Consider the following 122,503-nt stretch of genomic DNA (forward strand, 5'->3'; position numbering starts at 1 on the left):
TCGATGGGGCTACCAAGCTCATGCTCCTGGATTTCTGTGCAGAGATATTTAACATATAGTGCAACTCCACCTCCTTTTCTGTTCCTTCTGTTCTTTTTGAGCAAGTTATTTCCTTCAATTGCTGTATTCCAGAGTGCTGTATTCCAGAATGTTAAGGAGGCTTAACATTCTACTCTAACAGTATTAAATACTGTCACACCCGCTGTTGATGCATGCAGTTCAGTTTCTTGATGTTAGTACCTTTCCGTTATTCTTACAATGGACAAGCTTCTATGGGCTCAGAGTGAACCCATTTGTTTTTACTTGTTTTGTTATGGCATGAATAAATACAGCTGTACTGATCCATGCATGCAAATTTATCATCTTATATGAGAGGGATAAATCATGTGTGCAGATTGTGCACCAAAGCTGTGAAGTGCATTACAAACGCACTAAAAAAATAAAGCACGTAATGCAAAGCCTAGCAAATGGAAGGAGGCACCACAGTTGCTCCTTGCCTGGGCTTCCATCTGATCTAGAGCCAGCAGTGAGTCCCATAACTGTGGGCAAACCCACAGTTTGCTTCACTATGCGTACACGATGTTCTAATTCAGATTGTGGTGTTACTAAATTCTTGGTCAGTGGATATGGATTGTGATGGCTAGCGTAGAAAGGAAGCAGTTTCTTAACTGCGTCAGCTCTTGAACATACTGTCCCATGCTAATCAGGGCTCACGTGCAGGCAGATAAAAAAGCACCGGATGTGGTCTTTTATGCAGGATTCAGCTTTCTAAGGATCTCAGTGTTTTCCTTTAAAAAAAACAAGTTCCTGTCCCTGAGTGGTTTGCCAACATATGCTTAAGTGTGTCGGCCTTCTGGAAGTCATAGAAGTCAGGGGTGTTGCCCTTCCTGCGCAGGGGGTGGTTGGGTGTGGTGGCCATGTGTCCTCTTTTACAGAGGCAGTCCTCCATCTGAAGGGCTGTCCAGCCCAAGTCGGATTTAGAAGAGCTGTTCCCCATCCACAGTTCGCACCTGGTCAACAGACTGAGCAGGGAGGCACACCAGTCACCTGGTCGCATTCTTCTGCACTGTGGCGAGATGGACTGTATTTCTATTTAAATTACAATGATTAATTCGAAATTTGCATCTGCACAAATGAATTAGCATATGCAAATCGTATGCATACGGCATCTGTGGCATCTTCCCTTTGGGGATGATGCTTTCCCCCAGCCAATAAGACCTTGCTAGAAATCTCTCCCTAAAGCTGCCTGTGGGTTCTTAGAAAGTGCCTTCTGACTAAGCTGGCCAGTGCCTCCAGGATGTTTCCAGTGCCAAGGATGGAGCATTTCTCTGGATCATGAAGGAGAGACTCACCCCGCACCTACACACCCTGTTGTGGTTCTTGCCAAGTCACGCGAGTCGCTCCTGGCCCTAAAGCATCTTATAATCCTCCCCTCCTTCCTAAACCAACCTGTAGGTGTTGGTGATCCAGGTAGGGAGGAAATGGCTACCAAGAATAAGGGCCAGCAGAAATGGTGATTTACTGGTCCAACCAGATCAGGGACAATTCTAATGTCTTCACAGTACTCTGGAGGGGTGTGTCTCCTAGCAAAGGCTCCCTCCCCCTTTGGGAACTACTAATTGCAACCCTTCCCAGTTGGATGCTCCAGGATCCTCGCAAGCAGGTACCTAGGCAGGGGTGAGCTCAAGAGTTCCTTCCATTCATCCAAAAGTTTGGAGAAAGATTGGGATCACACATCTGGATATTTGCCTACGTTTGGGAACGTGATTCCAGGTGAGTAGGTAAACTGTGAGTGGCTGTTCTAGTAAGGCTTATCAGAATGTGATGCTGCTCCTCTTGTGTTGAATTTGGTCTGAAAATATCAGAAAGGTGTCATCTTTAAGCATCATATTGTTATTGATTTATACACTGGGCATTTGGGAAGTCTGGCTTAGATCATTATTTATCAGCTGTAGAGGTTGAGATGGTACATTATTGTTTGTTTAGTGCTTAAACCCCAAAGCCAGAAGCCAACACAGACCGTACATACTTAAGCCCACTGAAAGAACTGCTTAACAGTGCAACCCTGCACATGTTTACTCAGAAGTTAGTCCCACTATGTTCCATGGGACCTACTCTCAGGTATGTCTGGACCGGATAGCAGCCTGTTGTGGATTGCGATCCAGTATTTTACCAGCCTTATGTCAAAATATGGGATGTATTTATTTTTATTTATTTACAACATGTACATGCTGCTCCCCATCTAAACAGATTCTGGCGCAGTGAACAATGAAAGAGAAAAACATAACAGAATAAAACATGATATTAAAAATGTGTTATTTTAAAAAAAACAGAATACCAGTAAACACCCTGGCTGGTCAATCAAGGAAGGCTTCCTGAAATAAAGATGTTTTCAGGAGATGCCAGAAACAACACAGTATTGGCACCTGCCTGACCTCCAGAGGCAGGGAGTTCCACAGAAAGGGGGCCACCACACTGAAGGCTCTTCTACAAGTGGACTCCAGGCAGGCCATAGGTCCTTGTGGAACCACCAGGAGCACTTCATCTAATGACCTCAGTGACCAGGCAGGTTGGTAAGGGACAAGGCGTGCTCTCAGGTATTGTGGGCCCAAGTTGTGTAGGGCTTTGTATACTAGTACCAAAACTTTAAACCTGGCCTGGTAGCGAATAGGCAGCCAGTGCAGTTCCCCCAGCAAAGGAGGTACATACTGGAAAGGGGCAGCTCCTGACAACAGCTGAGCTGCTGCGTTCTGCACTAGCTCCAGCTTCCGGATCAGCCTTAAGTGCAGCCCTACATAGAGCGCATTGCAGTAATCCAGTCTTGAGGTTACTAATGCCTGTACTGCTGTGGTCAAGCTGTCCCTGTCCAGGAGAGGCCGTAACTGGCGAACCAGCTGAAGCTGGTAAAAGGCACTCGGAGCTGCAGCAGCCTCTTGGGCCTCCAGCGACAGTGACGGATCCAGGAGCACCCCCAGACTACGGACCTGATCTTTCAGAGGGAGCGCAACCCCATCCAGAGCAGGCAATGCGCCTGTCTCCCGGACTCAGGAACCACTCACCCACAATGCTTCCATCTTGACAGGATACAGCTTCAGTTTATTGGCCCTCCTCCAGCCCATTACTGTGTCTAGGCACTGATCCAGGACTTGCACAGCCTCTCCTGATTCAGATCTCACAGGGAGACAAAGCTGCGTGTCATCAGCATTCTGATGGCATTTGGCTCGAAATCCACAAAGCAGACCTAACCCAAACAGGAGATTTTGGTTATTTAGTAGTACTTGGCAATATTTAGGCTGATCCTTCCTGCAGTACATGTACCAGCAAAGGGGTGTACGTGTTATAATAATGAATAAACTGCAAGGGGGCCAAAGGGTCCACTATGAAAAACTTTTTGAGGATAGGAAGGACCTGCCATGGTCATACAAGGGGTGGGCCAATAAGAAAATAAAGTGATGAAACAGCGCTGAACGCTGGCCGGACAGGAACTTTCAAGCTATCGGCACAATGCAGTGGCCTATACTGATAATTGTGCTGTATGTGTGATATACAACATAGAATCATAGAATAGCAGGGTTGGAAGGGGCCTACAAGACCATTGAGTCCAACCCCCTGCTCAGTGCAGGAATCCAAAGCACCCCTGACAGGTGGCTGTCCAGCCTCGTCTTGAATGCCTCCAGTGTGGGAGAGCCCACCACCTCCCTAGGTAATTGGTTCCATTGTGTTTCTATATGTGTGTGTGTGCGCTCACTTTGGGGCATGCCTCTAATTTACTAGACCATATACTTAGCACTAGACCACTGAGGAAGACTGTACGTTGACAAGCGTTTGGTTTATTTGGCCTTGGTTATTTTTTGGTATGGTTAGGTTTTTATAACACAGCAATATTGTATTCTCTCTCATTGGTTTGATGTATAATTTTTTATAGCACAATAACAGTGTATTCTTTCTTATTGTCTTTATGTATATGTTTTAATTATATAGATAAAAAAATATTATTAGATTTTGTTCCAGTTATATTTACTATCCCCAGTATGCCTAATCCAGTTGTTCAGTTGCTATTTGGTTTGAAATCCCCTAATCACTGCTCCCATCAGCCTCATATAGATGTTGAACAACACTGGGGACAAGATGGTACCCTGTGGAACCCCATAGCTCAGTTGCCAAGGGGCTGAGGAATAGTCACCCAGTGTTAGTGTCTGAAATCAGCCCTGTAGGTAGGACCGGAACCACTGTAACACAGTGCCTCCAATGCCATGGTAGAAAGGTATCAAAACCCGATGAGAGCTTGAGCAGAATTCACAGGGTTGCACTGCCCCTGTCCCTCTCCCGATAAAGCTCATCCATCAGGTTGATCAAGGCTGATTGGTCCCGTAACCAGGTTGAAACCCAGACTGGAATGGGTCTAGATAATCAGTATCCTCCAAGAGCGCCTGAAGTTGGTCCGCCACGACCCTCTCCAGTACCTTCCCTAAGAAAGGGGCATTTGCAACTCGGCGGTCGTTGTCTAATACCGCTGGGTCCAGAGCGGGCTTCTTCAGGAGTGGTCCCACTACTGCCTCCTTAAGGACAACAGGATCGACCCCTTCCCTCAGAGAAGCATTCACCACTCCCTAGGCCCCCCAGTCATACTCCCCCGGCTGGCTTTTATTGGCCAGGAGGGGCAAGGACCTGGAGGGCAGGTGGTCCGTGGCATTGCTGCAAGCACCTTGCATCAGGCTGCAGCAACTGAAATGTCATCAGGCTGCAGCAACTGAAATGGATCCCACAAAATCGGGCAGAGCTGGCGTCAGACACCTTGACTGGAGCTGTGCCGAGTTCACTGCGGAGATCTTCTAAGTTGTTGGTTTGTTGAGACTAAGCGTGTGTGCGCCAGCAGCTTGTTTGTGTTTGCATGGTAGGACTGTCTGTGCCACCTTTCAAAACATAAGTATGAAAGCTATTTTAAAATAACAACAATATGTAAAATTCTTAAAAGCTGAAAGAGCAGCATAAACCCCATCAGCTGAACTGTATGCTTGTATCAAATACATTTTATAATATTTAATTTGGTGTTCCTATATGAGACGGTAAACTAGGCGTGGAAAGACTGCAGGTTGGGTCCAGTTTTACACTGGATTAACTGGCCTGGTGGAAGTGGACTTCCCTGTCCCCTTCTTCCCACAGCCCCTTCAGCCCCCTGAAAATGCTACACATGAGTCAGGAGACGCGGCTGAATGGTGCGTGCGCGCGTGTGCGCGCGTGCGTGTGTGTGTGTGGGGGAAGATCTCCCAACATCTGGTAGGGAGACCTTTCACAAGCAGAGTCCTTTTTCTTGTGGAAGATCCCTTCCTCCCGCAGAAGGCAGATCCTGGACCCAACCCTTCAGGATTTCTGGATCTATTTTGTTTTGATTAGACCCCCCAGATCCACCAATTGTACCCAGGTTTTAAAAAAATTGGTGTGTATGTGTGGTGTGTGTGTGTGTGGGGGGGGTGCATGTGGATACACATACAATTAACAAACTAAGTGACTCTGAGATCATGTGCAGCTCAGAGTTGTTCTTCTTGGTAGCAAAACTGAGCCTGCTGTCCTTTCACACAAAAATCCACTCCAGCTTTCTTCTTTTCAGTATCCTAATTTAATGTGGGGTGGGCAGAGAAGACATCTGTTGCTTCTATTGTTAAACCTTTCTGGATCACCAACCCTTTTTTATTATTACATTTATATCCCACCTTTTTTCCTCTTGCAAGGAACCTAAGGAGGTTTACATGAACCTCCTCCTCTTCATTTTAGCCCCACAACAACCCTGTGAGGTAGGTTAGGCTGAGAGTGAATGACTAGCCCAAAGTCACCCAGTGAGATTCATGGCCGAGTGAGGGCTAGAATCCAGATCTCAAGAGTCCCAGTCCAACACTCTCACCACTACACCACGCTGGCTCCCTTGCTCATCTACTGCTAAACCTCATCCAGAGATCTACCAGAAGATCTCCATCTGTTGGCTTTTCCCAGACTGGTGCCCTCCATGTGTGCTGGATTACAACCAGGGCCGGCCCAAGGCATTTTGGTGCCTGAGGCGAAGAACAAGATGGCTCCCCCTCCCCTCCCATGTACTTTCTTCATAGAATAGTAGGGTTAGAAGGGGCCTACAAGGCCATTGAGTCCAACCCCCTGCTTAATGCAGGAATCCAGGTCAGAGCATCCCTGACAGATGGGACAGCCTCATCCACCACACCTAATGGCAACAGGCTAGCTTAGGGGCATAGGGAAGGCCACATGGCACACGATTCTGTCCTCCAACACCTTGCTGCTGCCTCTCAGCTTTTGCCGCACTTTGCCTAATTGTAGGGCCATCCCCGACTACAACTCCCATCATCCCCAGTCAGTTTGTGTCCACCTGTGCTGTAAACAACCCTAATCTTAAAAGACAGGGCAGGATCCAAATACAAGTGCGATCCTATGTATGTTTACTTGGAAGTAAGCCTCACTGTGTTCAATGGGACTTACTCCCAAGTCAGTGCGCACAGGATTGTTTTGTAAAACTTTAAACAGGGACGTATGTCGGCAACAACATCTCCTTTTTATTAATTAGCTTGTAGCAAAAACAGATATTTCTGTTTGCCATCCTGTTGTCTTTCCATCTGATGGGGTTCAGGTGCCGTGTTTCTTTCATCAATTCATTTCCATAATGGCCAAACTGGTACAGTACAGACCAGTTTTATTATCAAAGATTCTGCCACATCTCATCTTAACTAGGGGACTTTTTCTTATTGGTCATTACCACTTGCACGGCCATATCAGACATGCAATCAGATCCTGGGTTCAATTTTGCTGCTGTAGCAGCAAAGGTGGGGTTAGTTTTTGAAACCAAACAAGTAGGAGGTAGCCCTGCGACTACTCAGGGTAGGGTACCCTCTAGCAATTTCTCCTAACTTTCTTGCAAAAAGCTACACTTACATTTTCCTAATTCCATTTTTTTAGCATCCCCAATTCCAAATGCCAATGCATTAAAGGATTTTAGAAAAACGTGTTGAATTTAACAAGTCAGTACATATTGCCTTAACAATAGTTAAAAATCCCCCCTCCAATAGAATTATAGAGCTGGAAGGGACCTTAGAGATCATCTACATCAACCCCCTGCTGAATGCAGAACCAGCTATGCAGGATGCAACTGCAGCATCCCTGACAGATGGCTGTCTAGCCTCTGCTTAAATACTTCTAGCAACCGAGAGCCCACCACCTCCCAAGGCAGACATACTTTGCTAAATTACAGGAAACTGTCTTCTACCCACTTTTCAGCTTTACTAAGCTACAGTCCTGGGAAGCAGTGAAATGCTTTGGAGGACAATGTAAGGAAGCCCTCAGACCAGGACTGAAATCTGGCAGTGAGGGAGCCAAAGCAGGGCTGACCCTACCATTAGGCAGAGTGAGGCGATTGCCCCAGGCGGCAGTCGCTAGGGGACAGCAGTAGCCGCCTCCTGGCTATTCCTGATGCACACTCTACCTGTTCCCCTCTGATGGAGGACAGAGCTGTTGCCTCAAGTGTGGTGGAAGATGCTATCCCATAGCAAGTGTTGAAGTAAGATTCAACTGCCAGTCCAGTCAGCTTCTCCACATAGAATGGGGAGGAGGTGCCATCTTGTCCTTCGCCTCATGCAGCAAAATATCTTGGGCCAGCCCTGAGCCGATGGATATATGGCAGGGGTGGGCAACTTGTGGCCCTCCAGATGTTTTGGCCTACAACTCCAATCAGCCCTAGCTGACGTAGCCAATGGTGAAGGATCATGGGAGTTGTAGGCCAAACCATCTGGAAGGCCACAAGTCACCCATCCCTGGAATTGAGTGAAGCACTGCAGATGAAGCTACTTTGTACTAGTGGGGTTCATTCAAACACCCCCCCCCCCACTCACTGAAAGAGCATGTGAGGGAGTTGCCTTCGTGCTACATTGTGCTGTCTCCTCCTCACACGCTGCTGCTTGCTAAGACGGACGTGTGTCCTACTTTCAGTGGAGGTGGGGGGCCCCGATGTCAGTGGGGTGGTAAATCCACTCCCGGTTTCAGTCAGAACCAGTCAGAACTCTAAAGGAGCTATCCAGCACCTTGGAGAGATCCTGACTGGTTCTGACTGAAACCCGGAGCGGATTCACTGCCCCACTGACATCAGAGCCCCCCACCTCCACCACCTACTTAGGACAGTCCTCTGTCTGAATGGCTGCCCAGTCCTAGTCTGGCTTTAGGTGCAATGATCCTATGCATCTTTAAACAGAAAAAGTCCTACTACTCTTGGCATTCCCCAGCCAGCACTGGGAGAATGCTGGGAGACAGGGGATCAGGAAGGGGCCCTGAAGATGCCCATCAACCGTTAGCAGTGCTTGGACGGCAGAGAGCAGCAGGCGCACGGGGGCCCAGGTCACGCAAGTCTTCCCCACCAGGGTGAGAGGGGTTGTCTTTCTATGAAATGAGAGCCCTTCCTTCCCCATGTACACTTCTACATCTAAATTGCACGTGCCAATTTTATGCAGATTGATGCCTTCTTCTGTCCTCTTTTTTGGCCATTAAGTGGCTACTTGGGGGCTCCCAGGCCGAGGGCTCCTAGCGCTGAAGGCCAGAAGGTGTTATGCGACCGTTCCATCTTTTTCCTGCTTTGTGGATTTTCCACAGTAAGAAAAAAGACAGAAGAAGTAGTGGGGACACATGGGAGGGTCACAAGCGGAAGACCCCGTTGTCTGGACAGCTCGCCCCTCAAATTCCTTGAATGAGGCAAGGCGATGGCATGATAAAAGTAACAGGATAGCTCTGTTACTTACATTTGGATCCTGCCTTTTTAGGATTAGGGATGTTTACAACACAGGTGGGCGCAAGCTGGCTGGGCATGATGGGAGTTGTAGTCCAACACATCTGGAGACTGCAGGCTGGGAAAGCCTGACAGATGGAGATCAACTGGAGGATCTCTGGGTGAAGATGAGCAGTAGATGAGCCAGGGTTGCTGATCTGCAAATGTTTAACAATGGCCACAACGGAAGTCTTCCCTCCCGCATAGTCCCTTCTCACTACGGCTGAATGTGTGGCCAGTGGGGAGTGTATCTGGGCAGTGTGGCAGCAGCAGGGGTCAGGGCTAGCCAGCACAATTCCATGAGCCCCTCACGCATGGGGTGAACGAGTGAAGGGAATTGTGTGTTTCCCTGGACTGAGTCAAACCCTTAGTCTATTTAGCCCTGCAGTGTCTGCTTCAACTGGCATTGCTCTCGCTCCAATAACTTTCTCAGTATTGTCTCAGAGATTGAACCCAGGACTTTTTGGGTGTAACGCATGTGCTCCAGCACCAGAGACCTCCTTGCCAGAGTCAAAAGACCAGCAATGCCTTCAGTAGAGGCTGGTGGCTCCAATTTTGGTGGGGCTGTAAATCCATTCTGGGTTTCAGTCAGAACCAGCCAGACCTCTGAAGGAGCTATTGAAGGTGCTGAACCTATTTTGAGGAGTTTCAGCACCTTGTCTACCTCTTTTAGAGTTCTGCCTGGTTCTGACTGAAACTAGAATGCATGTATAGTCCCACTGAAATTGGAGCCACCAGCCACCACTGAATGCCTTTAAGGGTGCAATGCTATGCATGTTTAGACAGAAGAAAGTCCTACAACTCCCAGCATGCCTCAGCCAGCATGGCTGACTGGGGAATGCTGGGAGTTGCAGGACTTTTTTCTGTCTAAACATGCACAAGATTGTGCCTTAATGCTGTTAAATATGAAACATTACATTAATTTTTGTAAAAAAAATGCATCAAGAAGCAGCCTGGTTAGGGTGGCTATTTATGAACTGCCAAAAAAGAAGACCTGCATCACCAAAGGAAAGGTCCAAAGAGGTCACAGATTTGCATACAATGTGCGTATGCTAGTATGTATGGCTATGCAAATATTGAAATAATTACCATCATTCAAATAGAAATACCATAGAAATACCATAGAATAGAAATACCATAGTGGGGAGGACTGTGACAAGGTGACCTGTGTCCTGCCTGTTCAATTTGTTACCCAGGTGCTAAGTGTTAAGAACATCAGAAGAGCCATGCTGGATCAGATCAAGGGTCCGTCTAGTCCAGCATTCTGTTCACACAGTGGCCCACCAGCTGCCCACGAAAAACCCACAAGCCAGACTTGATTGCAACAGCATCCTCCGGCCCATGTTCCCCAGCAACTGGTGCACACAGGCTCATTGCCTCTGATCCTGGAGGTAGCAGAGAGCCGATAGCACTAGTAGCCCAGGGTAGCCTTCTCCTCCATGATGGGGCATAGTTCTTTGGGTTCTTTGCCTTTAAACAGGAATTGGACAGGGCAGGCCTTCAAACAGAGGACTGCCCTTTGTAAAAAAAAAAAGGGGGGGGGAGACAGCGGGCTAGCCTCGGCCTAGTGTTTGTTAGCTTCCCCTGTGGTTTTCCACCCACTGGCCAGAACACCAGAAGGCAGGAAGAGAAGGATGGTTTCTTAGTGAGCACTTGGCCAGAATCCAGCCGCCTGCACGTTTTCTCTTCTAGCTCTATAAACAAATAGGTTAGGGGTGTATTTTGCAAAATCAAAAGCAAAACATTCAGAGGAGGAAGCAGGGAATCTCCCTTTATGGGCCTGACCCGCTCTGTGGCTACAGCCTTGCCTCAGAGCGAGCAAGGGGTTTGCCCCAAACAGATAGCTGAGTCAGTGGGAGAGACGAGAATAGAACCTGCGCACGGGACAACAGCCCTGCCCACCGATGGCGAAGTTTGGTTGGCTTCTCCTTCTGCCTTTCGCTACAGACCTCACAGGGCTCAGCCGGTCTTGAGAATGGGAGAATCAGATGGCGCAAGCGTAAGCAATGACTTCGTCAGCAATGACTTGTGAAAAGAACGGGGGCGGGGGGGTCTTCCTTCTCAGCAGAAAAAGTGACCTCCCCATGCCAGCCCAAGATGTTCTGGTGCCTGAAGGTAAAACCCAAAAGATACCTGCCCTCCCTCCCATTCATAAACCCATCCACCAGAGAGCCCTCCTGCCCTGCACAAGCCTCTGCAAAACTGTAGAGGCTTGTTGTTGTTGTTGTTGTTCAGTCGTTCAGTCGTGTCCGACTCTTTGTGACCCCATGGACCATAGCACGCCAGGCCTTCCTGTCCTGCGCTCTCTCCCGGAGCGTGCTCAAGTCCATATTCACTGCATCAGTGATGCTATCTAGCCATCTCATCCTCTGCCGTCCCCTTCTCCTTTTGCCTTCAGTCTTTCCCAGCATCGGGGTCTTTTCCAGAGAGTTTTCTCTTCGCATTAGGTGGCCAAAATATTGGAGCTTCAGCTTCATTATCTGTCCTTCCAATGAGCACTCAGGGTTGATTTCCTTTAGGATGGACTGATTTGACCTCCTTGCAGTCCAGGGGACTCGTAAGAGTCTTCTCCAGCAGCACAGTTTGAAAGCATCAATTCTTCGGCGCTCAGCCTTCCTTATAGTCCAGCTCTCACAGCCATACATTACTACTGGGAAAACCATAGCTTTGATTAGACGGACCTTTGTCGGCAAGGTGATGTCTCTGCTTCTTACTATGCTGTCTAGGTTGGCCATAGCTTTCTTCCCAAGGAGCAAGCGTCTTTTAATTTCATGGCTACAGTCACCATCTGCGGTGATCTTGGAGCCCAAGAAAGTAAAATCTGTCACTGCTTCCATTTCTTCCCCTTCTATATGCCAGGAAGTGATAGGGCCAGATGACATGATCTTAGTTTTTTTAATGTTGAGTTTCAAACCAGCTTTTGCACTCTCCTCTTTCACCCTCAACAAGAGGCTCTTGAGATCCTCTTCGCTTTCTGCCATTAGGGTGGTATCGTCTGCATATCGGAGGTTGTTGATAATTCTCCCAGCAATCTTAATTCCAACCTCTGATTCATCCAACCCGGCATTTCTCATGATGTACTCTGCATATAAGTTAAATAAGCAGGGTGACAATATGCAGCCTTGTCATACTCCTTTCCCAATTTTGAACCAATCGGTTGTTCCATCTCTGGTTCTTACTGTTGCTTCTTGACCCTTGTACAGGTTTCTCAGGAGACAGGTAAGGTGGTCTGGTACTCCCATCACTTTAAGAATTTGCCACAGTTTGTTGTGATCCACACAATCAAAGGCTTTAGCGTAGTCAATGAAGCAGAAATAGACGTTTTTCTGGAATTCTCTTGCTTTCTCCATGATGCAGCGAATGTTGGCGATTTGATCTCTAGTTCCTCTGCCTCTTCTAAACCCAGCTTGTACTTCCGGTAGTTCTCGGTTCGCATACTGCTGAAGCCTAGCTTGTTTTGAGCATCACCTTGCTGGCATGTGAAATGAGCGCAATTGTGCGGTAGTTTGAACACTCTTTGGCGTTGCCCTTCTTTGGAATTGGAATGTAAACTGACCTTTTCCAGTCTTGTGGCCACTGTTGAGTGTTCCAGATTTGTTGGCATATTGAATGCAGCACTTTAACAGCATCATCTTTTAGGATTTTAAATAGCTCGGCTGGAATACTGTCATCTCCGCTAGCTTTGTTGTTACTAATGCTTCCTAAGGCCCACTTGACTTCACTCTCGAGGATGTCCGGCTCAAGTTCAGTGGCCGCACTATCATGGCTATCAGGGACATTCAGATCTTTCCTGTATAGTACTTCTGTGTATTCTTGCCACCTCTTCTTAATCTCATCTGCTTCTGTTAGGTCCCTGCCTTCTTTGTCCTTTATCATGCCTGTCTTTGCACAAAATGTTCCCTTGAGATCTCCGATTTTCTTGAAGAGATCTCTAGTCTTTCCCATTCTGTTGTTTTCCTCGATTTCTTTGCATTGTTCATTTAAGAAGGCCTTCTTGTCTCTCCTTGCTATTCTCTGGAACTCTGCATTCAGTTGGGTATATCTTCCCCTTTCTCCCTTGCTTTTCGCTTCCCTTCTTTCCTCAGCTACTTGTAAAGCCTCATCAGACAGCCACTTGGCTTTCTTGCATTTCTTTTTCTTTGGGACGGATTTCGTTGCTGCCTCCTGAACAATGTTACGGACCTCCGTCCATAGTTCCTCAGGCACTCTGTCTATCAGGTCTAATCCCTGAAATCTATTCCTCACCTCCACTGTATATTCATCAGGGATATGATTTAGGTCATACCTGAACGGTTTAGTGGTTTTCCCGACGTTCTTCAGTTTAAGCCGAAATTTTGCAAGAAGCAGCTCATGATCTGAGCCACAGTCAGCTCCAGGTCTTGTTTTTACTGACTGTATGGAGCTTCTCCATCTTTGGCTGCAAAGGACATAATCAATCTGATTTCGATACTGTGTAGAGTCGCCTCTTGTGCTGTTGAAAAAGAGTGTTTGCTATGATCAGCGTGTTCTCCTGGCAAAACTCTATTAGCTTTTGTCCTGCTTCATTTTGTACACCAAGGCCATGCCTGCCTGTTATCCCGGTGATTTCTTGACTTCCTACTTTAGCATTCCAATCCCCTATGATGAAGAGGACATCTTTTTTTGGTGTTAGTTCTAGAAGGTGTTGTAGGTCTTCATAGAACCGATCAACCTCAGCTTCTTCGGCCTCAGTGGTTGGGGCATAGACTTGAATTACTGTGATGTTGAATGGTTTGCCTTGGATTCGTACTGAGATCATTCTATCATTTTTAAGATTGTACCCCAGTACTGCTTTTCCCACCCTTTTGTTGACTATGAGTGCTACTCCATTTCTTCTAAGGGATTCTTGCCCACAGTAGTAGATATGATGGTCACCTGAATTAAATTCGCCCATGCCTGTCCATTTTAGTTCGCTGATTCCCAAGATGTCGATGTTCAATCTTGCCATCTCATGTTTGACCACCTCCAACTTACCTTGATTCATTGATCTGACATTCCAGGTTCCTAAACAATATTGTTCTTTACAGCATCAGATTTTCTTTTCACCGCCAGACACATCCACAGCTGAGTGTCCTTTCGGGTTTGGCCCAGCCGCTTCACTCTTTCTGGCGCTACTTGGAAATACCCTCTGCTCTTCCCCAGTAGCATATTGTACACCTTCCGACCTGAGGGGCTCATCTTCCGGCGTCATATCTTTTAGCCTTGTGATACGTTCCATGGGGTTTTCTTGGCAAGAATACTGGAGTGGGTTGCCATTTCCTTCTCCAGTGGACCACATTTTGTCAGAACTCTCTGCCATGACCTGTCCGTCTTGGGTGGCCCTGCACAGCATAGCTTATGGCTTCGCTGAGTTACGCAAGCCCCTTCGCCACAACAAGGCAGTGATCCATGAAGGGGGTAGAGGCTTAGTGGAGCCTTATTGGGGGGTGCCAAGGAAGCAGAGCACAACCCAAATGGGACAGTTTGGTTGTTTGCAATGTTGGCATGACCATGGAACAAAGATGAGAGTGCCTCTGAGCATGTGCAAGGATGCCATTCCCTTCCCACTGAGTAACTGCATTCCGTATCCACAATTCCGGCATTCAGGAGCAAAGTGTGTGACTTAGAGTGTAGTTCCTAGGCAGGTATGGGTTTCTCGGTCTCTTTTTGCAATTAAACCTTGATAGTGTACCGTCACCCTTTTCATTTGCTAATTACGCAACAGGGTTATGTATAATTCATGTATTCTCCAGTAATCGGCATTGTGAAAACCTCAGCTTTAATTTTATTTATTTATTTATTTATTAAAAGCGAGTTTCTAGCCCTTAACACCATTGAAGAAAGTGTGAAACCATGTGGCTGGCGCTTAATAAAACTATTCAAGTGCATTGAGTGGTAGAGGGGTGGTTCTAATGACCTGCAGATCACCTTGGCCCTTGCTTTATTAGAGCTTTACTCGAGCTTCTGGCAGCTGAATTAAAAATTGCAGGCATGCTTTACTCATGGGAAAAAAAGTTTGCTTGTAGAGTTATGTATGAGTAAGAACTCTCCACCTTCGGAGAGCCCACCCTCTCTTTCTGCGTGAGTCACTATGTAGGAAGGAATCATGTCCAGAGCCATGACTCATGCAGTGATGCAATGGGAGGGCTCCTCATGGGATGGGTAATTCTGCAGAATGCCCCAGGCACACCTCATGCAGAGGGTGCTTCCACATTAAGCATTTACTCTGGAATTGCCACTCCTTGTTCACTCACAGTCCATTGCGTGACATTGTCATCAAATCATCATTCTTCTGCATTTTCCCAGCACCTTCTTTCCTTTTGTGAGCTCACAAAAACTACCTTCTTTTGAAAGGAACAGGACAGTAGTGTGCTGTTCACGGGTGAGCACAGGAAGCTGCCTTAGACTTTCTTTGCATGGAGCTTCTATCCTGTGATTGAGAGTGCTCCCTCACGGAAGTTTGCAGGCTCCTTACATGACGCCGTGAACCTCCAGGGCGTCTCCTGCACTAAATGCCCTTTGTTCCGTTTTTAAATGGATCGCAGATAATGAGCTATCAAATTACCCTGTTGTGTTCCGCTTGAGTTCCCTCCTTGAAAAGAGGAAAAGCAGCAAGAAGAGGAGTGAGATCAATGGAAGATATGGAAGGAAATGTGTGAAAAAGGGAGTCATTGTGATCCTGCATTTAAAATGGAAGCAGAAAGGCCCGCTTTAAATGCAGGATTTTAGGCTGGTGTAGAGATGCCCTTAGACAGGGTCAGACTGTTGGCAGCAGTTCTCCAGGGTCTCATGCATAGGGCTTTCCCGGGGGGCGGGGGCGGCTGTGGCTCAGTGGTAGAGCCCCTGCTTTGCATGCAGTAGGTCCTGGGTTCAATCCCCAGCAGGGTTAGGAAAGAATCCAGCTTGAAACCCTGGAGAGCCATTGCTGCCAGTCAGTGTTGACAATACCGGCCTAGATAAACCAAGGGTCTGAGACTCAGAATAAGGCAGCTTCCTATGTTCTTTCACTTGCAACCTGATTCTGTTTTAACTGGAGATGCCAGGATCAAACCTATGACCGTCTGCATGCAAAGCCGGTGCTCTGCCTCTGAATTACAGGCCTTCCCAAAGGTGTGGACATAACCATAGTGTGACTGTTTCGTCTTTTCGAAGAAGCGTGGTTTTGACCTGTACAGTGATCTTTCAGCTGATTGAGCACTTATTGCCACACCTCTTCACCTGTTGGCTACTACCTGTCCAGCCGGTGCCATTGTAGTGGTACGATTTTTTAAAAAATCCATTTTAAATTTCATGCTAATTTTTTCACCGACATATTTAAAAAGTATTAAAATATTTGCACACTATCACATAAAGGAAAGTAAAAATAAAAATAAAGATGCTGATGAAATGGCATTCCACCCGCATGGCTATGTTACAATGTGGGAGGTGTCAGATGACACCCCCCCATGTTAAAAGAAATGCATGAAAGGGGTTACAAGGCCACGCAAGCTAGGTCCACCAGCACTGCAATCATGTGCCACAGCCACAGCTCCTATGCAGGGATGTTCCTCCAATGCAGGGGGGTGTCTGAACCCCACTACCCACTAGTATGGACAGGATATAGCAGGAAGTACACCCACACCCACACAACACGATCTGCACTGAATGACTGAGAGTCAGCTGCCGTTCCTCCTTAAGATTACAGTGCGAGTGCTGTGATGTTAGGTGCTTCCAGATGGAGGGCTCCTAATGCACCAGTAAAAAGCACTGTGCAGCATTGTCTTTTCCTCCATAATGGATGCTTTGAGATAAGAAAAAAGATGGAAGGAGTGGAGGGTTGCAAATGGAAGATGCCGTTGTCTGGACCCACTGTAAAATTCTGTGAATGAGGCAGGGCAATTGCATGATAAAAGCCTCATCTGGGAGCAACCTGGCCAGCACTAACATTACCAATCCGAAAGCACCCAGAGACATGGCAGAATTACCTGTCTACCCACAGCAGAGGCGAATTGGAAGGAGGCACAGGCAGAGCTGTAGGACCATCCATCAGACAGCAGCCCATCTAGCCCAGCATCCTCTTTCCAACAGCGGGCAGTCAGAGGCCTGCAGGGGAGCATCTGCACCAGAGCCTCTCTCGTTTGTGGAGCGCCAGCCTGCCGGTATTTTTTTCCAGCTGCAACTGCTGCTCTGTGGGCACACAGGAATGAATACAGTGCAGTACTGAAGGGACAACATGACCAAGTGCCACACACCAGGGCAAAGTGCTGTAATTGCAGGAGAAGGAGAAGGAGTTTGAAAAGTCATGTTCGTTTTACCACTTGTGTGTATAGCATGAGCACATGCCGCGAGCCACAGTATAGTGCTGCAGTTGGGGGGAAAGCGGGAGGTCAGGCTGTCCTTTCCGGATGCATTTTTTAAAACGAAAAAGTCTGGTGACTGTGTGTGCACCTTTGCAGCTGTGCAATTATGCAGGCTTGTAAATAAATTGTGTGGCTAGTTGCAGCTGTGCAGCTGTGTATGTGCCCAGTTAAAAAGAGACTCCTCCACAAAATCACAGACCTCCTGCCCATAAATCCCATCAAAACCCGTGTGAGGAAAGAGCAGGGAAGGGGGGAGGAGGAGGATGTGTATGGGGGGGAAGAAGTGGGGGGAAATGTGGCAAATCACATTCTACAGCTTTATGCCACTCCCACCGGCAAGAGTTATAATGCGGCTAGATTAGACGCATGACTTGGTAGCGCATGGAAACCACAAATACCGAAAAATTGTCATAAAAGTAGTTCCGGGGGTAAATGGACTATTGGAGGGGGGAGTCAGGACAATGGGTTGGGGAGTGAGTTGTGTGCCCAGTGAGCAACCCAGATATTACACTACCAGGATAAAAAAATGCTAGTGTGGATTGACCCCAGGATACTCCTGCTTGTGACAAGCAGGTCACAATGGCAACAGCCCGTCCTTTTAGGCCCCCTTGGATCTGGTATTCAGACGCACACTGTCTTTGGACCTGAAGGTTCTAATTCAGCCTTCTCCAGCCTGGTGCCCTCCAGATGCATTGGATGACAACTCCCAGGATCCCCAGCCAGCATGGTCATCATAGCTAATAGTCATTGACAGGCCTCCTTTCTTCCACTGCTGCCCCCGTGAATTTGTCTAATCCCCGTCCAAAGGAGCCATCTACGCTACACATCATGTGACAGTCAACACCAGGTACTAGTTATGTGTGATGTTATTCCTTTTCCTGTCCTGACTCTACTGCCAATCAATTTCACCAGATGACCCAGAGGGGGAGGATTATGGGAAGAACCTCTTTCCACACCATTCATGATTTTCTAAACCTCTCTCACATCCCACCGGCTCCCCACCCATCTTTTGCCTAAGTTAAAATGACTTGAACATTTTAGCCCCTGTAAGGGAAGGTGATGCAACCCTTAATCATTTTGGTTGCCCTTTCCTGCACCCAGGATATCCTCTGAGATTGGCTGACCATAACTGTGTACACAGTTCCATGTTGCACACCATAAATTGGTATAAAGTTATGATTATAACGGCGATTGTATTTTCAAGCCCTTCCTTAAACATCCCCAGCATGTAATTTGCCTTTTTCACCATTGACAAACACGGAAACAGCCTCTGCATTCATTCAACAATCCGAGCCCAAGATCGCTTTCCTGGTTACTCACTGCCAGGTCAGGCCCCATCAGTGTATATTTGAGATCGGGGGGGGGGGGGGTTGCCCCAGTGTATTATCACTTCACACTTCCTCATGCTGCACTTGATTTGCCATTGTGTTGCCCATCAAACCAGAACAGCTTCTGGAACGTTCATCTGTATATTCAAATACAATCAGGGTGCCTTGTTTAGTCACACCAATGGAGTTCCCTTGACGAAATGTTGCAGTGGGATTTTCTCACAAGAGTTCACAAGGGTACGGACATAGTACGCATGTCCAGTGGGATCTGATTAATGATCTTCACTTCCCTTCTTGTCCTCTGGCTGTGTGACCCAAGATGGGGAAACAAGGGGTTTTCCATCTTGAGCCTGGATTGACAGCTTACTGGTAATCATTTGCAAGACAGGGAAGTCTAGGAGTGACTGGGGAGAATTATAAAGCCTAGGTGAGGCCATTGGATGACATCCAGTTGTCCCATGGAAGAAGACTCTGCCTCTGCCCCTTGCAGCTCAAGACTCTTGTAAGTATTTCAGACATTCTCAGAAGATTTGCGTTCCAGGATTTCAGCAGGACTGACTGCAGGAGGAACCCAAGGAGTCTCTTGGTGGTGGGAGGTATTTCTCAAGACTCTAATGATGCAGCCCGTGCAGTCAGAGAGGTGAACCCCAAGAACACTTCTAGGTGGGGGAAAATGGAAGGACACATGCAGCTGTCTGGGCCCATGCGTGGGCCTGATCTCAGAACATTTGGGCACTGACAGTCAAGTGCCTCGACTTGCATGCAGTAGGTGGCCTGCCTCTCAGGGCTTACAGCCATGTGAGTGGCCTGCAAGACCCATCCTCCCCGCTCCCCCCACCAGTCTTCCAACCCATTCCCCAAAATCTCAGCTTTCATTTGGAAAGAAAAAGGAGATCTCTGGCCTCTACAGAGATACAAGGGTGGTCAATAAGAAATAAAGGTGGTCTTGCGACAGACCACCCTCCTTGCCAAAGAGAAGGGAGAGAAAAGCAGTGAAATTAAACAGTTATTTTGGTTGGGTGGGTGTCCACGTCAGGAGTAGCAGAAGGTTGACTGGGGTCCAGTGGCAGAGACCAGGCAATTTCCTGCCCGGTGGGTGCATGGATTCTTGCGAAGGATGTTGGTTTAGGTGGACCAAATAGAGGAGGCCTTCTGGAAGACCTTCAGCTAGAGGACCTTGGTGTGATCCTGCTCCAAGAAACTTCTGATGTTCTTAAGCACTAGCACATACTCAGGATCACTCAGTACAGATTTGCAATGTCTTCTCACTTAAGAGACCCTGAATGCGCGCTCTTGCATGGTAAATGTAAACACGTCGATGGACCTCAGATAGTCTAATTACAAACAAAACAAAACAAAAAAACCAGCCAAGTAGACCACACAAGACTGAATGTTTTTAATGTCTTGAAATTCTGATATTTAAATCTGTAAATTTAATGTCAGTCTAAATTGATTTTTAGATTGTTTGTTTGCTGGCTATAAGGTTTTTTGTTTAATGCTCTTTGTTTAAATTGCATTGTTGTTCTATTCTTTCATTTTTATAATTTTATGTCCACAACCCTGGCATCCTTGATGATGAAGGTGCAGTACAGAAATTAGTAAAATAAATAAGGAACGAAGACCAACATGAGCTACTCCTGTGCTCCAGATCGGTTTTCAGCTTCCCAGATAGTCTGTTGTCTTTGTTATTTCACCTAATAAGTTGGAACTGACTGGCTGGTTTGTGAAGGGGTGTCTGTTAGGAAAGGGCTTAGTTTGCAGCTTGTAACAATTTTCAGTTCTTTTTCTGTGGTGTGGAGTGTCTTGCTGGGTTATTATAAAATACTTCTTCACACAGCACAGAGTTAAACTATGGAGTTTGCTATCACAGGAAGTAGTAATGGCCACCAGTTTGGATGGGCTTTAAAACGGGGTTAGACAAATTCCCGGAGAAGGCTATCAATGGCTACTAGTCTTGATGGCTGTGTGCTACCTCCAGTGCCAGAGGCAGTGAGCCTAGGTACACCAGTTGCTGGGGAACATGGGCGGGAGGGTGCTGTTGCACTCATGCCCTGCTTGTGGGTTCCCGGTCAACAGCTGGTTGGCCACTTTGTGAACAGAATGCTGGACTAGTTGGACCCTGGGTCTGATCCAGCAGGGCTCTTCTGATGTTCTTAAATTGACAGAATAATTGCATGGATATGAGCTGGGTGGTGATACAAGCCTTGAGCATTATAAAAAGGACCTCTGCTGAAACCATGAGAGCTGCTACAGCCAGGCACAGTAGATCAACCTTCTCCAGCCTGGTTCCCTCCAGATTTGTTGGACTATAACTTCCATCATTCCCCAACCAGCATGGCCATGTTGGCTGGAGAATGATGGGAGCTGTAGTCCAATGCATCTGGAGGGAATCAGGTTGGTGAAGGTTGGAGAAGACAATACTGCCCTAGATGAATCCAATGTCTGACTCCCTATATGGCAGCTTGCTTTGTCTTGCATTCATAACTCATTGCCTTCCTAATTTTTCAAATGCAGCATGCTAGTCCTCATGCTTCAGAGTAACATCTCAGAACATGGAAGATGTTTACACAGATTGATGGAGATTTTGGTGAAGCACTTTGCACATGGTCAGAGCTTACTATGTCACATTTCCAGAACTGAGCCATGGTGCTGAAAACAAGTTAAACCACCCTTCCCCAACCTGGTGCCCTCCTCCAAATGTTTTGGGCTTCCACTCCCATCTCCCCCATTCATTGTGGCCACTGCTCAGGAATGCTGGGAGTTGTAGTCCAAAACATTTGGAGGAGGGCATCAGGTTGGGAAAGGCTGTAATAAAACTCTTTTCATCATATAGTTAGAAATATGAGTTCCTTTAATTTGGGGGGAAGAACTGCTTGGGTTTTGAGAGGCTGAAGCAATGGCATTGCTGGTGCTTTAAAACACACAGCCAAGTGTTTCCTAATTTCTGACAATGTTTGATTTATTTGCTCTTCTTTTTCTTTCTTTTTTAAATAAACTGTATGGATTCTAAATTAGCTTGTGGGGGGATGGTTGCTCCTTTTTTCTGTGGGTGCTGCTTCTGGCCCTGCCTGTTCGGCACTAATTTACACATCCAGATGTGTGAGAGGATGTGGCCCGATTGCAGCTTAAGTATGTCTCCGGAGCAGCTGGGTCTTACTGTCTGATGGGTGATGAGCCACTTTCAAACTGACAGAAAAGAGGAAGCACATCACCAAAAGAAGAGGACACAAGAGGACACAGCTTTGCATACAATTTGCATATGCTAATTTATACAGAGATTCCAATTGAGAAATAATGATTATAATTTAAACAGTACAGCTCACCCTAGTGGGGAAGACTGTGACCCAGTGACCAGCGTGCCTGTGTTTGGGCTCCTGTTCAAGTGCTAACTGCGGATGGGCTCTTAGGATTCTTTGCCTTTAAACCAGAGTTGGACCAGGCAGCCCTTCAAATAGAGGAGGCCTTCTGGAAGACCTTCAACTAGAGGACTGTCCTCTGTAAAAGGGGATACTTGGCCACCCTATGTCTAATACATCATGGAACATACTGCAGGAACGGTTGGCACAGACTGTGTCCGAGTCTGAGACCTTCCCCCTGCTCCTTTGGAGTTGCAGGAAATGTACTTGGTAGCAGCTATCCCATTGCTTTGCCCTTTGAAAGTTATGTTAAAAGAAACTGTTTTACACGGTACTCTAGCCAGCTGCACACAGGGTTGTTCACTTGAGGTGGTTATTGTAGAGCTGGGTGCTCCTTTGTGCGGTTCTAGCTACTTTCTATCTTCTTGCTCCAGGTGATACAGATGACCTGCACACGCACCCTGTACCTGCAGAAGATGCTCTGGTTCTTTGCTGTGCCTCTCTTGACTTCCTGCATCCAGCAGACTACAGAGGCTGGCGGAGGTGTGAAAGTTCAAGTGACGCAGAAGGGGCTGGAATATGGTGTGTATCTTGCTATGGTCTCCATGCTGTCTATGGGGCACAAAGCATTAGGCCTGTACATCAGCCTTGAGTAAAGCTGAAAGGGGTAAAACCTTCCCACAAATTCTTAAATAGTAGACTTGCTTGTGAGGAATCTCCCTCTTAAAATCCAAAAGTTTAAATTTTAAAATGTGATGTATTGGGGTAGTGGTTTGGATTGTGTATCACAGAATTATTTTATGTACATTTTTTTCAAATGGATCTCTCCCCCCAGCCGCCCAAGACCAGCTAGGATGCTCAAGGCAGTTTACAGTAAAATTACCTGTGACTAAGTAGGGTGGCTCTTTGTCCCAAATCAGAACAGGATTGACTTTTAGTTCTTAAAAACACAAATATTCCATTTTTTCCTCTGCAGTTAAAGCAAACTCTCCTTCACCTTCCCAAACTAAATTTGGGGAACAGCAAAAACAACATGTATCTTGAAATTCATTTTTTTTAAAAAAAAATTGCCAATTTCAAATTTAGCGAAAAAAATATTACAGCTGTAGACCTGAGCTGTGTGACTGGAGGTAAAAATCTTTGGGGCTGGAACCATGCTGTCTTCAGGTGTGTTACACTACAACTCCCATCATCCCCAGCCAGCACAGCCAAAAGCTACCTGTTTAGAACACTGAATTCCTCCATACAGACCCACAGGATAGACCTTTTCTAAACCCCTTGTGTTTCATCCCCCCCACCGCCCCCCAGCACAGACTTCCTAGCCCCTAGCCATAAGTGGTTATAAAAAGGAGAGAACCATACCTCCATAGTTCCAGACAGATCAGCCATATTTTGAAAGAGTAAACTGTGCCACCAGCACCTTGCCTCAGTTTTTAAATATCATCAGTGTTGATTTTCCTGGTGTATTTCCAGCTGTTGTGACGACGATAAAGGATCATGCAAATAAGTGACTTGAATGTGTGACAAAGGAACTTCCTTCACTACTGCGGGCAACTCGTAGAATACCAATCTAAAATGGCTGCCATGTTAGATTTCTGTTCTTATTGAGTGTTCACCAGAAGAAGTTCCCTACATACATCCATTTGTCGGGCATTTTAGTTTCTACTTCAAGGTTACTGTCCTAAACCCATTGTGCTAGAGAAGAAGTCCTATTAAATGTAGTGAAACTGGATTAAACAAAACATGCCTTGGATCATGCCACATTATATTTACATTTAGATCTCTCCCTTTTTAGGATCGAGTGGATGCCCACAAGCCCCATTATTTTGTTCAGTGTGTTGGCTCTGCCGTTCATTCTGTTCTGCTTGCCTTCTGGCTTAATTTGGAGTATTTCTCAAATTAATTTTGGAATTGGTAAACACACAGTTTGGTGCAACTTTCAGCTTGTGTTTCCCTTCTCTCTCGTTTCATTACTGGTTACCGACATGCATGTGTACATTATCAGTCAAATGATGTGCAGAAAGGAATCTTGATACGATTGTGCTAGAATTCCTTTTCCCCACTGTGATTTAATCGATGCACATGTATACACATTGGTGACCAGTAAAGAGGCGGTGGGAAAGCGGTGAACTAAACTCTGAGACAAAATGCACAAGCGTGGAGAATCTCGTAAGCATCTCCACGCAGTCTGCAGCACAGAAATGGTCTAGGTTAGGTTGAACCTTTGCAGTCTGTGAGGAAGTAAGGCACAGATGAAAGAAGGCGGATGGGATGGGGGGGGCAGAAAACTTCCCCTTTTTCCTCTGTATGTCATGACAAGATGTTCCCAGTATATACCCCCTTGTTGCCTCTTGTCATCCCCTGATCCCAGCCTCCATTGTCTCTTTACAGCAAAGGAATTTGGGCTAGAGATGTTGAAGTCAATGCTGAAGAAGCAGGAAATCCAAGATATTAATGGCTCTTACAATGGACGACTTGTTGGGGATGTAGATTATTCTGTATCAGGGTAAGATATGGTGCAGCTCCATCCTCTTCTTGGGCAGGTACAACTGAGTGCCCACAGCTGCAACACCCCCCTTCCTCTACAGTGTCCTGCCTGTCAGGGTGGGCCTTGGGTGGCCATGTCACAGCTTGGGAGCCCCACTCAGCTCACAGGAAGGCTTGGAAACTAATGTGGAATTATGGACAGCTGGAGGGGACCCAAAGGACATTGAGGCCACCCCCTGCCCCCGAGAAAAGACCATCCTTCTGCCAGCCTTTGCTCTCAGGCCTTTTGCAGGCTGTTTTATGGTGGCCCAACAAGTGTCTCTCTGACTCTGTGCTTCTGTTTAGGGTCCGGATTAGCCAGGTCCAGGTGAGCCACTCAACCGCTGGCTTCTCTCCCGGGACGGGTCTCAATCTTGCCATCCAAAACGCCCAGGTCTCGCTCAGTGGCAACTGGAAGTTGGCTTCTCTGCTTGGGTAAGGACTGACCTGCTGTTGGGAAATGGTTTCAAGCAGCCAAGCAGGGAGTGGAGGAAGAACAGGACAGGGGTGGAGTGTCATTGTCCCAGCAGCCCAAGGGACACCTTCCAGGCATACCTGGCTGACTACGAGAAGAGAATTTGTGCCTTTTATGCAAAGGCTGTAAAAACCCCCAATTTGTAATGCCAAGGGGGCAGTCGTGCCTGTCCCCCAGATGCTTTATTTATTTATTACATTTCTGTCCTGCTTTTCCTCCAAGGAGCCCAAGGTGGTGTACATGATTTCCCCCTTTCCATTTTACCCTCACAACAACCCTGTGAGGTAGGTTAGGCTGAAAGTCAGTGACTGGCCCAAAGTCACCCAGTGAGCTTCATGGCTGAGTGGGGACTAGAACCCGGGTCTCCCGAGTCCCAGTCCAACACACTGGCTCCTATGATGCAAGGTTAAGTGGGATTCCCACCAGGACTGTGCTCTGGACATTGCACCCATCTGACTGAGGGAGCTGTGGGCCTTGGAGGCCTTTTGCCTGAGAACACTGTTCCATCTGCCCAATGAACTGAGCCAGCCTGGAAACCTTTTCAGTTACCCCCAGTCAACCATCACCTGAGCAGAATGCTCTGCCAGAGGGACACAGTTGCCCTCCCTGCTGCATTCAGATCCTGTGATCACAGGCAGCTTTGAACTCTTGGCCTCTTTCCCCCCCTAGACACGGGAGTGGCGCTCTTGACATCAGCACCCGTCAGCTGTCCATCACCACTCTCCTTGGTGTGGACAAGGATGACAGAGGACGGCTGCGTGTGTGGTATGCCAGATGCAATTCCAGCATCGGGGACTTGGACCTGAAATTCTATGGGAGAACCAGGTACACAGCGCCTCCAGTCCTGATTCCCCCGTGCACCATCCTTGTACTGCACTCAGTCATGAAGAACGCCCTGGCAGATCTAGAGAGGTGGAGCATCCATGCCAGGAAAGCCTCCCAATGCAGTTGGGGTGCAATCCTATGCATGTTTAGACAAGAAAAAGTCCTACAACTTTTGCAGGGCTTTTTTCTGTCTAAACATGCGTAGGATTGCACCCTATGTCCTGGTCAGCTGACCATGGCCTAGAGATGAGTGTTCCTTCCCTTCCTAGGCCTGAAGATGCCTAGGAAGATGGCTGGTGCGCCCCCATCCCTTCACTGCAGTGGGGAATAGTTCATGACTTGGTTTTGAGTTGGGGAGCGCTCATAGCTCATAGAACGAGGAGAGCTGCTGCCAATCAGAGTGCACCAGTGGTCTGGCTCTTGGCAGGAGGCACAGTCACACCTTCATCATATTTATATCCTGCCTTTTTCCCAATACTGGGACTCATAAGAAGTATCAGCGTCACTGAGCAGAAGGATCACTCACCATCTGTATTTATAGAAGTGTCTCATATATTCTAGCTGCTTTCCATTCATGAAATGCACAGGTCCCGGCCTGGTATCATTAGAGCAGCCGCTCCAGCCTGGCAGCCTCCGGATGTGCTGGACTACAATTCCCAGCAGCCAGCATAGTTGTAGTTCAACACCTCTGGAGGGCTAGGCTACATGAGTCCCTAGAGATGATATGGGGATATGGGATATGCAATACCTCTTTGTAAGGCCAGACAGTGTAGGGCACTCAATTTGTGCATAAGCAGATGTGTTGCAAAGTCAAATCTCTCTCTTTGTACACAAAGCCCGGATGATATTCTCCCCATATGGAGAAGGATTTCAGCAGGGAGGGTTATCTCCTCCAGTTGAAGTGCTTGCTGAAACCTGTGTCCATGCGGGAAGAATATCACCCATGCTTTTTGTAAGGAGAGAGGGCTTATAGTTTGCAACACCTTGGCTTAGATTGGCCATGGGAGAACTGTGCATGGGACGGGGGTGTGCTCAAGATCTGCTGACATTTGTTCTCTCTTTCCCACAGTTGGCTCTATAACACCATTGCATCTGCTTTCAAGAGACGCCTGCGAACTGCAGTCAACAAACAAGTGAGATGTGAATGTAGTTTCCTCCTCTTGGAACATGATATGAAGGAGGAAAGCTGGGTCTTCTTACTGGTCCCTCTCCTCATCAGCCCATCCAAGTGCTGATACATTAAATGCATATATTTGTGGGAGAATCCCCTCTCCTTTGGTCCCAGCCTCAATCCACTAGGGCTGGTCAAGCTACAGGAGAGATGCCTTTAGCAAGCAGAGCCGGGACAAACAGCTTTCATCTAGTGAGGCAGTGCAATTGGCAAAGGGGCAATACTTACTGTTCTCTAGCTAGTGCCTGTTTCCCCCTTTCAAGTTGGGGTGGCTTCTGTGGCCCAGTTTGCACATCACAGGAAGTAGGGATGCTGGAGAAATCCACTACCGACCCAAATGAGGTCCTGTGGACTCCTCAACGGACTGGCTTTCCCTGCCAGCACGCCCTCCAGATTTCGCGTGGGTTGTTTTTGTCTTTAAACAGGGCAAGATATGCCACTCGAGGCCACAATTTACCTATAACTAAGCACTATATAGGGGGGCCACGGTGGCTTAGTGGTTAAGAAGCTGAACTGCAGACTGGAAGGTCGGCAGGACAGCAGTTCGAGACCCGAGCGCTGCGTGACGGAGTGAGCTTCCGTCTTCAGTCCCAGCTTCTGCCAACCTAGCAGTTCGAAAGCAAGAAATTGCAAGTAGATAAACAGGTACCGCCTCGGCGGGAAAGGTAGCAGCGTTCCGTGCACCTCGGTGTTCAGTCATGCCGGCCACAGGACCACGGAAGCGTCTTCGGACAGCGCTGGCTCTTCGGCTTAGAAACGGGGATGAGCACCGCACCCTAAAGTCGGACACGACTGGTTGGGGACACCTTTACCTTTAAGCACTATATGGCCATAAATGGTGTAGAATACGCTAATTATGGCCATAATTTGCCCAAGATATACTAATTGTAGCTGCAATTGGCACACCTTGCCCTGTTTAAAGACAAAAACAACCTGTGTAAAATCTGGAGGGCTCCACGATAGGGCTCCGGGGAAATCCAGTGAGACCCATGATGGCCAGATTTTGCCATTATGGACCCCCCCAGACTGGACGTTGGGGGGTTTGCACATCCCTCTACTCAGCACTGGTTAGGCCTCATCTGGAGGCACCACACTTTAAGAAGGATGCAGACAAACTGGAGAGGGTTCAGAGGAGGGCAACAAAGATGATCAGGGGACTGGAAACAAAGCCCTGTGAGGAGAGACTGAAAGAACTGGGCATGTTTAGCCTTGAGAAGAGAAGACGGAGGGGAGATAGGATAGCGCTCTTCAAGTACTTGAAAGGTTGTCACAGAGAGGAAGGCCAGGATCTCTTCACCATCATCCCAGAGTGCAGGACACGGAATAATGGGCTCAAGTTACAGGAAGCCAGATTCCGGCTGAACATCAAGAAAAACTTCCTGACTGTTAGAGCAATACAACAATGGAACCAATTCCCTAGGGAGGTGGTGGGCTCTCCCACACTGGAGGCGTTCAAGACGAGGCTGGACAGCCATCTGTCAGGGATGCTCTGACTTGGATTCCTGCATTGAGCATGGGGTTGGACCTTGTAGGCCCCTTCCAACCCTACTATTCTATGGTTCTATGATCCCTAACGAGAAGCCACCATGGGGGAATTTCCCCCCAGGGCTTCTCGTTGGAAAAGCAGCTGACATTTTGAATATTCAAGTTGTGGTGGTGGGACACTGTAGCTGGCCTTTATGTGTGAACCCATTGAGGGTAGGTTGGGCTAAAACAGCCCATGGGTTCTGGGTAGCTTGCCATTCACCCCAGCAACACACCCTTGCTGGGTTTACATGTAATGAGAAGCCATGGCAGTGGACTGTGGTTATCATGTGAACCAGGTCTGTGCCTTTAAGAACTCTGGGCCAGGAAGACAGTCACTGACCTTGTTCACACGATCACCGCAGCCCACCGTGGCTTAAATAAGCCGTGGCGGGTTGTATTGTATCCTGGGCAGCTTTTGAACAGTCAAGCCATGACTGCAGCTTGTTGTATCATCCGAACCCAGTGGAGGTAGGTTGCGCAAGGGTTAAACAACCCTCACATAACCCTAAAACAAGCCATGGGTTATGTGAGGGTGGTTTCACCCTCGCACAACCGACCCCCACTGGGTTCAAACAACATGACAAGCCACAGTCATGACTTGAATATTTGAAATGACTGCCTGCATGTACCGCAGCCCACTGTGGCTTAAATAAGCCATGCTGGGCTGTATGATCATGCGAACCAGATGACTATCTGTTAGGGTGACCACTTACACATGGCCCAAATAAGAGGACAAAAGAGGGCATGGATTTGCATAAAATGTGTGTATGCTAATTTGCATGCATAGAAGCAAATTTAGAAATAATGACAATCGTTTAAATGAAAACACAATACCACTCACCATAGCAGGGTTAGGAAGGATGTTGACCAGGTGACCCGTGCGCCTGCGGCTCAGTCCGCTGTGCAGGTGCTAACTGCAGATGCGCAACTTCGAGGCCCTGGCCTCTCCCTTCTGAGGGTTCTTGACCTTTCAGCCGGGCCTGGATTGGACAGCCTTTCAAACAGAGGACTGTCCCTGTAAATGGCCACCCTACTGTCTGTCCCTCTTAATGTTCTTGGTTCTGTTCACTTCCAGCTATGTTCTGAGCTCAGGAAAGGAATCACCAAACTTGCGCAAGTCCTGAAAACCATGAAGGGTAAGCACGCATGCCCATATCTGCCGGTTCCAAAGAAGCTTCATCACTCTGGGAATAATTATTCCTGGGCAAGCTAGTCTCTTGCTTGAGTTTGCCTTTCTTCCTGCCTTCCTGCAGTCTCGGCCCAGATCGACTCCTTTGCAGGGATCAACTATCCCTTGGTGAGCAAGCCACTGATTGGTGCGGATCGATGCACCGTGGATCTCAAGGTAATGGGCGGCCAGGGGCAGGAACCTTGTTGATCTTTTCAGCTTGTCTGTTGATCTTTTTTTTTAAAAAAAGTAAAAAGCTTCTTGAGGCGTGTGGAATGGAGAGTTCCTGGCACTCGGAGCAAAAGTGAAGAGTTTGCGAGGAGGAGATGGATCAGCCTCCCCCCACCTGGGGCCCTCCAGATGTGTTGGGCCAGAACTCCCAGCATAGCTGGCAGGGGGATGCTGGGAGTTGTAGTCCATGGAGGCTGGTGGCTGTGATCTCAGTGGGGCAGAGAATCTGCTCCAGCTTTCGGTAAGAACCACTCAGAACTCTAAAGGAGCTCTGCAAGGTGCAAAGCTACTGGCCTCCCCTGGTTGTAGTCTAACACCTTTGGCGCCACCTGGGGACCACTGAGATCGATGGTCTGGCCTCGAGGTGGATTTGGCAGTTCTCTATGGAGCTGACACAACATTTGTATACCTTTGTAAATGGAGCAGATTTCCAGTGTAAAGTGTGTTCTGAAATCCAGATTTTCTATAGGCAAATGTAAACTTTACTGAAAATGTATCTCCCCCCAAAACTGCTGCACATATTTAGGGTGCATACAGGTGTTTGTAGAAACAGAAGTCAGTCAAGGTGGGCTCAGCCTCTCCATCCCTGATGCCGTTGCTCCTCAAATACATATTTTTGCCTTTGAGCCCAATGCTGATTTCCTTTACCTCTCTGCCACTCGCATGTATGCTTCAAGTGGGCTGTCCAACTTTTTTTCCCAAGTGCTTTGCAAATTTACTCAAGGAAATATCTCTTTGAGGTGCCTTATCCTTTTTCAAAAAAACCAGTCTAAAAAATGTTTTTTGAAATACTGCTTTGGCTATCGAGGCATTGTTCTCATGAAGTTGTGCAGTCCAGTGCGGTGTGCTGCTTCCAGACGGGGGGCTCCTTGAGCTACCCAACTCTTGTTCTTCCATTAAAAGCTACTAATGGAATTGCAATTGATCTTCCACACTACTGGAATTATTGTGCTTTATGTATACATCCTGCTATGTTCTGTCCACACCAGCGGGCATGATGTAACTACCAAGAGGGGGGTATTGGACGCTCAGCACACATTCATTAAAAACTTTGTTGTGGGTGTCATTTTATGACCCATTGGGGAAGAGGTGTTAATCAATCTTTGAGCAGAGGGTTAGACTTGATGATCTCTGAGGTCCCTTCCAAACCTATGATTCTATGATCTTATGAATTATAGCTAAAATGTTTTCCAGATACAATAAATTAAAAGATCTATAATGTTAATTAAAACAAAAACAAATAGTTTCTGGTCACTGACAAAATGTCAGTGATGGAATGTCTTTAAAATATAGCATTATTATGGTATTATAGCACTATACCGCCATAGTACAAAAAAAAAAAAACACATTATGGCATTATGGTGTTTGTTAGGAAAGGGAGAAATAGCACTATAACATGACTAGAAAAGGTTTAAAATATTGAAAATTAACATTATACCCTTATGGTGTATGATGTCTGTGTCTCTCTTTCATTGTTGTTGTTTTTAAATCTAAACAAAAATAATGTTAGCAAGTAAAACAAGACAAAACTGGGGCTCCAAATCACAGCTGCTTCACTTGCCAGGAAGAAGAGTAAAAGTAAAAATGATTGAAGGATAAAAAAAATGTTTTGGAACATTTTTAATGCAGCTATTGTTTTATGTTGTTTTTACATAGGTTTTTATATTGCATCTTATGTATTTTTTTAAAATGTAAACCATTTACAGTTTTATTATGCAAAGCGGTATATAAGTAGTTTAAATAAATAAAATAATGTTTGGGACCTCTCTCCAGAGCAGCCTTAGCTGGGGCATGCTGGGAATTGTAGTCCAACACATCTGGAGAGCACCAGGTTGGGGAAGGCTGCTCTGGAGAACCCCTTAGGCACTTGCAGAGGGTTTCCACAGGCCCACTCGGGCTTCTAACTTGCCCCAAGAAGTCACACATGGAACTATTTGGACGAGAGGGACTCGGCTCTTCTCCGCAGATTCAGAGCTTCCTTTCTGCCTTCCTGCTGGAGGTCTGCCATCCAGTTCTTCCCTCTTTCCGAGAGGGGTGGCAATCCAGCTGTTTGTGCATCCGTGAGTTCACAGTTCTTGCTCCTCTTGCCTTTCAGGGCGAGTTCTTCGTGGTGGGAGAGTCCAGCAGGTTCTGCCCCCTGCCTGCCCCTTTTTTGCTACCCAACCAGTCAGACTCCATGATCGTCCTCGGCATCTCTGAATTCGTTGCCAACTCAGCTGCTTTTGCGTACTTCACTGCAGGGGCTCTTCGGGTGAATTACACTGACAATATGGTAAGGCCATGCAGATAAAAACAGAAGCAGAGCTCTGCTGGATCAGACCAAAGGCCTCTCTAGTCCAGCATCCTGTTTCCCCCAGTCACCAACCGGATGCCTATGGGAAGCCCACAAGCAGGACACCCTCCCGCTCATGTTCCCCAGCATACTGCCTCTGATGCTGCAGGTAATAATATATAGCCATCAGGACTAGTAGCCATCGATGGCCCTATCCTCCATGAATTTGTCTAATCCTCTTTTAAAACCCTCCAGATTGCTGGCCATCTTCACACCTTGAGGCCGTGAAATCCATAGTTTGATTACGTGTTGTGGGAAGAAGTCTTTCTCTTGATCTGTCCTGAATCTCTCACCACTTAGCTTCATTGGATTGACCCCATTGGCTTCTAGTATTATGCAAGAGGGAGAAAAACATCATCCTACCCGCTTTCTCCACACCATGCATAATTTTATACACCTCTGTCATGTCTCCCTTTACTTGCCTTTCCCCCCGCTTCTAAACTAAATGCCCCAAATGCTGTAACTTAGAGTATCTACTCTACATGTAGAATGTTCCCAGGTTCAGTTCCTGGCATCTCCCACTAAAAGGCTTTCAGGGGTTGCAGGAGGAGAGGGAGAAAACAGCTGCTGGCATCCTCAGAGAGCTGCCGCTCACCGGAGCAGACAGCACTGAAACAGAGGGACCGAGGGCCAGTCTCAGGAGAGGGCAACTTCACCGGTTCCAAATGGGCTGTGCTTGCAAGGAGCAGAATGGGCCTCCCTGCCCCTCTCTGATCTCCATGACTTACTTAGTTGTGGTAGCAGCAGAGGTTGTAACCTAGCCCAGCGTTCCTCAACCTGGTGCCCTCCAGATGTGCTGGCCTACTACACATCTCCCATCATCACCATCATCATCATCTGTGGGAGCTGTAGTTGAACACATCTGGAGGGCTTCAGGTTGGGGGAGGCTGGGCTGACACCTAGAATGGGGGTGCTGAATCACAGCCCACGGGCCAAACCTGGCCCTCCAAGGTTTCCCACCCCCTTCCCCAGGCCCTTTCCCCGACTGCTGATGGTTTGGTGGCTTCTTTTGCACAGTTTCTTCCGCATTCTGCAAGGCTGGAATGCCTCTCCTAAGGCTCTGTTACTTAGGTTAAGGGGAAATATGCTGGTTTATGGTCTCTCTCCTTTGCCTTTGGTGCCACCACTGGAATGCGGCCCCCCAGAGCTCCTTTGAAATTGAATTCAGAACTCAGGCCGAAGGAGGTTCACACCCCTGCCCTAGAATTTGCTGGTAGCACCCCCCCTGACAGCAACCTCAAAAAGAATCTTCTGCGCTGGGCTAGGTTACAACCTCTGCTGCCACCACAACTAAGTAAATCATGGAGATCAGAGAGGGGCAGGGAGGCCCATTCTGCTCCTTGCAAGCACAGCCCATTTGGAACCAGTGAAGCTGCCCTCTCCTGAGACTGGCCCTCAGCCCCTCTGTTTCAGTGCTGTCTGCTCCGGTGAGCAGCAGCTCTCTGAGGATGCCGGCAGCGGTTTTCTCCCTCCCCTCCTGCAACCCCTGATATCCTTTTAGTGGGAGATGCCAGGAACTGAACCTGGGAACTGAACTCAGCTTGGCATCATCTGAACAACAACTCACCTATACCTTCCTGGCAAGTGTCTGGGGGACAATCGAGTGACCCTGAACCCAGGGTGGCCAATCCAGAACTCTTGGATGCGTCAGCAGAATCAACCTACCAGCCACTCAAAGCTGTTCTTTCCCTGGGGAGGGTGGCATCCCAGACAGAAAATGCTACAGGCATGATTTGCGGCTGTTCAGCTGTGCCACAATCCACACCTCCAGTGCAGAACTGTTCAGTCCCTTGAAATGTCTGGTCTGGATCATCTAAGACAGGGCTGAGGAATTTGTGACCTTCCAGATGTTGTTGGAATCCAACTCCCATCAACCCCAGCCAACGGTCAGGGATGAGGGAGCTGGAATCCAACAACATCCAGTGGGCCACAGAACTCATCTGAATCCTTGCCAGTGTTGGAGCAACTTCTGGACTGCCTAGGAGCTGGCCCTGGTCCTGCAGACCTTGTCTCTGGCCCGGCCTTATTTTGCACCCCGCATTCTGCCCCCTGAGTTGCCCCTTGCTGGCCTTTTCAGCCACTCTCGCTTGGCTGCTCACTGTGTGAGGTTCTGCTCAGCTAGAAAGTGATAATGGGATGTGTAAGGTTAAGTTCCCAGGAGTTCAAAGAGGAAGAGAATTATGGGAAGGTGGCAATTAATTGGCTTATGGTTTAGGGCTGGTTTTGCCGTTAGGGTAAGGCAGCAGCCTCAGGTGGCAGTCGCCTCCCTGCCCCCCGCAGCCCTGCCCCCCGAGCCCCCCAACCTCCTAATCCTCCTGAGCTGGTGCTGTGGGGACACCGGTGTCCCTGAGCCTGCGGCCCTCAGGTGCAGGGGAAGGCACTGACCTGTTGCCTGAGCAGGAGTAAGATGTAATTGCCAGTCCGGCGGGCTTCTGCTCATGGAGGGGATGCAGGGCGCCAATTTGTTTTTCAGCTCAGGCAGCAAAATGTATTGTGCCAGCCCTGATTGTCACTTGTCATCACTGTTGTGATAAAATTATTTTTTTGACTCTGTTTTCACCATGGTGGTGAGGGTATTGTGAAGGTGACACCTCTGTTACAAGGAGTGTAGCTTTACTTCAGTCAGAGCTTAGCAAGGCTTACTGCCAGAAACCATGTCCAGTGTTAGGGTTCTGAGGCTGGAACATGTGGAATAGGAAGCATGTGCAGAGTGCCCTGCTCTCCCCATGGATTCTAGCAACTATCCCACATACTAGAAAGCTAGAAGGCAAGGCTTTTAGGTGGGCATCAGCCCTTGCAGCACTAGTGCCAAATAGTGGCCAAGAGACTGAGATATGAATCGAGAAGTCCTTGGTTCGAATGTGGCCTCTGCTATGAACTTGCTAGATGGCCTTAGGCAAGCCACTCTCTCTGAGCCTCAGACCCCCAACCACAATATTGGGATAATAATACTGACTTACCTTTACAGGGCTGTAAGGGTTACACTTCAGTAATACATGTGAAGCACTTTGAACTACTGAATCTGCTATATACATTATGATGATGTTGATGATTAATAATAATGATAACTACTACTACTACTCGTTTTGGAAAGTAAGACCTTGCTAGGGGTGTAGGGAGCCCCCACTGCTCCAAAGACAAATCCCATGTGTCTGCCTGGAGACCAGTTCCCAGGAGGTCTTGGCATTATGTGACCTTTGCTGGGTGGAAATGGACTTCCTCCTAGCTCACGAGTGACTTGTCCATGCAAACTGGGATCTCGCAATCCAACATTCCTATGTGCCTTTCTTTCAGATCCCAGAAAATTTCCTGTTCCGTCTGAACACCAAGAATTTTGGCTTGTTTGTACCAGAGGTGAGTTGAGAAATGTGAAGGCCTGTGGCATCGCAGATAAATGTGATGTGTGTGTTCCTCTCTCTTCGGCTTGAAAAATTGAAATATGAAATATTTCCCCTTTTGGAATGCTGAGTGAAATACCTTTTAAAGCAGTGAGTTAAAAATAATACTGTCACAGCCAGTTCACATGGCTGGAAATCTCCTGGATCCAAGATTTATCAGTTGTGCTTTTGCATTCGACTCGATTACGAATTGAGCAATATTCTTTGGACTTAATGCTGCAGAAGTATTTCCAAATGTTGCAGAAAGCAGCACATCATCTTTTGTTGTTGCTCAAAAATTCAGTCTGGTTGGTAGGGATCCTGTTCCTGCCGCATGGTGGTAAGTTGCTTCTACAGAATACCCAGCCTTGTACTCCTCTTGCTTCCTGTTTGCCTTCGGTTCCTCCCAGATGTGGCCTTTCATATGTTGTTAGACTACAGCTCCCATGATCCCTGACCATTGGTGATGCTGCCTGGGGCTGATGGGAGTTGGAGTCCAGCAACATCTACAGGACCACATGTTCACTTCTACGACAAGAAATGGATGAATATTAGAAAACACTCACACACAATCACAGGGAAACCACTGGGAAGTTTGCTTCAGTTTATGGATGATAAGGCTACTAGTCCTGATGGCTCTCTGCTACCCCCAGTACAGAGGCAGTGAGCCTATGTGCACCAGTTGCTGGGGAACGTGGGCAGGAGGGCGCTGTTGCACTCGTGTCCTGCTTGTGGGTTTCTTGCCAACAGCTGGTTGGCTACTGTGTGAACAGGAACCTGGACTAGATGGACCCTTGGTCTGATCCAGCAGGGCTCTTCTTATGTTCTCAATACATGAAAACCATCCATTTTCAGACACTGATTCTGATTAGAGAAAGAAATGTGCTATGGCCTGCTAGCGTGTTCAGGAATATGTTATTTACTGGGATGGAGTGGTGCATAAAGAAATACGGGTACAGGACAGCTAACTTTGCACTAGATGTATATGACAATGGCATTCTATTAAAGAGTTCCAATTCACTTTCACGGATTATCCAAATGTATTGCTTCTCCTTACATACATCATAGCAATGTTTATATTCCAATTTCGTTCTCTAAAACAATGAGTTTCTTTTGTTTTTCATGATACTTAGGGAGGTCTATAGACTGTTTCTAAACCCAGATAATGAAATCGATCTTTTCTTTGCTACAGTGGTGATAGTTTCTATTTTTAAGGAAGGAGGCCCTGTGTGGGGGAGGTTGGGGGGGGAGCGGGGAACAATCTTTGATTTGGACCAGGGACACTTGGGTTTGTCTGGAAAACTCTTTGGGTGAACTTGGGCCAGTCTCTCTCAGCCTAACCTGCTTCACAGGATTGCTGTGAGGATAAAGCAGGAGGGATTTGTATGCGGCTTTGACATCTTTGGATGAAGAGTGGGATAAAATGGTGAGAAACTGTTTTTTAAAAATAAATAAACCAGGAAAACCCAGCAGGATATATAGCATGAAAGATAATGCTCTCTGCCAGATGCATAGAAATATTGAGAAAACAAAGTAAACCATGGATATAGAAATACTGAGTGACGCCCGCCACCTCCCAGTGTCTATTCAATCTTGACATCTCTCTTTCTCCCCTTCCCAGCTGAACAAGCAGTTCCCAGATATGCCCATGGAGATCCATATCACTGCCCGGAACGAACCGGTGCTGAGCTTCCAGCCTGATGGTGTGGATGCAACCGTCTTTGCCTCTGTGGAGGCCTTTGTTGTCCTACCAAATGCTAGCCTCGTCTCCGTATTCCTGCTGAATATGGTAAGCACCCGAGCCAGAGTGTGGAGTGGGGTGTGAGGGCTCCTTTCCTCACCTCTGGGTGGTGGAGGGGGCTTGAATATGGATTCTTTTACAGGGGGCTAAGCAGGGGTGAATTGCAGAGAGATGCGCCTGGATAGGCCAGGATCAATTCCTAGTGATCCCAGTTGCTGCACTGAGCAGGGGGTTGGACTCGATGGTCTCATAGGCCCCTTCCAACCCCGTTATTCTATGATTCTATGATGTTGCACTCAGTGGGAATCAGGACGCTGGACTGGACAGGCCACTGGTCTGACCCGGCAAAGCTGTTCTTCTTATGAGAAAACCATCCAGCTTAGTTCTCCTTTGGCCAACAGGACAGCAACTTCACAGGACGTTTCTTCCTTGAACCGGTCAAGTCCGGGAACTCCACTGGCAAAGCTGGGGGCTCAGTGGCCCTGAAAAAGTGAGTCCCTCTGAACTTTCGGTTCCTCCTACACCACCAAGTTATCTCCCATTTACCAGGAGAGTGATGACTTGGGGAGCTTCCATACTAGGGGTATGTAGTGTAGAATTGCCATGCGCTCCTCACTCACCTTTTATGGTGCATCCACACTACGCACTCATCGAACAGCACTCTTTCTGGGTCTTCCATCTGTTTTCAAAGGTCGGAAAATCCTATTTTGGGGGGAAAGAATGGAAGAGGAGGACAAACTCCACAGGTGCTGATGCCTCTAGCACAGCCTTCTTCAACCTGATGCCTTCCAGATGGGATGGACTGCAACTCCCATTACCCCTGACCATTGGCCATGCAGGCTGTGGCTGATGGGCATCAGAGTGCAAACCATCTGGAGGGCACCAGGTTGGGGAAGGTCCTTTAGCACTACTACTTGTCTCTTTGACAAGGCGTTGACATCTGCGGAGATGTTTTGGGAGGCTGAGCTCTGTCGGCACACCTCCACACTTCCCTACCTGGGGGCCCCTTCCTTTCCCTCCACACCATTTTAGCTAGGGATGCATACAGGAGAGAAGAAAGCACTCTGCCCCTCATGTGTAGATGCTTGGTTGCAATTCCAGATCCAGCAGAAAGTGGAATTGCAACCGCAGGCTAGCTATAATAGCCCTCCGTCTAGAAGCACTCTTGGGTGTTTCCGAAGAGCATAACAAGGGCCCTGACTCAGAATTTCCCCCTCTGTGTGTCCAACAGCTTTCATCTGTCCCAGGAGTGGTCAAAGATTGGAGATATCAAGGTGAGTGGGGCAGAGCATGAGAGTTTGTGTGTGTGGGTGTCGGAGGGGGGGCGAAATTGGGATGGGCTTCGATTCCAGAGACCTGGGTTATGCACCCTGTTGTGAGGTCCCATAACCCTGTGTGTGTGTGTATTCGCAGTGAGATGATAAACTTGCTTTTGGGCTATACCATACTTTGGTCTGCAGGTGAGAGTGGCGTAGCTGAATGCCCCTAAACACAAAGAAAAAAATCCTTCTACACAAAAACTGTTGGGGAGGTGTGTTCTAGCTGAGCCTTCATTCTGACATGCTGGCTTTCTGCATGCAGGGATCCCCACTTGCAGTCTGCACAGGCTGTAGACAGATTGGCCCCCTCAGGGAGAACAAGGCCAAACAAGCCATGCTGCTGCTAAGGAAGGCCTTTTCAAGGACGGGGGAAACCTCGTGCGTTGCCCCTGAGCAGGGGTGGGGAACCTCTTCCAGCCTGAGGGCCAAATTCCATCTCAGAGAAGCTCTCGGGGGCCACATTCCAGGGATGGGCAGGGCCAAAGCCAAAAGGGACAGGAGTACCCCAAATGCCAGAATATTTGAGCTTCACACTCCTCCTGCCAGCAACTGAGCCTCAGGAGGGGCATTTTGACCTTTTCAAATGGGGAAAAACCTGCACAAAGCCCCGGAAGCCATTTAACAATCAGTGGTAGTGGGAAAGGGGTGGGGGCAGGGGAGCAAGAGCAGCTGGTGACAATGGTCGCGAGAAGGGAGACTCACTGAGGGAGGGGGCCCGTTGGGGTGCCTTGCCCAAGCCCCCCATCCCCCAACCTAGAGCCAGCATTACTGAAGCAGCGGTCTCGCTCTGCCTCATGGTAGGGCCGGCCCTGCCCCTTGCATTTCGTGCCTGCTCAAGCCAGCTGTCTTTCTATCACTCAGGTGACGTTTCTGGAGAAGGCCCTGAAGATGGCAGGGCAGGCAGCATTGTTGAGGGCCAACAGTGAGTCCAGAACCATTTCCCCCAGCTCCAAATGCTTGCTCCCCGCTTCTGCTTTGGCTTGGGGATGGGGCTCCCCCTTCCTCTGCCCCATTCTGTCCTCTCATGGCCATCCTTTGTATTTCTTTAGAGCGCCTAAAGAAAGGGATTCTTCTTCCCTACGTCCCTCACACCAGCTTGCTGAATCCCAGAGTCAAAATGCACAAGGTGAGGATGTGGCAGCTTTTCCCTAGCCTGTCAACCCAGACCCTTGCCCTGTTCCAGTTCTGATGCACAATACAGTGCTAAAACTCTGGATTTCGCACATGCTCAGAGGCACTCTCCAGAAAGTCTGAAAGTGCAAAGCAGGAAATATTCCTATGAAAGGCTATTAAACCGGGGGGTGGGGGGAGTTAATCAGGGGCCACAGCTGATGGTGGGCAGACCCAGAGCCAAAGATGAGTTTGCAAGTAAGGATGCTGGAGAAATCTGCAACAGAACCAAATGAGTTCAGATTTTGATGAATCCAACCAGTGGATTCCTCAGTGGACCAGCTTTCCCCTTGTTGGGTGGATTCAGTGAACTTGCAAACTTTTTCTAACTTTCCCAATTTTGCACAAATTTCATCATCATAAAATACACACACACACACAAACCTGGCTCAAAATGTGCATTTTCCCATAGGCTAAAGCGTGAAAATGCACATTTGGGGGGATTTTGTGCATTTTGGGGAAATTTGCACATTTTCGCACGTGTGAATTTACACAAATGCACATTTGCACAAATTCAGAAACTAAAAAAATCTGATTCCGGTGATGGGCAGACTGTGGAACGAAAGACTCTTGACAATCCACAAAACACAGGCAGAATGGATTTTACACAGCCCATCCATCTCTATTTGCAACATTGCAGGATTGCCCAGCTCTCGCTCTCTCTGTGCCACTCCATCCCTTCTCTACCCTTCGCACCCACTCTTGAATTGGAAGTGACTCCCAGAGCAGGGGTCCAGAGAGCTCAATGATTTTGTCCAGAGAGCTGGATGATTTTGAGGGTCACATGAAATTAGGGAGCTGGTTCCCCAGCCCAGATGTAGAGGAAAACCATTCTTCCTGGGACATTTGGTCTCCCACAATCCTTCGCCCCAGTCTCCAAAGCTCCATGGGCTCTTTACTCCCTTCCTGCCAACAGTGTGTAGCCTCTTCTGCCCCCGAGTCCTGCATGAGCTTTTCAGAACCTTCAAAATGCTCAATGTGAATTTATGACCAAAGATGCTTCCGGATGAGGCTTTTATCACAGCATCATATCTCATTCCTGGATCTTATGGGAGGTCCAGACATCACTGTCTTCCATTTGTAACCCTCCCAGATTTTCCCACGGCTTCTTCCATCTTTTTTCTTACCATGGGAAATCCGTCAAGGAAGAAAAGATGGCACAGCAGCAGCTACACGGATGCATTCCGAGCGGTAGCACTGGAAGCCCTCCATCTGGGAGTGCAGTTAGGCATGGCTGATCAAAGCAAAAACATGGTGCCGGAATGGAGATAGGGCTTTGGGGGATCAGGATCCCATGGGTGAGGCAGGGTGCCATGCAGTGATTTCAGTTTGGGATTGCTTTTATAATTTATTTAATCCATTTATAGACCGCTTGACTGCATCTAAAAAGACCTCTCGAAGCAGTTCACAACATCAAATTTTAAAATACAAAACAACCACAGTTAACACCTTTTAAAAACAGAAAATACAAAACATCTCAGTCAAAACATTTACAATCAAAGGATAAACATCCTCAATTATTATCTGCCTCTGGCCAAAACAGGGTTTCCTGACCAGGGCAGTGAGAAGAAAGATCCAGACCTTGTGGTCCAGAAAGGAACTCTGATTTCTCCCAAGCTAAGAAGGCAAAATGTAAATATACAACAAGTCACAATAGATCTTGTTATACAGAGGACAAAGGCTTGTTGTTTTCAGTTTATACCTTGATCTGATTGGTTGAGGCGAGTGTACAAGAGCAGTTTGAGAAGGCCTGAAATGTCAAAGGTACATCTTGAAGGTACATCTTGGGTAGTGCCCTAATTCGGCTCCAAGAGTTGGAAGGCTGTGGGGGTTTCCTTTGGTCATGTTCAGACCTCAGAACGTGCTTCCAGATGGAGGGCCCGAGCACTGCCAATCAAAAGACAATGGCCCAGCTTAAACAAGCCATGATGGCTTGTTTAAGCTGGGCGCCATTTGCCTAATTACCTGTCCGGACATGGCTTGTCGTGTTGTCCAAATCCAGGTGGCATGGCTTGTTTAAGAGGGAAACATCCTTCAAATAACCCAACAAGCCATTCCGTCGTTTCCTTCTTAATGGATTTTTGTACAAGAAAAAAAGACAGAGGAAGCAGTGAGGAATCAAGAGAAGGGTACAAATAGAAGACACCAACATCTGGAGACACCCACCCTCTGTAAAATTCTGTGAATGAGGCAGGGAGATTGCAAGATAACAGCCTCATCTGGAACCAACCCCTTCTGGGACATTAAAGCCAACTGGGAAAGAGTCTTGGCAGCGTTCTTTAGGAGCCAATATATGGGAACTCGGAGGAATTCAAAATGGAACCTGTGACACATTGGTCAATCTTGGGTTTGATAAGGCCCAGATCAGTAGGGCTCCCTGTGCAGCCCAACATCTGGTTTGAGGATAAACAAAGGTATAACTCAGCGTACCCTGAGATGAGGTCCTTGGAGGAAGAGTGGGAGGAAGAGCGGGGCATGTTACGAATGCCTTGTTTCCTTGGAGAGATGATAAGGCTACACAACAACTCCCAGAAATGAGGCAGCATGTCCAGCAAGGAAGCACACAGCTGTTGCTGGAGGTGTTGCACCCGCTGGAATAATTTGAGCCAAGTCATAAGTATTCGAGATCATGCTTAATTTTGGGAAGTTTGTAATAATTCTTGCAGTAATAGACTTTTTTTTCCCTTCGTGCAATTTCTCTGTACCAAATGCTTTCATAAACAAACTAATGCAAACATGAAACGACGTAACACATTTTTGTGTTTTGCTAAATCTGAAAGAGAACTTCAGAAACAAAATATAAAGTACCCCGATTGTACAGCCGTCTAGAGATACAAGAGACAGAGGAATGGTGCAGAAACTCAGCATCTTGTTTCTTCTCCACAGGGATACGTGGTAATAACAACAGACCTGCACCATCAGCCACTATAGGAGCTACAGCAAGGGGCTGTGATGGAAGAAGGCGAGGAAATGCATTGAGCCCCCTACTTCAGGGGCGGGGAACCTCCGGCCCTCAGAGGCTCCCAGTCAGGCCTGCTCCCACCTCAAGGCCATATCCTGCCCAGGTGCCTTCCAGAACAGAGGCCCCAGAGCCTTTGGGATCACCCTGAACAACTGCGTGGCAGCGGGAGTCGAGAGCACTAGGGGCTCCTTGGGCCTTTCCACGGGATGGCAGGGTTGTGCAGGGGCTGCCCTGCCATGGTTACTTCCATGAAACCAGGGGAATTGGCAGGCCTCCCCCTCGCTAGCACATCTCCTGCTGGCGAATGGCTCTCACCCAGCATTCATACGACGACATGGAGAATGTGGAGAATTATGGCTTCTCTGCCCATTGGAGCGGCCTTTGCATGGAAAGTCAGAGTCTGGCTGGAAGCGCACGTCGTCCAACAAAAAGTGGGGAAGGGGTTACCCTAGATTTTCTCGAACGTACAGATTCATATCTCCTTCTACACGCATTCAACCGTCTTCTGGGCCTCCCCAACCCATAGATGACTGTTGGGGGAGGGGGGCTTTATACGCAGCTGTATGTGCGCAGCCCACTGCTGCATGAGAGGACCTGTAGATATATAATGTGTTAGTCTAACTTGGCATGAGAAGAATAACATCGTGCAACAAAATGTTGCGGTGTGAAGAGCTTCTGTTCAGGTTTCCGGCCACCCAGCCATGCCTTCTTCCACTCCAGAATAGGCCATTGCAACCCCATCCTGGGTTTTATGTCCCCCACAGTCAACCAGCATTCTATGATCGCTGGGGAGCAGCTCAGGCTCCACTGAGCCGTTTTGGGGCTCCCCCTCGCAGGTTCCCCCTCCCCCAAGACATTTTGTGCAGCGGAGGCTCTTATGCCAGTGGGGCAGTGAATCCACTCCAGGTTTCAGTCAGAACTCTAAAGGAGCAATCCGAGGTGCCTGCTTCACACCTTGGAGAGCTCCTTTACATTTCTGACTGGTTCTGACTGAAACCCAGAGTGGATTTACCACCCAACTGACATTGGAGCCACCAGCCTGCACTGATTTTGTGTACTTCTGCAAACCTCAGGGTCTCCCCAAGCCTGTTCATTGCGTGTGGATGGTGCTGTTTTGGCTGCAAGAGTATCCGCACTCAGAGAATAGGTTCACTGTTTTGTCTATAGCGATACGATTTATCTGAGCAGTTCCTCAAACGAAATATGGTTACAAGAGAGACAAATACTGTTGGAATGTGTATAGAAAACTAAGCACTGTAGCATCTTCCCCCTCCCTGGAACATTACCCCCCCACACCACGTTTCTATTTCCCCAGGCGCCCTCCAGGTGTGGGACAACAGCCCCCATCAACCCAGTCAGCAGGACTCATCGTTGGTGGGAGTTGTAGTCCAAGACATCCGGAGAACATGAGATTGGGGGAAGTGGACCTCAGAGCCCCTCCAGTCTGTGGGAAAGAGGTCCCCGGGATTCTGGGGCTAGCCCACCACTGGCGTGAGGCTGGAGTTGTCGATCACATGGTGGGTGCTATGCTAACACCCCGCTAAGGGTCATCAACGGGGCTCATTTTTTTCTACTGGCAAGGCCAGCTCCGGCATCCTCTGGGTGAGGCCTATGAACTAAGCACATCTTGCACTCCCTCCTTGGGACCACTGTGAATTGGGGAGGGGTTTGGGGGGGTATTATTTTCAATAAAACTTACTTTTTAAAAGTCTGGGCTTCACTTGCTTTTGTACAGTGTGTCTCCTGAGCTGAAAAGGGGCAACTCTCCCACATCCCACCACTCAGTTTTCCCCAACCTGGTGTCTTCCAGATGTGTTGAACTGGCCATTGGCCCAGCTGGCTGGGAATGCTGCATGTTGCAGCCCAACTTATACAGGGGGAACCAGGATGGGGAAGGCCGTTCTACACCTGGGAAGGGGCCATCGGGTACAAGAGGTCTCCTGTTCAATCCCTGCCTTCTCCTGTTAAAAAACGACGTAAGATACTGGGAAAGATCTCTTCCTGTGCCCTTGGGGAATTGGTGCTGGTCAGAGTCAAAATCAGTGGACGTGCGATGGGAGTCCCATTGTCCACTCGCCTGGCAGGGAGGCTCGATGTTGCAGATCTGATGAGTCTGCAGAACTGGTCCTCACTGCAGAGCGGAGAGGTCTAGAAATGTTGACCGCCACCCCAGCTACAACATGAGCTTGTGCAGCCTGCTGTACTTATGCCACCTAGCACTGGGGCTGTCATTAGAGCTGTCACTTACAGATCGCCAAAACAGAGGACAAAAGATGACGCGAGTTTGCATGAACTGTACATCTGCAAAGATTCCTTTATAGATCCAGATTTAGAAATTATAATTTAAATAGGAATACAGCACATCTTACCATAGTGCAGACGACTGACCTGTGGTCTGCTAGGGTGGCCAGGTGTCCTCTTTTACAGAGGACTGTCCTGTCCAACTCTAGCGTAAAGAGGAAGACCCGGAAGGCCTGCTACCCATCCACACTTAGCTCCTGGGCAGCAGACTGAGCAGGCAGGCACACCGGTCGCCTGGTAACTGTCTTGCCCACTACGGTGAGATGTGCTGTGTTTCTATTTAAATAATTACTTCTAAATGTGCATCTACACATCTGCACTAGCATGTGTAAAGGCTATGCGAACTGGCATCCTCTTTCACGGTGATTTGTGCAAGGCCACCCAAGGCCTGCCTGTTCAGCCTGCTGATAAGGTGCTAATTGCTGATGGGCAGCAGTTCTTATGGGTCTTTACCCTGACATCAGAGCTGGCCGGGGCAGCCCCTCACAGAGAGGGCAGCCTTCTGCGAGAGCAGACTCACGGCCACCTCGCTGTCGTGTGATCCAGTAGACCAGAAGCTCGGCACAGGTCTGGGAGGTGTGGGCTCAAGCCCCACCATTGCCAGGGGCTGGCTACTCACACACGCAATTGCACAGTGACCTCTATAAATCAGGCGTGCATCGCTTGTGAACCACCAAGGCCAACGCAGGCCAGCAACCACGGACGACCCAGCAGTGTCCTGATTTTTGCTGCCTGTCTGGGATTGCGGAAACAGGGATCGGCCAATGGTCTAACCAGCCGGTGCCAACTCCAGGCTTTTCAGGGCACCTTGGCTGGACACCCTCCAAGGGCCCCTCCCTCCGGGGGGCTCCCTTCTCACCGCCATTGTGACCAGCTGCTCTCGCTCCTCGTCCTCCTCCTCACCGCTGCCACTTGCTTGTTTGGTGGGCTGAGAGCCAGGGAGCAAGTCAGCCGGGCACCTGCCGCTGCTCCTCCTCACCACCACCGTTGTCTGGGCCAGAGCGAGAGCCCGGTGAACAAGCGGGATGCAGTGCTGAGGAGGAGCAGTCCAGGGGCTCTTGCCAGAGGACCCAGCTGTGGGGTGGGCCCTTGGCAGATGCCCAGCTATGCCTACACTTGACGCAGCCCTGTCCCTGGCCCATTTTCTTCTAGCCGTTCCAGCAGCACTCTGAAGGGGCTCAGGTGAGCTTTCAAATGGCGATGTCGGGGAAGGCGTTGAACCTGGGACCACCTTCTGCATACGAAGTTGGCGTTCTCCCACTGAGCTCTGGGCCTTCAAAGGCCTAGCCAGCCCAATATATCTCTGATGGCCTGCAAAGGGCTCGACGGCTCACAGGTTGTGTAGCCTTGGCATAACTGTGTCCCTCCCTGCCCCTGGGTCTTGATGGTTCTAGCCAACAAATTGTTGGAGCCGCCTGCAACACAGAGAAGCCGTTTGTCAGCCCAGCAGGGGACGTCCCCCCGCCCCCAACGCAAGCTTGCTCTGGTGTGAACGAAGAAATCTATCTAGCCGTGTCCGATTGCCCCAGACGCCTGCCTGGTTCACCAACGCAGCGTCAGGCTCCCTGTGGTCTGATTTCAACCAGCAGCCGCCACATGGAGGCAGCTCATGCAGCCCCGGGGCCAAGGAAGTAATGGTAAAGATGAGAGTGCCTCTGAGCATGTTGGGCATGCCTTTCCTGCACAGCTGAGGTTTTGGGGGGTGGGCAAGGCGTCCACCTTGGGGGGTACTGATCTTGAGGGATGTCTGAGCCCTGTTGCCATCTTCCTTTTTTCAGACATTCCTCCCAGACCTTGAGCAACCGAGTCATTCTCAGCCTCAGTTTCCCTTCTGCGAATGGGAATGAAAGGCTTTTTCTGGGTGAACCATGGTGACGAAGGTTGTAAAGCACTCCGGAGCATTAAGATGCGCAAGGGGGGTGGGGGGGGTGCAGGCCTGCCTTCCCGGGCGCCTCCGCCGCCCCCACCTTGTCCAGCCGCTTCAGGGACTCTTCGCTGGGAGGGCCCAGCGCGTGCACGCAGGAGGGGGGGGGTCTGGCCGGAGCTTCGCCCCCGGCCAGCCCGGGCTTGCCGCTGCCTCTGCTCCTGACCGGCCACCCGACATCTGCCCCATGCCAGGCCCCGGGTTGGGGGCTCTGCCGCAGGGCGCCCAGCGGGCTGGACCGCCCCCTGCTGAGCCCGGGAGCTGGGGAAGGGGCCAGGCGGGGCGGCCCGGCCCGGCCCTCGCCCGGCCCTGTGCTAAAATAAGAGTCTCTGGCAGCTGCCGGGGCTCTGGCGGCGGGCCAGGCTCCAGCCAGTTGCGCTCGGAGGCCGCCGCCTGTTGCCTCCATTTCCCACGTCGGCCGCAGCTCCTCTCTTGCCCACGGTAAGTCCCGCTGGCCGCGCGGCCCTGCCAGGGACCCCTGCCTGGCTGGGCGCCGCCAGGCTGGGCAGCTGCTCTCCCCGCGCCCAGGCGGACGGCGGGCCGGCGGCGCACCCGCTGGAGCGGAGCCGGGAGGCGATTTGCCCCCGGAGGGCCTCTCGGGCCCCGCGTCCGCCTGCCGGAGCCCCGGCCGGGCTCCTCCCTGCGCAGCTCCCGGGGCGGGGAGCGCGTCCGCGCTCCTCCAGGCCGGGGCAGCCCAGCGCTTCTCCGCCACGCGCCCCGTCCTGCAGGGGCCGCGACAGCGCCTCGGCGCCCCAGGCCTCATCGGGACCCCGCCCCGCAGCGCAGGAGTTGGGCCGCGTCTCCCGCCCACGCCGAGGCCGGCCCCGATCCCCGGGCGGCAGAGGCGGCCCTGGGGGCTTCCGAGCGCTGGCCCCTGCGCCCGCGGCTAGAGGTCAGAGAGGACGGGTCGCCCCTCCGGCCGCGTCCGGGCAGCAGCCGGCTGGCCGAGAGCTCCGTGGCTGCCGGCCAGCCCCGGGGGCGGCCGGCCCAGCGCGCCTCTTGCGGGCAGAGCGAAGGTGGAAGCCGCGGGTCGGCGGGGACGGAGCGGGCGAGGGAGGCCCTCCGGACCCCGGGGCTCCGGCGCGGCTCGAGCGGCCAGCCGGGGAATCGCTGTCTCTGCCTGCCGGCCCCCCGCGCGCGGGCACAAGGGCGGCCGGGGGCCTCAGCTGCCCTACGCCGCGGCACCTCGGGTCTTTCGGACAGTCTGGCCCCGCCCCGTTTAGCCTTTGCCCCGCCCACGCCTGGGACGTGGCCCCCGAAAGCTTCTCCGGCCCTGAACGTGGCCCGCGGGCTGCGAGAGGCTCCGCTCCCCTGCTCGGGAGCGTCTGCTTGGCGTCTCCATGGCCCCTCCGACGCTGGGGGAAGCCGCTTCCTTCTCGGGCTGGGTGGAGAGGGGGCGCAGTGAGGCCGACCGGAGCGCAGAAGCGTGGCCGAGCCAGGTGTCCTCCCGGCCGGGGCCTGGTGCGCCCCCGCCCTCTGCCTGCTCAGCCTAGCACGTTTCCCACACCAGGGAGCCGAAATGCTCGGTGCTTCGGCAGCCAGCCTGGGCAACTTCTGGCCCTCCGGACGTTTTGGCCTGCAGCTCCCACGATCCTCGTCATTGGCTGAGGCTGACGGGAGTTGTAGGGTGAAAGATCTGGTGGGCCACAACGTGTCCGCCCCATTCTACAGCATCTGTTGTATGAGGCCCCCAGGGCCTGCAGACGCCTTTTCCCGAGTCACATACGAGCAAAATATTGAACGCAGGAACCACTTATCCTTTGGTGTTATCCTGTCTTTCTTGTATTTTAAATCTTTGCACTGCTGCTAGGCGTTATTTTTGTTTTATGCTGCAGTTTTAAACATTTAAACTCTCATATTTTATCATGTTGTATTTTATGGTTTTAATTGTTGGGAACCACCCAGAGAGCTTTGGGTATTGCAGTGAAGGGTGATGGCTAATCGGATGGGGGGGGGGGGGACGGACAGGTCAGCAGAGGCCAAGCCAAGGGGTCACAGGAGGTGGAACAGTCTTTGAATCCCCAACGGCCAGCAACCGATACCACAGAAAGGAAAAACTGAGGCACATAAACTTTAAGATTGTATATGGAAAGGACGGGGTGGAGAAATCACAGCCACACAAAAGCATTCATTTGGACCCACCTTCTCTTGTTCCAGAAACAACTCCCATTCCACAGAGAATCACGAGTGAACCGTGGGGGGTGTCACATAACCACACAAAACCGTGATGCTGCAACTGTTAATGATGAGCCACACAGCCACGGCCAGCTCAAAGCCATGATGGGCCCCGGGGTAGCCGTTTGTAGTGAGCCTCCTACTCTGCCCCCAATACTGACCTCACGCACAACACACACAGACAGAGTCAACAATGCAAAAACATTTTCACTGCATATTTTTGTGGAAAACATCTTCCATGCATTCCCAGAAGCAAAAGACTTCTATCTCTTCCATGGTAGAAAACTCAGACACAAGCTTCTCCATTTACAACATACAGCACACAGACACAGAATGTCTGGGATGCTAAAAGCAACAACAAGGCTTTCTTCGGCTACGTGCATAGTAAAAGACAGAGGAAAGAAATGGTTGTTCAGTTATTAAATAAGGATGGCAAAATGGTAACAGATGACAAAGAAAAGGCAGAAGTGCTCAATTTCTACTTCGGCTCAGTCTTCTCCCAAAAGAAGGTCTATGACCCCTTGGCAAAGGGGGGCATAGTTCAGTCTGACTATGAGCCAACAATGTGATGTGGCTGCAAAAAAGGCAAATGCTATTTTGGGCTGCATTAATAGAAGCATAGCTTCCAAATCCTGGGAAGTAATAGTTCCCCTCTACTCAGCACTGGTTAGGCCTCATCTGGAGTCCTGTGTCCAGTTCTGGGCACCACACTTTACGAAGGACGCAGACAAACTGGAGAGGGTTCAGAGGAGGGCAACAAAGATGATCAGGGGACTGGAAACAAAGCCCTATGAGGAGAGACTGAAAGAACTGGGCATGTTTAGCCTTGAGAAGAGAAGACTGAGGGGAGAGATGATAGCGCTCTTCAAGGACTTGAAAGGCTGTCACAGAGAGGAAGGCCAGGATCTCTTCTCGATCATCCCAGAGTGCAGGATACAGAATCATGGGCTCAAGTGACAGGAAGCCAGATTCCGGCTGAACATCAGGAGAAACCTTCTGACTGTCAGAGCAATACGACAATGGAACCCATTACCCAGGGAGGTGGTGGGCTCTCCCACACTGGAGGCATTGAAGACGAGGCTGGACAGCCACTTCTCAGGGCTGTTCTGACTTGGATTCCTGCATTGAGCAGGGAGTTGGACTGGATGGTCTTGTAGGCCCCTTCCAACCCTATTATTCTATGATTCTATGATTTCTCACGGAATGATCTAGGCCAGTCACTACCTCTCAGGCTAACCTATTTCACAGGATTGTTGTGAGTGTAAAAATGGGGAGAAACAGCTGGACATAAATGTAATAAAATGATGTAAGCCCTTTTATACTAGAAAAACATAATTTTCTTACACTATGCTTATAATAAGCCTCCCTAGCATGTAAAATGGCCATCTGTGTATTGCATTACGGTGTGCACATATTCACATGCATGTGCACTAGAGAGGACAAGCATCCGGAAAAGCGAACTCCACTTGGATGTTTATCTTATACAGACCCTGGGAAGGGAGCCTGAAGATGGACACCAACTCTTATAACTCATATTCAGCATTGAAAATGCATGAAACCTCTTGCTTCTCATATGCCCCACCCATGTGCCTGCATCTTCTGCATGAACATCAACTCAAAACAACTTTATTAGTAGCAAAAACAGTGAAGAGACTTGTGGCACCTTAAAGAGTAACACATTTATTCTGGCATAAGCTTTCATGGACTAGAGCCCACTTCATCAGATGCGTGGGGCACTACGTGGATTTTTAGGTTTTTATATGGTTGTATGTGTGTGTGTGGGGGGCTTATAAACAGTGAGGTCAGAAGGAAATTTAATGAAGGAAATGAAGGTGTCAAGGTGGAAACTGAGACCATAGAGCCCCAGAGCAGTTCCGATTCTGAGGAGGAACAGCAATCTGTGGGAGAGGAGCTTGCTCATCTCTCACAAGCACAGCAGCTGGCAGAGATTCCTCCTGCCAGCATGCCTGGGAGAGAGAGTGACCCTGGCAGCGAGAGAGTGCTGGAGGGGGGCTTGCTGGACGCTCGGCGCAGACGCAGGGAGTGGCAACAGATGGCGGGCGCCGAGAGGAGGCGCTCTGCTCGTTTGGCGCTAAAACAAGTTGCGTCCCGAGGACCCAAGGGAAAGAGGGAGGATCTCTCCCTAGCCCATAAGTTCAGAGTCTTCCCGCGCTTCTCCTTCAAATGGGGACCAACTGCCTTACCGCAGGCTACCGCAGAGTAGCCAACTGCAGGCTACTCTGCTATCTTTCCCCAGTGCTGTTCCTTGCTTAGTCGCTAGTGATTAGTATCTGTAAGAGTCATTAAGTAATAAAGGAATAAAGCCTTGGAAAGAATCCTCGTCGTCTGTGTCCTGAGTTGGCTATTGGAGGGGACTGCAAGAGGCAGCTGGGGCGCTCCTGACAGAAGGCAAGTATCCTCTTTTCTATGGAATGCTTCGCAGTCCTATCCCCCCTGCCCCAGCCTGGCTGCATTTCCCTAAAAACAAATTAACCAAAACCACCCAAGCCTCTAGCCAATTAGATAACAACTTTGGACTATGCTTAAATGATGTCATCCACTACTGTCCCTCCCAACAAAACGGGTACGACTACTATGGAGCACTCGCAGTGCTGATGTAACCCACAGTCAGACCGTGCAGCAGGTTCTCAGAACATGCAAAATCTTTTGCATATTGTAACAACAACAACATTATAATAATCCACGCAAAAGCACTCCATGGTTTTTCATTCCAACAACAAACCACATCACACAGAGAAAGAAGCTGAATAAACCGTCTTTGAAATTATGAGTGCCAAATGTGTGCAGAGGGGTGGGGGTGGGGGTGGGGTGGTGGAAGAAGAATCAGGCAGCATAGCCCACACACAGGCACACAAACTGGCCGTAAAGCATTCATGCACACCACACACCCCACACTCAACAAGGCATCCACATGCAGAGTCTCACACAACAAGGCATTTATACAGAGAGAGACACTTGTCCCCTCTCTTTAGGGCTTCAATCCTATGCGTACTTACATGAGAGTAAGTCCCATTGAATTCAGTGAGACTTACTTCTTAGTAGGCCTATAGGATTGCTCTACATATCCCATTAACCCCTACCCCTATCATTGTAACTACTCTTGGTTTGGGCACAGAATTGAGACCTGAGCTCAACAGAAAGAGCTTTTCTACAAGCGGCATTAATTGTGCACTCATCATTTCTTACTCATAGTTGTTTATGGATTCCTTAGACCATGTTATGACCCTCCAATTTTGCATCTGTTTTTAAGAGCACTTTCCTGGTTTATTTTACAGTGGGAAAATGTATTATTTTTTAAAGCAAAAGAAACCATATTTTCCTACTTGTGTAATTGCATTATTCCACTATAGCATAGCGCCACCTAGAGGTTATGTAGCAGAAAAGCAAAAAAGGGAAAGTTCTTTGAGCTTTTCTACACGAGGCTGTTAATCTGCAGTATCTGCTTTTGGTTTCATCACATAATTGAGATCCAACCGCTACACAAAGAGTTTTTCTAACGTCTAGGTGGCGCTGTGCTGTGGTAGAATAATGCAATTACACATAGGTGGGCCTTTAAGGGTGGGAGGGGCAGAGTCCACCCAGGAGTCATATTAAAAAAAAAAAAAAAAAGCAAAGAAAAGGAAGGCTGTTTCTTCGGGCCTCTGGGCACCAACAAACCAGCTCCCTTTGCTGCAGCTGGCTGCTTCCTTTTGTCGTCTTGGCAGCACCTCCTGAAAGGCTTTACGAGGTTGCCCGGCTGCTGTGGGTGAGCCTGCTGCCTCGAGGCACATTTAAAAATAATTTAAAAATGAAATTTGTGTAGAGTTTGGATCTCAGTTCTGTGACAAAACCAAATGTAGATACAAAGAGCTTTTTCTGCTTTTCCACTACATAACCGCTAGGTGGTGCTGTGCTATGGTGGAATAACAAAATTACACAAATAGGAAAAGATGTTTACTTTCACTTTCAGTGATAATACTCTATTTTCCCTGCTCTCAAATAAACCAGGACATGCTCTTAAAAAACAGAAGCAAAACTAGAGGGTCACGTTGTCATCTAAAAAACCCGTAAACAACCGTGAGTAAGGAATGATGAGCGCACAATAAATGCCCCTTGTAGAAAAGCTCTAAATATGGAGGCTCTACCTGGCTGCCATGACTGCCATGGAGATCAACTCCTTGCTCAAAAGCCTGTGGAGGGTGAACCAGGCATTCCCAAATCACCCACTAAGCCTTTCCACAAGTGAATCCAGACCACACAGTTGCTAGCCCTTTTCAGACCTTCCCTCCACGCATTGACTGAACATTCAAAGGGGCAATGGGATCGGGCCGGGTGGTCCTGTGCTCAGCCTCTGCACTTTCAAGAGAACATCTGGAAAGGGCTCCTACACACCAACAGCTGTTTTGATGCTGGCTCTTGCCTCATGGTCCCAGACCACATGGAGGAGCCTACACTCATGCAGCTGTATGTGTGTGTAGGAAGAACCCCTTTCAGACAACCCCACTCTCTTCCCCATGAGCTCAGAGGGAGGATCTGAACGGGTGTACACAGGCCGCGAGGGGGTGCACAACCAAGGGTGATAACCAAGCAGCAAAGCAAAAGAAAAGGAAAAAGCAGCTTCACCCGTCAATTGTTTTATTAAACGCACACACACACACACACACAGAATGGATTTTAATACAGAAATTCACAAAACATACAGAACTTGACACAGGGAGTCAGTGAAGGTTTGCTAAGGGAAAACAATCATTTCAATGGATTGGTGAGACTCAGTTATGCTGGTGCTGATAAGTCTATTGTGCTGAAGCTTGTCCAAACATCTCTCTCCAAAATTGACCGTGGGTACTTGGTTGGTCTTCTTGCATTGTCTTTGTCATTTATAAAGTTTGCGAAATAATACCAGGTCGTCCCAAAGCCATCTGTTTCTTGTCCTCTGGTGGCTTTGACCTGCTTAGTTAGCTTGTCTGCCAGTATGATGTTCCATACATTAGTGTGGACCATATACTTATTGTTAAATTCAAAGGAGGCTTCCAATTTTTTACAATAACTTGGCATGCAACAAGCAATAAGAACGTGTTTCCTTCCAAGGTCAAGTTTCATTACGATCTTGAAATATAGTTAACAAAGCCAGCCTAGGTTCCAAATATTCACTGTTCAGTACTGGCCTGGGTTGGGGGAACCTTTCAAGATACCCAGTATGACCACCGATGAGACTCTTGAGTGTGAGCAAATTCCATCCCTGCAGCTCCGCAAGGAATTCTCTTGGGGCTCCACCAACTCCAAGCCCATGGGCATTACTTCCCTGGAAACAGATCTGGCCTGTTCTGCACCACGCAAGAGCACAGGGCAATGCAAGCCGTCGGGGTCTTGACATGGAAGCGCGGCCCGTTTCCCCAAGCTAGGACCCCCGTTTCCCCCACAGGCCCTTGGGAGCGCTGAGGAGTGCTGTGCAGTCTGCGCTTTGAGACCACTGCTGCGGATGCCAGGGTGCCGTGGCATCCTTGGATCTGCCTGCTGTGGCAGGGTTTCCTTATTTATTTACAGCATTTTTGTTATCCCACTCTCCAGCCAGAAAGGGCTTCCAGAGCTGCTTACTCAGGTGGACCATAAGCCAATCCCAGCCCTGAGACTTACAGTCTAAAGACGGGTCACAAGAGGAAGTGGGATTGGGAGGGAGGAGAGAGAGAAAAGCAGCAGCAAAATTCAGGCACCAGTTCTTAGTTCCTAGAGGTGCTCTTTCTGGCCCCGAAGGGCTGAGCAAGCTCCCTGCAGCTGTTCCTTCTCTGGCCAACGTGTGGGGCTGTGTTGGCCTCCCCCTTGCCATGATTATCCCGGGAGGTCGGGGGTGCAGCCTCACAGTGGCCCTTGCTGCTGCCCCCGCACCCGGTTGACCGAACTGTGCCTCTGCTTTGGCCCTGCAGATGTTGTCGCTGCCGTCCCTGCGTGTGGGCATCTGGGCCAGAAAAGGGATCCTGGGTGTTGCTGGCATCCGAGCAGCCCATGGCCACGGTGGACACGGTAAGAGCGGAGCCCCCGTCATTCCTTCCTTCCTTCCTTGTCCTCATGGTCAAAATGGTCACCTTCTAAAGGAGGGGGAACACTCCTGCCAGCCCTTGGCTTCCCTGAGACCAAGCTCGTTCCATATGGGAGCATCCATGGGCAGCGTCACCCAAGCCAGAATTAAAATACATTCACAAATTGGAGTGGGCGGTACACAGATTTCAGAGATTTCATAGAATCATAGGGCTGGAAGAGGCCTACAAGACCACTGAGTCCAACCCCCTGCTCAGTTCAGGAAGCCTGATTTCCATGGTTTTTGCACTACAATCATCTCGTGCCCAGGGTGGGTTTTGCTTTGCCGTGATTACAAGGGGAAGGGCTGCAGCTCAGGGGCAGAGCCCCCTCTTTGCCGGCGGAAGGCCCCAGATTCAGTCCTCAGCATCCCCAGGTGGGGCTTGGAAAGAATCCTGCATAAACCCTGGAGAGATGCTTCCCATCAGCAGAGTAAGTACTGAGCCAGACGGGCCAATGCTCTGACTTGAAGTAAGGCAGATTATCTACTATTTCCATCTCCTCCAGCCTTCCCCAATTGGGGGCCCCTCCCGATGTGTTGGACCACAACTCCCGGCATCCCCAGGGATGCTGGGAGTTGTAGTCCAACATATTGGAAGGGTCCCCTGATTGGGGAAGGCTGATCTGCTCCTCCTCTTCTCAGCCTGTATGCCTCCATGCACGTGACAGTCCCTTTTATGCTGGAGGAGCTGCATACCTTACAGAATGTCAAGAAAGGATCCCTGACACGGGCACCTGCCCCAGGCACAGCCTGGACAGAGAAAACAAATGGCCAAAAGTCATACAAATGAAGTACTTATACATTGTGTAGTACTTTCTGTTTGGAACAATTAGGTGTGTTTTTCAAGGTGCCCAATGAAAAGCCTGATCTCACTTTGCTTAGAGGCACAGAGAGGGCAGCAGGTCAGGCACAATGGCCCCACTGTAACTTCTGATGGGTCCTCGGTCAGAAGCCTAACACAGAGAAGTGCATTTCAGCTCTGAATAATACTGGAAATGAGCGGCTGCAGCCGGCTGTGCTGCGGTTTAGGCAGCAGCAACCAGCCATGGGTTTTGTGCAGCAGCTTCTGCGCAGGAGAGAGGACCAACAGAAGACAAGTGGCTCCCCCCACCCCCCATTGCTGGACCCCAGTGGTTACTTGAAGGAAAGGCCTTGTTTACATTCAGATTAGAAGTGAACCATGAACCAGAAATTAAAAGAAGGCTGCAGTCTTGAATGTCAGCTCCATCAAATTCAATAGGACTTAATGTCAGAGGAAATGGGATTCGGATGGGAGTGTTCGTGTAAAATATGTTGTTACAGGCGGGGCCTGCCACACAATCGTGCAATGCAGTGTGCTCCTGTTCAAGGTTTCAGCCAGCCAGCCATTCACTGTCCACCTCCCAGTTTTCATTCCCACTCCAGTCAATCAGCCAGAGACCACTGTAGAGGCTCCAGGCACATTGGGCTGTTTTGGGGTGTCTCTCCCCACACCCCGCACTTAGAGTTCTTCTCCTAAAGATGGTGTGTACTTCTGCAAGGTGGTGTGTACTTCCCCAAGCCTGCTGAAACCCTGCTCTTGTGCGTGGACGATTCAATAAGGACCCGCATTCATAGAGTGGCCATGTGTCCTACTTTACAAAGGACAGTCCTCCATCTGAAGGGCTGCCAGAGGGCAGTCCTCTGTTTCAAGGCATCCTCAACTTGCGGGTTGTCCAGGCCAAGTCCAGTTTAAATTTAAAGAACCGTAAGGAGGAAGAGCTGGACCTTGAAGTTGCCCATCAACAGTTAGTAGCTGGACAGCAGACACATATCACCCGGTCACAGTCTCCCCCATTATGGTGAGAGTATCGTATTTCTCTTTGAATCATAGTCATTATTTCTAGATTTGTATCTATAGGTATGCATTGAAATATGCACATGTGATGAAAATCTGTGCCCTCTTTTGTCCTCTTTTTGGGTGATGTGTAAGTGGCCACCTTTACTCCTAGTATCTGTGACTTCTCTTTCAGAAATCTAACATGTGAGGCAAAATTTCCTCCCCCCTCATCCTGAAATACACTTCTCTCCTTTTGTGCCCCCCTCCCCAATATTTTTTCTTGGTGTTGCTATTGCAGCACTACCCATAACGATCCACATTCATTCTTAGTTCATCCCAGGATTAATCCAGGAGTAACACCTATTGTATCCTTTTAACATCTCTATTTGCTGCCTATAATCTGACTTTTTAAAAAGTACATTGCCCAGACAGGGGCACTGGACCCTGCCTGGAATGGGGATTCTGCCTTAAGCATACAAATGTTTTCCAGAAGAAAACAACTGAGAAGGGTAAGTGATTTTGTAGGAAAATGATCCATTCGTTTTGTTAATATGAGATAGGAATATTAATGTACTACATTCTCCAAACTGAAATTCCTAATATGGTAAAAGAGAATCAGATATAAAGACGCTTAGGCGTCAGTGACCTGTTTGTAACTAGATCCTGGTGTCACTATAAGCCCCTTAACATCCTCCTCGTTTTGCCCTCTGGATGGTGAGATCACTCACAATTTGCCTGGCAAAAAGGTGGCAATGACAGCCGAAAAGGTGTGAGCATCATTCATTGTGGAGCCGGGCCCGCAAACTCTGGCGTGCGGTGTGCTCTGTTACAGCCGTTCACAAGCACTGCAAGGTTGTGACAAGCGGGAGTGTGAAGCTGCGCCAGGACCCCTTCCGTATCCAGAGGCACGAGATCAGTGCGATGGTCCAACTCGCCAGAAGATGCCGTGTTGTTGCTTTCATAGCTGGGACAGACTGACGGGGCTGCTACCCTGCTGGAAGGGTTTTCTTAAGCAAAGTTGCAGCGCCTCCCGTTAGGCGCCAGCTTGGCCGCGGCTCCTCGTATGGCCACAAGAGGCCGCCAGCGCCCGGCCAGTTCCTTGGGCCCCGCCGGGTGAGGCAGAGGCCCAGACACAATGCCCTTGGCAGCCTGCCGGGCCCCTTATGAGCGGCATCCGAAAAAGAGGGGAGAAAGGAGTGACTGAATCAGCTTCACGCAAGGGAGGGGCTGTAGCTCCGCGGTAGAGCCCCTGCTTTGCGCGCAGGAGGCCCCAGGTTCAGTCCCCGCATCCCCAGGCTGAGGTTCAACCCTGGCATCTCCCGGTTGAGCTAGGAAGAAATCCTGCCGGACATCCCAGAGAGCCGCTGCCACTCAGTGCCAGCAGTGCTGGGCTAGATGGGCCAGGGGTCTGACTCAGTATGCAGCAGCTTTCTACGTTCCGAAAACTGGAGGCACCCGAAATCCAGCAGCCGCGCGCTACGGAGCTAATGACTGCAACAGAAAAAGAACAGTTGTGTTGTATTGACACAATATAATTAGGGAAACAAACTACTCCAGCAATAGCAGACTTTGAGCAAGTATGGAAGATAACAGATAAAACACTGAAAGTGCAAATCCCTCTCCCTACCCAATATGCACAGCACATAACCATCCCCAAGGACTGATCGTGACACCCCTGTGTCCATAACAAGGACCATGACTGAGAATGGTGATGGCATATTGCCAGAGTCTGTACTCTGCCTCCTCTGTGTCATATTCGCTTATTCTGCACTAGTCTGTCCTCCACTGACTTAAAAGCCAAGACGGTGGGTGTTCTTTAAGTTAAAAATACACTAGAACAACACAGTCACCCTACAATAGTTGATCGTTGTCAACAGCTCAGAATATTCCTCGGTGGCGGCAGCAGTGCGTTGTAGGGTGGCCAGGTGCCCTACTTTACAGGGGACAGCCCTCTCTTTGAAGGCGTCCTTTTCTGAAGGGCTCCCTTGCCCAAGTCTGGTTTAAAGATAAAGAGCCATCAGAAGGACGAGCCCAGGGCCTGGAGTTTGCCCATCAACAGTAAACACCTGGACAGCAGACTGAACAGGTACACAGGTCATCTGGTCACAGTTTTCTACACTATGGTGAGAGGTATTGTATTTATATTTAAATTATAGTTATTATTTCTATATTTGCATCTGCACATATACATCAGCATATGCAAATTTCATGGAAATTGGTGTCCTCTTTTGACTGCTTTTTTGGTGATGCATTTTCTCTTTTTTGGCAATGTGTAAGTGGTGCCCTAAGTGGATGAAATGTGTTCTGCATCTATTCCACACAGAGATCCATCCGCTAGAGAGCTGGGGATGGAGCTGTTGGACCCGGAAGAATGACAACTGTAACATCTCACATGAGCAAAAGGCATCTCTGATGCACAAAGACAGGGACAAAGTAGAGACATTGATTGGGTTCGGATGGCCCATGACAAGCCATACCCCCACCAGCACAAGGTTGGATATGCAACCCCCACTTGGGGGTTGCCATGTCATGCAAACCCAGCGAGTGTGGGTTATGTGACAGTTAAAAAACCCTCGCGCAACATCCTATGTGCGTTTGAGTAAAAACAACAAAGAGCCTTGAGGCGCCTTAAAAACAAACAGATTTATTGTGGCATAAGCTTCTGTGGACTACAGTCCACTTCATTAGCATTATCCTAAGTTGGCAGGTACATATATATTGCCCAGAGGGGGGTGGGGAATGTAAATAGTGAGGTCAGAAGGAAATGCAATGCAAAACGTACAGATTGCAACGGAGTTAAAGTGAAAATGTATGTAAAATAAGTACAGTGATCATTCACAAAACAGTGTTGATGATAACTGAAACATTCTGGCATTGGTAAGCTAATAATTATCACTTTTAATGGGATAGAAATCCATTACCTTGCTTCAGGCCACAGGTGATAGAAATGAACTTTTTGATCAGTTGTCATTCCGCAGTTTCTTGCTGCCCCCACGTTAGCAGAGGCAGGGACTGGAAAACAGGGGCTAGCCTTGGTGAATGATAGGGGCAGTGAAAACACGTACATAGCTAGGTATATCATGGTCTATAGCCTTTGAAGTATGGGTGGACTACATATCTCAGCCCTTTAGATCATAGAATAGCAGGGTTGGAAGGGGCCTACAAGACCACTGAGTCCAACCCCCTGCTCAGTGCAGGAAGCCTGATTCCCAGGCAGTCTCCCATCCAAGCACTACCCAGGGCTGACCCTGCTTAGCTTTGAGATTGGACAAGATCAACGGAGGTTTCCTCCCCCAGTATACTTTCTGCCTAGCAGGAAGACTGGTTGGGCTGAATGCTGTTTTTAGGCAAAGATGGGGAAAGAAAGCACCACCAGGATTAGGGCTACAAGAGACTCTGATTTTTTGAAAAATTATTCTGATTTTTTGAAAAATTAAATTTGAGTCCAGAGGGAGGGTGGAGAGAGGGTGGATGTGTGTGCCATTTTTATGTATTTATTATTAACATTTCTACGCTGCCTTCTGGAAAGCCATCAAGGTGGTGTACAACAATTTTAAACAATAAAACCTTTAAACAATAAAAACAAGAACATTTAAAACCATAAAATGACATATTTTAAAAGGATAAATTGAATCGATGTGTCTTCACACCTTTTCTAATGGCCAAGAGAGAAAACAGCCCAATCGTACCTTGTGAGAGATCGCATTCCATAGTTTGGGGGTAACACAGGAAAAAGCCCTTTCACACGTGCCTGACAAAGAGGCCTCTGCAGGTCATGTTCCTTCCCTGCCCAAAGGAATGTAAAGTTAAAAACAGCAGTTGCTGATACCTGATTTGTGTTTTTATGATTCTATTTTATGATGCTGCTTTTACAGCTGTTTGTTCTGTTTTATTGTTACGATTGCTTCAGTTTTGCTGTGATTTATTTCTATTCTTTTTATTTTTATGCTTCCTTGGGCTTCATTTTACCACAGAAATGCAGGATATAAATATCCAAAGAGCTAAGTGTTAGTAAAGAAGAACTGTTTTGCCAGATCAAGGGTTCTTAATCCAGTATCTAATTTCCACATGTGCGGATACTTCTGGGAAACTCCTCAGCAGGGTGTGAAGGCAACTGCATATTCTCATCTCTGGTGTTTTGAGATACACTGTCTCTGCACTTGGAGGTTCCATTTGGTTGTCATGCCCAGTAGCTGCCAACTGGCCCATCAACCTTGAATTTGCCCAGCTCCCCTTGAAAGCCATCAGCATTAGTGGCCATTGCCACATCTCATGACCTTGCGTTCCACAAACAAACTGAAAGTTGTGTGAAGAAGGGCTTCCTATTTATTTTATTTATTTATTTATTTATTTATTTATTTATTTCTATACCACCCAATAGCCGAAGCTCTCTGGGCGGTTCCTACTGCCCATCCTGAACTGACACTAATCAGCTTCACAAAGTGGCACTAAGTTCTAGCATTATGAGAAGTCCAAGCTATGTGACAGTGGAACAGACGCCCTCGTTAGAGACTTTTAAGCAGAGGCAGGATGGCTGCCTATTGGGGGACTGTGGGTTTCCTGCATTGGCAGGGGGCAGGCCTAGATGACCTTTTAGGTTCCTTCTACTCTAGGATTTCTCACTATCTACACTACTCAGAATTTTTAAAAAATAAAACATGGATCACTGCTTCTCGGTGGTGTAGTGGTAAATTCTGAAGTGCAGACGTCCCCATGACAGGCAGCTCAGTCACTCTGTATCAGCAAACCAGTTCTAACCGCTTTCATCTCCCTCTAGAAGCCCGTCTTTCGTAAAGCCAACGGGTCTTAACGGCCCCATACAAGGCCAAGCCACCCCAAAGTGCGTTGCATTACAACATATTGCTGCTGAGGAGGTTCATTTCCCCCCCGCTACTGTGAGGATTACAGCTAAGCTCAGAGGGGACAGGAAGTTCTGAGCGGGGTGGCAGATGAGCTCTGCGTCCTTGCTAGCAAAAAAGCGCTGGGGCAGTGTCCCTCCGAGCCCCGGCGCCACTACTCCACCGCTGTTCATGCCAGAGGAGTGAGCTGGGGGGCGGGCTCTGCGGCCAGGCCATGCTGAGGCTGCCCTCTGCTCTCTCTCGCGCCCTAGTCACGACCCAAGAGGATCTCTCGGTGCCCGGCTACTACGACAAGCGCAGCTATCCACTTCCTGACGTGCCCTACCAAAAGGAGCTGGATTCCACCCAGAAGGCCCTCAAGGAGAAAGAGAAAGGATCGTGGCAGCAGCTGAGCAACGAGGAGAAGGTGGCCTGTATGTAGCAGCAGCGTGACCCCTTTGCGCCTCGTGATGGGACTGGAACCCCCACGGGGCTGGGAGGAACCTGGGGGTATCCAGCCGGGCTGGGCCAACTACGTAACCGACCGGGAAGTAGTGACTTCGGGGGCAATATGTCTCAGAGCACCCAGGAAGCAACCCATGCCAGACAGGCAAGATGGAGGGCCCCATTCATTTCAGTGGGTCTACTCTATGTAGGACTAACATTGGATGCTACCCTAATAGCCACTCAGTCTTCAGGCGCCTTCCAGAGCCAGTCTTCTCCAACCTGGCACTCTCTGGATGTGTCGGACTACAACTCCCATCATCCCCAGCCAGCGTGGCTATGGGGTTGATGGGAGTTGTTGTCCAACATGTCTCGAGGGCGCCAGGTTAAGGAAGGCTGCCCTAGACCATTGCCGGCAAGGGAGGCCTTGACGCAAACCCCAAATCTCAGCCCTGCGCCAGCGGCAAGGAGAGTGTTGGCCTTCCCAAACAGGCATTTCCGGGCGTGCTGTGGAAAGGGAGTTGTGTCAGACCCAGGGGGAGCTTAACGCGGTGTTTCCACACTGGGTGCTTAGTGTGGGAAGGCCATGCTTGGTTCGCCCACCTCGCCAGCCTAGGTGTTCCGTGGGTTTCTCTTCCCGCCGTTGTTCATGCGCGCGAGCACGCTTCCAGTGCTCCCAGCAAGAAGCCGTTCTGCAGCAATTCTGCTTTTTGCTCCTTAATGGGGTTTTTTGTGTGGCAAGAAAAAAGATGGAGGAAGGGGTGGGAAAACACAAGGGAAGACACCACCATCTCTCCCCCCCGCCCAATTCCATGAATGAGGCCGGGCAACTGCACAATAAAAGCCTTGTCTGAAAGCTCCCAGGCAATCCGTTTTCCAGAAGAACAGATGCAGCGCACAACCGCCACAGGGATAGATGCCTTTTGCACTACCGTTCTTCTTAAAAAGGTGGGGGCTTTATGTGGGCAGTGCCATGCTGGGAAAGCAAACCCAGCGCAGCGCAGCACACACCCACTATAACCCTCGTGGTGGGTTTTATGGCCCCATTAAAAAAAAAAATCAACATTTCAGTTTGTGCTAAAATACTTTTCTCGCTATAGTTGTTTAAAAGGGAAGTCAGTGGTAGATGACTCTAATGCTACAATATTTAACATTGACATTATTCTTTTTCAGACCCCTTTCTGGGCACCACCATGAATCATGATGATGGTGGCCTGGAAGGTTTTTTTTTTCTATCACTTACAAATATAAACACAAATGCCATAAGATTATTGCATTACACTGTTATAGTGCTATACCTTTCTGTCTGGTTTTAACATAAGCTGGGAAATATTTTTAGTGCTAATGAAAAGATCAGTAAAACCTAAATGGGGTCATAAAATCACAGCCACCACATGGGTTATGGGGAATGCCTGCCAAGCGTCAGATGGCCCACTGACAACAGCTGTGTCACGTCCACCAGTGTGGGTGAACGTAACGGGCTGTTGACATGGAAAAAACACAGTTCTCCCAATAATGTGGAAAGTTGATGGCACTCCTGTCTGTAGTTTACAATGGAAGCAAAAGGACTGGGTAGTGCCAGGAGCCTCCGGTCTGGAAGCAGCCACGCCGAAGTCTGCCCCTCTGAACTGTGGCTGCATGTTGCACCAGCACAGAAGGCCTGGCGTGGTTGGCCCATCATGTGTGAATCTGCCCAAGGTTGGGGAGGGGAGAGCCTTAAGAGGCGAGATGCTGGGTGCGAATCCTGATGCTGCCCTTGCCTTGCAGTGTACCGGCTGAAGTTCCACCAGAGCTATGCGGAGATCAACAAGCCAAGCAACGAATGGAAGACCGTGATGGGAAGCATCTTCTTTTTCTTTGGCTTCACGGGATTAATCATCTGGTGGCAACGGGTCTTTGGTATGGAAATGGGAGAAGGGGTGCGCAGCTGCAGTGGGGATGAGAGTCCCAGCCCGGTTTTTAGGCTTGTCCCCTTTACCTGGGGGGCTGGGTGTCGTATGCCTCCCACAGCCACATGGTGAGCAGAAATGCAACGGGTGCATTGCAAGTAGTCTTCAAGTGCTTGAAAGGCTGTCACAAAGAGGAAGGCCAGGATCTCTTCTCGATCATCCCAGAGTGCAGCACACGGAATCATGGGCTCAAGTGACAGGAAGCCAGATTCTGGCTGAACATCAGGAGAAACGTCCTGACAGTTAGAGCAATACGACAGTGGAACCAACTACCTGGGGAGGGGGTGGGCTCTCCCACCCTGGAGGCATTCAAGATGAGGCTGGACAGCCATCTGTCAGGGATGCTCTGACGTGGATTCCTGCATTGAACAGGGGGTTGGACTCGATGGCCTTGCAGGCCCCTTCCAGCCCTACTGTTCTATGATTCAATGGGTGCTCCTTCCCCCAATTGCCCCATGCTGTGCCACAGGTCCTGCTTCACCTGTTGAATTGCTTTCTCTCACACAGCTCTCAGAGGTGCAGGAGTTCAGGCCTGGGGGTCAAATCTGACCTGCCTGGGTTCCCAGATAGCCCCCCCCCTTTCCCCCAACCACCCCTCGTTCGTTGGCTTCCCGGCTTTTGTACAGCTTTCTCCTGGTTCTAAAAGGCTGAGATGCCTTGCCGGAGGCTTCGTGAGCCTTCCTGGCAGTAAGAGCTTTTAAGCCAACGTATGCTGGCATCTTTGGAGCTCCTCTGCGATAGAATTTGGCCCTCGGAAGGACAGAGCCCTTGTATTAAAGACACAGCAGGAGCCCCATTGGTGGGTGGGGAGGGTGTGTGGCACTCCTGGCTTGCATTCACAGCGCCATGGTGTTGTTTCTCAGCTGGCCTTCTGCTAGCCCACTGACCCATCTAGCTGGCAGCATCTGGCTCTGCTAAAGAGGCTGTTCCTGGCCCTCCCTCCTGCGGCCCTTTTCATGGGAGATGCTGGGGATCTAAATGGGGACCTCCTGCATGCAAAGCAAGGGCTCTACCACTGTGCTAAGAATACTGTGCTAAGAATCCGCCTCTAAGCAGATGAATGTCTGGAGCTGCCTTAGACTGAATGAGACCATGGACACCACCGAGCCCAACCTTCCCCAGCCAACCTGGTGTCTTCCAGGTGTGTTGCACTACAACTCCCGTGATCCCCCAGCCAGCACGGCAATTGGCTGTGTTGGTTGGGGTGATAGCAGCAGTCGCCCGATGCATCTGGAGGGTGCCAGGTTGGAGCAGGTGGTCTGAGCCCGATTGTGTCTGTTCTGCCTCATGAGGGCTCCTGAGATCCGCACACGATGGCTGGAGCTGCAGAAGCTCTTTCCTCCTTTGTGTCTGAAACCAGCCTGGAGTTATAGGCTCCAGAGCCATTAATGGGGCGGAACACCAGTGGAAATCAATGCGGCTCGGTTGCGCGTTTCTTACGAGATCGTTCACAGACGAGCACACTGGGCTGTGTCAGCGTGCTGCTTCTCGCCCTGCGGGGGCTGCCTCCTGCTTCATGGTGCTGCTGAAGGGCTTTGCACCAAGAGAGAACATCCTGCCATAAGAGGTCTTGATTCTGCAAACTTCTACCGTGTCTTCTCCCGGCCCCTGGCCCAGCCTTAGGCCCCATCTGTGCGTGCAGCAGAATGAAGTGGGATGGGAAAACTTTAGGTTGCTGCTGCTGCTTGAAGATACCATATCTCAATGCTCCCAGATGTTAAAACAATAATAACAACTCTTGCACACACTCTGCAAGTAGAAAGCTAGCACATCAGGGAGAAAAGTTCTTGCCTCACCCTCTTCCTGCTGTACTGTTTTTCTACACAGGCAGGTTCCCCCCTCCCATTTCCACCCCAAAATAGGATTCCAAGCTTACAACTTGAAGCGATACTCCATCCTATGACTTCAGGACTCTACTTCTGTGGTCATCCGCATTTCTAAATGTGAATGTCCCATGAATGTAGCTGGGATATGGGAAGTTGATCTCCCCACAGGGCTGAGCATTTAGTAGAGCACTTTGCCACCATGTCAAAATGGCTAGGAAATGTCAACCTTCCCGAACTGGGTGCCTTCCAGATGTGTTAGAATTATGGGAGTTGCTGGTCAACACATCTGGATTGCACCCGGTTGGGGGAGGCTGGTTTAAGCTTTGCATCCACCACTCAAAAATGGTCTGTCTAAACATCAGTCCCAAAGCACGGGGTTTTGCAGGGTCAGGGCGCTGATGTACCGGAAGGCGTTTCCCAGCAGAGGGCGCACGCGCTCCTCCTGACCCCCAGCCACCCAGCCCCAGTTCAGGCCTCCCTGCCCACAGCTGATGTTCCTGGACCTTTGGGGAGTAAACAACCCGCAGCCAGTCATGTCAGCTTGCACTCCTGAACGCGGGGAGGGGGGAACAAAGGGGCCGCTGTTTTGCTCACACTGGTCCGATGCCCATGGAGCTGTTTTCTCGGATTTGCAATAACAGCCCATCTGCCAAGCAAGGGGCGTGGAAGGAGGGTGAGCTGCGAAAGGAGGAGAAAGGCCGAGCTCCATTCCCTGGCTTTGCAGAAAGACGCGCTCCAGGCTCTTCTCTTCGCTGTACTTGAGTGGTGCTTAGAATATCCAGAGGGCCTATTGGGGCCAATTTGCGTCCACACCCTCGCTGCAAACGAGCAGCACAAACAAGCATTGGGAGACCCTACGGACCCTTTCTCAGTTTGCCTGGTACATGCAGGCTGCAGAATTCTCTTGATGCAGAATGGGGTGTGCCTGGGTGCAGGATGGCAATCTTGCTAAGTACACCAAAGAAGCGAAGGGTGGCCCGGTCGCCTGTCACGGATGCTTGTGTCCCTGCATGCTGCAGTGGTTCTTCCGCGTGTCGGGAACTTGGGCTGCCAGGTCTGACCAAAGCACCCTTAGGACGCAATCCTATGGCCACTAGACAGCGGCTGGATGGCCATAGGATTTCTCATTTGGGGGGAACAAGCACGGAGCCAGCACTCCAAGGTCGGTTCCCAGAAAACCACTTCCCCACTCCCTCCCCCACTGCCTCGTAGGTGGAACGGTTTGTTCCTGGCTCCATGCTCATGAGAGCAGCGTGGAGTGGGGGAAAGGAGGTGGTCCTGGGGCAGGAGGTGACGGCAGAAGCGCCATTACGACGCTTCCCATGTGCCGTCCGGCCTCCCCCCACCCCCCACTCCGAGGCGCCCTGACTGGACTGCCAAAATTGGTGATGTAGCTGCAAATGCAGGGTGGCTGGAGCGCGGCGGCGAAGACCCCCTCCGTGCGCCACCTGCCCTGCATTGGATAGTCGGTGGCCTCCAGGTTTGGAGGCGGCCGACTGTTCCCATAGGATTGCGCCCTTAGTAAATCGTATGAGGTTTGGCTGATTAATCAGTGGACTGTATGTGCATATGAGGGGGAAGGTTCTGAAGCAGGAAGCAGCCGTACTTTACACTGAGATGATGTCTACATGGGTGGCAGCAGGCATCATCTTAGAACGGCTTTCCGCAGCCTGGTGCCCTGCTGCTGGATATCTTTTTAAACAAGAGACAGGGTGGATTGAACCTGGCACCTTCTCCATGCTGTGTGTGTGCTCCACTGGACTCCTGTAGGCTACCCACAACCGGTGTGGCACATCCACAAGACCCCTCCCTCGTTCTCTGCACTAAGTCGCCCAGGATAACGCCCATCGCCTGATTAAGAAGTCACAGCCCCGGATGCAGATCAGAATTCCAACACGTCCACAGCAGCCAAGCTGGTGCCCTGCAGAAGTGTTGGATTACAACTCCCAGCATGCTGGCTGGGGGTGCTGGGACTTGTAGTCCGATACATCTGGAGGGTGCCATATTGGAGAAACCTGGTCCAGAGGGTGGAAATGCAAAGGGACCACAGGCAAACGCTCCGTTTGACAACCCAGGGAGTTAGTACTACCTGGGGAAAGGGTTGATTTCTACCAATCCTTTCATTGCAGTCTCAATATGAGGAGTGCATGTGTGACGGTGGCAGCGGCGAGATGCTGACTTTACCATTTGTTAACTTAGTCCTTTCCTTCTTCAAGGACCTCAGATTAAGGTTTTGGCTTCCCAACCGTCCCCTGAGATACGGCAGTCAGAGATCGTGACTTGCCCAAGGCTGCACCGTGAGCTTCATGGTCGAGGCGGGAGCTGCACGTGGCTTCCCGCCTCCAATCCCAGCACCATGTGCAATAGCCATTCGGAGGAGGCACATGCACGGTTACTCTAGTACAGCCGAGGCACGTTTCCCCCCCACCAATAAAAGTGAGGCACATTTCACTACCCCCTTCCCCCCAAGTTGACCTTTAGAGTATGAAAGAGCAAGAACTACCTGCCATCTGAGGAGATCCCTGCAGGAGTTTGGAACCACTGTGGTTGTGCGACTTCTGAGCATGAGGCATGGCAGGGAATCCAGAGCCATGGCAACTCATTCAGAGACCCAGCGGGAAAGCTCGTGGGAGGACATGTGATTCTGCTGCCTTTCTGCTTTGGGAGCAGTTGACAGGTTCAGGTAGACCAGATGTAGGACAGCTTTTCTCGAACTTGGCACCCTCCAGATATGTTGGACTACAACTCCCAGCATCCCCTGCAGGGAGTTGTAGTCCAACCAGTGGAGGCCGGTGGCTCCGATGTCAGTGGGTAGTGAATCCACTCCGGGTTTCAGTCAGTACCAGTCAGAACTCTAAAGGAGCTACTCAAGGTGCTTTGATAGCTCCTTGAGAGTTCTGACTGAAACCTGGAGCGGATTCACTGCCTGCTGATGTTGGACCTACCAGCCTCCACCAAGCTCACACATCTGGAGGGTGTCAGGTTGGGGAAAGCTGCAGGAGGACCACCTGGCCCCGTCCAGGACCGGAAGGAATCCAGGGCAGAACAGCAAACAGAACAGGCAGCCTCCTCCACAGACAGGCGCTCTGGGCTCCCGGAAGCCTTTCCTGTTGGGTTTTTCATGGCCCTTGTACATCCCTGGCCCATAGCTAATGCTGCTGTCTTCCAGCATTAGCTAACATACAGGGTAGCATGCACACAGCCGCCCTTGCTATGCCTTAACAAGAGCCACAGCGCAAAAGGGCATCTAAGAACTAGCCGCAGGCTGCAGTTTGTGTCCCCCCACCCCCAGGAAGCCTGGGAAGCCTTCCCCACGCCCCACCTCACGTGGCCTCTCTCTGTTGTGCCCACAGTGTACCCTCCAAAGCCACACACGCTGGACGAGGAGTGGAAGGCCCAGCAAACGAAGCGGATGCTAGACCTGCACATGAACCCCGTGCAGGGCTTCTCTGCCAAGTGGGACTACGACAAGAACGAGTGGAAGAAGTAGGAGCGAGCGGGAGAAGTCAGGGAGAGGCAGCCCAGGCCCCATGCAGACTCTGCTCCCGTGACGGAACTGGGAGCAGCAGCTGGGATCCAGCCCCCGCCCCTCGTCTGGGTCCTCTCTCCTTGACCTGAGCCCTTGCAGGGCATCCCGTGGCCTTTGCCTGCATCTCACCGTCCTGGTGCCGTAGAAAGAGGTCAGGCGTGTCCAGCAGGCAGGCGGCTGCATCCCATAGCAGAGGGTGGCTTTAGCCACAAGCCCTTTGCGTGGCCTTTCGTTAGCACCACTTAAAAGTGTCCCAATCTTTCTGCACACAATAAAATGCAATATACAGCATTCAGGCGGTGTGTTGTGTCTCTCAAGTAGCTGGAGAGGCGGAGCCACCTAGGATTCTGCCACGTTCCTCACCAGGCAGCTCCTCCTGTGAGCATGCACTTACTGCCTTCTGCCGATTCAGACCGTGGGTCCATCCAGCCCAGTTCTGTGTACCCCACCTGATGCTGGCTCTTCAAGAGTCTCAGCTCTGCTACTGGAGATCCTTCTAGGACAGAGGTGGGTAACTTCAGGCCTGGGGTCCCAAAATGGCCCTCTGGACTTCCCCGATAGCCCCTTCCCCTGGTGACCTTCCAACATTTGCTCCCCCCCACCACCCTCTGAAAGGCCGAAATGCCTAAGGCTTAGTTACAGGCAGCAGGAGCATTAAGCTACAGCATGCTGGTCTGTTTTGTATTTTTGGCCCTGCCCCTTTCACCTTGGGCCCCACCCTCTGCTAGAATGCCACTCAAGAGCTGCTCTGAAATGGAATTTGGCCCTCGGGCAGGAAGCGCTCCCCCACCCGTGCTAGGAGCTCAGCCCCCAGAGGTGCGTGGAAAGTGGGTGCACTCTCACCGAGCGAGGGGCTCCCCTCAGTAGGTGAGCTGTGGCTGTGCATGTGGGGGTGACGTGAAGCCACCCGTCAGCTTCTGGGGCAGCACTCCTGGCCCTGTAGGCGGAAGGCTCCGTTTGGCAACCCGTGCAGGATCCCGCAGCTCGCTCCCTCTCCCTTGGCGTGCGCTGGCAGCGGGCCAACAACCGGTCAGGCCAGCAGCCCCCAAAGCAGCGGCGCTTCTCCAGCTGGCGAGTCGGGTATCCGGACCAGCTTGCTCAAGCAGGCCTAGATGGAAACACCCTGCTCAGCAGCCCGAGGCAGCCACTCCTCTGAACACAGAGGCAGCGGCGTTCCAGCCAGAACTCTAGTGGAGCTCTCCAAGGTGCTTCTCACCTTGGAGAGCTCCTTTGGAGTTCTGACTGAAACCCGGAGCGGATTCACCATCCTACCGGCAGGGGAGCCACCAGCCTCCACTGTACAGAGGTTGCCCACAGTCGTCACTCCACATCCTCGTTGTGTTCCTGGCACGCTTCTCTCCAGCCATTTGTGACCAGGGCTGCGGCTGTTCCAACTCCCTTGAGCGCTTCCGGCCTTCTTTTAAAGCCCTTCTGCATGCATAACTGGGCCTGAACGTGTGTAATTAATGCCTGCTGAACAGGGACTGGCGATAGAAGCGCTCGCTCTTAAGAAAGGAGGCAGATCCAACCATCAAGCAAGACCACGCAACTCAAACACCACAGTTTTATTAGAAGAACTCAACTTCCACCTTCAGATCAAACTTCTTTTTCTAATATGGGGGGTTGGTGTGGGGCCTGAACACAAATGGATAGGTGGGCGAGTTGAAGGTTTGACATCCACACTTCGAAGAGGGCGAGATGGGCTTCCAAGGCGTGGGGCCACTGGCCCTCCCTGTCTGGTCCCCAGCGTGTTCCATTCTCATTTGCTGGGGCTGGTTCATGAAAATGAGGTTAACTGGGATGCGGGGGGGGGGAGAAGAGCACAGCCAACACACATAAATACAGACATACAGTTAACAAAAATAGTATTATCGTATTCACAACTGAATAAAAACTACTCTCCGATATATACAGCTGAGCCTGTACAGGGCAGGAGGGGAGGGGGCAGGCAAGCTGCAGGGGGTCTCCTGACCTGTGAATAGGGCAGGGAGGCATTTCGTGGTTATGTCACAAGCCAACTTCACGTTAGTGACCGGGGGAGGGCAGGGTTAAGCAGTGTTGCTTGCTAGGGAGGGGCCCAGGTGCATGGGCAGGGGGTTGGGTAGAGAACCAGAGGCAGGAGCAGGGGCAAGCGGGGCAGATAATGCTGCTGTGGCTGGGAGAGAGGGGGGAAGTGGTGCAGAATGCCTCCTCCCCATGCCTGGCTCATTCCGACCATGTCTGGCCTACCCCTCCACAAGGTTCCCCATTCCCTTGGCTGCTGCAGAGACCAAGGGAGACGCAAACGGGTCTGTCCTCACCTCAAAGAAGCATCTCTTCCTCCCCCCGCAGCCAACGGAGAGCTGTTCTCAGCCCAACAGCAGCGGGTCTCTGCAGAAATGGCCTCCAAGCAGAGCTGCCTTCGAATGCCCCCCTCCAACCGCCCGGACCACGTGGGCCAGGCTACCATGGCAACTGCTAGACGAGGCTGGCAATTATCGCAAAGCACTGAGGTGGCACCATCCGGCAAGGCCCGGCCTTGGGTCTGGGGCTGCCCTACATCTGACAATCCCTCTTCGCCCCCGCCCCCTCCAAGGAGGCCCATGACTGCATCACTCTGCTAGAAATGGTACGTTGCCCCCTCAGCCCAGTATTCCAGCCATTTCTCCACTAATCTCACAACTTGCAGGAAGGACAGAAACTGCAGCACCACATGCAGTTGAATGTGTGTGTTGGGGGGGGGGGGGAGCCATTTCTGCCACCCACCTGCCCCTGCAGAGTGCTGAGAAAGCACAGGCACACGCACCCCTCTCTCGCACACCCCTCTTCCCCCCCAATACTCCGTGCTGCCTGGCCCAGCACACGCTGTTGATTTTTGCTCTTACTGGAAGTTCCTTGGGCAGCCGCCATGGAGAGTCCCCAGAGGGCCAGAGTTGCAATTAGCAGCTGATCGTAAACACCTTCCAGAGGCCGATCCGGATAACAGACTCTCCTCTCCCTCTCAGCAGCCCTGCCGCTCACTCCCCATCTTGCGCCTGCTCCTTTTTGCACAGCACAGGCCTGACCGCATCTGAGAGGATGCCCACCCTTCGGCACAGAATCCAGGATGGTTCCTACTGCCGCACAGGCCCTTGTGGCCTCTATTTCGAGAAGGGCGGGGGGAAAGGGGGATGTGCTCTGGCCCAGAGCCTGGTCGTCCAACCCCAATGCCTCCCTGGCCACCTTGGGGCTGGCTGTTCCCTGTCTCTGCCCCACGTAGTGGGTGCTGCATGCCAGTCTCAGCGGCCCCAATTCTTTATCACAGTGTCCAAATGCCCACAAATCCAGGTACAGGGGGCACCTGCAACAGCTTGTTTTGGAAACAAAGATAGCTGGAACTGTGTGGTATTCTCATGCGCCAGGGTATAAGGAGAGGTGCATAAGGAAACATGGCAGTTGAGACTGGGACAGCCAGGCGTCTTGGAAGGAGCAGAGAAAAGGGGCAAGATGACATGGGGAGGAGGAAGGGGCAAGGTGGAGGCTTGGTGGGATGCCGAGACTCAGGGAGCCTTTGGTGGAGGGAACAGAAGCCCAAAGGGAGAATTCTGGACAGCAGCCTTCACGGCCAAGAGCTACTTCCCAAGAGAAGAGGGCACCCCGCACCCTACCCTCCGCTCAACCTGTGTGAGGCGTTGCACGTTCTAAGCAAACATGGGGCTAGAGCCAGGACTGTGAGGCACTGGGAATTAGCACAGGGCTCGGTGGGGAGACCCATGGAAATAACCTCAAAAGCAGCAGAGAGACCCAGGCCAGCATTTGGAGCCCTCCGGGGACAGGACTATCCAATGGGCAAGTAAGCTCTCGGGACTGGGGGGAGATGCAGACTCCACGCCTGATGGCCCCTCTTTCACACCACTGAGGAGTGCCTGCTGTGTCCTTCAGCCTGCCCTGCCAAGCTCTGTCCCATGGAAAGGAGGGCTCTCTTGGAAGGCGACTCATTCCCCTGCATCACTGCATGCAAGGCAAGCAGCTGCAAAGTCCTCACTGGTCGCGGCAGGTGGGCCTTTGGCGTACTTCTGTGCCCGGGAGGTCTTCATGCAGGGATCACAACATAGGTCTCTGTTCGCCTGCGGCGCTGAGCCCAGAAGACACCATGCAGGGCTGGGGCGGGGTGTGTGCATTTCTGCACTTGCATAAACCCTGGGCAGCACCCCCCACCACCGAGGGCTTGAAAAGAAGAGCCAAACCAAACTCCAGGATTGTGAGTCATCGTGCAGGGCGTGCCTGCTCTTGGGGAGGGGCGGGGATCGGAGGCACAGCACCCAAAGGTGGGGGGCATCAGGGGGCGGTCCCTAAGCATGGAGACGACCCCAGGTGGGAGGTGTCTGTGGGGTAGGAGGCACCAGAAAGAGGTCTGTGAGTTGTTTTGGGGGGTGGGTGGGGGGGTGGAAGAGAGCTGGGGTCAGAGGGGGGGGCTGTAATGCAGAGGCCCACTGCCCACCCCCTGGAATGATCACAAGGCTGAAGAGCAGAACGCAGCGTGCCTCTCTCGGCCGCGGCGGCAGAGGGCTGGCCGAGACAGGCAAGGAGTCAGTCTCTGGCTATTTGCGGCTCAGCAGAGAGCCAAGGAGAACCACTCCGGCCACAGTAGCCCCCGTCAAGAGCCACCTGTTGAAGCGTTCCTGGCCTTTCCTGCTCTTGGCAGCGGCATCATTCCCGTAGAGATCCACAAACCGCTCCTGAAACGAAAGAAAAACAGGGAAAGGAAGGTGAGGTGTGAAGCACAGGATGGAGGAGGCAGGAAAAGGTCCCCTGACGCCATAGATCGTGGTGGCATGTGGATGAGCCCTGTCATAAACACGAATCTTCTTTTCTGGATGACTTTTACTTGGGTGCAGCTGATAACCTAAACATGGCCACCGGAACAGTAGGAAACTCACAGCAAACAAGTCCTTATGAGCAGCCCCAAATAGCAGACATAAGAACTTAAGAAGAGCTATGCTGGTTCAGACCAAAGGTCCATCTAGTCCAGCATTCTGTTCACACCGTGGCCAACCAGCTGCCCACAGGGAACCCGAAGCAGGACATGAGTGCAACAGCATTCTGCTGCCCATGTTCCCAGCAACTGCTGTACAAAGGCATACCGCTTCTGGTACTGGAGGTAGCACATAGCCATCAAGCCTAGTAGCCACTGATAGCCTTCTCCTCCAGGAATTTGTCTAATCCCCAAGTGTCTGTGTCTAGAACACTTTAGCCTTCCCCAACCTGATGCCCTCCAGATGTGTTGGATTACAACTCCCAGCATGCCCCAGTCAACCAAGAGGCTCTGCTTCTCCTGCATGCCCTATTTGCAAACTGGGTCCTAACCTATTCCACCCAATTGTAAAGAAATGTCAGGACAACTCTGAAGGTTCCCGACTCAAGAGTCTATAAAAAGCCATATATACAAACAGCCTTCCTAGTCCAAGGTTCTACGATTGTCAAATAATTAAAATTGCACTCCACACATCAGTGACTGAACTGTATGAGCATATAATTTAGTCTGACTGAGCAACCAAGTATCTTGGAGCATCTCTGTTTTCTTTTTCTTTTCTTTATGTTTCTAGTCCTTATGCCTGCAGAAATACATTTGAAAATGTGGCCAGTGCCCAGTGAAATTTCAGAAGAGACACACAGCACACAGAATAAGCCCATGTCCATTCCCAAAGCCAAGGAGAAGCAAACATGTGAATGTGTACTTGGCACAAGTTAGTTGGACTGCAGGAGCTGGATTTTGTTTCCCCTCTCCGTGCGCCAGAGTCCTTTCTCTGAAGACCTATGTGGTCCCTTCCAGCAAGGCCATCCCAGGGAAGCCACTTGCTGTGTAAATGCCTGCCGATGCTTTTGGATCTGTGCTGCAGCAGGCAGCTGCTGGGTGGGGATTGCTGGAGGAGCGAGATGAGGCGGCTTCTTACCAATGTCTCGGAATAGATGCTTTTAGTGCTGACACAGTCTATCTCTTTGGGTGCCTTATGCCCTGTCATTGGGGAAGGAAATGACTTCAAGTTCTGTGTTTCACAGGGGTCTGGCAAGCAGGCTTGGAGTCTGAAGGGAACAAAATGCCATCACGCCTGACCCACTGCACAAAGCAGAGAATCCATGCGCCTCTGGCCCTGAATCAATGCAGGGTCTGCACACATGGAATCAGGAAATGTGCCACCCATGCTTCTTGGCCCGCGGGGGGCGCTCCTGCAAGGAGGGTCACAGCATAGGGAATGACATCGCAGGGAGGGGGGATAGCTTTCTGCTGCTCATGGAAATAACTTAGCGATTATCTAGCCCCCGTGTTATATAGGCCCCTGTAGTATTCAAGTGCTTCACCCACCTTGCGTCCCAGTGTCATTACACCTGCCCTGCAAGGTTAGCCAGTGTTATTATCCCTGTGTTGGGGAAGGAGGGGGCTGAGGTGGAGAGAAGAGTATTGTGGCAAAAACTACCGAGTGAGTTCATGGCTGAAGGGAGATTTGAATGGGGAATTTCCGGCCCTGCATCTCTGTTTTCTCAGCCTACATTGCAACTTTCCTTCTGGACTCACTGCCTCCAACCTTCCTCCCAAACCCCTTCTCAGTCCTCAAAGTGCCTGCATAAATTCTAATCTCTGTCACAACTTTCCCTTCCCTCATGGAAGCTGGATTGTGAACATCCTAGCAGCTTCTGCATCTAATATTTGTGTACATTCCATGCCATCCCACCAACTCAGCAAATCAGCACCACAGGATTAATCACAAGCATAATACAATAAAGGTTATGTATGTGAAATAATGCATACAGATTATTTATTGCAAGGACTAGCCACAACACTGAAATCTTCTTCAGTACAAACTTCAATATGCACATGCTGCCCAAGAAAGTAGACCAAGGCCAAGGCCCTATGTACAGGGTAGATGACACAGCTACTGAGAGAAGGCAGGAAGGCTGCAGGCACTTGGAACACAAGACCCATCACGAGTGGGGCCAGTGGGAGGAAAAATCACAAGCTCAAGGCACACCACAAGACCCAGGGAAGCTGCCTCAGCATGAGGCTGCAGGGAGGAGAAAGTGGCACTTTGTTCTGGCCGAAGGAAACACTTGTATGGCCCTCAACCCACTTGTTATGCCTACCCCAAGACAAACACCACATGATCTCAGGGTTAAGGTCAGTCATGCCACCCTTCCCTTGGGCCCAAGGACTGCCCCAGAAGCCCAGAAAGGCTTAATGAAGGGGGAGGGTTGCATCTTTGAAAAGGATGCAACTTCCAATTAATAAAGGCGGGTGCAGTTTTCCAGATCTTGCTACACAGCATCAGGCTTATTTACTGACCTGTACTAAATTTTGGTCTTCTCCACTCAGATTTGATTTTCCACCTTGGTCAGTGTTGGAATCTTCTTGTCTGGAGCCTCTCTCTAAATGGATGGCATTAGGTTCTCAGCATACTAAGGCTGATAGAGCTCCTCCCACAATCTTGGCAGTTAGGGACATGTGGCGTATACTGTCACACCAACTACAGTTTGACCCATTTTCCCATGCCAAATTGACTTTATGGGGAAATCCAGATTTGAGAATTGGAAAGAAAATGTTCTTGTGGCGGACCTGGACAGATAAAATAATCTTTGCCCTGGTTAAATTATTGGGTGTTGATGATGAGTTTTTGCTATTTTCAACTTTGCGAGATAAATTTGATTTGCCTGCTACAGTGGAATGGCAGTATTTGCAACTGAAACATCTGTTAGTATCAGTATCTAGATTCGGTCCTGCTGCTTTTACTGCCTCGGAGTCTCCTTTGCTATTGGAAAAACATACTGAAGCTGACCAGATATATCAAACCATGATTCATGTTTACAAATACTTATTATCAATGAATAAATATGATACATGTGGTCTACAGCAGTAATGGAACAGGGAATTGGAATGACCTATTTTGTCTAATCAATGGACTGCCATTTTGGCGTCTGTATCAGATATCTCTATGGATCTCTGTTTATGCCTATTCAGCAAAAACTTTTGTTCCGGGTCTATTGGATGCCACAACATCTCTTTAATAAAGGTTTGTCAAACTCGGCTAATTGTTGGAGGTGTAATGCAGTTAATGCTTCTCTTGTTCATATGTTTTGGAAATGCCCAACAGTTGCCTCCTTTTGGGAGGAAGTTATTACATGGATAAATTTTGTATTGGAAAGCTCTTTAATATTTACTGATGTAAATGTTCTCTTAAATTACTTACCTGCTTTTTGGAATATAACACATGGTCAGTGTAAATGGATTGTTCTTGCCCTCTTGGTTGCTAAAAGACTGATATTATGATACTCGAAGGATAAGAGCTCACCACTTATAATGCAATGGACTGAAAACTTAACAATGCTAGCAACATTTGAAAGAGTGGTATACAGGTGTTACTTGCAAATGGACTTATATTTGGATATCTGTTTTGCTTTTACTGAAGTTTACGTGTAACCTATTCTTTCTCTATTTTTTTTCTTCCTAGAATATTGTAATATTTGAAACTGAGGATTTTAGAATATGTTATATTTTTATTTTTGGTTTTGTTATGTTTTTTTATTTGCTTTGATTTGTTAAAACTCACAATAAAAAATTGGGGGGAAAAGGCTCAGTGAAGTTTGGTGGAGGCCTACCTGCTCCCAGGTAGCACTCATGAGATGCTGCTCTGGTCACACATCTCTGAGTTGTTTGCTGAGGACAATAGGCTTGCCTTCAGGAAAGAGTGGTGGGGTGAGAAACAAGTGCAGTATCACTTGCCATGAGGATTTCCGGCCTCCCCTTGATCAAGTCTTTCCTTGGCCTCCTCTTCCATGCCCCTTTAGCATTTCTGTCATTGTTCCGCAAATTTCTCCAATTTGGCAAAATCCTTTCTCAAGGGCAGAGCCCAAGCTGCAGTCCTGTACCCAAATGCTGCAGCTGGAGCAACCCCAAGAAGAACAGGCCCATGACCTCATCGATTGTGAGTACAGAACTTCTGCTATTACAGCTCCAAATAGCCAAGCCTGAGTCCCACCCCCAGCCTCTGCCTCCAGCCTGCAATAGGGACATCTTATGCCTGGCTTGTTATTAGCTTGTGATCATTTACAACCCCCCAAATGCCTCTCAGCAGAGAGCCTTCACCCCCCTCCCTCCTCACATTTGTTTATTGCATCCAAATTCAGCAACCAGCCAAAGAAGAGCACAGCCTGATCCCCTGGCAGCCCCGGCCGTGGGACAGTTCTGTTGCGAGCCGCATGGGGAGAACAAAGGAACAACGCCATCTCTGGGGCTTTGGCCAGCCTTGGGAAGGCTTCCCAGGGTAGCGTTCCAGGGAGCAGGCAGATGTTGTTTTGGTCAATCTCCTTGGTTTTTGCTCAATAAGGCAATAGATCAACCAGGTTTAATGTACAGTCAGGGCCAGAAATATTAGAACAAGGATAACTGTTTTGGCATTTGGCCTCTGTACACTACCACATTGAAGTTGAAAGGAAACACACCCAGATGGGAGTGAAGTCAGGACTTTCAGCTGTAATGCAAGGGGTTTGAAAAAAGTGGGGCACTAACCATTCAGGAAGTACAGCCAGTGGCATACATACACCCCCATTGTTGGTGGCTCATAAGTCATGGAACAAACCAACATCATTTCAAACTTAAGGATCGCCTTTAATACCTGGATGAAAAGCCTTTGCAGTCAAAGACTGCCTGAAGTCTGGCACCCATGGACATGACCAAATGCTGAGTTTCCTCCCTCGAGATGCTTTGCCAGGCCTTTACTGCAGCTGCCTTCAGATGCTGCTTGTTTGTGGGTCTTTCTGCCTTCAGTCTTGTCTTCAGTAAGTGAAAAGCATGCTCTATTGGGTTGAGATCAGGTGACTGACTTGGCCGTTGAAGAACATCCCACTTCTTTGCCTTGAGAAACCCTTGGGTAGCTTTTGCTGTATGCTTTGGGTCATTATCCATCTGCAATATGAAGCGGCGTCCTATCAGTTTAGCAGCATTCGGCTGAATCTGAGCAGAAAGTATAGCCCTATACACTGCAGAATTCATCCTGCTGCTTTGATCAGCAGTCAGGTCATCAATAAACACCAGTGACCCGGTTCGATTGGCAGCCATACATGCCCATGCCATAACACTGCCTCCACCATGTTTGACAGATGATGTGGTATGCTTTGGATCATGAGCTGTTCCTTTCCTTCTCCATACTTTTCTCTTCCCATCATTCTGGTACAAGTTAATCTTGGTTTCATCAGTCCAAAGAATCTTATTCCAGCACTGAGCAGGCTTTTTAGGTGTTTGCTGGCAAAGGCTAATCTGGCCTTTCTGTTCTTGAGCGTTACTAGTGGTTTGCACCTTGTTGTGAAGCCTCTGTATTTACATTCATAAAGCCGTCTCTTGACTGTAGATGTTGACAATGACATGCCTACCTCCACAACAGCGTTCTTGACCTGGCTAGATGTTGTGAAAGGATTCCTCTTCACCGTGAGCAGAATTCTGCAGTCATCCACTTTAGTCGTCTTCTGTGGTCTTCCAGGCCTTTTGCTGTTGCTGAGCTTGCCAGTTCATTCCTTCTTTTTCAAGATGTTCCAAACTGTTGTGTTGGCCACTCCCACTGTTTTTGCTGTCTCTCTTGATGGGTTTATTTTGTTTCCTCAGCCTAATGATGGCCTCCTTCACTCGCATGGACACCTCTTTGGACCTCATGTTGGGAGTTCCAGTGAACAGCTACCAAATGCAAATGTAACACTCAGAACCCCCTCCAGGCCTTTTATCTGCTTGACTGGTCATGGGGTACCCAGGAAACAGGCCACACCTGGCCATGCAGCTGCTTGTCAGCCATTCGTTCCATTACTTATAAGCCACCAACAATGGGGGTGTATGTATGCCACTGGCTGTACTTCCTGAATGGTTAGTGCCCCCACTTTTTTCAAACCCCTTGCATTACAGCTGAAAGTCCTGACTTCGCTCCCATCTGGGTGTGTTTCCTTTCAACTTCAATGTGGTAGTGTACAGAGGCCAACTGCCAAAACAGTTATCCTTGTTCCAATATTTCTGGCCCTGACTGTATCTTGCTGCCCAGCCCAGCCTGTTTCAATGCTAGGACCCAGCCTTGGAACAGGCCAAGCTATAGATTAAGGGAGCCATATCTCTTAGAACATGTACAAAGTGCACCCTCCTCACCTTCAAGTAACATATAGCCAACATTCCAATGTTTGAGTCCCAGGGCAAAGGATATGGCTTCCAGACGGAAGAGATTAACCACTGCCCAGCCTCATCTTGCAAATGAGAGATGATCAGCAGCCCAGAGCGGGGCCAAGCATGGTGGGGGAATGCCTTCTCCCCACTGGAGATCAGCTCATGGGGCCCTTGTCTGCACACCCCCTCCCCCCGGAAATGAGGCTTCTTAAGGCTAGTGAGGGTGGCTGGGGTCGTTTTTCTGCAGTAGCCCCACTTCTACAGAATTCCTGACCCAGAGAAAGAGAGCCGATCAACTCCTGCTTTGCATTCGTTTAGGAAAGTAGCGAAGACCCACTTAGCCGGTTGCTTGGTGAAGGGCTGGCTGTTTAACAACTGGCAAAAGGGGCTGCGATTTTAAGCTGTTGGCTTTTCTGAGCAATCCAATTGTATTTTATGCTGTTCTATTTTTAAGTCTTTTCTAAGCTGCCTGGAGCACGTTCCTGAAAGACAGAGCATGGATCACATAAGTTACAGCACCCAGGAACATCTATCTACCCCCACCACCCGCTGCTCCAAAGTGAAAGACAAGGAGATCTGGGACAGAAGTGCCCAAGGCTGAGTCTCCTCCCCAGGCTCCAACCAAGGCATTACTTGGATTTTCCTCTGGATAGATCCAGGGCAGCATCACTTATTGCACTGGCCTGGAAAAGCAACATAAACTCCACATCTCCACACACACACACCCTGCCCCTCTGCCCGCTCTCCACCCTGGAGCTTACAATGCAACCCGCTGCCACTTTGTAAGGCCAAGCCTCAGCAGGGCTGGCTGGCTTCCTGCAGGGCTGCCAAAGAACTGTGTCACACACAGCAAGGCCACTGATGACATCAAGAGCTGAGCTGTGACTGCTGCCAAGGATGCTGGCGAGGTGTTCCCAGCCTTGAGGTCACAGAGGTGATTGCCAGCCAGCTCGCCCAATGGCTTGCATCCAGGTCTCCCCTTAAGCTGCAGAACACACTGAAGTTCCTCCCCTTCGTTGCCATCACATTGGGGAAGCATGCCGGACCCACTCTGTCGCTGCTCACCCTTGCGATGAAGGGAAGTGCAGAACAGGGCAAGCAAAATGAACAAGGATCCGAAGCACCTCCCCTAAGAGGAAAGGCGGAAGCGTTTGGGGCTTTTGAGTTTACAAAAAAGATGACTTAATGGGGGACATGACAGAGATTTGAAAAATGATGCACAGTGTGGACAAAGTGCAATATTTCCTTCCTCTCTCAACCTACTAGAACTTGGGGTCATCCAATGTAACTGACTGGCAAGAGATTCAGTGGTTGCGCGCGCGTGCGCACGCACGCACTAACTCACTCGTGCATAAGGAACTCAGGGTGTTTGCTACCAGAAGGTGTCATGATGGCCAGTAGCCTGGATGGCTTGAAACAAAAGGGTTACAGTAAAGCTGGGCCCAGCAACAGCTCTTGGCGCTGGAAGCTCAACAGGGCCTCCATGTTCCAGAGCCATAGACCGAAAGCTGGACACAAACAGAAACAGAGGCCTGCAGCTCTTGTGGATTGTTTGGGGGCTCCTGGGTAGCATCTGGTTGACACTACGAGAAGCAGGATGGTAGACTAGATGGACCTTTGGCCTCCGAGGACCTTTGGGGTCCTCAGAGCACCCCATTCCAGTTTGCTGCAGTCCCTTGGATCTGAGCTGGTTCCCCACACGCTCCTTAGCCACAGCCCGTTTTCTGAGTGTTGCCAGGCCATAAGGGCTGTGTTTTCAGCAATCTGACTCAAACAGGAATGACCACAGGGAGCCCAACTGACGCCAGCTCTGCCTGTGCCCATGTGCTACTCTGGCCATCTGCCTCTGGTTGCCAGATCACTGTTTGGCACAATGGGTCTGCAATGTGGCACATCTATTGTGCTCTGTGGTTCCGGGAAGCTCTCCAAGATCAGAGCCCAGGAGAGTCCCTGAACATAAAGGACGTGGCGCTTCTCTTTGATCACGTGCATGATGCTTTTAATTTGCCAATGGCTTTACATTATTTCTTAGGGGCTCTCCTTGACAGTAAAACAGAAGACTATCATTCCTGTTTTGCAGATGGGGAGCTGAGGAAAATAATGGAAATGCTTAAGAAGAGTCTTGCTGGATGACAACAAAGGTCTCTCTAGTCCAGAGCATGGCCTTGACTGGTGACCAGACAGTTACCCAGGGAAGCTCATGAAGAGGGCACAATGGAGGCAGCTGCTCCCTATTCTTTTGGCCCCAGCATCTGATAAACACAGAGAGAAAAGAGCTTGCCCAAGCCTGTGGCAGAGGTGGGATTTGAACCCAGGCCCCGAAGTTCTAAAATTTAGATCTAAACCTGCCTCTTTTTAAACTATACTACACCGCCAACAGCCACTTCTACTTCAGTTTCTCGACTTTCGAATTAACTGGTGTTAATTCCTGGGCAGCACATGAAATGGCACTTATAGCCAACTAACTGAGCAGGACATGGACTCAAGGGTGGGCCATTCTCTCAGACAGGGTCTCCACTCCAACTCTGCAAGTTATAAAGTGTTGTTACTAGCTTAAAAACTGGAATGCTCTTCGCAGCCCTGGAGTCCAGGAATCGACAAGGCAGTGTTATTACTGCACAGCATGGACTGAACCTGTTTTAAAATCTCCACTACGGTATAATACAAGCTGAAATCACCCACACTCACCACTAAGAGCCAGCCCAAACGACAAAGCCTCACAGCACTTCCCAAAGTGCTCCAGTGGATCTCTGTGGAAAGGGAATTCAGGGGTTGCTGGCCAGCCACCAAAAATGCCTCTCAGCCTGCCCTGGTCATTTGCAGGGTGGAATTTAGGTTAGCATTGATCTTGGATAAGGCAGTGGATTGTGATAAAAGGAATAGTTTCTTAGGCCCTGAGCTCTTTAAGGGCTTTGTGGATTAATACCAGCAGTGAGCCACCTTCCAATGTGGTCTAGGGGGCACAGAATGTTGGGAGACCCAGACTCCGCTCTCTCTGCTCAAATTTAAAACAAGAGAAAAGAAACACTTGCTGGCAGCTTAGGTCAAAGCATTATCTCACAGCTCCAGATCACCAAGAAAACAGTAACGGCCTATCTTTTAGGGTTGTTGTGAGGATCAAGTAGCTAAGAATCATATAACACCCACTGGTCCTGATTTAAGCGGCTTAATTTGTACCTCCACTTTCTTCTGCAGCTCTAGCTAGGGGCTGGTGTAGGTATCGCCCAGAAGACATGCCTGCACAGCCACTCATGCAAGTGGTCAGCTCTTGTGATTTTTCACATCAGGGAAGTGGACAAGTGATCCTCCGTCAGTCCCCTCCTCTACTAATGTTACATGGCTACTGCAAACAGGCCACTTGCATGGGCAATTATCTGTACAGGAAAGACATCTGCAGTAATATCTGCACCGGGCTGACATTTGAGCAAATTGGGATAGCATAGAATGTAAAGATTTTGAAGCAGATATCTCCAGAGCCAGTGTGGTGTAGTGGCAAGAGTGTTGGACTGGGAGCCGGGAGATCCGGGTTCTAGTCCCCACTCGGCCACGGAAGCTCACTGGGTGACTTTGGGCCAGTCACACACTCTCAGCCCAACCTACCTCACAGGGTTGTTGTTGTGAGGATAAAATGGAGAGGAGGAGGATAATGTAAGCCGCCTTGGGTTCCTTGCAAGAGGAAAAAAGGCAGGATATAAATGCAATAAATAAATAAAATAAATAAAATTCTCTGGGTGAAAGCACTCTTTCTGCCTTCCTCCCCACCCCCTTCTCTCTCTCTCTCTCTCTCTCTCTCTCTCTCTCTCACACACACACACACACACACACACACGGCGGGGGGCTTCCCATCCATATAAAGGTGCATGGTACAAGCACTGGCTCCTTTCCCAACAAGACACAGCTGGCAATCATGGGGTTCAAAACTGACCCCCTTTACAGGGAGGGGAGAACCCTCTCCAGCCACTTGATACCCAAGAGGGTGAGGAGTAGGTGTGTGGCTCTCCTTTCCACCATAGGGGCCTGCTTTCAGGCAGCAACTGGGGAGGGGCGGGAAGGATGCAGAGCATGATGTTTTTGGACTGTGCACCATGCAAGACTGCCTGTTTCCAACACACAGGCTGGGGGAGGAGAAATCAGGATGTCAGCAACGCTTACGTTTCGGACAGGCAGGGAAATACTATCCCTGTAGAAGGAAAATGCTGGGGATGGAGAGCCCTCTGGATAGAAACCCATTACGTTTCAAAGAGAAATTGAGCACTAAAAGCTAGCATTGATCTCATGCTAAGCAGTCTTAAGGCTGGAACCAGACAGTTAGGCGGAGACCAGGCTTCCTCCAAAGCCAGTAACCCCACATCTTGCTCTCCCAACTTCATCTAGAAACAGAGAAACTATAAAGTGGCATCATCATGCTCCACGTTTCCCTGCCAGCAACATCCAGTGATGTGGAGCAGGGGCACAGGAACTCTGAGCCCATGTTTTGTAGTAGTAGAAGGTACAGACAAGATGGGAGGAGAGGAGAGGAGAGGAGAGGAGGCTGTTTTTGGCAGTAGCCCCCCATCTGCCTCAACATCTCATCCCACCCTCAAATGCAAAGCAATTTGCTGAATGAGGAGGATGAAGAGGGGAACAAGTGCCAGAGGCTGGAACTGATCCCCACTGCCACACAAATACACGTTTCTAAATGTCAGTGTGGGTTGTTCTGTCATATCACAAGAAGAGATAGCAATCCTTCAGAGAATTTTTAGGTTGGGGAGGCCCAATGAGAGCAAAGAGATGGCTATCACATGGTGAAGCCACTTTGCCAGAGCGGGCGAAGTCCCTGCCAAGCGCCTCCAGCCCCCTCTCTTGCATCCTTCTGGTTACATATCTTATTTCCGACAGGCAATGAAATGATCAAGTTTAGGTTTTTGCTTCCAATAAGAGTTAATGAAAAATCGTCTTCATACCTTTGCTGGGGAGGGAGACAGATGTGCAAGAGCCAGCAGGACTCATCTCTTATTTATTGACAAGGGGCATAATCCAACTGGGACATTTCTAAGAACATTTAAGACAGGAGAAGCACCTGTCCTCAAATCACTTGGGTGAACTGGGGTGACCCATTCTCTGTTACAGATTCTGGGACACTGAATTCAAACTTCAGTGACGTTCTAGACCTTACTGACAAATTCAAAACAAACAAAATAGATGGTATCCATCCAAGAGTTCTTAATTCAAATGTGAAATTTGAGTTCTAACCAAAATATGTAACATGTCTCAAAGATCAGTCTTTGTGCGAGGGGACTGAAAAGTAGCCAGTGTAGCACCATCTTTAAAAAAGGGATCCAGGGGCGATCCAGGAATTACAGGCCAGGTAGCGTTACATCTGTTCCAGGTAAATTGGTGGAAAGCATTATTTAAGATAAAATTATCAGGCATATAGAAGGGCAAGTCTCGCTGAAGAAGAATCACCATGGCTTCCACAGTGGGAAGTCCTGCCTTACTAACCTTTTAGAGTGCTTTGATAGTGTCAATAAACATGTGGACAGGGGTGATCCGGCACACACTGTTTATTTGGACTTTCAAAAGGCTTTTGACAAAGTCTTTCACCAAAGACTCCTGAGCAAACTTTACCAGTCATGGAATAAGCAAAGAGAGGTTGCAGAAAAAGGAAACTAAAATGATCAAGGGGCTGGAGCAACTCCCCTATGGGGAAAGGTTACAATATGTGGGGCTCTTTAGCTTAAAAAAAAAGGTAAGGAGAGACATAAGAGATGTATAAAATTATGCATGATGCAAAGAAAACAGAAATAACTTTTTCTCCTTGTCTCATAATACTAGAACCTGGAGTCATCCAATGAAGCTGAATGGTGGGAGATTCAGGACACATAAAAAAGGAAGCAATTCTTCACACAGCGCAGAATTAAACTATGGAATTCACTACCGCAAGATGTAGCAATGGCTGCTGTGACAAACCCCTGTATTCTGATGTAGCTCAACACTGCCCCTTAAGCTTAAGCTCTTTTTCAGAATAGGCTAACTGATTCAAACCAGTTGCACCTTTTGAGATATAAGTTCAGAGTAATTAGAAAGGTGGGTCCAGCACTAAGTAATTTTCAGATTTGCTGGCTGGACCACTGACATCAGCCATGGAGGCTATCACATTATTGGACAAAAGAACAAGCAGAGTCTGCTAAGAAGCCAGCTTTTACTGAACTCAGATTCCCATAAAATTAAGAGTTTGCTCCCTCCTCCTGGAGTGCTTTCCTTATACCATCTAACTGGAAACAAAGATGCTTTCTCTCAGAGCATCCTCTCTGCAATCAACTCTGCATATGCTCTGGAAGTAAAGACCCTCTTCAAGTACGTAAGAACATAAGAAGAGCATGCTGGATCACACTATGGATCCATTTAGTTCAGCATTCTGTTCACACAGAGGCCAACCAGCTGCTTGTGGGAAGCTACAAGTAGGACAAGCATGCAATAGCACCTGGAACTACCTTAGAATGATTTTTTAAAAATTCAGCCCCTGTCCCCCCCACCCCTGCCAATAAACTCCCTTTTTTGTATTTGGCCATTTGGCTGTGTTGTTTTAAAAGGAGATTTCTCACTAAAAACTCTTCCCCACAAAAAGACCGCATGGCTACAAAGCCAATGCTTGTATTCTTAAGATTTTTACAAGGTTTTTGCAAGTTCTGTGTTTCTGGGCTTGGAGCAAGAAAAAAGCACCTTTCTTTTCATTCTTTTCCTGGGGCTGGGCTGAAGGGCTCAGAAACTCCCCAAGCAGCTGGACAGACTAGGGTGTGTCCGGAGGCTCAGCCTGACTGGTGGCAGCTTATCAGTAATTCTTCTTGGCGGAACCCTTTGAAAGCAGGAGTCTATCAGCAGGGAAAGTTATCCCCCTCCCAGTCTGTAACAGCCACCAACTTGGATGGCTTTAAAAGGGAATTAGACAAATTCATGGAGGAGAAAGCTATCCATGGCTACTAGTCTTGATGGCTCTATGCTTACTCCACTATCAGATGCAGAAAACTCTCAGTACGAGTTCCTGGGGATCATAAGCAGGAGGGTGCTATTGCACTCATATCCTGCTTGGGGGCTTCCCATAGTCATAGATTTTATAATGCTACATTGTGACCCACCCTGGGATCATTTTGTGACAAAGGGCGGGATACGGATTTTACCTATCAATCAATCAATCAATCAATCAAATTTGGCTGGCCACTGAGGGAACGGAATGCTGGACTAGGTGGGCCTTTGGCATGGCTTTTCTTATGTCCTTATGGCCAGATGTACTAATGTAAAACAGGGGTGGGAGACCTCCAGCCCACAGGACAGATGCAGCCTGCCAACTAATGTCATCTGGCCCTCCACCGGAGGAGAGTTCTGGAAGTGTCCGTTGGGTGGTTGGTAGCCATCCTATCCATCATCGCCTTCAACGTTCTCCCACTCAGGGGAATGACGCCATTTGAGGAAGGATGCCTTTGAAAAGCGTGGACTGGGTCGCTGAAACTGGCCTGATCTGCACCTTCAAAGCTCTCCCTTCTTGTGGGGAGGGGTGTCCAGAGCTTTCACCTTTGAAGTTGTAGATTGGGCATCTCTTGGGCCACTGATCAACATTAAAAAAAAACCAATTGCCCCCGAGTGATTTTTTTTTCCAATGGTCCATGACAGAAACAAGGTTCTCCACCCCTGAAATGAAGAATACAACATTTTATTGCCTTTGGGCTGGTTCTTTTAAGCTGGGCATATGCTGATGGCAAGCAACCTTCAACCCCCAATGCATCTATTCATTGCATGATAGAGCACCTTTCAGAAATAATTGCCCAAGATCTTCTTCCTCCAGTGTGATCTTTAAGTGCTTTTACACTGTAGACCTTGCAGCTATTATTGTGAAATTGCCTCCAACTTCCTCTGAGCTCACAAAGTGCATTTCTCATAAAATACCACACGGATGCCGAAGGACTGATGTAACTGTCCTGCCAAACACATATTAAAGCACCTGAAGAATATACAAGAAATGGCCAAGGTCAACTTCATTAAATGTCCTATCAGTAGACTTCTTAGGAGATCTTCTAAGTTGCCATGAACAGTAATTGGTGTCAAGAAGAAACTAAATGGCTGATGTCATAATGAGTGATGAGCAAGATAAAGCGTCAAATACTCCGGAAGGAATGGAACTGCATTTTTCAAAGGAGGATGGCTGTTACCCAATTAAGGAAGAAGCCACTTTGCTGAAATCTGGAAGAAGCTGATGCAAAGGTGATGTTGCATGTTTTACATGCATAGCCCACTAGTATACACTCAGCATCTCATGATACTCTGCTATCATTCTTCCATTAGCATATTTTCCAGATATCAACCAAATGCTCCTAATGAACAATGGGAATAAGACAACTAAGAAGCAATTAATCTCAGCTATGTAGCCCTGCCAGATGCAGCCACCATTGGGACTGCATGCTGTAGCTGGAAATGATTATATTCCTTCGTTCTAGAAAGAAAGAAAGAAAGAAAGAAAGAAAGAAAGAAAGAAAGAAAGAAAGAGAAAGAAAGAAAGAAAGAAAGAAAGAAAGAAAGAGTTGTTTAATGTAGTGAATAGACAGACAGAGACAGACAGACAGACAGTCTTGAAAGACCCTTTACTTTGATTAGGATCATCTTGGAGATAGTAGATGTACTTTATGAGGTCCTGGACTTGTTCATCTGCACAGCATACGGACAGAAGAAAATCACGTGAATACAACCCAAAGAAATATTTTAGCAATGTTTATGAGTAGGGAAAGGAATAACATATTTGCCTACTCTACCCCCATGTTAACAAAGTCTAATATTACATGTCCAAGAGTCTTAGATAGGTGTGTCAACTCTGGTGACTTTCTACAACAGCAAAAATTACTATGGGCCTTCCATGGATGGAATAAAGACATGGAAGTCAAGCTGGTTCAAACGCTTTATCTTTATGACCTTACACAGATTTTTTTGGTGGCAATTTAGAAAGAACCAATATTATGGGGGGGGGGAAAGTATCTCACTCAGAAGTTATGACAACAGTCATGATAATTATAATACAGTGAAATGATGAGTATGTTATAATACAGTGAAATGATAGCAAAGCTATCATGATGAAACCATAGCTTGTTACAGGAAGGTGGCTGGGACCAGTTACGGTGGAATTTGATAGCAAGTGCTAAATAAATGTTGCGCTATTATCATACGCTGGTAACAGGACAAGTTGCTCACATCTGCTTAGTTAGTTCACTGCACATAATATCTCATTAACCAGGTAACCAACCCTATAACCAGGTTCGCATGATCACCGTAGCCCACCATGGCTTATTTAAGCCACAGTGGGGTGTGGCGCATGCCACCCGCCCTTTTGAATATTCAAACTGCGGCAGGCAGTCACAGTGGCTTATTGTGTGGTGCAAACCTGGCGAGGGTGGCTCATGCAAGGGTTAAACAACCCTCACATAACCCTGAAACAGCACATGGGTTATGTGATGATCCTTTAACCCTCTCATAAGCCACCCTTGCTGGGTTTGCACCATGCAGTAAGCCACTGTGACTGCCCGCTGCAGTTTGAATATTCAAAAGGGCGGGTGGCATGCACCACACCCCACTGTGGCTTAAATAAGCCATGGTGGGCTGTGGTGATCATGTGAACCATCCCTGTATGTGGGGGATTCACTATTGCTGTATGTAAAGCAACACTGGCTATCTCCTCCCCCACCCACACCCCCCAAAAACAGCCTTGGAAGACTTATTTACATGGATATTTGGATTCAGACACCATAAGTATATCAAATGAGGTAGGTCGCATCCATTCAGTATCCAGGTGACCCTTCTTTAAGAGCCATCTAGTCCTGCATTTGGTTTCCCCAACTGCCTCAGAGATAACCTGAGTTCTTCCTCCACAAATTGGAAAGCACTTGGATCATTTTTCAGGCCAAGTCAAAGCTTGGAAAAATGACACCTTCCCCCCGACCTCCCCTACCAGACAAGACATCCTAGTTTTACCCCCAGCCCAATTTTACTAGGAGCAGATTTTCAAAGAAGTCACCCAGGCAAAGCAACAGAGAGGCGTCTCCATTGCCTTGCATGGGGTTAGTTTGCTTGAAGAACTGTACCCAAGGAAAGCGCTGCTAGGGAGCAAAAGCCCACCCACACTGGGGAGCCTTAGGGCAAGAGGAGCAGCCCTTCAAAGCAGGGCTTAAGCCAGAACTTTTTCTTTGACGTGGATTTTAATCCAAGCCAGAGAAGAATCTGGGGCTTTCTAATGCTTGTCTCTCCTTTGAGACAGGCATTACCTGAAGCTTGTTTCTGCACTGGTGAACCAAAATCCTCTGCCCTGAAATGGCCTTCTTGAATTACCTCATGAGGGCAGGGTGCCTTGGAGGGGAGCATCCTGTGCTGGCAGAATCTGTGCTGTCAGCCCAACCCAGACACATACACCAATCTGCTAGGGCCTCATGTTCCATACCACACCCCTTCCCTATTCCTTTGGAGTGCCGGGACACAGACAACCTCCTAGAAATGTAAAACTTCATCAAAACACACCATTTCACTGGCAGGGAGAAAAGGGAGAAAGACCCTTCTAAATTTGGGGGCGCAGGGACATCCAAGCATTTGAAATAGCTTGGCTACTTTTTAAAAAAAATCAAACCAAATTTTGATTTTTGGTTCAGGAATAACTCACAAAATAGCTGTGCCATGTGATACAAATAAAAAGCCCTGGGGTTTCGAGGAAAGCAGCAGAGAAGGGCATCTCTTCTCATGCATTTGACGAAAGGAGGCTGTTCCTTTGTGACAGCTGTTCGTGCCACAATGAGCCAGTTGGTGCCAAAGCAGACTTTGCCTTTGAGTTGTTACTGACCAATACAGCTAGTCTTCTAAGATATATCCAGATCTTCATTATGAGAAATAAGTTTCGTAATGACAGTTTCTTTTCTATTTCCTCTTAGGGGAAGACAGAAGAGGCAATGCTCTGCCTGGCTTCTGCACCTTGGTTGCCCTCCCAACAAGCCCCCTCCTACCCCAGACACTGCCATCCTGGCTTCCTATAGGGAAGCTCTGGTCCTTTGTTCTCAGTGGGACCAATAACCAATAGAGGGAGGAGGCACAGGACCCAGAAAAGCCCTTCCTTTGTAAAACGTCCCCTGCAAACAATGCCCTGTTGTTCCCAGAACACACCCCACCTGCTACACACACAGACACACTCCACACCCTTTGACTGCTTCCTCCAGAGTAAGGACTAAAAGAGGAGCCACTGCAGGATGAGGAGGGCCAGAGGAGGAGGATTTTGAAATGCAGCAGACTTCACGGCAAGGATGGATGCGCAGTATTGCCACAATGCCACAGCTCTGCTTCCAGCCAGCAAGTACAAGGCCCTCTAGCATACCCAGGCCTGCTCCTCCTAATGGGCTCTGACACCCCTGGCCCTCACTGCTCCAAGCACAGGTCTTTCAAGCCATTCACCAGCCTTGCTGCCCTTCCTGGGCAACCACTGCATGCAAGATGGATCAGAGAGGGGGTGCCTGCCTGCATAGGGTCAGTAACCCAACGGCTGACAGCGTTACCTCAGGACCCCAACTCATTACTTCATAAATGGTTGTGTCCACTTAGAAGAAGAGGACAAGGCTACGGGAGAACAGTCCGGAAGGGCAAGGGAGTTCAGTTGCATAGCATCTAGCCTACATTTGCCTCTGCAGTCTAAGGATGCAGAGGGGAATTAATGGGAGACAAAGGCAGATGGTATAGAGGGGATTCAGACAAGCCAGTTATATGCCCAGTGACGGCAGTCATGACATAACAGGCTGGCAGTTTGAAACTTCCATCAACTTCTCCCTTCATCCGCAGGCTGCTCATCTTTCCTAGCCTGGAATCATTCTAGGCAACGGCTGTGTTGCTTCTGTAGTTGTGTCCAGCACCTAGCACACTGTTGGCATTAAATAAATGCCAAAAACTTGTAACAGCTTGGGGGGGTGGGCAGACACAGAAAGCCTAAAGGCATGAAGAAATGCTGGGGTGGAGCCAGCCAGCTTGGCTCTGTACACGTTTTTGATTCTAGATTTCCGGCTCTTGGAAATCAAATTCCAAGAAAGTCTGGCTTCTAAGAAAAGAAGCACTGGCTGAGCAGGAGATAAACCTCTTCTACCAAGGCTGCGGAGCTATCCAAGAGCTGCAAGGTCTCGAGAGAGGCCGCACGAGGAACAAGCCTGCTTCAGCGGCAACGCTGGGCAGCATGCAGAGAGAGCAGGCAACATCTGCCCTTGGGCACACAGGGGAACATCCCAGTTCCATTTGCTGTGGGTTGGGGAAGAGGAGGTGCATTCCTTGCAACTGATTTCTCTTGCATCATTTGTGCCTTCCTGGATCTGTGCTTACTTTCCCCCTTATGTCTGCATAACCCTGGGCAGCATGGGGGGATGGTGTTGGCTGACAGGCCACTCTCTCAGACGATGAGAGAGTGGCACTCTTTGGTCATTCTGTACAGCAATGTGCACACTGATATAGCCCCTTCCAACCCTACTATTCTATGATATATAACAATAACGGGAAAGTGCAGTTGGTGCAAACATGAAAAGGTGCCCCAAATCCCAAACTGGGCAGGAGCTCCATAAGGATGTGTACAAGCCACCTGCCGTTGCAATGGCACAGCAGTAACATCTGAATCTACGCATAAGTTTAGCGTACAGAACTGAGGCAAAGCAGCAAATGTCATCTTCAGCACACGTGCTTGTATTATTTCCCAGCAGAGGTGGCTTTATCAAAAGGCAAGCTGAGATGGCTGCCTGAGGTGACAGATTTCGAGTGCTAATAAGGGTGCAATCCCCACGTTTCCTGTGGGCAGAAAACAACAGAATGAAATTTAATAGGGATAAATGCCAAAACCAAATGCACAGTTACAAGATGGGGGATACGTGGCTCAACAACACTACAAGCGAGAAGGACCTTGGAACTGTAGTAGATCACAAGCTGAATATGAGCCAACAATGTGATGTGGCTGCAAAAAAGGCCAATGCTCTTTTGGGCTGCATTAATAGAAGCATAGCTTCCAAATCTCAGGAAGTAGTCGTTCCCTTCTACTGAGCACTGGTTAGGCCTCATCTGGAGTACTGTGTCCAATTCTGGGTACCACATTGTAAGAAGGACGCAGACACACTGGAAAGGTTCAAAGAAGGGCAACAAAGATGATCAGGGGACTGGAAACAAAGCCCTATGAGGAGAGACTGAAAGAACTGGGCATGTTTAGCCTTGAGAAGAGAAGACCGAGGGGAGATAGGATAGCACTCTTCAAGTCCTTGAAAGGTTGTCACAGACAGGAAGGCCAGGATCTCTTCTCGATCCTCCCAGAGTGCAGGACACGGAATCATGGGCTCAAGTGACAGGAAGCCAGATTCCGGCTGAACATCAGGAAAAACGTCCTGACAGTTAGAGCAATACGACAATGGACCCAATTACCCAGGGAGGTGGTGGTCTCTCCCACGCTGGAGGCATTCAAGACGAGGCTGGACAGCCACCTGTCAGGGATGCTCTGATTTGGATTCCTGCATTGAGCAGGGGGTTGGACTCGATGGCCTTGTGGGTCCCTTTCAGCCCTACTATTCTATGATTCTATGATTCAAGAATTCACCAGGACCAGGGGCAGGTTACTCTCTCATCCCAGTGTCCTTACAAATGGAGCAGAAGTGGGATTGGGTATTGCTGTAAATCAGCCTTGTTATGAAGCCACCCAAAGTTACTAGCCTGAAAATGTTTTTACTTGCCTTCCTTTTACTCATGAGAGGGAGCGCTCTTTGGAGGCTAGAAAGAGCATTCTGCTTCTCCTTTGCTGGCCTGTTCAGCTTCTGCCCTGTGAAGCCCCTCCTCAGCGACCACGTGGAAGTCAGGCAAGCTGGCGAAGGAGGGACCATGCGATCTCTCCCTTCTTTGCCACTCAACTCGTTCACCTGGAGGGAATTCCGTGTACTTGCCTGTGTGGAATTTCTGGTTGCTAATGGCAACCACGCAAGTGGTTAAATGCAAGACAACTGTAAATAAAAATGTAAAGATTCTAGCCTTATGCACTTTTCTGCGAGTGACCTGCTCTTTGCGTGTGCTGCATTGACCTGGTTCAAATGCAATGACAACCCATCAGTTAAACAACCCATGGGTTGTCGTTCACAAGCAGGGGAGAGTGAGCGTGCTGCCTCCCATGTGCCTGCCACCTCCACTTCTACCCCACAGCCCATGATCAGCTCCTCAGTAGGTTCTGGAGCTGATGTGAGAACCCAGACTGCTGGGTTATTTAGGGGCTCAACAACCCAGTGGTTAAGCCATGGTTTATTGTCGGGTTAACTGCTGGGTTGTTTAGCCCTTAAATAACCCAGCAGTCCAGGTTCAGATGTCATGCTCCACAACCTACGGAAATGCTGATTTTAAGTTATGGAGTAAAAGGGGAAGAGGCGTGCGTTTGCTTCTCCCGCTTGTCCCCAACAGCCCATGGTTTATTTAACCTATGGGCTATCCTTACATGCAAACAGACCCATTGTTTTTCAGGGTGTGTGTGACTGGACTGTGTAAAATTATCTGCAGAGATTGACTGGATTGCCTGCAATTCCAGCTCTAGGATTCTGAAGCACTTTGATAACTAAAAAGCACTAGAAAGCTTAATAAAATGAACAACAATGACATGAATGTCCATAGCAGGTGTTTAGTGCAAAAGGCCAAAGGCACGCATCCCCACACTCCACAGTAGCTGAGCAAGCTGAGAGAAAAGGGCACCTGGGTGGAAGCAGAATGGGGAGCTAGACAGGACTTTGGTCTCATCCAGGAAGGCAATTCTTACACTCTTCAAATAAAATTTCTCTTTTAAGTATGTTTGCTTTCCCATGCACAGTTTGAGTCCACGTAAGCATCCAAACACGTCCTGGAAGCTAAACATGTGGAGTGGGGCAAGGTGGGCAGGAGACAGCTAACCACAAGATGCCCTTGTAACATTGGCATCCTGAGCCCTGGAGCCCAGAAGAGCCCACGCCTGGGCTTGGCTTCTCCAGCCAAGTGCTTGGACCCAAGACTTGTCTGGACACGTCCAGACGCTCCCCCCACCCCCTCACTTCGTCTGAGAGGAAACGCTTGGAATTCCTGAGTTACTCAAAGGATGACTCGTGGTAGCAACAGCTTGTCTAGTTACACACAGAGGGTGACTAAGCCACGCATCCAATTTGCACGCTCACTGCAAAGGGACAGGACGTTCTGCAACAGGCTGCAATTCAAGTGGCTTCAAATGACTGAGCTTTCCACTTTGTGGCAGAGAGCCACGTGGATTCTGGCACGGCACAGTCTTCCAACAAGTGCTTCAGTCCCAGGCCTACCTGAGTTCAGCAGAATGGAGGCTTGCCAACCTCAGACGGTCTTGCAACAGATGTATGCGTGCCGGGCTGTTTAATAAGAGCGGGAGGCTGCCACAAGCTGCTTGGAGGAAGGGCAGGATCAAAGCGTCATCATAAATAAAATACATGAACACACCACACACCACAGTGCCCTCCTCTTCCTCCTCCTGTTCCCCTCCTTTTTTTTTCTCCAGACAGAAATGGGCACCATCTCCTGGATCCTTCTTCTCCAAAAGCCCAATTGGAATGATAGGAGTCAAGCTGTGCCAGAGGGCATCTGTGCTATCAGGTCCAGAGGGCAGAGAGAGGGCACTTGATACAGAAGGCTCGAGTTCAAATCCCAACTCAGCTTTGGGCTTTGGGCAAGGCCATCCTTCTCAACCTCAGTTGTCTAAGCCATAAAATGTGGAAGGTGGATCCTGGGGTTGATCTAACAGCAGTCTTCTTATGTTCCTAACTTACATCACAGACAGATTATGGGATGGAACAAGTTTGTTCAGGGTTTTGCATTTTAAACAAACACATAATACTGTTAGATGTGAACGGTTCAGTGCAAACCCTCAGCCAGAGGACAAGTGTGAGGAGGAGAGCAGGTCTGCAGCGCTCTGGTAGTGTAGGATCAGTGCGAGTAGACAGCGTGAAGAGCATGTGTTGCAATGCAATGCATGTGTGCACGTGGCTGGCACCGAGTAAGCGCCTGGCACTGTGCATGAGCTATGAGGTAGATTGGAGCGGGCATGCAGTGCATGAGCAAGGGCCCCTCCTACAAAGAAGGAAGTGTCAGCCGTTGGCAGGAAGAGGGGCGGCCCAACGACTGAGTTCAAGCTGCAGGGGGGGCAGAGTCCAAAAGCAAACACCACAGCCTTTCACACAACATTCTCTGCTGAGAAAACAGCTAGCCGGAGAGCCACACCTCAGCCTGTCAACACTGGCAACGCCCCTGCCCCAGTCAGCATGCGACCTTCCACAGGCCCCCTCCTCAAAGAGCAAGGGAACCCAAAGCCCAGAAGGCACCCTGCTAATGCGGGACGCCCCGTCCCTGCTCTGAAACAGGATGCACACAGGAGGCCCTCTCAGCCATCCACACCTGTTAAGGAGAACGTTTAAAACTGCCTTTCCGACCCCATAAACACCAACGACTAACCTCAGTTTCCTCTATGTTTTGTTTTGTTCAAATGGTCTCCCCCCACCCCTTCTTCCAAGGAGCTTGAGATTATTCCTGTCCTGTGTCCCAGGTTTGCAGCCACAACTACTGGCTGCTAGAGAGCATAGTGGTGCCCATCCAATGAACTGTGAAAAATCTTCCAGAGTCTCATCTGTTCTGCAAAGTGCACCATGCGCTAGCCAGAGCTGCTTATTTCAGAGTGTTCCTGCCCCACAGAATAGCTCTGCAACTGGACGGAGATGAACTTGCTTCAAATTCTTCCTAAAGGGGCTCCATCTCTCAGCATGACCCACAGTTCTCCGCCCTGTTGGATTTCTTACACAAAGCTTGATGTACCACATCAAGTCACTCCTTGCAAGGTGTCTGACCCCAACTGCCCCTAAATTTAGAGGGCCTTAAGCAATGAATATGAACTTGAGCACGCTCCAGGAGAGAGCGCAGGACAGGAAGGCCTGGTGTGCTATGGTCCATGGGGTCACGAAGAGTCGGACACGACTGAACGACTGAACAACAACAACAAGCCAAAGAGTGGAGAGGTATGGTGGGAATGCTCTTGGCTGCCCATCAGGCTCCCTCCACATTTCCCAGCAAGCCCTACAAAAACCACTGTACGGCTGACATCCCTCGCTACTCTCCTCGTTATCTTACAAAGATGAACCCCTGTGCCCTTGTTAACAGGTGGTTTACCAGCTAGGAGTGGAACTGGAAATACTGCAAGTGCAAAATCCTGGCAACAGGGACACCCCAGAGGGCAGCCAACTCTGTACCAAGGGGACTGAAAAAAGACAACCGAATGTTTCCAGGAACACCACAAGACAAGGAATTCTCAGAGGCCGCAGCTGTAATCCTGTAAACATCACCCCGAGCGAGCAGCTCCAGTAGCCCAGGGGTTGCCCTGCCCCTCCCTGTTGATTCCACTAAGCCCCAAAGTCCAAGCTTAAGCAAGATGCAACCCCTATTGACCAATTATATGCCGCTGCAACCCCCATGTAAAGAGAACAAGCAGGGATACCCTAATTTCAAATCTTCCTTCAGGCATAAGCCTCAGACAAGCCCCTGTTTCTCAGCCTGGACCCTCACCATGTGCAATACAGGGAAGGCCCACCTTATAGGGCTGCAACAAAGTGGTGTGAACACTCAGGAAACGTGCTGTCCAAGTATCGTTCTATCTTTCCAGCCTGTCACCCCTTTTCTCCCCCCCATATCGCATGTGGAGGGGGGAATCTAAAGCTACCACCCTCCTCTCTCAAAGCTCCACTGCTCAGCCCCCTGCAACAACACCCCCACACACACACACACTCAGAGGCAGGATTAGAGGGGAGACACCCCAGTGAGCCAGCGCTGCAGGTGCGAATGCTTCAGGGACTCCGTTTAAACTGTTATGCAAATGCCTGACCTACATGAGAGCAGCTGGTGCATTTCAATGACAAAAGAGGGAATTCTGGGCTCAGCAGCCCGCAGAGCAAACAAACCCTGAGTGGTGGCAATTAAGCAACTCAGAGCTGAAAGACAGGGGAGACCACAAAGGGTTAAAGCATTAAACACAGTCCTCCCCGCCCCCCTTCCCTTTTTCTTCTCCTACCTCCCCCTGGGCAAGCCAGCAAGCAGCTTGGCTCCAGTTGGCATCACCCCTGGCAACCTTCAGCCTTTCCAGTTTGGGGTTAAGGCCCTGGGGGTGTTCTAACATGCCCAGGACTGGCCGCCTGGTGGAGCCACAGCCAGTCCTCTCACCCTGCCCAGCCATGCCCCAGACTGGCCCGTCTGTCAGCCTATTCCAGCTCTAAGGCCAGCTGCCTGTCAAACTACTTTCCTGTGACAACAGATTCAGGCTTAGAAGCCACTTCAGACGTCTGGAAATTTCTGCGTGGGAACCATACCCATGCAGGCAACAGCATGCCACTACGCGTGTGACGACTGCAGGGGTGTGCAACTTGTGGCATGAACAGTGAGGTGTACATTTGCTGGGAAGCAGCAGCCAAACATGGTTTCCCTGTTGATGTGCATGCAATGACATGCTCAAATGTGCAACTGTGATCTAAATGCAGCCTACACACTATTTCATCCATTTAAACACAAAGACTAACAGCTATGCCCAGCTATGGGACACAACGGCTGACAGGTGTGCCACCCATAAGGTCACATTCATGTTTGCAAATGAAAGGATTAGTTCAAGGGCCAAGCTCACTACAAATCAACACTGATGTAACACTTTTCATTTGCACAGTGCTTTACTACCTTTCCTCTGTGTGCCACCCCTGCAACCCCATCTTCCTGAGGGAATGTCTCTCTTGGTCTAATGCCCAACCTTCAGGGTAGGACCTGCCCTTAAAGGTAGAATAAGGAGACGGCAGTAGGCAACCCAGTGCTCTCCAGATGTTTTGCACTACAACTCTCACAATCCCTGACCAGTGGCCATGCAGGCTGGGGCTAATGGGAGTCATAGTCCAAATATCAGGAAGGCACCAGGTTGCCTACCCTTGCACTATGGGTTTCCAATGCAGAAACAGAAGAACTCCATAAATGTAAGAGATGTTTAGCACCAGAAGAAGTTGCCTAGAAAGGTTATGGAAACGAATCTCTTGGAGGTTTCAAAGAAAATCTTGGACAGGTACCTGTCAGGGAGGCTGTCATGGTACAGGATTGGCTGGGAAGGTCCTTCCCTGAATTACAACCACGAGCAGCAGGGCCTTTTCTGTGGTGGACCCAGCTTTGTGAAACTATATCCCTCAGGTAGTTGAATGTATTCAGAAGGTGAGTAAAAATGTGGTTGAGTGATTTGGCCAGGCTCAGACACGGAGTCCACGCCAGTAGTGAAATCTGAACCCAGGCCTCCAAGTGGGGTGGGGGAGTGGGACCAAAGAGTGAGGAGAGAGAGAGAATTCAATGGCAGTGTGAGTGTGCATGGGTGTGTGAATGTGAGTGTGCATGGGTGTGTGAATGTGAATGGATGAGCAAGGGAGTTTGGTAGCTCTGCCCCACCCGCCACAGGTGTGTAGCTCCTGGAAAGTTTTCCATGAGGAAATGCCATCTTCTCCCCCTAAAAAGATTCAGAGTTCCTTCCCACAAAACAGCTTTCCTACACAGGGGAACATCTGCTTCCAAATATCTGCAAAACACACTGTCAAATCATTTCTTTGTGCCACAATAACACAGATGAACTGGTAGGTGCGCATGGGGGGTGGGTGGGTGGGGAGGAATTGAGAGGGACCGGTTTCAACAAAGGCTACACATGGAGGTCGAGCTGGAGATTAGCACCTGCTGGGGATGGGGTGGCGCTCCCATTGATGATCCCAGTTAATGCCCTTTAGAAACCATTTGCTTGTCTTCTTCTTGGCCCCCACCCCCTTTTATAGACATATGGCATCTGAGACCCTCTGAGCCCCTCTCCCTCACCAGAGAGGGGCACAAGGGGAGAGGCGCACTCTCCTTCCATAACGCCCACCTGCATCTGACAGCATGCGCCTCCACTAGGGTAGGCAGAGGCACATGAAGCCTCTTAGCATTTCTAATTTCTAGACCCGTTCAAATTATTCAGAAGGACTTATGGCCTTTATGTTGGTACAACACACACATAAACAACCCTGCAAAATTGTTGTTGTTGTTCAGTCGTTCAGTCGTGTCCGACTCTTCGTGACCCCATGGACCATAGCACGCCAGGCCTTCCTGTCCTGCGCTCTCTCCCGGAGCGTGCTCAAGTTCATATTCATTGCATCTGTGATGCTATCTAGCCAACTCATCCTCTGCCATCCCCTTCTCCTTTTGCCTTCAGTCTTTCCCAGCATCAGGGTCTTTTCCAGGGAGTTTTCTCGTCGCATTAGGTGGCCAAAATATTGGAGCTTCAGCTTCTGTATCTGTCCTTCCAATGAGCACTCAGGGTTGATTTCCTTTAGGATGGACTGATTTGACCTCCTTGCAGTCCAGGGGACTCGTAAGAGTCTTCTCCAGCACCACAGTTCGAAAGCATCAATTCTTCGGCGCTCAGCCTTCCTTATAGTCCAGCTCTCACAGCCATACATTACTACTGGGAAAACCATAGCTTTGATTAGACGGACCTTTGTCGGCAAGGTGATGTCTCTGCTTCTTACTATGCTGTCTAGGTTGGCCATAGCTTTCCTCCCAAGGAGCAAGCGTCTTTTAATTTCATGGCTACAGTCACCGTCTGTGGTGATCTTGGAGCCCAAGAAAGTAAAATCTGTCACTGCTTCCATTTCTTCCCCTTCTATATGCCAGGAAGTGATGGGGCCAGATGCCATGATCTTCATTTTTTTAAAGTTGAGTTTCAGACCAGCTTTTGCACTCTCCTCTTTCACCCTCAACAACAGGCTCTTTAGATCCTCTTTGCTTTCTGCCATTAGGGTGGTATCGTCTGCATATCGGAGGTTGTTGATAATTCTCCCAGCAATCTTAATTCCGACCTCTGATTCATCCAACCCGGCATTTCTCATGATGTACTCTGCATATAAGTTAAATAAGCAGGGTGACAATATGCAGCCTTGTCATAGGTGACTGCTATCCCCATCTTGCTCTCTGGGAGACCAAGGCAGCTTGGCCAAGTCATTGAATTGCTCCTTGGTGGAGGTCAGATGTGAACTCAGAACTCCTGGCTCCAAGCCCCACTCACTCTTTAGGGTTCTGTAGAGAGGATTACTCTGGATGGGGTGGGGGGAGAAACTAGCAGCTTTCGGTCTTCTTAGAAGCATGTCAGTGTAAAGACAGGGCTGGGTTAGGGATGCTGTCATTGTATCAACCTCCCTTCATCCTCACAACAACCTCAGGAGGCAGGTTGCTGTTGCCCCCTTTCAAGGCTAGCTTGCTGCAGTTTTTATTGTGCGAAGTTGGAATGTTATGGTGCCGAGTTGGGCGAGGCAAGTTCACATGCTTGTTCGGCCACAAAGTCCACTGGGCGGCTTTCAACCAGCCTAGCAGCCCACTGGTCTTCAACTGGTGGGGCTGTGACCAACTAGTGAATCACAGCATAATCAGTGACAAAAGCCACAACCACCACCACCATTTTCTTTGTTGTTTAAGGACTTAAAGACTACTTTAGTCTACAGTCAGACTACTGTAATGCACTCTAAGTGGGGCGGCCCTTGTGCCTGGTTCAAAAGCAGCAGCCAGTGCAAAGCACAGCAGCTGGGATGCTCAGTGAGACATACACATATTACACTTGTGTTAAAAGAACTGCGCTGGTTGCCTATTAGCTACCGAGCCACATCCAAGGTTTTGTTGATGACAAACAAAGCCCGAAACGCCTCAGGAGACCAGGAGACCTAGCTGACTGCCTTTCTGTATACATACCCTGGTCAAGGAAAGCCTGTGTAAATAGGTGTGTTTTCAAGAGGTGTTTAAAACTTGCCACTGTTTCTACCTCACATGTGGGACAGTGTTCCAAAGGGTGGGTGACACCACTGAGAAGGCCTGCTTATGTACTGCTACCAAGTGTCATTCCACTGCCCGCAGAATGACCAGTAAGGGTTCCTCAGAGGACCTTATGGGTTGACTGGGTATGTATACAGAAAGGCAGTCAGCTAGGTCTCCTGGTCTCCTGAGGCGTTTCGGGCTTTGTTTGTCAGCAACAAAACCTTGGATGTGGCTCGGTAGCTAATTGGCTTTCCTTGACCAACGAGCCTCGTGTGGCGCAGCATGGTAGGTGGCAGTATTGCAACCGAAACTCTCCCCATGACCTGAGTTCGATCCCAGCAGAAGCTGGGTCCCAGGTAGCCAGCTCAGGGCGACTCAGCCTTCCATCCTCCCGAGGTCGGTAAAATGAGTACCCAGCTTGCTGGGGGAAAGGTAGTCACGACTGGGGAAGGCAATGACAAACCACCCCACTACAGTCTGCCATGAAAACGCCAGCGAAAGTGGCACCCCTCTAGGAGTCAGCAATGATTCAGTGCTTGCACAGGAGGAACCTTTCCTTTTCCTTGACCAGTGAAACACTGTTACCACCCTGTTTTATTGTTATGTTGATGTAATGTTTTTTAAATGTTCCTAACAGTCAGTTCTTAATTTTTTTAATCTAGCATATGTTTTATATTGCAATGTTATATTTTAATGTAAATATGCCATTAAATATATTTAATTTATATATTAAATTAAAATTTAAAATAAAGTAAAATAAAATAAAATAAGAGAGAAGACGGAAGAAAGGGAGAGGGACTGATCTGAGGGTTGTTTAACCCTCAAATAACCCACAATGCCTTGGTGTGCACGACATGACAAGCTGTGGTGCCCCCCTCATCGTGGTTTCCATATTCAAAATGGTGGCCAGCATGGGCCTCAGAGCTTTGCGGGTTAACTAACCCATGGTGCTTTATCATGACAAGCGAGCCAAGTCAAAGTGTAAAAATGGAGAAACACAAACATACAAGTGGATTCCATTTTGCAAGCTGGAGTTAATGGCAGGTCTTGGATCTGAAAAGGCTGAGGACTGGCCTACCTCCCAGAGCTGTTATGAGGACACAAGAGAGAAGATCTGTAAAGCGAAGAGTATTATGGAACCAATCCATAGTGAGATTCTCCAAATTGTGAACATGCGGATCGACTGGCTATGAACCCATTGCAACTTGTCCACAGGACTGCCACTGCTGCCATGTTGGAGCTGGGATCTGAGAAGTCCAGGCTCCAGTGACAAACCATCTGGCTATGCCTGCTACAGGAGATGGGCAGAGATGGAGAAACTGAGTAGCGCCATTTTCACCCAGCCATGTTCTTCTCCTTGGGGGTTGCAAGACATCCTGTGAGTTCAGCTCCTTGTGAAAGAGAGTGCATGAGCAGGGCAGAAGGAAAAGCAGCTTCAACGAAGTGCCTGCATCTCTGGCTGTACCAAGTACCTCTCACTTGCTCTTCTTGAGCGAGGCCAGGGGAGACTCAGCTCAGTGATGGAACACTTGCTTTTCATGCAGAAGATTGTCAGTTCAAGATACATGAACTGTAAATGCCTGACAAAATCACAGTTGTGTGGGGTGGGGGGATGACAGAACAGATTTGTCAGGGGCCAGGGCAAGTGATGTTTTGCTCATTTGTTTCACTTTGTATCATTTATACAGGTCACAGAATTCAGCTTTTTCTGAATTTTGCAGAATTTGGATCCTCTGGGCCCTGAATTTTATTATTCCCCAGTGTGGAGTACACAGAGCCCCATCTATGGAAATCATCAGAGATCAGACAGGAAAAATTCAGTAATACCCCTAGGAGGCACAAACTTCTTGGGCTCTTAAAATCTCTTAGAGGTGCCTTGGAACAGGAATCGGTTTTTACAGGTTACCTGCTTGCTTCCCCAAGGACTAGGCTGTCTCTCCCATGAGGCTGATCAGCTCCTCTGCTTAATTCCCAAGAGTGTCAGCAGCTTCTTCCTCTTGTTCTGAGTAATCTGAAAAAGGCTCTACAGAATATGCTGGGATCGATCTATCAAAGTTTATTATACAGTTGCAGACCTGTTCAATATGTTGGGATCAGAGCAGGAGTTAGACTATCTGGAGCACACATGGGGTCCTGAGTTCCCTTTCCTGCCCAGACCAGCTGGTTCTAGGCTGGAGGCAAGTTGTAAGCAGATGGGAAATGCTTTCTTCCTGACTGTTTTAACCCAAAGGGTTGTGCTGTGCAGGCTGGAGAATGCCTGCCAGGGACAGCTGTGGAGCCTCATCCAGAGGAGCTCCTAGCGAAGCTGGGGGAAGGGGCAGCGTCGAGTGCAGTGGGTCTAGACAGGGCTTTCTGCCATGGGAATCTTGAAAGGGAAAGATGGGGGGGGATTTCCCCCCTCTGCTTTATGCCTCCTGGTTGTTGCGTGCAAAACAGGAAGCCAAGCAGACAATGTCAGAGGAAACAAGGTGAGCAAGGAAGTAGGGGATCTGTGTCTTCATTCCACCCCTTTGCCCCCTTCTTGTTGTAGATGCACAGCGTCCCTCCCCCAGGCGAAAGAGCCGATCCCAGGCACCTTGGGGTGACCATGTGATGCAGCCCTTTCCAGAGGAGTCGTCACATTAGTCTGTTGCAGCAAAAACAACCAAGAGGCATGTGGCCCCTTGAAGACTGCCGTCCACGAAAGTATGTTATGCCACAACAATGTTATTAGTCTTTAAGGCGCCACAAGACTCCGTTGCTGCTCTTCATGTGATGTAACTGGACTAGGGAGGAGAGGAGTGGTGGTGTAGGTCTCAGCCTGTTTCTTTGAATTCCATGTGAAGCCACCACTTCAGGAGTGAGTCAGCCATGAGGTCATTCTCAGCCTACAAGCTCCTGACCACTGCTGAGGAAGAGAAGGAACTGCCCCTCCCAAGTCAGGACCAAGCTCATTCACTGGGTCTCTGAGATCTGTGGCTCGCGGACAACTCCCTTCTTCTCCATCACAATCTGCAAGTTCAACCACAAGAGGCCTCCTGCCTATATCAGCAATGAACCACACCCAAGAAATATGGGTATGCACAGAGGACTTCTTACTCCCTGGCTCACAACTGTGGAACTCCCTTCCTGTGGAACGTTTGCACAAGTCCAGGCCTGAAACCTCATTGGAATCCCAAGGCTCAGGGTGGATAACATAATAAAATGCACAAGATAAAATGCTTCCTCATTACTCCACCACACCTGCTTAATCCAAGCCCATAAAAGCCAGCATAAAGAAAGGCTCTAGTCTAGAAGAGAAAAGCATGTAATGCGATCCAAAGCATGTTTACTCAGACATATATCCCATTGTGTTCAAGGAGGATTGCCCCAAGTAAGTATAGGATTGTAGCCCTAAGCTCTTAGGGTAACACAAGATAACATACCCTGAATTCCATCGTATTTTTAAATTGCTACCAATGACGAGCCCTACGGATGGTTGAGATTCAAATGGAAATAAAAATGCATGCAGTTAAATGTTTCTTGCTTTTGGCCCATGGCAAACCCTGTCTGCTGCAGAAGGGAGTAAGGTATGGGACTCCAGGCTTGCAAGGGTTAAAACCAGAGCCAGCTGACACTGAGTCCACAGGGTGCAAAGCGCCACTGAAACCAAGCCACCCTTGCAATTCCCTGCATGCCTCAGAAGGGGAAAAAACACTGCACTGAAACCACCCCAGGGATACTTGGGCTGCAGCCCGGTTAACTCCCCTTGGCTTCTCATCCACTGTTCCACCCCTCGCCTTCCCTGGAGAAGCTGCAGCAGAGAGCAGGCTCCAACTCCTGTTACAGGAATCCTGAGAGATGGTGCTGGCCAAGTCCACGTGAGCCGGCTCCCGGGAGCGAGCACATGGAACGGCATGGAGGAGCAGGCCGTGCCGAAGAGCTGCGCTGGGTGTTCCTGCCCGGCGGCTGTCCTCCCCCTCTCTGCTCTTGTGCTCAGTCTAGTTAAAATAAAACAGAGGATAAAAATAAGCCAAATGCCTAAAAATACAGAAAACAAAAGCCCATCGTTTTCTGCACAAGAACTAGGTCAAACTGGCTCCCTAGCGTCGCAGGCAAGCAACCTCATGAGTCGAGGAATCACTTTGGTGCACCCTCCTGAGCAACACACCTGCTCCCTGTAACCCCCAGCTGGAACAATCTGCCAACCAACAGCCTGGCTCTGCACTCCCTCTCATCCCCCCCAGCTGTTTTGCTTGTGCGGCAAAGTGTAACTTTAACCCCCACCCCACTGGTTTCCCACTCCAAACCTGGGCAGTACAACAACAAAGAGCACCCAAGAGGGCCAAACCCAGAGGTGGTTCTGCCTCGCAGAGAAGGGCCCGTTCACCACCTCTGTTTAGAGACATACAGCTGCTCTTTCTGCTGGTGTGGTGCAGGGGAGGACAGGCTGAGAAAAGTGGGGGCTGTTAACAAGGCATGAAGTCTGAATCTGGAGACCACACTTGCATCCAAGGAAAACTGTAGCAGCTGTTCCGAACCTGGTGTTCCCAGATGTGCTGGACTACAAACCTAGCCAGTATGGCTGGCTAGGGCATAGTAGTCCAACACACCTGGAGGGCACCAGGTTCGGAAAGGCTGACCTATATTTATTTACTTATTTATTTATTTATTAAATTTATTAATCGCCCATCTGGCTGGTCACCAGCCACTCTGGGCGATGTACAAAGTATATAATAAAACAGTTTAAAACAATAAAATTCTACAGTAAAAACGTTTTCTAAAATACCCTAATCTACCCCAAATGCCTGCCTGAATAACCACGTTTTTAATATGTGGCGGAAGCTCATTAAAGAGGGGGCATGGCGGAGTTCCCTAGGGAGGGAGTTCCACAGAGTAGGGGCCACCACAGAGAAGGCCCTCTCCCTCGTCCCCACCAGTCTAGCTGTCCTGGCTGATGGGACAGAGAGAAGGCCATCCGAGGCTGATCTTGTTAAGCGGCCTGTCTGGTGTTGCTGGAGGCACTCCTTGAGATAGGCTGGGCTGGAACCATATAGGGTTTTAAAGGTCAAAACCAACACCTTGAATTTGGCTCGGAAAACAACTGATAACCAGTGCAACTCCTTCAGCACTGGAGTGATGTGAACTCACCGGCGGCTGCCTTTAATCAGGCGAGCTGCCACGTTCTGTACCAGCTGCAGCTTCCCAAACCGTCTTCAAGGGTAACCCCATGTGGAGCGCATTACAGTAGTCTAAATGAGAGGAGACCAGGGCATGTACTACCAATGGGAGCAGATGGTCGGGAAGGAAGGGGCACAGCCGCCGTATCAGATGGAGTTGGTACAGCGCTGTCCAGCTCACAGCTGACACCTGAGACTCCATGGACAGTTGGGAGTCCAAAATGACCCCCAGGCTGCAGACCTGGTCTTTCAAGGGTAGCCGTACCCCATTCAACACCAGGTCAACATCCCCCAGCCTCCTCTTGTCTCCCATCAAAAGTACCTCGGTCTTGTCAGGGTTCAGCTTCAGCTTATTCCTCCCCATCCAGCCACTCACCATCTCCAGACATTTGGACAGGGATTCCACGGCCAACCTTGGTGAAGATTTGAATGAGAGGTAGAGCTGCGTGTCATCCGTATATTGATGACACCGCACCCCAAACCTCCTGATGATAGCCCCCAGCGGCTTCACATAGATGTTAAATAGCATCGAGGAGAGGATGGAACCCTGTGGCACCCCACAAGTGAGCAGCCACGGGTCCGAAACCTCCTCTCCCAGTGCTGCCGGAGAGGAAGGACCAGAACCACCGCAATACGGTGTCTGCAATGCCCAACCCCTCCAGGCAGTCCAGGAAGATACCGTGGTCAACGGTATCAAAAGCCGCTGAGAGGTCGAGGAGAACAAGGAAGGAGCATTCACCCCTATTCACAGCCCTCCTCATATCACTCTGTAGCACTGAACATCAGCTCCAGCAGGGAACAGGATGAAAGGGGCCACCCAGCTGCTGCTCCTTCCTCAGGGTGGATCATGGGAGGGCGTCCTCTTGTGAACACTTCTCCAACACGAGTCGAAATCTGTGTCGAAATGCTGCTGAGCAAATCAGCCATCTCTGATAGCTGATGGACAGAGCTGGGATAATGGCCGAGAGCATGACCTGGGGAGTCCCTGGTCTGAATATCATGTCAGGCACAAACTTGCTTGGCGGCTCCTTCAGACCTCCCCCTGTAATATGGGGGTGGTAATACTGACCTACCTTACACGGTTCTTGTAAAGGATTACTGTGATACGGCCTTTGAAAGCACTCTGTAAATGCTGTTCTTGGGAACGAATTGTGATGAGGAGAGTAGCCATTCCACCCAGAAGCTGGGCTGCAATGATTCATTTATTCCTTGGAGGCATGTCCATGCCACTGCTCAGGGTGGCTCTGCACACTTGCTGGTTCAGCACGCTCTACTCTTCACAAAACAGTAAAAGAGTAGTGGGCAGGGGGGAGGCTCTACACCTCAGAGAGAGACCACGTGCTTTGTTGATCCCACATTCAGGCCCAGGCCTCTGCAGTTAAAAAGGGCCTCAGGTAGCAGGTGATGGGAGAAGCCCTAAAGAGCAGCTTCTAGTGAGCTCAGAGAGTCCTGAGCTACACTGGCCACAGCCTCTCTCAAGATAACACAGCATCACGTGCAGGAAGGGCCACAAACTGTTTCACCTTGCAGGTATCATTCAGCGGGAGTAGAAAGCATCACCTTGGCCAGGCCAGTTTGGCCAACAGCTATGCGAGCAACACTGGAACGTTGCTGGAACGTGAACTCAGGGAGGAATCCCCCAAAAGCCATGCCCAAGGGAATCAGGAGGGAGGGGGTTCTCTTGGCTGTGGATGACTCGGAGCCCCAGCCAGCTAGATCGAAAGGCTGAGGTCCAGCATTTGTGTGTCTGGTCACGCTCTCTACGCCCATCAAAATTCTAATTCCAGCAAAGCCATCTAGTGCTATGGTACATCTGAGAGACCTTCTGCTTACTACTGCTGCTGCCATCTCATGAATAATCCAGACCAATTGCAGCTTTTGTTAGGTACATCAAAAGTATCCCCACTCCAGTGTAAAATCTCCCCAGCAATGTTAACGGAACCTCAGAGGAGAGTCTGTCCTCACAGCTTCCCAGATTTCACTTTATTGAGGGCAACAACAACAAAAAGGACAGGGAAAAAGGGAGCAAATGCTCAGGACTGTCATTTTCTCTGCCCCCCACCCACCCCTGTGTGCCCCCAGGGCTCGTGAAGCACGTTCACGTTCTTGTTATATAATGGTGGGTGACGTCACTTTCTGAGGCACAGCCTGGCGTGCCAGGCACACAGAGCTTTCTGCTCTGTGAATGAAACCCTAGTGCCCGCACACATAGCGACGTCAGACAGCCACCACATCTCAGCAGCCAAGACAAGAAGCAGCTCCTGTTCAGGGACCCAGAATCCGGGTTCAGACAGCAACACATCACAAAGACCAAGATGAACGGGATCTGTCTGTGCAGAGGACAAAATGGCTAAAGTGCAACAGCTCACTCTTCAGCCAGGGATTTTTGCGAGCATCGACTCTGCCCCAACCCCCAACACTGAGGGAAGCAGCAGTAGCCTGCTTTCTGCAATAAAAATAATCATAATAATACAAAAATACACAGAACCAAAAGCATGACAACAGTATTCCAGCTCACTGAACCTTCTTCTCTATTCACACAGAAAATAAATAGATTTGTGGGGAAAACTCAACAACCTAGCCCTGGAAAAACAAGGCCCCTCCAAACAGAGGTTATAACCAAACATGAGGGGGTGAGAAGTTAAGGCTTACAAAGCCTCTTTTCCCTCTTTCACATTCTCCAAGGCAGGAATGCTATTTGGGAAAGGAAATGGCCTGGGGAAGTCATTCCATTGGCATTTCCTGAAGAGTTCTACACAAAACCCTCCCACTTCCGAATCAGCTTGGGTGGCTGCCAAACCTGGGAACAGAGCAGAGATGGAACAGTCCCGTCTCTCTGCCTGCAGGAGTTACCTGCAGCTTACAGCTCAGGCTACCCATTGTCCCACTCTGAGAAGACTGGATTTTCCTGGGAAACCCAACACAAACTTGCCATTATACAGAAGCAAAAGAAGGAACTGCACAGATTCTGGGGTATGGACCCTGTCCATGGAGCAGATTTGGCAAGAGTTGGTTTGCCAGCTATGTTCCAGTGTCCAACCACCACGCTGCGATCTTGGACAGATCTTGCTGGCTGCAGGGGGATCTGGAGGGCACCAGGTTGGGGAAGGCTGTCTTAGTACAACTACTGGCTCTGCCCTCTCAAGTCAGGCATGTCAGCCATAAGGTATGTAGAGGGAGGGAAAAACAAGCCATCCCTCCAGTCAGTAACTTTTTTCTCCCTGGGCTCTATAAGAGCTTCAGTCCTTGAAGTGATTGTGGTCCAGAGGTCTGCATGATTTCAGCAGCAACATCACCTGTTGGTTGTCACACGGTCCCAGTTTCTAAACTTTCAGAAAACAAAACCATCCCAAAGAACCAAGTGGGTAAATCTATCTCCCTGCCTTCATACAAGGAAATGTAGACTCAGCTGAACAAAGGAGGAGGAACAGTCACCTGATACAGCAACAAAACTAGGACTAGGGTGCCTTTACTCCCACATAGACCAATAAACTGCTGGTGTCAAGGAATGGCCAAGAAGCACAAGAGTGTGAGGAAGGGGGAAAATGTACTGGCCAGGATGCAATACGACCCTCCAGGAATCTTGGTGCACCAAGGCACCATCTTGTGGCAGTGCCCTGTGGGCCCAGCAACTCTGCTTGGCTACTTGAAGAGTCGGCATGCTGACCCTTTCCCAGCAATATCCAAGCGGTGATTTTTCAAGCCACATCTTAGCATGACTATTTCTGCATATGCAGCACATGGCTGCCAGATTCTAGCCCAGACACTGGCAAGCGAAAGAGTCAGCTGCAATGTTCATGGTGAGCCCTAACATCCCAGGTATGGGTGTGCCCTGTCAGACAAGTCAGCTTCACGTCCTAGATATGCCAGAGAGTGCATCTCTGTGCTTGACAAAAAAGGCAGAAAAGAGCAAGCACACATGCGGGTTCTTCCCAGATCAACACGTCAGGATTAAATCAGATGGTTTTGGGGCCTTCAAGCAAATAGGGCACTCCTCATGAAGCAATGTGAATGGTGCAGGGCATGGCTAAAAGGTGTGAATGTCGGAGTTCATCTTGCCATAGTGCCTGAGTAATCCAAATCAAAGACACACCTGGTACACACCTTCTCACATACCAACAAAAAGGGAAACAAGAGGATCGCCTATTTGCCAAGAAGACTTCAGACTGAACTTGCAGGAGGCAACTAAGGCACAACCCTATGCATGTATAGACAAGGAAATCCTACAACTCTCAGCATTCCCCAGCCAGCTACACTTTTTTTCTGTCTAAACATGCATAGGGTTATGCCCTAAGTTTTAATTACAGCACTGAATTTTTTTAAAATGACCACAAAACTGGCCACTGTTTCCTCTCCAAAAGTTTTCCAAGTGCTTCTGGAAGGGTGTGCTCTATTTTTCAGTTGCTAGGCCTGAACCATCCTATCAAACTTGTAGGCTGGCCAGCCATCATGCCCTGCAGCTCAGTCACTCCTTGTACAGCCCATCCATCACAGGAGAAGGACCACCACCAAAGCCGAGAAAATAACAGTCCGCTCTGTCACAAGCAGAAAACTATCTTTGGGCACAGAGGTGATCACATTCCTCAGAAGGTGAGAACTGTTTCATGAGCAGTTTGCAAGGGGAACAGAAGAGAAGTACCACTGCCTCACTGACAGGACCGGGGTCCCTTTTCTGGATCATCCCCTGACTACTTTACGTGCCCTCCAAACGTGCCTCTGCTTATCTCTAAAATGGTCAGACTAACTTTGGTCTCATGAAGGTTGATAAAGCAAAGGAATTATCTGAGCAGCTCCTTTGAAGTGTGCTGCTGCCCTTGCTCTCTCCAAAGATACTTTCCAAGACATAAAATGCTGAGCGACTCTGGGGAATGCACACGAACACACAGAGTCTGTTCCCTGCCAGGGGCAGGCCTGCCAGAACTTGCAAGCCTCTCTGTGGGTCTTTCTTGCCAGCTACGCCCTTTCCACAACAGCATTGTTTGAAAGGGCCCAGCAAAGGCTGCTCCCCAGGCCCCAAGGGAGCACTAATCCTGTGCTAACAAGGCCATGGCAGGGGCAGGGAGAGGGGTGAGCATTAGCTTAAGATCTGCAAAAGGGCAGCCTGTTAGGAGCTATGAGAAGACAGGAAAAATAGAACACACCTCTCTAGCCCACCCAGGTGTGTGTGTGTGTGTGTGTGTGTGCGCGCACGTGTGTGACTGCAGGACCAATGCAGCTGCTTTGGTCCCCTTATGACAGGTGGCTTGTGGGTGGAAAGAGGGCTTGACTGTAGTGAGGACCTCTAGGAGGGGCTGAAATGCATCTCTGCACAATCTGCTCGGCACAACAGGAAGACAACAGACCATCCTGCGGGATCACTTGCCAGGGGCTAAACGTGTTCCTTGCCCTTGGCGGCCTCAATACGTAAGGCTCAAGCTTGCTCCTATTTGCAGGGCTGTGACCTGCCATCTGTTTCTTGGGCCAATCTGGCATTGATGTCTCCAACATGGAGCCCATGGGCACCACTCTGACAGCAGACACCTTCTGTGGCACCCCCCAGGATCCCTGCCCCCATCCCAGTGTTGTCGATTTTTAAAGTGTTTTTTAAAAAATGTAAAGGCTCTTGCAGAAAATTAAAATGGTTAGTAGCTGTGAACTGGTGCTTTATTTTGAAGTGTGCCCACCCTCTCAGAAAAAAAAGGTACACTGGGGGTGGTAGGGAGCGTTCGGGGGGGGGTTAGAGGGAGTTGTACATATGTTTTGTGTGTGTGTATTGAGGCTCCTCTGCAAATTGTATTTATTTATTGAATTCATGAAATGCCTCATAAATAAATTTCTCTAGACTTTTTCAGTAATACTTTGCAAACAACTGCATTCAACATGTGGATATCAGAGCACGGCTGCATGACATCAGGGCAGAGCTAAAAACACAGCTCTGTCCCGCAATCAACACAGAATGGCCCTTAACACAAGTAATATATGAACGGGGCAAAAGTAGATCTCGCAACCCTGAAGGCTGCCCATTCCGGCTTTTATCCACCCAACCCAGGGGCTTTATGATATGTAATAATGGCTAACACAGCCTTCCTCATGTGGCACCCTCCAGATGCAGTGGACTACAACTCCACACTCCCCAGCCAGCATGGCCACTGGTGGTCAGGGTAATTCGACTTGTAGTCCAACACACCTGGAGGGCGCCATGTTGGGGAGGGCTGAGTTAGAGCGTTGGACAAACTGGGGTGATGAAGGCTCAACCATGAAGCTGCATGGTTGACCCTCTCTCAGCTTACCCTACCTCAAACGGCTGTTGAGATGATAAAATGGGAAGGGACCATATACACCAACTTGAGCTCCTTGGAGGAAGAATGGGATTAAGTCTAAATAAATAAATAGGAAACTCTTGTACAGCCTTTTCCAGTGTATTTGCATGGATGCGATGACCTGTAACTTTTCTGTGACTACACAGACTTCCACTGTGCTAGCCTACCATCCACTTAGGGCCTGGACCACCTATAACATCACCAAAGGAGTGGACGGAGATGCTACAACCCAGAGAAGGCAAACTGAGATCTGAACAGCAGGAACCGGTGGGTGTGTCACCCCAAAGCAATCCTGCCCTCCTACAAATGGCTGAACAAATATTTGCCCAAACAATGCATTTGTGCTTAGACACAAAAAAGGGAAGAGTCTCAGCGGGTGGTGCATGCTGGAGGGAGGGAGAGGGGAATCTCACCGCCCTGACAAGCAAGGGCCAGTAACTTTCCATCAGAGATTTAATCTAAATCCCCCCGGGGAGTTCGTTTACAAAACCAGATTACATTATCGCCTTGGTCTCCAGGATACAACCCAATCGTCACCACAGCGACAGGGATGTGGAAATCTCCATTGGATCCTGGACTAATCTTGGAAGCTCGGGCACGCGGGAGGGGACAAGCAGTGGAGAGGAAGGCGCTAATGGGGCCAGTCATCAAGATGGGCTGAGAGAGGAAGAGGAACCAGTCTGGTCTGCCTGGGCAGACCTGCCCCAGGTTGTGCCCCCAGGACAGCAGCATTCCAGGTGTTCCTGTGTAATACCCCCCTCCCATGTTCTCTTGGCTTTCTCACCACTCATGTTACCTAGCCTGGAATCAAGACTGGATTTTCCAGCAGACTGATGCACGTATTTGCTTTTAACCTTTGGTTGCTGCATTTACTTCTGGGTAGCTGAGAGCCCCCACCCACCCTTGGAGTGGTGCTCAGAAGTAAGTCACCAGAAGTGAGCCCACCGGGAGCATTTTCCAGAAGAGTAATGGTGTTTGTCTGTTGCACCAAAACCAGTGAAGAGCCTTGTGGTAGCCAGGACGGGACCACCTGTAACACGCTAGTCAGCAACTGTTTCGTTTTAACCGGGACCCTATTTTCAACTGAACTCCACTGGACACAGGCAAAGGGCTCAGCAAACCCCCTTGGTGTGAGCAGCAGCCATGGCTAGGTCAGGGGTCTCCCCTTATTCTGCATCACAGCTACTGGGAGTGAGTAGTGGAAAGGCATAATGGCGGGGGGGGGGGGCTTTCTGCCCAAGGGACTGTGGCTGATCACTCGGGGGTTCTCAGCCGCTGAAGCACAAATAAAGGGAGGGTGAGCCAGACTGAGCCTGCAGTTACCCATCCCCACGTTAAGATGGCCTTCTCTCTGTCCCATCAGCCAGGACAGCTAGACTGGTGGGGACAAGGGAGAGGGCCTTTTCTGTGGTGGCCCCCACTCTGTGGAACTCCCTCCCTAGTTTTGCTAGCCAATCTGCCTGCATGGACCAGTGTGTGGCAGGGTGGCCTGAACGGTAAGCCTAGTAGATTAGTCACCTGGCTGGAACAGTTGCTCACCTTTGGCAGGGGGCAAGTGGCTAACAGCAAGTCTACTTTTAGCCCAGCCCAGAGTAGTTGCCGGTTCCTCTTTCATCTTCTTTCTTTCTTTATTAAATTTATTAATCGCCCATCTGGCTGGTCACCCAGCCACTCAGGGCGATGTACAGCATATAATAAAACAATTTAAAACAATAAAATTCTATAATAAAAATGTTTTCTAAAATACCCTAACCCACCCCAATGCCTGCCTGAACAACCACGTTTTTAATGCGTGGTGGAAGCTCATGAAAGAGGGGGCATGGCGGAGTTCCCTAGGGAGGGAGTTCCACAGAGTGGGGGCCACCACAGAGAAGGCCCTCTCCCTCGTCCTCACCAGTCTAGCTGTCCTGGCTGATGGGACAGAGAGAAGGCCATCCGAGGCTGACCTTGTTAAGCGGCCTGTCTGGTGAGATAGGCTGAGTCGGAACCATATAGGGTTTCAATGGTCAAAACCAAAACCAACACCTTCAATTGGGCCCAGAAAACAACTGGTAACCAGTGCAACTCCTTCAGCACCGGAGTGATGTGATCATGCTGTCAGCTGCCTTTTATCAGGCGAGCCGCCACATTCTGTACCAGCTGCAGCTTCCGAACCGCTTCTGTGGTAAATGTCAAAAATATATCTCAATTGTCCAACAAAGCACAGGTTCCCAGGAGGTATAGGAGCGCTTTCTATGCCAGCATTGACTTGTAGCTGACAAGATCTCCTGTCTCCCTAGCAAAAGTGCATCTGCACGGCAGCATTGTTGCAGTGACAAGAAGGCCTTCCTGTCAAATACAAAGAAAAGCACAGTGCGTTGCCAGACACAAGTGCCAAGCCACACCCCAGAGCCTCTGAAGCCACATCCTACCAGCCATTGGACAATCCCATGACTGAACCTTTCCCGCAGCACATTCATGCCTGGGACAGGCACTTTGGCTAGGCACCAAACTGCATGCCTCAGGGAGGCAACTGTAAGCATTCACTGCCAGGACTAACAGAGGAGGAAAAATACAGGTTCCAGTCTAGTAACATGGAGACCCTGAGGTCATCTTCTGTGGCTTTTCTTCAGGAGCCCCTGCCAAATGAGGCAAAAAGGAAGGCTACAAGAGTGAGGGCCTTTTCAGTGGTGGCACCCCATCTGTGCAATGCCCTCCCCAGAGAGGATCACTTGGCACTTATGTTGTGGTCTTTGGGGAATGAGGTAAAGACCTTTTTATTTTCCCAGGTATTTTAGGAACCGTTTTTAGTACCCGTAGATCTTTGGCACTGTATATCCCTGTTGTAGGTTTTACTTCCGGTTTTATTATGTGCTGCTGCTGGTTTTATCTTGGTTTTTAGTCTGATTAGTTTTATTGTCTTATTGCTTTTTTATGTTTTTAATTTGCACACCAGCCAGAGAACATAGGTTACAGGGCGGTTTTAAAATGCAACCAATAAATAAACAAATAAACAGCAAACAGTTGTCTCATAGTCCCTTCCGTGGATATCTCCACCCCAGAAATGCACCCCATTTATTCCAGACCGTGGGCTGGACGTGAGGTCAACCTTTTGCTTAATCTCTTCACACACTCCTGGTTCTGAAAGAGAGCTGTGGACTCTAGAGATGAAGGTCTAGTGTGGTATGCTGACCAAAACACTGGGGCTAGATGTGGGATAAGAGTTCAATACACTACTCAGCCATGATGCTCACCAGGGTAAGTCACTGTCTTTCTGCACCCAGAGTTGTCGTGTGGATAAATCAGATAAGGAGTACAAAGTTCTTCTGCTTTGTGGGCCTTGTGCTGTGGAATACTCTAGTGGGGCAGGCAACCTGGTGCCCTTCAGATGTTTTGGACTACAACTCCAACAATCCCTGACCATTGGCTGTGCTGGCTGGGGATGATGAGGAGTTGTAGTCCAAAACATCTAGAAAACACCAGTTGCCTACCCCTGCATGAAGAAGAAAATTCAGAAGCAGGCTGTAGGTGATCTGAACCAAGTCATCATAAAAGGCATGATACCAGCTGAAGCCTATCAACTATATAGCTGAGAAAAGATGCCTAAGTACAATGTGTGTCTATATCTTGAGGAGAAAACCCAGAGAACATTTAGCCTAGTATCCATCAGAGAGCAGGAGGCTAGAGATGAAGCACATAAAAGCAAAGGACATGAATACAGGACTTCAGCCCCCATTGGCCACATCCAGCTTCTGGCATTCCAAAGTTTCCTAGGCACCTTGATAGAGAAGCCATATGCACTATTTTAGTGAAGAAGCATTGATACTTCCACCTTTCATGAAGGATGGGCAAACTCCCAGAAACAACAAAGGTAGTCCAGGCAGGTAGCAGCTCCTTTTCTGCTGCCGCAAGAGAGCCCTCCTAGCAGCAAACTGCTATGCCACATGCTTCTCTTTCACACAGCACCCTCAAGATCTGCATCAGATGTCACCACTCATATAAATTGGCTTATCCTATACTTGAAAGGAAGAGGTGCCACTCCCCCCGCCCACAGCCCCCTTGCCAAATGCTTACCCAGCCGCCATTATCTTGGATCCACGGGTCCAGGTGTTCAGTCAGGTAAGTGGCCATCCAGCTGGCAATCCGGCCCACCAACACTCGCATCTCTTTGTCGACACTCTCCACACAGAGGGCCCCTCCGAAGGAGAAAAATGCCACAATCCGCCCCCAGTTCACCCCGTCCCGGAAGAGTTCATTCACCACCTGCTCAAAGCTCTGGTATGCAGTGCCAGGGGTGATGTGGAGCTGGGAGGTGAGGTCACTGAAAGCCCGCCGGTACCTCAGTTCAAACTCATCGCCTGCCTCCCTGAGCGTCTGCCTCACGTCCCCTCTTGGGCTGTCTTCAAGATCTTCAAGGATGGTCGGGTGCCCAGTTGCCCCATTGACGACCGGGCTGCTGCTGGCATGCCAAGAGGGGCTCCCATTGAGGACACTCTCCATGTCATCCGCCAACTCAGTCCTGTTCTCATTGTCGCCCTCAATCTCACTCCAGCTGTGACCCCTCTGTGACAGCTTGTAGGAAATAAAGTCTACCACAAGCGCCCTGTTTCCGCTCGACATTTTCACACCTCAGGGTGTCTCAGTGAGTCCATGGTCCAGAACACAAGCTGACCTGCACATTTACCGAGCCAGGATGCTGTTTCTCTCCATCCTTGTGGCAACCATCCAATCGCCAAACAGGGAAACTTCAAGAGGGAAAGAGCACAGAGGAAGAGAGATGCAAAAGGAAAACGTTAAAGGACCAGCCTTCAGCATCATTTCCTGGAATGGATACAGAAGCGGTCCCTCACTTCTCAGGGAAACTCAAATATTCATAAGCATCTCTGTGGCTCATCCTTAGACTTAGTCATGCTGGCATCCGCATTGCAAGCCAACCCTCCCCGCTTTGGCTTTGCCCTGAAACCGGTCCCCAATGGTATGTCCAGGGTTCATCCCAAGCAGCTGCTTTGTGGGGCTCAGGTGCCGCCTCTCAGGCCCTTTGTCCCAAAGCTTTGGGCTGCAGGGCCAGGACACTCGTCACGCAGGCAGTCCCTCTGCCTCATCTCAGATCAAGCTGTGGAAGCAAAACCAGCTCCAATTGGAGCGATTCTTCCAGGCTGAAAAGATGCAGGCAAACCAGGCTCTGAAAACCCAAGAGGGCTCCTTCTGCCACCTCGATTGAATGCTGCGGGTCTGCTGCAGCAGTGAGGCATGGAGACCCCTCCCTCTTCACGCCCCCTGCATATCCCCCTCCGCGGGATCAAAGTGCTTCCTGATTGCTTTAAAGGGACAAGCGCTAAATCAGGCTTCTCTTCAGCATATTTCCTTGTCACCCAACAACAGCTCAGCAATGAACAGCAACGATGTCGATGTCCTCTCCTGTTCCTAGCCAGTAGCCTTTCCCACTGGTCAACTGGAATGACAGCAGAGAGTAAAGAGACCAGGAAAGGTATCTTTAAAAAAAAACACTTTGGGGAAGGATTAGCAGCTGGTTTCAGGTGTGCTCAAGCCAACTGCCCAGGTAAATCACCGTGACTTAGATTTCAAGGCCATGAGAGGTCCGGGGAGTTTTATTACTCAGCCTTTCCATTTTACACTGGAAAAGCAGCTCATTTTCCACCTCCTCCCTTGCAGCCTGCTCTGGTAGCAAAGTCAAAGGCAAGAGTTTCCTGCCTTCTCAAAGTATGCTTGGTGTTCGTTTAGGGTACTGACTGCTATGGGGTGCAGGCAGACAAGGAAAAGCACATAGAGGCGGAGCAGACCTCGGTCTTTTGCGCAGTTCTGAGGGAAAGCTAGCAGCAGAATTCTGAGCACAGACTCCCACCACCACAAACAGGAGTGAGTCACGCGTGAGACAAATTCCCAGAACTGGCAAACCTCAGGCCCAAACAAGCAAACTACTGTGCCGACACCAGGCAGAGCGTTGGTGGCAGGCTGTGATCGTGCCCTGTGCACTAAAGGGTCAAAGTTAATGCTGAATTACTCTTAAGAACCAGCCGATCCCCTTCTCCCTGTGCCCACATCCCCTCCCTTTCCAGCAGCCGGGAGAGGCTAGGCAGTGGCGGGGGCGCAGAAGCATCCCTCCCTTCCCGACAGGCCAGCTGGGTAACAATAGCCAGGCTCTACCCTACCAGGATGTGTCAGAAGGAGCTAGTGCATACTTACCCCCTGGAGAGGGAAGACGACCTCAGGTCTGGGGAATCTCAGCAGAGGGAGCTCTGCTAGAGTGAATGCGGAGGCGGTGGCGGCGGCAGCAGGGATAGGTTCCAGGCACTGGCCGACCCTCCTTGTCCTCCACATCGCCCCGCCTCCTAGGGCTGCCCCGCCCCAAACATCCAAGCCACCCTGCCCCCACCCGACTGCAGGCTGAGGCTCTCAACAAATGACAAGCCTCTGGCATCTGGGCACGATTGCAAAACCGAGACTGCAGCTTCCCCTCCTGTTAGCTGCATCTTCATTCAGAAGTTTCAGGGTGTGTGTGTGCTTTTAAAGTACTAATTCTTTGCACAGTTGACAGAGTATGTGCACGTGCCCAGCACATAACCAGTCTCCTTTTGCATCTTTCACAAGGAGGCTTTGGGGGCTGAAAACACCCTGTCTGCAATTTGCTTTGTCTGTCTCTGGCAGCACCATCCTAAGAAAGTTTTTGGGGAAGCAAGTCCTTCCAAATTCAGTGGGAAATTGCTTCCTAGCAACCTTGAGAGCAGTTTCTGTCCCAACGCACCACATGTGGGAGTGCGGCAGTGACTTCTTCAAAATACAGAAAACTGAATGCCGTTTCACATTCACATACACCCCCATTATCATAATTTTTAGATAATGCCACTTAGAACTATGCTGGATCAGACCAAAGATCTATTTAGTCAGCCTTGGTACCTTGCCCTTTCTTGAAGGAGCAAAATTCAGGAAGCCAGCGTGGCGTAGTGGCGAGAGTGTTGGACCGGGACTGGGAAGACCCGGGTTCTAGGCCCCACTCGGCCATGAAGCTCACTGGGTGACTTTGGGCCAGTCACTGAGTCTCAGCCTAACTAACCTCACAGGGTTGTTGTGAGAATAAAATGGAGGGGAGGACCACCATGTAAGTCACATTGGGTTCCTTACAAGGGGCAAAAAGGTGGGATATAAATGTAATGATAAATAAAATGTAATAATAAAGAAATCTCCACACACTGCATACTACTTTTGAAATTCCAGGGGTATTCACTTTATCACAGTCTTCTTCAGCACAGTATACATGGGGTTACCCTTATTTTACCCTGCGAAGTAGATGCGGTTGGGAGACAGTGATTGGCCCAAGTTAAACCAGGCAGCAGCATAAGGACATGTAGCAAGGGCTGCCCAATTCCAGTCCAGGCTCTACCAGTCACACCACAGTTAAGATTTTACTTTTACAGCCAGTGGCCCACTAATTTCGGCCAGCCTTGTTAGCCAGCTAAAATTGGTGCTTCCCACTGACCCTGGACCTCCCCCAGGGAGGGGCAGAATCTTGTCCCCAGTGTGATGCTGAATTCTGGAGTTATACTCAGAAAGTCCCAAGTCAGACATCTTCCTCGACAAAGCTCACTGCAACATTGGGGGGGGGGGTGCTGAAGCGGGACCTGGAGAACTGGGTCAAGGATTCTCCCTCACTCTGCATCAAGCTTGCCTCTCCAGAAGAAAAGATGCATTTGCCAGTGAAGAGCACATTTGTGGAGCCCTGCTTGCAGTCTTCCTTTCCTTTTAAAAATCTCAACGTGCTCTGCTCCTTTCAAGAAGTTAATGGCCAGGCAATGTATGAAAGTGTTGACAGATATATTTTTTTTAAAAAAGGATACTTAAGGGCTCAATCCTGTGCATGTTTAGGCAGAAAAAAGGCATACAACTCCCAGCATGCCCCAGCCAGACTGTTAAAAGCCTGTTACTAAACAAGGAATTAAGAGATTTCTATAATAAAAAAATGAAATATTCAAAAGTGCACACACTATAATGCGTAAACATTAAGCCCAGCTTGTGGGCCTCCTGCAGGCATCTGGTGGACCTCTGTGGGAAACAGGATGCTGGATAAGATGGCCAGATCTCTTGTCAGATCGAGCAGGGCTCTTCTGATGACTGTAGGAACAAAGAATGCTGCTGGTTCCAAGGCAGCGTGGATGCAGCTATGAAGAGTATCGTGGAATGTCTATTCCAATGCCTCAGTTGTGGGGTCAGTACAGGTCTTGCCCCTCCTCTGATGCATTGGGAACAAGCACAGTTAGAGAAACGATGCCGAGCGGTGTGGATCCGCGCCTCATTACGATCTCCCCCCAAACAGGGCGGATGAGCGATGCTCCTGCCCAGGGACGTGCTGATCACGACGTATCACTGGCGTCGCGCTCCCCAGAGCACCGCTTCCACGGCGGCCCGCTGACCTCCCCCGCTTCCTCCCCCGCCCCCGGCGTCGCGCTCCCCAGAGCACCACTTCCACGGCGGCGCGTCGCCCGCCCCACTCCCCCCCCCCATTCATTCCCTCCCATTCAACTCCCAGGTCCGAGGACAAAGTAGGG

At 49.5% G+C, this 122,503-nt stretch overlaps 3 protein-coding genes across 4 annotated transcripts; 2 read left to right on the forward strand and 1 right to left on the reverse strand.

Moving 5' to 3' along the window:
• Window positions 1-18,732: 18,732 nt before the first annotated feature.
• LOC146349043 (bactericidal permeability-increasing protein-like) lies at window positions 18,733-44,364 on the forward strand. The gene is made up of 16 exons (XM_084854533.1): window positions 18,733-18,975; window positions 22,264-22,411; window positions 24,221-24,335; window positions 24,662-24,790; window positions 25,500-25,655; window positions 26,725-26,788; window positions 29,429-29,489; window positions 29,607-29,698; window positions 31,848-32,024; window positions 35,379-35,438; window positions 37,083-37,250; window positions 37,604-37,692; window positions 38,434-38,476; window positions 39,383-39,443; window positions 39,571-39,647; window positions 42,578-44,364. Exons 2-16 carry the CDS (start codon window positions 22,273-22,275, stop codon window positions 42,620-42,622), a joined length of 1,476 nt encoding a protein of 491 aa, XP_084710659.1. The 5' UTR covers window positions 18,733-18,975; window positions 22,264-22,272; the 3' UTR covers window positions 42,623-44,364.
• A 2,857-nt stretch (window positions 44,365-47,221) lies between these two features.
• Window positions 47,222-71,416, forward strand: COX4I2 (cytochrome c oxidase subunit 4I2). Its single transcript, XM_084854536.1, has 5 exons — window positions 47,222-47,319; window positions 54,975-55,071; window positions 62,035-62,196; window positions 63,974-64,105; window positions 69,335-71,416. Exons 2-5 carry the CDS (start codon window positions 54,975-54,977, stop codon window positions 69,469-69,471), a joined length of 528 nt encoding a protein of 175 aa, XP_084710662.1. The 5' UTR covers window positions 47,222-47,319; the 3' UTR covers window positions 69,472-71,416.
• BCL2L1 (BCL2 like 1) lies at window positions 71,058-120,292 on the reverse strand. Of its 2 annotated transcripts, none has more exons than XM_084854535.1 (3): window positions 120,147-120,292; window positions 118,017-118,687; window positions 71,058-74,207 (listed from the first exon to the last, which is right to left on the reverse strand). In XM_084854535.1, exons 2-3 carry the CDS (start codon window positions 118,560-118,562, stop codon window positions 74,070-74,072), a joined length of 684 nt encoding a protein of 227 aa, XP_084710661.1. In that variant the 5' UTR covers window positions 118,563-118,687; window positions 120,147-120,292; the 3' UTR covers window positions 71,058-74,069. The 2 variants fall into 2 exon arrangements, with proteins under 2 accessions (XP_084710661.1, XP_084710660.1); XM_084854534.1 differs by lacking the exon at window positions 71,058-74,207 and adding an exon at window positions 104,569-106,485 and having other exon boundaries at window positions 120,147-120,279.
• Between the last annotated feature and the right edge of the window lie 2,211 nt (window positions 120,293-122,503).

This window comes from Heloderma suspectum, chromosome 4 (assembly GCF_057233095.1).
Source record: "Heloderma suspectum isolate Gila_16-S chromosome 4, 16-S_ref, whole genome shotgun sequence".
Classification (NCBI taxonomy): Eukaryota; Metazoa; Chordata; class Lepidosauria; order Squamata; family Helodermatidae; genus Heloderma; species Heloderma suspectum.

What these genes read in the sequence shown, in the direction of transcription:
- LOC146349043 (XM_084854533.1), top strand. Translation starts at nt 22,273, where the DNA reads ATGACCTGCACACGCACCCTGTACCTGCAGAAGATGCTCTGGTTCTTT. An exon ending in GAACTGCAGTCAACAAACAA is followed by an intron (nt 26,789 to 29,428) that starts GTGAGATGTGAA and finishes GTTCACTTCCAG; the next exon opens with CTATGTTCTGAGCTCAGGAA. An exon ending in TGAATTACACTGACAATATG is followed by an intron (nt 32,025 to 35,378) that starts GTAAGGCCATGC and finishes CCTTTCTTTCAG; the next exon opens with ATCCCAGAAAATTTCCTGTT.
- COX4I2 (XM_084854536.1), top strand. Translation starts at nt 54,975, where the DNA reads ATGTTGTCGCTGCCGTCCCTGCGTGTGGGCATCTGGGCCAGAAAAGGG. An exon ending in CCATGGCCACGGTGGACACG is followed by an intron (nt 55,072 to 62,034) that starts GTAAGAGCGGAG and finishes CTCGCGCCCTAG; the next exon opens with TCACGACCCAAGAGGATCTC. An exon ending in CTGGTGGCAACGGGTCTTTG is followed by an intron (nt 64,106 to 69,334) that starts GTATGGAAATGG and finishes TTGTGCCCACAG; the next exon opens with TGTACCCTCCAAAGCCACAC.
- BCL2L1 (XM_084854534.1), bottom strand. Translation starts at nt 118,562, where the DNA reads ATGTCGAGCGGAAACAGGGCGCTTGTGGTAGACTTTATTTCCTACAAG. An exon ending in TCCAAGATAATGGCGGCTGG is followed by an intron (nt 106,486 to 118,016) that starts GTAAGCATTTGG and finishes TATTTTAACTAG; the next exon opens with ACTGAGCACAAGAGCAGAGA.